We start from the raw sequence: 122020 nt of genomic DNA on the forward strand, positions 1-122020 counted from the left end.
CCTGAGGCTAAGGGCGGGGCGGCGCTCACCAGACCCAGGCGGGTTTACATCAGCTCTGATGGGAGCGAGCGCCAGCCCCCCAGCCCTGGAAAGCGCCCCCCCGGCAGCCCTGGAAAGCGCCCCCCCTCGCCCCCGGCAGCCCTGAAAAGCGCCCCCCCCAGGCAGCCCTGGAAAGCGCCCCCCCCCCGCGCCCCCGGCAGCCCTGGAAAGCGCCCCCCCCCCCCGGCAGCCCTGGAAAGCGCCCCCCCCCCGCGCCCCCGGCAGCCCTGGAAAGCGCCCCCCCCCCGGCAGCCCTGGAAAGCGCCCTCCCCCCGGCAGCCCTGGAAAGCGCCCCCCCCCGCCCCCCGGCAGCCCTGGAAAGCGCCCCCCCCCCGCCCCCGGCAGCCCTGGAAAGCGCCTCCCCCCGGCAGCCCTGGAAAGCGCCCCCCCCCGCGCCCCCGGCAGCCCTGGAAAGCGCCCCCCCCCCCGCCCCCCGGCAGCCCTGGAAAGCGCCCCCCCCCCCCCGCCCCCCGGCAGCCCTGGAAAGCGCCCTAGCCTGGGGCACAGGCGCTTCAGAGGCAGGCTGGGCTGAAGCCGGCCGGCTGCGGGGTGGGGGCCAGGCGCACAGTGGGACGGGCATCCTGCCTTGCCGGGCGGGGGCCTTTAAGAGTAGACCCCCCCCCCGGCTCATCAGGTGCCCCGGTGCCCCCGCCTCCCGCCCTTCATCAGCTTGACGTCAGGCGCTGTCCACAGGCCGGGTGCTGAAGCAAGATGGCTGGCTGCTGGCGAGCGGAGTGAGGCGCTTGGAGCAGCATGCGCGGTGCTAGCGCGCACCCGCCCTTCCCCGAGCAGGCAGCCCGCTGGCAGCCCAGGCCCACGTCCCCTGAAGCCACCGCGGCGGCCGAGACGAGCGCGGACCATGTCTTTGCTCTGCGTCGGAGGTAAGGCAGCGAGTCGGAGCGACCCGTCTGTGCGGGCGGCGCTGGGGGACAGGTGCGGTCGCTGCTCACAGCTGGGAGTGGACCTGTGTGTGTGTGTGGGGGGGGGGGGGGGCAGAAATAGGGCACGAGACACAGACGCTACCGGGGAATGTGTCGGGCGGGGAGGGGGGTAAAACGAGGCTACTTACTGAAGGATCTCTCCGGCCCGCTGAAGACAATTTCCTCCTTTGCCGGCTTCAGCACACGGCTCATTTGTGGGTGGCATGTGCCTGCTTCGGGGGGCCTTTGTAATAATGGAGGAAGCCCTTGGAAATCGGGGCAAAACCCACGGATATCCCCCCCCCCCATCGTGACAGATCGGCGGGGTTTGCTTGCAGGCGATGGTTGCGGGCGGACTGGGTTGGTATTTATTGCTCCTTAGGCGACTGGGATTTAAAGAAGGTGGCGAAATGGGGAGTTAATCCTGGAGCCGCTTTCTCTGCAATGTGGGTTACGCCTTTGCACAGCATTTACACGGCTCATTTGTATCAGAACTGATTGTCACTTTGGGGGGCGTCGCATGCTATTTCCATCGTGAGGCACGATTTGCACCTTTTCTTGAATTCACTGGGATTTGTCTCTCTCTTTTGACCCGCTGTTCATTCCAAACCCATCTCTCTCGAGCCCTTTTATTCATTTGGAAGTTGGCAAAGTGAGAGGTGGCATTTGGAAAGATCGCTCAGTTTATACTTGGCATTTTACAGCCAATCCCAGGGGCGGCGTGATTGTGGGGTTTTTTCCCGGTGCATCCATTTAATGTTAAACGTGTCAGTAGTCTTGTTCGGATCCATTCCCAAAAAATTAGCAATGTCGTCATAAGGGCAGCGAGAATAAGCCGCTGGCTGGGGCTGAACTTTTAAGGATGTGGAGCGTGGGATTTAGGAGCCTTTTCTGATTTGGAAAATCAGACGGGGTGGGAGGTGGCTGTCTGGCAGCACTATGCCTTGCATATGCTAATCCTGCTTTGAAAGCACTTGGTGGAACAACCCCCAGGATTTAGACAGAGTTTTATTGGCAAAGCCAGGCTGTTTGGGGGGAGCAGGGATCCCCCAATGTGCTGGCTTCCCAGCTGAATATCCCATGGCATGGAGCCCCTCAGAAACCTGGAGCACTCTGCCGCGTGTGAGCCTTCTCCACACCAGCTCCATTCACAAAACCCAGCCCTGTCGAGAACACCCATCCGGCATTTTCAGACAGTCTTTGCATATTTGGCAGGGGCGCTGAACCAAATTGCATAGGGCGGTGGGCAGATGACACAGATGACAACCACTTACCAGGGCTCGTCCCAGCAGACCTTTCGGGAGGCAATTGGCTTTTAATTAAAAGCTGGGTGTTGGCCTGTGGAGGAACCCGCAGAAGTGCTGAGGAATAAAGCACCCCCTTTCGCCCATCACGCCAGCTGGAAAGAGGCAGGACCAGCCCGCCTGATCCAATTACATCACTCTATTCGCGTGTTCCATTGATCAGTCCCCCGAGCCTCGCGGATAAAATACAGGCGTGCAAATTAATACGGAGCCTGGCATAAATTATTGGGGGAATCGCCTTTCGCCGCCCTGTGGTGCACTGTGGATTGAGGAGGGGGTGGGGCGTGCCAGGAAAGGGTTTGATCGTGATTATTAAAGACTTCTCCTATAAATCACGGCCGCTCGCTGAGCCGGTTGTGCAGTGAGCTCCAGCGACAGGCTGGGCTGGGTAACAGTTTATGAATGAATTCACTACGGCGAGATGGCAGTCTGTGGTTTGCTGATGCTGCAGCCTTCGATTTTTGGCCTTCCCTGTAGGGCAGAGATGCCCCCCTCGGGCTAGGTGCTGCTGTGAATATTGGTAGGCAGCTGAGCATGGGTGTGTATCTAACACGGCTCATGGGCAAGCCACAGCCCCCCTTCTGGCTCCTCCAGCCTCCCTCATTCAGGTTCTAGCTGCATTTTGCCCCGTACCTCCTGGATTAGTGTTGGGGAAGGACGGGGGGTGGGGGGGAAAGGCAAAGGGCTGGCCCTACAATTTTTGAAAGCGGGTGAGCCTGGCCAGCCACTTTTCACCACAGCCCTGGTCTCCTTCCTCCTCTTCTAGCCTCCAAGGCCCTGCCCCCGGCCAGGTCAGAAGCTGGAGCATGGGGCTCAAGGGAAGCCCCCTGGGACTTGGTCCAGCTCCCTGCCCAGGGCTGCTGGAGCATCCACAGCTCCGCACCCCCCAGCTACTGGGGTGGCTCTTAGCATACCCTGGCTGTGGCTCTTTGGCCCCTGAGGTCCCACCCCCCCAGCCAGGCCTAAAGCCCATCCTGAGGAGCCCAGGCAGTGGTGGGGAGCTGTGGACCCTCCACCTGCCCAGGGTAAGGGCGCAAGAGCAGCTCCCGGCCCGTGTCCCCTCTCCCTGCCCCCATTCATGGCAGATAGAGGGTCTGCATCTTCCCACAGCTGCCTGGGCAGCTCTTACCATGGCCCGACTGTGTCCCTGCAGCCCCGAGGCCCCATCCCCGGCCTGGTTGGAAGCCCAGGAGCCGCACAAGAAGCTGTGGGCAGACACGGACCTGCCACATGCCCTGGGCGGGGGGCCCATTGAGCAGGGACACACTCAGAAGCTGCTCTCGGGGCCTCCATCTCGGGCTTTGGGGGGCCACGGATGGGGTGTGCTCTAAGCAGGGTGAAAACAAAAGGAAAAACTATGTAGCACTTCCTTTTGTTTTTGGAAGATCAGACTAACACGGCTACCTGTCTATTACTAATCAGGGTGAGGCATTCTTCCTAAAAGTGGGGGGGCCGTGAGTCCCTGCCCACCTCTTCCCCCAAGGCCTCACCCCCCAGCTAAGCCAGGCCAGGGGCTCCTCTATCTCCTGGCCTGGCCACAGCAGCCGAGAGGAGGGGGCTGCCCTCTGACAGCAGTGCCTATCTCCAGCCTCTCCTCTGGTTGTGCCTCCAAGCAGGACTCCTTAGATGCCTGGGAGCACTGACCAGTGCTGTCTGGGGCTTTCTGCTCTGTCCCCTCCCGCCCCTGAATTTCAACCTTTGACCCTCGTTCCCCTTCCTTCTTCTACACTGGCTGTCCTGAGACTCCACTTGCCACCTGGGCTCAGTGACCCGGGTTGAGAGGGGGACCCACTTGTCCCCATCCCCGCAAGGGGGGCCAGCACGGATGGCTGCCCGTTGCACCTGGCTGCCCTGTTTGCCCGGCTTTCTCCCTGCCTGGCCCTTTTCTTCCCGCGTGGCTTCCCCCTGCATGCATGTTAAAGGATGATTCAGAAACCAAGTCCAGCCTTTGCTAAAATGCTCGTCACCGCCACTGGCATTTTCATTTCACTGGAGGATGCTCAGGAAAAGTAGGGCAGGCGCTCGAGTGGCACATTTATTTTTGTGCCTTGGGCTGGAGGATTTAAATAACAGTGCAAGAGCCACACCCCCGCCTGCTTTTCTGCCTGGCACTGACAGCTCTGAACAGCTTTCTTTACCAGGCCCAGCTTTCGAGGGGCAGCCAAATCGTCTTAAAAGATCATTTATGTCAGAGTCCTTTCCAGGCACCGTGGCTCCAGGGCGGAACAGTTTAGTTCGTCTGAATGCACGAGCTTAATTACCAACGGGCTCAGCAGGGCTCAGCTCACAGTTTTATCTGGGCAGGCTTCCGGGCAGAAAAGTAGCAAGGCCGGCTTCTCCGCTGGGTTACATTGTTGGCGTTTCAACGGCCAGCGGACCTTTGGGTGGTGCCAGAGGTGCTCGCTGCAGCTGTGGTAGGTCATCGCCCTCTCGGCCACCTAGTTTGAGAATCTGATTTTGCTTCCATGGTGGATTGTGACAGACCGGGCCAGGTCTGGGCACCACTGAGGGCGTCCGCTCAGGGCGAATTGCTCAAATTCCGGGGCTCCTTACAGCCCCCAGACTGGAGACTTTCCCAAACAGGCCACATACCAGTGCCACAGAGCGCTTCAGCTGCCTGCCTGAAGCCTCACAAGCCAAACCCCTCTGACACCCCAGCAATATCCGTGCCCCAGATGGTCCCAGGCCTCATACACAGGTGAGGGGTCTTAGAACCCAATCTCACCTTCCCCGAACAAGTTCTGTCCGGTTCCAAGAAACCAGCCACAGATCCCAGGTCAATATACACTCTGGATCTTACCCACAAACCACGCTGAGCCAATCCTTTAGAATCTACCATCTAAAGGTTTATCACTACAAGAAAGAAAAGCATGAGAGTAAGGTTGTTAAAGTATCATCCATTACATGCATCGAATCTCCCAGTTCTCGATGCAGGCTTTCAGCAGAGATGTTATAGCTGCTGGCTTAAAAGTCCTTGGTGCACATCCTATGCCAGGATGGGTCCACAGTTCTTCCTGGCTCATGAATCCCTGCAAGGCAGCAACTGGGGTCATGAGCAGATCTGGAGACCAACATGGAGTTGGCCACACGGCATATTTATACCTCCTTCCTGGTTTCTTCTAAGCTGGCTAGAGTCACATGGCCAGTGGCCAGGTGTGTCTTTGGCCTCCAGAGATCCATTGTTCCCTGGAAACTTGCTCATTAGCATGTCCATAGGTTGAGCATTCTTCATCTATTCTCAGCCACAAACAGAGAAATATTCAGTATCCACACAGAATACATGCTTATAACTTCACACACAGACATTATACAATTACACAAATAGCATATATAGAATCAGTATAAAGTAAGCTTTTGTTTGACACCCCACATGGCCCCCTTTGTACCCACTTTTGGGGCAAACACCCCCCCCCCCATGGGTGCAGCAGTGATATGGCTGCTCTCCTCAAAATCCAGTAACGTGACATTCAGTTGGCTCTCGCCCACGCCTCCCCTCTCGGAGTTCAGCCTTCTCCTCGCAGCCTGACTAGGAGTCCCACTAAGATTGCCCCAGTCCTCTGTGGGGTTTCTATGTTCCGTTCACCATCGTGGGTCCCAGGACAAAGTACAGCACAGCGTGTCCCCGAGCAGTTAGAGACTGCCTCTAATAGCCAGCGCTGCAACGTGACTTCTGTGGCTGCAGGAGACACCAAGAACCCAGCCAGTGCGACCAGTGATCTAGTCGGGAGAATGTGAGAAAGGCCCTTCTGAACCACCAGCTAGCCCAGGAAACCCTTTGCCAAAGGTGGCCAGCACCAGCTACTTGAGAGGGAATGAACAGAACAGGGTCATGTGATCCTGGGTGATTGAGTTGGGACTGGTCCTGTCTTGGGCAGGGGGCTGGACTCGATGCCTCCTGAGGTCTCTTCCAGCTCTAGGATTCTATGATCCCAGCTTCCTGCTGTCAGAGCTTCAGAGACACCCAGAGCATGGGCTGCACCCCTGACCCTCTTAGCAAATAGCCATGGATGGACCCATCCTCCAGGAACTGATCGCATTCTTTTCGGAACCCAGGTACACTTTTGGCCTCCTCAACATCCCCAGGCAAGGAGTTCCCCAGCTGACCGTGCGTTGCGTGAAGAAAATCTGCCTTATGTTGATTTTACACCTGCTGCCTATGAAATCCATCGGGTGCCCCCGATTCCTGTGTTAATGTGCGGGGGTAAATAACACTTCTCCAGGGTTTTATAGACCTCTCTCATATCCCCCCTCACTCGCCTCTTTCCCAGGCTGAATGGTTCCAGTCTTTTTCATCTTTCCTCCTTTGGAAGCTGTTCATTCCCCTCATCAGTTTTGTTCTTCTCTGTACTTTTTGCAATTCTAATCTTTCTTTGCTGAGATGGCGTGACCAGAACTGCAGGCAGTATTCCAGGTGGGAGCACACCATGGATTTATAGAGTGGCCCTATGATATTTTCTGGTTTTACTATCCACCACTTGTCTACTGATTCCTAATGGTCTGTTTGGTTCTTTGACCACTGGTACATCTTCATGCAACGCAAAGTCAACCTGTGGAACTCCTTGCTAGAGGATGTTGTGATGACCAGGATTTTAACAGGGTTCAAAAAAGAACTAGATAAATTCATGGAAGTTAGGTCTGTCAATACTTATTAGCCAGGATGGGTAGGAATGGTGTCTTTAACCCTGTTTGTCAGTGGCTGGAAATGGGTGACAGGGAGGGATCACTTGATGATTTCCTGTTCTGTTCACTCCCTTTGGGGCACTTGGTATTGGCCACTGTCAGCAGACAGGACACTGGGCTGTGGCTGTTCATTCACAATGACACCGAGATCTCCTTCTTGAGTGACGACAGCTAATTTAGACCCCATCATTTGGTATGTCCAGCGGGGATTGTGTTTTCCAAAGGGAATTACTTGGCATTTATTGGCATGGAATTGTGTCTGCCAGGCACGCCGATTTGGAAGATACTCCGTTCCATTCCTCTGCATGTTAAACCAAGGGCCAGAGATCCACGGCTGATGCAAATTGGAATAGTCAGTGCAGCGATGTTGGTTTGCACCCACTGAACATCTGGCCCCAGGTATCTGAACAGCCGGGAACCCTTATTTCATACCCATTGGCCTGATTCAGTTTCCTTTCCTCCCCCCGGGCGAGGCTGGCCCATGTGCCACTCAGAGCCGCCCCATGGGGCTTGGTTGATGAGCACGCAGCCTGCGTGGGCATACGAATGACTTCCACCCTCCGAGCCGCCCTTTCCTGGGTGAGTCACTTAGAAAATGGAGCCTTCCCCACCCACCTATACCACCCAATGCCTAGCTGCTCCCCGAAGCACCGAGCCTGCAATCTGACCTGCCCACTCGCCAGCGGGGCCCGTCGTATGGGCCACAATGCAGGACAGGGAGCTGCTGAGAGCGGAGAGCCTGACACAGTGACAACTCCTGGGAATATATTTAGCACGAGCACGACGCGGAGTCATTTCTTTGTGGATTCTGACTTCCAGCCGGCCTATAAATAGGAGCTGGGGCGTTGGTGGTTCCTGGCTGTTAAGCGCCTTCCTGAGGTGTCTGTAATATTAGGACGCTGCAAGATGTTTGCTCAAAACCCTCCTTTGAGACGCTTAAAATGTCTCCCAGTGGGTTCAGCCTGATGGAGCGTGGTGGCAGGGCTGGGATGGTTGGAGAGGCTCTTCTCCCCAGGAGGGTAAAAGGCTCCTTGGGCCAGCCCTTTGCCAGACAAAATTAACCCCTAGCCAAGCAGGCAGGGCAGAGATTCGTGGTAAGTCATGGCCACAGGGACCTGCAGGAAAGGCAAAGGGAGGTTCTAAATCCAGCCGCCTCTCAGCATCTCTGGTTCTGTGGCGGGCTCTTGGGAGGACGCTAAGTCTGCCTCAACCTTGTGTCATAGTTACGCCTGCCCCAAACTCTCCCCATTCATATCTGGCAGTGTTTGCTCTGTGCCCTGGGGCCCAGGGCTGGCCAGCAGTATTGAACCAGCTAATGGCTCCCAGTATCAATAGGACAAATCTGGAGAGCAAATTCCTCAGCTGATGCATAACTCATGGCCCTTGAGTGACCCCAGTGGAGGAAGCAGCTGCTCACACACACACACACACACACACACACACACACACACACACGCCACAACCTGCGTCTATAATGACTTGCTCAGTTTGAAGCAGAAACCAGTTGTAATGGGGCTGACTCAGGGGTGCGGCGCCTCCTGCTGGTCTCCTCGGGAATTAGCTCTTCCAGCCCTGAAGCACCCCCTGCTAAGTGAGGGTGCAGCACCAGTTGTCTCCCCTCTGCACTACTCTAGGCCTGGTGTCCCTTCTGGCCCATGGTGCTTCTCCACAGCCATGCCCCTGCACTCTAGGGTCCTCCCCTCCCAGGGAACCACAACCCCCTACCTGCCTTGCCTCAGTGACCCATGGCCAGTTGTTCATAGAATCATAGGACTGGAAGGGACCTCGAGAGGTCATCGAGTCCAGCCCCCCGCCCTCAAGGCAGGACCAAGCTCCGTCTACACCATCCCTGACAGATGTCTATCTAACCTGTTCTTAAATATCTCCAGAGGGGGAGATTCCACCACCTGCCTTGGCAATTTATTCCAATATTTGACCACCCTGACAGTTAGGAATTTTTTCCTAATGTCCAATCTAAACCTCCCCTGCTGCACTTTAAGCCCATTACTCCTTGTCCTGTCCTCAGAAACCAAGAGGAACAAATTTTCTCCTTCCTCCTTGTGACACCCTTTTAGATATTTGGAAACCGCTATCATGTCCCCCCTTAATCTTCTTTTTTCCAAACTAAACAAGCCCAGTTCATGAAGCCTGGCTTCATAGGTCATGTTCTCTAGACCTTTAATCATTCTTGTCGCTCTTCTCTGGACCCTTTCCAATTTCTCCACATCTTTCTTGAAATGTGGCGCCCAGAACTGGACACAGTACTCCAGCTGAGGCCTAACTAGTGCAGAGTAGAGCGGCAGAATGACTTCATGTTGTCTAGCCACTGTCACGGGAGCAAACTGCAGTGTGAGATGGCCGCTCAGCTGCTGCCTTCTCCTGCTGCCTCCATACATCCCGGCTGTGTCTACATTGGCGCGATCTTGTGCCAAAGCTGCCAGTTTTGCGCAAAAACATGCTGCCTGTCTCCACTGGCCACGAGGTCTTGCGCAAGAACACTGACGTTCTAATGTGTGAAATCAGGGCTTCTTGCGCAAGAACTATGATGCGCCCGCTCAGGGATAAGCCCTCTTGCACAACTGTTCTTGCCCAAGAGGCCAGTGTAGACAGGCACCATGAATTTCTTGCATAAGAAAGCCCGATGGCTACAATGGCCATCAGCGCTTTCTTGCGCAAGAGAGCGTCCACGCTGGCACGGATGCTCTTGCTCACAGGCACATGCTAATGTAGACGTAGCCCCCTAGTACCCCTCAGGCCCTGCAGCCTGTGAGCTGGGTCAGGCCAGAACTCCCCAGCCCTGCTCTGGCTCAGGTACCCTGTGTAGTTTCCCAGGCAGCAAGGTCCTTCCTGCTCAACAATTTGAGTGAGAGCCTTGCAGCCTTTTATAGGGCCCAACCTGGTCCTGATTGGCTGACTGCTCCCCGCCCTGATTGGCCAGGGTTGCACAAGCCCCCTCTGGCTTGTGTGTAACTCTCCCCCATCTGGGAGGGGCCGCACCACTTCACAAACCCTCAGGCTATGTCTACACTGGCAGGCTGTGTCTACATTGTCTACATTTGTACGTTGTAATGTACAAAATCAGGGCTTCTTGTGCAAATATTCTGACGCTCCTGCTCAGGGATAAGTCTTCTTGCGCAAGAGGCCAGTGTAGGCAGGTAACATCAATGTCTTGCGCAAGAGAATATCTACACTGGCACAGATGCTCTTGCGCAAAGGCACATGCCAGTGTAGACGCTCTCTTGCGCAAATACTTTTAACAGAAAAACTCTTCCCTTAAAAGTATTTGCGCAAAATCCTGCCAGTGTAGACGCAGCCGCAGGTTCTTGCACAAGAACCTGCAGAGCGTCCGCACGGCCCGCCCACTCTTGCGCAAGAAGATTTACAGTCCGGCGTCGGAAGGCAGGGCTTCTTGCACAAGAGCTACGCTCTTTTCTAACAAGCGTAAGCCCTCTTGCGCAGAGGGCAGTGTGGACAGGCAACAGGCTAGGGGAAGCCATGTTCTTTGGTGGGCTGCTACAGGCCCGAGCGGGGCGGACGTGGACAGCTGCCCCAGGCCCGCTGGGTTAGATCTCCCAAGGGTTAGAAACCCTGGCAGGAGTGAGGCTGTGGAAACCTGCTGCAAAGGGAGCCTTCGACCACGCCTTGCCCCTGTGAAGCCAGGCCTGAAACAGGAGCCATTCCAAGAGATGCAGCTGTAGCGAGACCTGGCTCGTCTGCGCCTCATTAACCCCTCTCCTTAAACCCAGCCGCTGCCGGAGAACAAGGGCCGGGCTGCAGCCAGGGGTTCCTCTCTCAGTGGCCAATTGCAGACGCTGCAGAGAACACGCCACAGCCACGCCACAGCCCCTGATGATGTACTCCATTGGGTGCATCGCAGGAACCTTCCTGGGGCTCTCTTGGTTTCCTATTTAGGATCTGGCCCCGTCTCCATTTCCTCCGCTCTCTCCAGGCAGTGACAGCTTGGGGCCTGCAGCTTGTTGCTTTCAGTGTGTCTGGCTTCTCTGAGATGGCCTCTACTGACATCCACATGCATGCACGCACAGACACACGTGTTCACGTATGCACTCATGCACACGGGCACGAATACCTTCCTTAGAAGACATGCATCCTCCCACTCTTTAGCTGGCCTCGTCTGTGTGGCTGGAAGGCTTCAAAGGCCTGGCAGGAATTAACGCTGCCTGTCGGGGGGACAGAGACTGGCTGGTGAGATCCCTCTCGCCGGGTTTAGACGCAGCCTGAGCTGGCGAGGGCAGTGCCAGGCGAGCGCCGGTTATGGAGCGAACTCCTCCCAGCCCTGCTGGCTGCCAGGGACCTGCGGCACTGGGGCGGGCCCAGTGGCACAGAGATACACAGCAGGGCATCCCAGCTGGCCCTAGGGACCCAGAGAGCACAGATCAGCAGCACAGGGAGCACAGAGCTCTGTGTGGGGGGGTGCCAAAGTGTACGATGCTCTGACCCCATTGGGGGAGGGGTGACTCAGCACCCCCAGTGGCTAACAAGGGAGCAGGGCCAGACAGCCCCATGCTAAGACGACTCCATGGGCCATTCCCCGGGGGCCCAGCGGAGCCCATGGCAGCTCCCGCCTGCAGTCGGTGAGCGAGGGGATCCCGGGGCCTGGGACAGGCAGAGGTGGGGCACTTTGCTGGTGAAAGGGAGCCAGGCTCCAGCCTCGTTCACCTGGGCCCTGCGCTTTGCGATCCTTGCCTGGGAGGCGCCGGCGCGGTGCAAGGCCAGGCTGGGGGACATGGGGGATGGCAGGTTGCTGGGGGAGGCAGTAACACTGCAGGGCGGGAGTCTGCCAGGGATCCCCCGACCACCCCCTTCTGCCGGGACCTTTGCGACTCCAGGCTGGAGCACACAGGGCCTGGGGCTGGCCCGAGCCCCCGCTGCAGCGGATGGGAAGAGCCCTGCTGACTGCAGTGGGGCTGGGCCCAGGCAGGGGCGGTGCCTGGTGAATTCAATTCTTTTCCAGTTTTACCCCATTGCTGCAATTTCTGCTTCCAGCCACAATTGGGCCCCAGAGCCAGGGCAGCGAATCTCCTGGGACCGGACACCTCTTCCCCTCTGCTTCCCAGCCGGAGCCCACGGGTGCCAGAGGCTGGGAGGGGGGAGGGGGGCACGAGCCAGACCAAAGCACAGTGCTGCCCTGCCCTAGCCGTAGGGCAGTAAGGGGGCCTGGGTCTGCAGCCCAAGTGGTTCAGCATGTGCTGGGGGACCCAACCCCTCCTCTCCCTGCATTGCTGGCTCTCGGCTGGGGGGCACGGGAAAGACCCCAGATCTCTGCACTTGCTCATGCAGCAGTAAGAGCTGAGCTGCACGGCCTTCCCCAGCGGCCAGCTACTGGGTTTGGCAGGGGCTGTGCATGGTGGGTGTCCCAGCCAGCCTTCCATGGGGAGCGGGGTGTCTTCGGGACCAAGGGGAAGTGCAGCTGGCTGGCGAGATGCCTGCTTGTCCAGAAGGGGGGCTGGAGCAGGGGCTGTCACACAGCTAGGGCCAGGGGACCCCGCCCAGCTGCGCCTGCTGCTCCCCACGCCGCTTGCGAGATTTGCAGGTGTGGGAGCGGGCGCCAAGCCCCCGCCAGGAGATCCCGGCCCGGGGCAGGGGTCGGAATCAAAGGGGGGCAGGGGTGGAAACATGCGTGCCCCCGGCTCTCTGAAACGGGTCCATTTCCTTCCTCTCGTGCCCCCGGGGCTGAGTCCCCGACGCTCTCCCAGCATGAATGAGGCGCAGAAGGAGATGAATGAAAAGTGTGTCGCCGGCGGCAACACGGGGCGAATCCCAAGCGAGCGGTGCTCCCGGGGCGGGGAGGGGAGGGGACTCCGCTCAGGCTGGGAAGGCGAAATAAAAAGCAACGGAGCAGGGGGCTGGGAGGGGCTGCTGGGGATGGGGGGGCCTGGAAATTCCCAGTGTAGCCAGAGGCACCCACCATGGCCCTGCACAGCCTCCGGGTGCCGGTCCCTGTGTCATTCGGGGGTCAGTGCAATGAGCGGGGAACTGGGGCAGTTCAGAGCTAAGCTGCCTCCCCCGCCCCAGCCTGCCTGCTCTGAAGGGCGCTGCAGGCCCTGCGGGCAGCCCCCTGTGACGTAGGGGGGGGGGCTGTCTGCTCCGTAACCCGGCCTGCCCCCACGCTGTGATGTGTCATTCCCACTGACTCACCCAGACATCCAGTCCCAGCCTGAGCAGGTAGGGGAGAGACAAAGGGAGGGAGGCGGAGACGGCACCTGGCTGGGGGGCAGGGCCTGGGAGCTGGGCAGTTTTGGGCTGGAAAACCGTGAAGAGGACAGACTTAGAGTGCTGGGAGCTGAGGGACCGAGGCACCCTGCCCCAAGGCTCCTTATGTCCACATCACGTCTGTGCTGCGCTGTATCCTGGAGCAGCAATGAACCCTCCCTGTTCTACTGGCTGGCGGAGTCTCATCGTGCAGGACTGGGGGATCCCCGACGCACTGCCACACCTCCTTCCTGTGCTGGGTGTTGGTGTACAAGGCCCTTGTCCCACGGAGCTAGTCCGGCATGGCCTGGGCACCAGCCAGCTCTGCACAGACACAGGCACGGGGCTAGAAACACCCTGGATGGAAGATGCGCTTGAGATCCAGGCAGGCTGTCAGGGACTGGGCACAGGGCATTCTGGGAGCTGAGAGCGAGGCGCGCACAAGACGTGTGGGTGGTGGGCGGTGACGGCAAAGGCCCGGATCCTGAGAGGGACGACGTTCAGAGTTGGGCCCCGAGCGGGCAAGGGGTCAGGCCCAGAGGCGGAGCTCCGGGCCGGGATGCAGACGGGGCTCTGGAAACCAGCTGGGACTCGCAGCGGGGGCTGGGGAGGTCACTGCCCAGGGCTCACTCCAGCAAGCAGACGCTCTACAGGACAGTGGCTGAAGGCGTAAAGGCTCTTTGGAACGCTCACTCCCTTCGGGTCTGCGGGGAGTCCCGGTCCCGTTACCTCGGGTGACGACGCAGTCGGGGACCCCGATCCTGCACCCCCGGAGCAGCAAGGACAGATTCCGCCAGCAGTAGACTAGCGAGGAGACGTGGTGTGATGACAGGAGTCGGGGCCAGGAGGTTAGGGGTCAATCACCCCTCGCCCTCAGCCCCAGGAACCTCAGTCTGTCCCCTTCATGGTTCCAGCCCCAGACCGCCCCTCCCCCAACACGCAGTTCCTTTGTCCCCTCTCTTCCCTTAACCCGTAGAACCGGTTTGGCCGCTGTCCCGAGGCCCCTCTTACAGATGCGCCAGTGGGGCCCTCCACAGCCCACCGCCCACGCACACAACCAGCACGGCACTGACACTCCACCACACCTGGAACCTTTGCTGGCTGCTGTGGACGTGGCTCCCGCATGGGAACTGGTGCTGCATTCCCTTGGATTGTGGGGGATGGTTTTGGGGAAGGTGCGGGGAACCAGCGGGGGTGGGCAGCTCAGTTGGGTTGAAGGGGATGGAGGTGCAAAGAAGCCTTGTGGGGACGGGGTAACCAGGAGCCCTGAAATGACCTCCCCTGGTCCAAGACATCCCTCATCTGGGACCAGTCAGGTCCAGAGGTGCCAGACCAGGGAGGTCCAACTCCTACCAAGTCCCCTCTTTGCACTCTCCCTCCTATCCAGATACCTACCCCCAATCTGCTCCTGCTCCCGCCTCCCGGAGTGCCAGTGCGGCGCCAGGTCCCCCAAGCCATGGCCCGGGCTGGGCGGAGGATGCAGTCGGATGTTCCAGGCTCCCAGAGCGCCTGTGCAGCACCGGGTCCCCCAAGCCATGGCCCGGGCTGGGCGGAGGATGCAGCCGGGTGAAACACTGAACATTGATTCATTTTTCATTCTTTTTTTTATATGCATTTATATTTTGGGGCTGCAAAAACAGTACTGAAAAAAAACGGCTTCCAACTAAAGTAAAAAGTTTGGGAACCCCTGGTCTAGAAAGTCTAGATGAAGGGTTCTGGTGGGAGCAGAGAACACACACACTGGGGGTCCAGTCTAGGACCAGAGGTCAGCGAATCTGGCTGGAGTCTACACCCAGGACACACTGGCTGATGCTGAGCTAGTCACTGCCCTTCGTTCTGTGCCTTGGTTTCCCCAGCTATATCATAATACTGCCAAGGGCATGAACGGGTCAGTGCAGCCCCCTCTGCAAAGTGCTTTGAGATCCTTGCGTGACATCCTGCAGATGTCAATTCTGCTTTAGAAATCCCATTCCACTTGGCACCAGATGGAGCAGTGCATGCTGGGAGCTGCAGTCTGTGCTCACCTCTGTACTGAAAGACAGGAGCAAGTGAAAACAGCCTCCCAGGAGGAGGCACTGCTGGGCGCATGACACTTGCTTATTTAGGGGCCTAGGGCAGGGGTTAGGGCCAATCCCCCTAAATCCTTTTGGGGGCTTTCAAAACAACTTAAGAGAGTTTGGTTTCAAATGTCACTGACAGCCAGTGGGTCCTGCAGCAATGTTCCTTCTCATTTTTCCCTCCTGAGTGTGGAATAAATTTTGTTCTGTGCACCGAGGCATGTGTGGATGTGCACCACCAGTAAAAACACATACATGCTGCTGGTTGTGGGTGCTCTGCTAATCACCTGGGTGGTATTTGAATCTCTCCTGGCTGCCCGTGTGCTCCACTTACAGGGAATCCTGATCTGTGGGCCAAACTCCTCTGGGTTGTCTGGAAAATTCCAGCCTCCAAGCCTCACTTTCGGTCAGGGGAGGGCAATAATTTTTGCCGGGGGGCCATGTAATGAATTTTGCTATGTGGCCATGGGCGGAGCCTGGCATAGAAGGGGTGGGGCTGGGGAGTAGCCTCCACCCAGAGTTGATTGCTGAACATCTGAGCTATGGATCCACAGTGGAATGTGGCTTTCCCTCTTTGCCCCAGTGTCAGGCTTAGCTCAGCAAAAGGAAACACGCAGAGCCAGTGCTGGGGCCAAGCTAGCAGCTGAGAACGCCCCGTTCATCCCTTCCTGGGACCCGCCAGGTCAGAGGAGAGTAGGGCTGCCAGATGTCCAGTATTGACCCGGACAGTTCCGTATTTTCGCCTCCTGTCCGGTAAAAAAATTCAGAAAATACCGGACACCTAAAATGTCCTAAAATGTCTGGTATTTTCTGATTTTTTCCCGGCCAGGAGGCGAAAATCCCAGATGCTTACTGGGTTCCGCAGGGGAGCTGTCTGGCCCAGAGCTGGGTGACAGGATGTCGGATGGCTGCCAGCACCCTGTTAGGGCCAAAAAGCCTCAAAAGCATTTCTTAAAGGGGCCACGCTGGGTTTTTTTTTTTTTTTTTTTTTTTTTGCACAACCAATTTTTCCCTGCCATGTTCGGTATTTTTTGTGGAAGTATCTGGCAACCCTAACCAGCTTCCAGTTTTGGCTTCTTGATTTCCAGTGTGGTAGCCAGCCCCGGGCAGCCCCCGTTATTTTCAATGAGGGGTGGGGTGAGCCCTTGTTCTCAGTGGAGCTGTGGGGTTCTGAGCAGCAGAGGTCTTTGTGATCACCCCATGTACCTACCTCACACAGGAACCGAGCCCTTCTGAAAATCGGGCTCTGGTTGTGGGGTGGAGCGCTTTGAGATCCAGCCCTCAGAGGGTGATGGGGTGGGGGGGGCAAGGGAAATAGGGAAATAGGGAAATAGCTTTTCCTAATAGCCAACCTAGACCTCCCCCACTGCAGCTTGAGACCATCGCTCCGCGTCCTGCCCTCTCTTGCACTGGCTCCAGACGTGCGTGGCTGGATTCGAGTCACTGCAGGGGAACAGAGGCATTGTCTATACAAGGGGGTTTCTTTATCAGTGTGTACAGACTGCCAACTGCCTCCCTCCCTCCTTTTATATCCCCTCCCCCATCCTCTGCCACTGAGACTTTAGGGGTGAACTGAGCTAGGGAGCTGGCATGCCAGGGTAACCCCAAAGAGAAACGAATTGAAAGCGGGTGAGACAGGGTGGAGTAGTGGTTAGAACACAGGGCTGGCACGGGGAGTCCTGTCTTTCCTTCCCTGCAGCAGCTGGGCAGGCTCGTGAATGAGTGGCTCAAACACTCTGTGCCTCAGTTTCCCCATCCATAAAACAGGCAGATGGAGCCATAGTGCGACAGGGTGCAGGAGATGTTTTTGAGGCTCCTTCAGCTAATCAGATGAGAGTGAGTCTGGGAAGTGCTACAGTGTGACTGACTGGCGCGGGATATTCCCGATCCTCTGCTGGCCCTCGGTGTGGGGCCCTTTGGAGTCCACCTAGCGCAGTGGTCACCAACCAGTAGATCGGGATCGGGTCGATCTTGGAGTCTCTGGCAGGGGATCCTGACTGGTTTGGCCAGGAAGCTCGCAAGTGCTGGCACTTCAGTTGCCCCTCCACCCACTGTCATGCTGCTCCTGCCCTCTGCCTTGCAGCTGCCCCTTGGAAGCCTCCTGCTTGCTGTGCAGGGTATGGGAGGTAGAAGGGTGCGTGTGTGTGCTGATGTCAGGGTGTCCCTCCCCCCCCACTTCTGTACACAATCTCCATACGGAGAAAGGGAAGGGATGGAGGGAACTTGGCAATGCAGATCTGTGTGTGTGTCTCTCTCACTCTCACAAACACACACTGTCCTTCCCTCATCTCCTGACCCAGGGGGGGTTGTTACTACTCTTCCTGCTTGCCAAGTGGGTTATTTTTGGTTTGTTCATTTCACAACTTTCATTTCTCTCTCATGCTTAAATCGAATTCTTTGAGTGGCGAGTTCTAAAACGCCCAACCTGTCATGTCATGTCTGGCGTAATTATCCCTGTGGGAATTGCTGCTCCTGGAAGTGGCTGGCAAGTCCCTGCAGAAGTCAGAGCAGGGAGTTTCCGCATGCTGGCCTTGCCTGTGGACACTGCTTCTGTGGCTCCATTAATCAATAATGGAGAGCGGTGGCCAGTAGAGGCTGTGGGGTAGAAGAGGGGGCAGCACGTGGAGCCACTGCTGTATATGGCAGCTGCTTTCAGGAGTGGTGTAGGGGTTATTTTAAGTTCCCGTGGAAACAGAGTCCTTGGCTAGAGAGAGATCTGTCAGGTCCCCAGGGCTAAGGCCCCCCGGAGATTAGTGAGACAACATTTGCAGCCTTGCGCAGGCACATGAGAAGCTGGGAGCGAGTCGAGCGGGAAACCCGACGAGCTCGAAGCTTAAGGAGTTGGAAATCCAGCCCAGGCTTGTGTGAGGCAGAGCTAAGACGCAATCGAGAGCTACCCCAGTGGCCACGGGACTCGCCGCTGCCCCCAAGGCTGGACGAAGACAACTCCCTTGGGGGACATTTTATACACGGGGACAAACAAGTCACCCATCACTCCTGACGTACCAGGGGGCCACCTCTGATGTTCCCGAGATACCTCCCCTAACCTCGTACGGGGCTTGGCCAGTGTCTAGCATGCTGTCAGGTCAGACCCTCTCCTGTTCCTGTTACCCGGGGGGGGATGTTGGCACCGAGATGTTCGTGAGGATGCTGTTACCACCCCTCTGGAACGTGTTTCCAGCCTGTGCCTAGCGCCAGTTAGAGTTTTACCATTAACCCTGCTCATGCCAGATTCTGGGAGCAGGGCCTGCCTCTTGCTCACAGCTTTATATGAGCAAAGGCCTGACGGTGCGCCTAGGCCTCACACCAGGCCTGTGCTAGGAGGGCTTATGTGTCTGGCCCTCATCTTACCACATCGCTTTGACTGGCCTTGTCTGGCTCCGGGGAACATTTTCAAAAGCACCCAAATGAGCCAAGCGCCACTGAAAGTCGGTGAGTCCTACCGAGGCGGTTTCTGTGCTGATGAAAGGGGTTGGACTGAGCACTCTGGAGATAGACTCCATGAAGTGGGTGCTGGCCGGCAGGCGGTGCCCCTCCCCATCAGTGTGGGACCCCCCGGGGCATTTCCACCTCTGAACTGTGCTCGGCGGAAGCTGCCACAACGGGATGGATCAATGCTAGCTGTGACGGAGACTCACTGTCTCCTCACACACCGGCCTCGGCCACCAGGAGCTGCCTGTCTTCCTCTCCCACCCTGAATCTGATTGAGCTGCCTACATGTAGCCCAGAGCTTCGGGCTTCGATTCCCCACCGCAGGACTGCTGTGGTGAGCCCACAGTCGGTCTCCTGAGGTTTCGCCCGACTCTACGGTTCTATGAATCAGTCCCAGCCAGGTTTCTTTTCCCCACGAAATCTTATTGATTGTGATATATGAGAGAGAGAGAGAGAGAGAGAGGCTAATCCTTTAGAATCTACCTCCTAAAGGCTTATTAGTAAAAAAGAAAGAAAAGGTTGAGAGTGGGATTGTTAAAGAAAGCACATTCCTGATGCAGGCTCTTAGCAGAGATGTAACAAGAGTCTCTGGAGAACATCCCATGTCAGGACGGGTCGGCACTTCTTCCTCCCCCCGGCCCTTGCAAAGGTGCTTCTGGAGCGGAGCAGGAGTGAAGACAAGACGGGGGCATCCTTCCCTCCCGTGTGGAGGGAAACCCATTGTTCTTCTGGGCGCTGGTGCCTCCCAAAATGGGGCTGATCACGTGACCACCAAACCAGTCTGTGTCCTTCTTGGGCAAGGAGCCATGGAGTATCCAGGTGTGTCCTTTTCAGGGGAGGAGCCGTTGGGTGCTCCTGGGTGTCGCTTGAGAGCCATTGTCCATGCAGCACTGAGCAGCAGCCCCTCGTGGAAGGTGGCCGACACCTGCCGCTGTCTGCCGGACAGAAAACATCGGTCCCGTGGTGTGATATAGTGGGGCATCTGGCTGGTCCCTAGGCTTGGGCTGTGGGCAAGGCCCAGCAGGGGGGCCAGACACTGCCCTGACCTGTTCTGACTAGGGGGAGGGAAGGAGGTTGGAACAAAGGAAGTCCGTGGAGGGAGGAAGAGGTGTCTGGGGATGGACACATGATGGAGACAGCCTAGGGAGGGGGTTGGAGACTAGGGCCTCAGGCACCCGCCTTAAGGGGTCTGGGGCGTCCTAGCCCCCCTCCTATTGCCACTCACGTCCATGCTGGGCTGTATTCTGGAAAATCAATAAACCCCTCTCTATTCTGCTGGCTGGCGGAGACTGTTCTGGCTGCTACGGGGGTGCAGGATGGGGGGAACCCCGACGACGCTGTTACACACGGGCATAACATTACACACCAAACCCAGACATGCACGAGCAGCACAGACAGAATCAGCGAAGCATCAGACACCTCGCCTGGCCCACTTTGCACTGAATTTGGGGCACACGCCCACCGAAGATCTGCCTGCTCCCATCAAAACCCAATCACGTGGCACCATCCCACGCAGGGAGGGAGCCAGAGCCTGCAGAGCGTCTCCACAAGGAGCAGGGTCCAGGGAGGGGAGAAGGGAGGGTGCCCTAGCCCAGCAGTGAAGGGCCTCCGCTGGCAGTGGGACTAGAGCTTAGCCCACTAGGCTGTTCTGCCCTGGGGCTTTCTCCAGCTGGAGTGGGTCTGTGGGACATAAACACTTCACTCTTCATTACGGCCCCGGGGCTGCAGATGGGAGAGGCCCACGTTCCACTCTGCCCCTTTCTTCAAGCTGGGTCTTCTCCAGGGAGTCCCCTTGCTACCGGGTTATTTGGGGGTCCCTCTCCTGGCCTGTGCAAAGGCTGGTCCAACCCAGCCCGTTCCCAGGGAGGTTTGGCCCCTCCCGCCCCACCGTGCTGCAGGGCATGGAAAGGAAACCGCCAGCTAAGCCGGGGGGAGTGCCCGGGAGCAGCCAGTGAGACACTGGAGGGCGCTGAACCGGGGCTGGGCAGGAGACTCAGTTTCTTTTGACCCTGAGAGTCTTTCCATAGGACGAGGGGCCTTTCTGGAACAAGGCAAAGGCTGAGCGTGCCAGCCCAGTTCTGCCAGCTGAGCAGCCAGATTCTGGAGCCGTCTGGGGGAGCGGTGTGCGCGTGCGGGTGTGTCTGGGTGTGAACTGTACCCATGCACTGAGGGCTACATGCCAGCTGTACTTCACAGGGGTAGTACTGCCTAGTGGCTAGAGCACTTACATGGGCACTAAAAGGGCTGAGTTCTATTCCTTGCCCTGGCTGGCTGCTCTTGGGTGAATCACTTGTCTCTGATTCCTGTACTGTAAACTCTTTGGAGCAGGGACTGTCTTTGTAGCGCACGTACCAGAGCCGACCCTCTGCACCCTGAAGCAATGCCTTCGCGACGGGAGCTGTATAATGGGCGCAAGAGCCCTCACCCTCTCCCAGAACTTTTGCAAAGTATAATTTGCCTAACTGCAGAGATGACAGGCGCTATTCCAGAGAGAGGAGGGAGAATTACTGACCCCTGCAGTCCATTAGGGTGTGTCTAGACTACAGGGTTTTGTCGACAAAAGTGGCCTTTTCTCAACAAAACTGTACCTGTGTCTACACTATTGCCGAGTTCTGTCGACATAACGTTGACAGAACTCGGCAGTTTTGTCGACAGTGGTAAACTTCATTCTACGAGGAATAACACCTTTTGTCGAGAGTTCTGTCAACAGAAGGCGTTAGTGCATCTACGCTGTCCTTTGCGTCTACACTCTCATGTCGACAAAGCGGGTTGCTTTGTCCACAGCACTGGATGTCGTCTAGATGCTCTTTGTCGATAGAAGCTTTGTCGACAGTATCTGTCGACAAAAGCCTGTAGTCTAGACGTACCCTTAGGTTTGTCTAGACTACATGGCTCCATCGATGGAGCCATGTAGATGAGTTTACTAGACATAGGGAAATGAAGCGGCGATTTAAATAATCACCGCTTCGTTTACATGAAAATGGCCGCCGCACTGTGCCGATCAGCTGTTTGGCGGCACAGCGGGGCAGTTTGGACGTGCCGCCGTCAACAAGGGAAACCTTTGTCGATCGCTCCGGGATGCCTCGTGAAATGAGCTTTACCGGAGCAGTCAACAAAGGCTTCCCTTGTCGACCGTGGCGCGTCCAGACTGCCCCGCTGTGCCGCCAAACAGTTGTTCGGCACAACGCGGCGGCCATTTTGATGTAAATGAAGCGGCGATTATTTAAATCGCTGCTTCATTGTCCTTTGTCTAGTAAACTCCGTTGATGGAGCCATGTACTCTAGACATACCCTTAGAAAGCAGCAATCCTCCTGCACCCTGGCCAGCGAGAATCCGACTCATGACAAGAGCCCAGCTCCCACCTAGCGAGAAAGCCCCATCATAAGCTGCCTGGCGCTGCCTGGCCCCAGGGGACGCTCAGTGCTCCCCCCAGGACTGTTCTCAGCAAGTCCCACCCAACGCCTGGCGAGAGCTCGCGGTCCATGCAGCACGACACGTATCTGAAGACCCAGGTTTCCCACTGCGCGGTTTCTCTGGGGCTGGCAGCCAGCGCTTTTCAGGCCCCTTGTGTCAGTGGCTGCATGGCTGGACGGGGAGGCCCCCGGGCTTGGGGAGCGTCTGTGTGAGTGGCCCGAGGCTGACACGAGCCAGCGGCTTTCCCACGGGCGTTGGCCAGCGGGGCCGGTACTTAGCTCAGGTGCATCTCGAGACGGGGATGGGGCCTGAGTTCCAGGGGGCTCGGATCCAGGACCAGGGGTCCAGGCCCAGCCATTCCCACCCTTCAGGGGTTTGGGGATAGGAGGGGAGCGACTGTGCCCCAAAGCCACAGGGGGCCCTGGCCTGGGAAGGAGCTGCCAGCCGCATTGTTATGTGTGTTTGTCTGGGGGGGGTGGCGGGGGGGGGGAGAAGGGGCCTGGTTTCCTGCTGAGGGAGATTCCTGCTGGGAGGTCTGGGCGTGGCTCCCTGGGACAGGGCAGACACAAGGGAGCCGTTAGCACCTCCCAGGGGCTCTCTGGGCCTGGACACTAAAACAATTCTCCCTCTCTCTCCCTCTCTCTCCCTCTCTCTCTCTCTTTGCAGTTAAAAAAGCCAAGTTTGATGGGGCCCAAGGTGAGTCGCTCTGCCTAGTGGTTAGAGCAGGGGAGGTGGGGTCAGGAGGACATGACAGTTTCCAGGCCTGGGCCAGCAGGGGGCTGCGGGCTGGGGGTCGAGGGGCATTGGCAGGGCTGTGTAGGGCAGGAGAGGTTGTATTAGCCGTGCTGGGTGTGGGCTGAAGCTGACCATGCCCCTGGCTGGCAGCAGCCTGGGCTGGGATCCTGGGAAGGGCAGGGCAGGGCCGGGCGGGTGCTGGAGGAGCTCAGGGCACTGGGCACGGGGAGGGCAAGTCAGGGAGCATTTCCCTTGTGCTGGACTCCGGCAGGCTCCCGGGCTGATGGGACGAGCCGGGGGGTGGGGAGAGCTCTCAGTCCTGCCAGGTTCTCTGACCTGCCTGGGGCCTCGGGGCCTCCCGCTTGGCCCACAGCTCCACCCTCTGCTCCCCTCCCCGCAGAGAAGTTCAACACCTACGTGACGCTGAAGGTGCAGAATGTCAAGAGCACGACCATCGCCGTGCGGGGGAACCTGCCCTGCTGGGAGCAGGACTTCATGTTGTGAGTGCTCCCCTGGGCGGGAACCCGGGGCCTGCGTCAGATAAACCCTGCGTGAGCTCCCCAAATCCTCAGAATCGGGCAGAGGCTCCCTGGAGCCAGCGGCAGGAGCTGGGATGCTCCGTCGCCCTTGCTCTTCACCCTGCCCGTATCTCTAGGGGTCACGGATCCGGGGCAGCAATGGCCGGTCAGACGCCTCTCCCTTCGCTCCGGCAAGTCCTTCCCCCACCCCGTCTCCCTGCCACAGATGCTGTTCTCAGGCCTTCCATGGGGGGCCCGGAGACTCTCCCAGCCCTTTGGCAGCCTCCTGTCCCCGGAGCCTGCAGTGGGGTGCAGGGGGAGGGAAGGGAGGCTTCCTTTGTTTGCACCCCTGCCCACTGGCTCTGCCAGCCCCCCAGGTGGGTGCCACGTCCCTGCTCCCGAGGCACTTGGCACACAGGTGGAGAGCTAGAGAGCAGGCGGCCAGGCATGGGGAACTGGAGCTGGGTGAGACCAGGGGTTCCCTACCCATGAGCAGTGTGAACGCCCACCACCCTGCAGGGTGTGTCCGAGGGGCACAGAGCCTGGGGCCGCTGGGAACAAGGCAGCAGTTACCCCTAGAGGCTGCAGGGAGAGAGCTGCGCAGAGGGCCAGGCTGCTCCATGAGGCAGGAAACTGCCTCCCCTTGGCTCCCTCACTCTGCGTCCGTCCGTCTGCTCCATGGGTCAGCCCCGGGGGGGTCCCAGACCTGGGGGCTGCCGCAGACACAGCCAGGGTTCACCAAAGGGCCCTAATTGATAAGGCCCCGGCTCCGGCCCAAGGCTCCGGCAGGACATGAAAGTGGCAAGTGTCAGACGCTTGGCAGCTCCAGCCTTGTCCTCACCCAGGAGCAGGGTCCGCTGCCCGAGGGAGGCCTGAATTCCAAGCGGCGAAGCGGGGGGAGATTCGGAAGCACGTTGGTGTGTGTCCACCTCCCGCCCCGGCCCCGGGAAAGTCCAGCAGCGCTGCCCCATGGCTCAGAACCTGCCAAGCAAACCCCGGGGAGGGGCTTGTAGCCACGATGAACCGACAAACCCTGCCCAGAGCTGAGCCGGGTCTGGGTGACAAGTCCCCGCTAGTGCGATCTTGCGATTGCCCGTCCACCCTCGCTGGCTTGGGGACGGGGGCCGCTCCCTGCAGCCAGGGCCAGCCTCTCCCAGCAGGGGGTGCTATGGGAATGGGGCGGGGGGGCTCCCAGCCACTCCACTATGTCCCTGTGGCATGTGTGGGGTGCGGGGGGCAGCGGGCCAGGCTGCCCAGGCCCTTGAGAGGCAACCAGCCAGATGGGGCTGGTGCGGGAGGCCCACAGCCGCTTGCTCCCCTTGCAGTGAGATCAACCGGCTGGACCTGGGGCTGACGGTGGAGGTGTGGAACAAGGGGCTGATCTGGGACACCATGGTGGGGACCGTGTGGATCCCCCTGCAGACCATCCGCCAGTCCAACGAGGTAGGTGCAGGGCGCTCTCCCCAGCAGGGCCCGCTGGGTCTTCCTGACTCCCTGCCCTGGTCTCTGGCCTTCGGAGCCCAGCCAGGAGTGGGCATAGCCCCCCGCCAGCCTTCTGAGGCAGGGTGGGGGGGGTCTGGGGGAAGAGGGAGCAGGCCTCCACGCAGGGCCACCCGCCCCCTGGAGCCCCGTGCCCCTTTCTCAGCCTAGTGCACATCCCGGCACAGAGCCAGGCCGGCGGTGCATGGAGACAGGGAAGGGTCAGCCGGGGGGATTTGGGATTTTCGTCCAGCCGCTGGGAGGAAGGGTCTTGTCTCCAGGGTGCAAAGAGCCAATGATGGGCAGGCGAGGGAGTGAGCCTGCCTGCCGCGGTACTGCTCCCACGGGCAGGAATTCGGCTCCCTGCCCGGCCAGGGTGCCCAGGCACTGCAGGGCAAGGACCAGCGCCAGGTTCTCAGGCCCACTGCGCCTGGCTTTGCTTTATCCATCGGGCTAGACTGGAATGGGCTACGCCAAGGGGGTCTCTAGCCAAGCCGCAGTCGGGCGGGGGGGGGGGAATCACCAGCAGAGGCTGGCTCAGGGCAGCCCCTCCCCCTCAGCCCAGAGGGTTGCCAAGAGGAGGGGGCCCAGTGGGGGGAGAGCTTGGCACGGCCCTAGGAGGGGCAACTTCCCGCCCCACCAGAGTGGCTCTGGCTCCAGCCCCGCTCAGGTGCCAGCTGGGGGAGCATTCGGGACTGCACACAACCAGGGACGTGGCTAGCGGGCTCCGGCTGCCCCAGCCCCTGCCACAGGTGGCAAGGGGCAGTGCCCACGCCGTGCCCAGCGCCCGCAGGCTGGTTGCCGGGCAAGGAGGGCCAACGCAGCACTGGGGTCCCCTGGTCTCTGTCCTGACCCTCCTGCTCTCCCCCAGGAGGGCCCCGGGGAATGGCTCACCCTCGACTCGCAGGTCATCATGACCGACAACGAGATCTCGGGCACCAAGGACCCCACCTTTCACCGCATCCTGCTGGACACCCGCTTCGAGCTGCCGCTTGGTACGGGGCCTTCCATGGGCCGCATCCCCACGCCAGCCGGGCCTCGGCCCCTCCCTCCTGGGGGGTATCTCCCTCCGCGCCCTGCCGTGTGCAGACGGGGGGTGGAAACGCAGTGAGGGCGATGGATCAGGGTTGGGGGGCGCTGGCAGAGCTGTGGGGGGAGCCCGGACAGGGGGCAATGGATCGGGGTTGGGGGCGCTGGCCGAGCCGTGGGGGGAGCCCGGACAGGGGGTGGAAACGCAGTGAGGGCGATGGATCGGGGTTGGGGGCGCTGGCCGAGGGCGATGGATCGGGGTTGGGGCGCTGGCCGAGGGCGATGGATCGGGGTTGGGGGCGCTGGCCGAGGGCGATGGATCGGGGTTGGGGCGCTGGCCGAGGGCGATGGATCGGGGTTGGGGGCGCTGGCCGAGGGCGATGGATCGGGGTTGGGGCGCTGGCCGAGGGCGATGGATTGGGGTTGGGGCGCTGGCCGAGGGCGATGGATCGGGGTTGGGGGCGCTGGCCGAGCCGTGGGGGGAGCCCGGACAGGAGGTGGAAACGCAGTGAGGGCGATGGATCGGGGTTGGGGCGCTGGCCGAGGGCGATGGATCGGGGTTGGGGGCGCTGGCCAAGGGCGATGGATCGGGGTTGGGGGCGCTGGCCGAGCCGTGGGGGGAGCCCGGACAGGGGGTGGAAACGCAGTGAGGGCGATGGATCGGGGTTGGGGCACTGGCCGAGGGCGATGGATCGGGGTTGGGGCGCTGGCCGAGGGCGATGGATCGGGGTTGGGGCGCTGGCCGAGGGCGATGGATCGGGGTTGGGGGCGCTGGCTGAGCCGTGGGGGGAGCCCGGACAGGGGGTGGAAACGCAGTGAGGGCGATGGATCGGGGTTGGGGCGCTGGCCGAGGGCGATGGATCGGGGTTGGGGCGCTGGCCGAGCCGTGGGGGGAGCCTGGGGCTGTGGGTTGGGACAGGCACAGTCACCGTTCTTTCCTGGACCTACTGCTACACCCTCCCCCTCCCTTTCTCTTGCCGCGAGGAGCTGACGGGTGCGTGGGGCTCCCTGATTCTACTCCCACCCCATCCCCGCGGCTCCTCCCCGGCTCGGTCCCAGCACTAACAGGCCATGCAGGGGCACCGCTGGCTCCCACCAGGGCGGGTTTTGCCTCCACCCGACACAACCCAGCACCGGGTGTCGTTTCTTTTCTTTTGCCCTTGTTTCCTCCGGCCCTGCCCTGCCACCCCCTTCCCCACGGATCCGCACCCAGCACCAGCTGCCTGTCCCCGCCACCCCCTGCGAGTCTCAGGGCACCGTGCCCCAGAGCTGGGCCCCAGGGCAGGTCTGCGTGGGGAGGGAGGGGCTGGGTCATGGAGCCCGGGGGCTGGCAATGGGCCTCTCTGCTTTCAGACATTCCCGAGGAGGAGGCAAGGTACTGGGCCAAGAAGCTGGAGCAGCTCAATGCCATGAAGGATCAGGATGATGTAAGTCAACCCTGGGGCTGGCTCCCCCCGGCTCAGAGCCCCCCAGCCCCGCAGGGCTGCGTGCATGCAGGGGCGCCTGGCTGGGCCCGTGGCCTGGCCTCTGCACATGCAGGGGCGCCTGGCTGGGCCCGTGGCCTGGTCTCTGCACATCCCTGGCCTGCGGGGATCTGTGGTTCCCAGGAGCACTGGGGGTGGGTCTCAACCGCCCCAAACAGCTGGGCTGGGGCAGGCCTGGAGACTGCCGGGCTGGGATGCCCGTGACCTCCCTCTGTTCTCTCCCCAGTACGCGTTCCAGGAGGAGCAGGACAAGCCGCTCCCGGTGCCCGGCTCCCAGTGCTGTAAGTACCACTCACCCTCCGCCTCCTGGGGGCCTGGGTCCCTCCCGCTCCCACGGAGCTGGGTCACGGGTGCCTGGCAGGTCCGCCCCCAGGGGCCAGGAGGGAGCCGGAGCCGGCAGGCACGTGTGGCATCTCCCAGCTCTGGTTAACCCTGGAATTTGTTTGATCCCCCAAATCCGGTGGCGAGGGGGCAGCTATAGGACCTGTGTCTCCATTCGCCCCCCCAACTCACGGTCCCTTCCCAGGCCCCATGCAGAGCCCTCACCACCCGTGGGCCAGCCGCAGCAGCTGGCAGCTCTCTGGCGAGGGGTCTGGGCTGGCCACACATTCCAGCCAGTGACGCGGGAACTCGGCCTGGGTCCTGGAGACGTGACCCCCCTTCCTTTGAAGTCCTTGGCCCCTTCCCCCTCTCCGTCCCCCTGCTGTCTCCCTCCCTCCTCTGCCCCTGTGTTCGCTCTCCTCCGCCCCAGTCCTCTGCCCTGGCCTGGGAAGCTTTGGGGCAGGGCCGGTTCCACTTCGCCCATGTCTGGGGGCAGGTCGCCTGAATGGGGGGAGCAGAAGGGGCAGGGGGTGAGACGGGGCTGGGGAGGGACTGATCTATAGAGGCGACAGGGATAGGGGCTCAGCAAAGACTGTGGGAGCAGCTCCCAGCCCAGGGAGAGGAGATCAGGGCCCGGCACGGCGGGTCAGAGCTGGCCCAGTATGGCTGAAGGGGGGGAAGGGGCTAAGGAGCGTTTAGGCAGGAGGGTGCCCAAGGCAAAGCTCCCCAAATCTCATGGCCTTGTAGCTGATCCCCCTTCAAAGTGCGAGAGGACCCCACCCAGCCCAGCTGGCGACTCTGTGCCTCAGTTTCCCCTCTCATCATACCCACCTCAAAGGGCTGTGCATTGCATGGACCAATTGGTCAGGGGCCAAAGTGTCTCCTGCCGTAAGCCCAGGGAGGTCAATGTGGGGCTACCCCAGGGATGACTCCGCCCCATTATTTCTGGGCGAGGCCTGAGGGGCTCTCACCCTTCTTCCGTTGACGCCCTCCACTGTGGCCTCCAGCCTCCTGCCTTTGCTGCCTCCTGCTGCCCCAGGCTTCCATCCCTGCTTGGAGGGGCGCAGAGGCCAGGGAGCTGCGTGGGCAGCCCTGGGCTCTGGCCTGAGAACGACCAGCCGGGATCTGGGCAGTGAAAGGGGAGATGGCAGCTTTGTGGCTCAGTGCCAGGACCTCTCCTCCCGAAGAGGGGCAGCGGGGGAGGCTCCGGGTGCCCAGAGCACCCCACAGCAGAAAACCCCGGCCCCTCCCATCCCTCACCCGGGGTGATGAGGAAGCGACCCAGATCCAGCACCCCTCCCCCTCCCTATGCCCCAGTCTGCCCCGAACGTCTGGCTCTGCCACTCACAGACCCTGCGCTGCCCCATCCTCCCCCTCCCCCCCCCAGGCTCCTTGCCCTTCCCGTGTCCTGCCTGCTCTTACTGACACACCCTGGGAAGGATCCTGCCGGGGCTGCCCGGCACACATCCTGAGCCGCTCTCGCCGAGCGTACGGCAAAGAGGGGCCCGGGCTCTGGATTTCCCCAGCACTCGGGGGGCACAGGGCTGGGCCTGGCGGAGCACCAGGGTCTGGGCACCAAACCTAGCGCTGGGGCTGCCGGGAGGACCTGGGCGTTTGTGTGGCCTGGCTCGAAGAGGGGCTTTGTTCTCCCACCCGGGCTCCCCCAGTCGCGTCCATCTTATTGTCTCTGCCCCTTTTCTTTATAGGCAACTGGAATTATTTTGGCTGGGGAGAGCAGCAGAGTAAGTATCCACCAGCTTCACACCCAGAGCTCGGGGCACATCCCCTCTCCTGCCCACGGGCCTCCCACGAGGGCTGGCCCCCCATCCCTGCCAGCGGGAGGCCCATCCTGGCCCCTCCACGCACAGCCGAGCGAGCGGGGGAGCTGAGGGTCTGGTAGCTAGGAGTGGCATGGCTAGCATGCAGGGCTGGGGCGCGGGGGTCTAGCTTTGCCTGGCTTTCTTCTTTTCATTTCGCTGGCATGTCTGGCCAGCGCCCTCAGAGCCCGGGCGGGGCAGGGAGTGGGTGCAGCGGGGGGAGCGGTGTGCAGGCGGCATGGCATTGCGGTGGGCACAATCCCAGCCCGCTGGGCCCGGACGCAAGGGGCTGGGTCCGTGGTGTCGTCTTGCCTCTCCAAGGCAGGAGAGCAGTAGGGTAAGTCGGCTCCCTGTAGATCCCTCCTCCATCTCTTCCTTCCCACCCCCCTCACCCTCATGTATACTCCCTCCCGTCCCCTCCTCCCCTCCCAGGCTGAGCGCCGGACAAGCCATCTCCCACCCCGGGAAGCTGGAAGGGCCTTGGGGCTGGGGAGGGCAGCGCGGCGGAGCGGGGCCTGAAGGAAGGCCCTGCTTTAGATTTCGGGCTGCTCCCAGCCCTGGGCGATAGGGAGGTGCCCCCCCCCAGACGGGGCCTCCTGTTCACGCCACCACAGCCGTGTTGGCGAGGCTGCCCAAGCTGGGAACGCTCCCCCCCCCCCCCCGCCGCAGCGTAACATGCACTGAGCCCGGCTGCCTCATTCCCCCCTTGATTCCTCTCCCCTGCTCTGCTCTACGGCCGAGCACAGGGGTCAGGCCCAAGGGGAACCGCCGCAGGGCCCACTCCCTCTGGGAGAAGGAAGGGAGCACAGGGACGGCTGCCGGGGGGGGGAGCAGCCCTGGGGGGGACAGAGTTCTGCGGACTGGGGAGCTGGCACGGTGCCCGGCCACAGGGTGCGCCTCTGCCAGCCGTCTGCACGGGCGGCTGAGCGGGCGCACAGTGGTGGGTTGCTTCTGGAGTGCACCGGGGCAGCTAAACTTTTCTGTATGCTCAGCACATGCCAGTCGCCCCCATCCCCACACACGCATGGAGCCAGATACCCAGAGCTGCTGGGCACTGGCAGCTCCCTGGGCATCTGTGCCCGCCAGACCCAGGCCCCTCCCTAGCCTTGGTCAGTTTCCTCCCACTGAGCCTCCTAGGAGAAAGTCCCACAGAGGTGGGGGCCTTTGGAGCAGTGGCACAGTTCTCACTGATGCCAGCTGGGCACTAGAGGCGGGGGGCTGGCATTGTCCTTGACAGTGGCTGTCTCAGGCATCTCTGCCGTGCTGTGGGCTCTGCCCTTCCTGTGCCACACACTGACTGGTGTCACCCGGCCCTTTGCAGATGACGACCCCGACAGCACCATGGACGACCGGGACAGCGATTACCGAAGCGAGACCAGCAATAGCATCCCGCCTCCATACTACACCACCTCCCAGCCCAACGCCTCGGTCCACCAGTATCCCATGAGGCACCAGCAGCAGAGTTCCCGCGACTCCTACACGGACTCTGTGCAGAGCTACGAGATGGACTACTCGGACCAGCGGCCCATCAGGTAGAGTTGTGGCAGTCCAGCACCAGCCCCTGCAAGGTGCATGGTATTGACACGCGGCACCATGTACAGACACATGATGCTCAGCAGTCCAAACAGGTGGGAAAAGCTAGGCCAGGCTGTACTGCAGCAATGAGAAAGAGCAGGGGGATGGGAAGGGAGCTGTCTCTATGGGGAAGAAAAAGCTATGCCCTCGGGCATACTAGCTATAGCTCTCAGCATGGTTGGATAGAGCTGGCACACAGCCGTGCCCCCTCCTAGCACTTCTTTGCTGACCCCAGGATCAACATTAAAGTCCAGCCTCTGTGGAGAAAGCCTTCTGGCTGAGCCCTGCAGGTTGCAGGCAGGTAGAATTTACTGGGCCCCTGGCTGCCTGCATTCCTCTTGTCGGTGGTTAACTCTGAACCCTAATGATGGCGCCCGGCAGTGCAGTTGTTCACTGCTCTGCCTCAGAAACAGCTTTTCTGGAACTGTGAGCAGAGTTTGACTAACCAGCACATCCTCCCCATCTCATCGCCGGCTAGTGTTAGAACATCAGAAGGGGAAGCAAAACCCTAATGAACATCGTGGAGATGAAGTTTTGGGGGATACATCCAAACCCCAGGGACAGTTCTCTCCTCTCTGCAGACCCCACCGGCAGGGCTACGGCGGATCAGGATTTAGGTGCCCTGGGCGGGGAGGGCTGGCCCAGGTGTAGAATAATAGCGGATGCTGCACGGGCCAGACCTGGAAGGGCAGCCGAGCTGTCCGTGGTGGCTGAGCTGTAGGGGGAAGTTTCCCTGCCGCCTGCCTTCCTTGCGCTGATCTATCAGCTGGCAGCGCTGCCTTGCTCCTCCTGCGTGTCCAGGTTCCCACCCTGGGAGAGCTCCCCGAATTCCCTCCCCGCTCTGCAACCCCCCTGCAGTCCCTCTGGCGCCAGGGGAACGGCCGCGGGCTGTGGTTCCACTGGCGAAAGGGCGGATGCCAGGGGTGCGGTGCCCAGAACGGGATGTGGCCCCGCCGGGAGCTCGTTTGTTGTGTCTGTCGCCGGCTCCCCGGTGACCTTTGCTGACCGTGTTCCTCTCCTCCCCGGCAGACGCTACGGTAGCGTCGACTCTGCCACAAACGGGCGCAGCGACGCTGAGTCCGCCTCCGAGTCGAGCAGGCGGACCAGCCGCCAGCACTCCCTTGAGAGCAGGCGCTCCCTAGACCTATCTGATAGGTGGGTCTCTACCTTGTCTCTCGCCTTGTGCCTGACGCAGAGTGCCGTGCTTCGTCCTTGCCGCCCGGGATAGGCCGATACCAGTCCCAGCAGTGGCAGCTGGATTGAACCGCTCCCTCCTCTTCCTCCGGGGTGTCAGATTCATCGGCTCCGGGGGGAAACAGCAAAGCACAGGCATCCCAGCTGCAGCAAGAGGCGCCCCTACCCTGCCCTGTGCTCCAGGCCGGTTCTCTGAAGAGTTCCCTGGCCACTGGGACAGATGTTCCTCAGGACCCCAGTGCAGCGGGAGGGAGAACTGCCTTCAGGGGCAGGACAGAGCCAGGCAGTTTCTTCCCCCCTGTGACCTGGGAGTGCAGCTGGTTCCGTCTGCCCCCGCAGCCCGGCTCCGTTCCCTGGGCCTGTGGTCAGTCCCGATTCCACCTCCTCAAAGGCAGGGTCATGTACCTGTCAGGTGTGGCCCCATTGTCCCATTTACCTGGCCTCCTCAGTCAGGCCTGGTCCCTGGCGTTCAGCCCATGTCTCCGGGGGGCGGTTTCCTGGGGCGGTCAGTGGGGTGGGAAGCCAGGCTCCAGATCTCAGCACACCCTCCCTCAATGCACGGGAAAGGCATGAGAGTAACGTGGGTCCTTCGTGCCAAGCGGGCCCCTGCCGGGCGACCGCCATGACTCTAGAGCAGGGTCTGCCCCCCAGCATTCTGTGCCCCAGAGGACGCAGAGGCCACCTGGCCCGAATCCCTTGCAGAGCATGAGCAGACAGACAATGCATGTGGGGACACCAGGCCTGGGGGAGCCTGGTCCTTAGTACGCTCGGGGTTTTACAGGATTGGGCCCGGAACCAGGTTTCTGCATGGGAGGGGCGGGTTAGGGGTTTGAGCCTTTGAGCTTTTTTCCAGCTCTTTTTCGGGGGGGCGGTTTGGTGAGGGACCCCGAGGGGGGAGGTCTTGCCTCTCTTCTCCGCTGCAGCTGGCTGGGTCCCACTCCGCAGAGTGTGGAGGCCTCCTTTGGTGTTTCTCTCCCTGAGCCACCCAGCGTCTCCCTGGCGGGGAGCTAGGCTTTTCGGCCGACTTCCTGCAGAATAGCCTGGTGTGGGGCTTCTCCAGGAGGGCACCCCTGCAAGTGTGTGTGTGTCCTCCACCCTCGCCCCACGCTGCCGGTGCCAGAGACATGGTGTCGGCCTATCCCCTGGCGTGTCCCTGTACTTTGTCTGCATGTGTGCTTACTGTGAACCTCTCCACTCGGAGACACCATGGTCACCGTGGTGCTCAGAGACTCGCCCCTGGTTTTCTCCTCCTTGTTTTCAGAGGGTTGTTTTTTGGAAAGACCCCTCCTTCTTCTCCCCTAACCCCTCCTTCTGACCCCTCAGCCTTCCTCCCCTGGAGCCCCCTTCCCCTGTGACCTGGTCCCTGAGCAGAGGGCTCGGGGGAGGCCCAAGGCATGTGTCTGGACCGGGTGTGCAGCCATGGCGCGGGGGCCAGGCCGGGGCTGGCGGAGTGGGAAGGGTGCCCGAGAGGGAGAGGGGTTGCAGGAGTGGACAGGCAGGCAGCTGGGAGGAGGAAGAGAAGAGAGATGGTGGGAGGGGATTCTTGGGTGTGATGGACGACTGGCGGGGAGAAGAGAGAATGGCCAGTGGGCAGGGATGTGGCGGGTGGGGAGGAGGGTTGGGTGTGAGGGGGAGGGGATGTGGAGGAGCATGGGGGTTGGGTTGGGGGGAGAGAAGGGGGCATGGGGGTTGAGTGTGGGGAGATGTGGACGCCCAGGACAATTAGGTGTGGGGGAGGTGGAGGGGCTGGGGGTTGGGTGTGAGGGGAGAGGAATAGGCATAGGAGTCCAGGGCCAGAGAAGGATCATGGGGGGTTGGGCGTGGTGGGGAGGTGGAGGGGTAATCAAGGGGGTCTGTGGGGGTTTTGCAGCTGGGGATGGTGGGTGGAGGAGGGGAGGGGCCAGGAGGAGCACGTTTGGGGTGGGGGGTCTGGAGAGTCTGTGGGGGACGTGGGGATATGAGGCGTGTCTGGGAGGGGCAGGGTCTCCGTGTGTGTGTTCAGCAGCTCCCTGAACCCTGGGCCAAGGGTCTGGCTGCTCACTATGGGCAACTTCCCCGTCCCTGGGGGCCAGCTGAGGGTGCCTGAGGGCGGACGAGGGGACTGTGGGCGTGGGGTAGGCCCGGTTGCCCAGGCAACGCCACATGTCCTGGCTGACATGTCTGCTGTGCCTGAGAGGATGGGGGGGAGAGGGGGTGTCTCTGAGGTTCCCTGGCCTAATGGGCAAACCCTGCTCACAGCCCCCCCCCCGTTCCCTGCTCTGCCAGCCCAGGGTGAGGGCCAGAGCAGCCGTGCGGGAAAGGCACCTGGGGCTGAGGAGCAGGGGTGCAAAGCGGAGGTGGGTCCCCTTCCCTGCCCCTGTGGCCGCCTCATCACATGCCCAAGCTGTGGGTGGACACCAGTGCGCCCATCTTGGCATGTTCCCTTCAGCGGTGCTGCCCGGCAGCAGGAGCCTGGGGCAGGGCACCAGAGCTGCCGGGGGATACAGCTGGCTGCACAGGGAGCTGCCTCGGCCCCGAAAGTCCATTTTAAGCCTCTTCCGTCCTCTTCCCTCCACTCCCCCCTCGCCCCACGCAGCCCCACCGGGAGCAGCCGCTACGCCTCGTCTGGGGAGCTGAGCCAAGGCAGCTCCCAGCTGAGCGACGACTTCGACCCCGAGAACGAGAGCCTGCGGGGCTCGGAGCTCGACGAGCGGGACCGTGACTCCTACCACTCCTGCCACAGCTCCGTCAGCTACCGCAACGACTCGCCCCGCTGGGAGGAGGACGACGACTTCTACCCCGAGGAAGAGGACGAGGACTACAGCGAGAACGAGCAGGACTATGGCCCGGGCAAGGCCGAGGTGGCGCGGGAGCAGGACGCGGGCGAGGCCAAGCCCCCGGAGCGCGAGCCCCACCCGGTGCAGCCCGCCAAGCAGCAAGTGCCCCCACCGCAGGTGCAGCAGGTGCAAACGCAGAAGCAGCAGGAGAGGAAGGAGGAAAAGGCAGCTTATGTCCCCGAGGAAATCCCGGAGAGCCCCCAAGAAAAGCTGGCCGTGGAGGAGCCCCGGGTCCCAGAGAGAGAGCCGGAGCTGGAGCCGGAGACCCCTAAGCCAGCAGAGGGGTGAGGAGGGGGCGAGGGAGGAAGGGATCCTGGGATTTCATCTTTTCTCCTGCAGGGTCTCCAGGCTGTCTAAGGCGCCCACCCACCCTGGGGCCCAGTAGCTGGGCCTGGCTGGGGGGAGCCGTGCCGTGACCTGCGCTAGCTAAGGGAGCTGGCACGTAGAGCCAGGGGCTGTGACGGCATGTGCCGTGTCTGCAGGGCTAGGGACTCTCCTCTGTGCCTCATCCTAGGCACCTGCTATTCCTGGGCAGTCACAGTGTAACTGGCAGTAACAGCGTGTGGGGTGTATGACACCGCACCATGGGGCCAGCACACTAGTGACCCGTGGGGCCTGCACGCTAGCGTTCTGTGGGGCTGGCACGCTAACAACCCATGGGACTGGCATGCTAGGGACCTGTGGGACTGGCATGCTAGCGTCCTGAGGGGCTGGCACGCTAGCGACCCATGGGACTGGCATGCTAGCGACCCGTGGGACCGGCATGCTAGGGACCTGTGGGGCTGGCACGCTAACAACCCATGGGACTGGCATGCTAGCGTCCTGAGGGGCCGGCACGCTAGTGACCCGTGGGGCCAGCACGCTAGCGACCCGTGAGGAGCTGGCATGCTAGCAGTGGGGACATGAGCTGCTTGGGCCCGGTGGCCCACTGCTACACAGCCCATGGGGGAGCATGTGCCTGCCATAAACGTGCTCGGTGCCCCCCACCGCATGGCAATTGGGCTGTCGGCCTGGAATCGGGGCCCTGAGTGATGGTCTGAACCAGAGCTGGGGCCCCAAACCCCTGTCACTGGTGCCAATGGATCCTCTCCGTCTATGCCATGGCTGCTGGATCAAGCCCCAGAGCCTGTCCCTAGGAGCCAGAAGCTGCTGGGTGGTGCCCGGATCCCAGGCTGACGATGGTTTTACCACCCGGTCACCCAGAGCTGCTCTGAGCGGGGCCAGACATGCTGCTGGCCCCGGGTGCACTGCCCCGCCTGTTCGCCGAGCTGACCTGGTGCCAGCGCCCACAGGAAGGGTGCAGGAGGAAAGCCCAGCAGAGCCAGCCCCCGAGCACTTGGCGCTCAGCCTGGGTCCGCTCTGCCACCTCTCTGGGCACCTGGGCAGGCCAGCAGTGAGCTAGAAGCAGTGACTGGCCTGGGTCCACAGATCTGCAGCTCTGAAACTGCCTGAAACTGTCCCAGGCAGGTCAGCCCCCTGAGGATCACCCTCCCACTAAGTAAGCCCCTGGTCTTCGCAGCCTGTGGGACTGAACCCCGGAGCTTTCGGCAACCCTGGGTCATGCCGTGAGAGCCCCTCGGCGAGTCCACCTGACCTGGACACCTGGGGAAACATGCACCCCCCAAAGGGGCCATGCACCCCAACTTCCTGACTCTTGTGACGCCAGGCGTGTTTATTCCGTCCTGATCACAACGTCCTTAGTTGCCATAGAGAATGGAAAGTGACAGCAAAGTCCATCGGGGTCAGTCCAGAGCCCTCTGACCCCCTCTTTACTGCCAGTCCAGAAGCTGGTGACACCTGGCTGGCTTCCCCAGGCATTGGGCCACCCAGGTGTGCTAAGAGGCCATTGTCTTGGAGTGGCCATTGCCTTCTGGGACTGTCCTCTGTCCCCTGGCAGCTGAGCGTCCATTACACCTGTATCTCTGGGTCTCTGCAAAGAATAAACAACCCTTCCCCCCACTTTGTCATCCATACACCGAGGGGAAACTGAGGCACACTAGTCATACAAAACTATGAAAAGTTCACACAAGCAGAAGAGGCTGCCTGTGCTCAGCAGCAGAGCCTACACGTGTGCTTGCAGCCAGCTGTGTTGGGAGGGGAATGTCTCTGGGGTTTGGCCGGCTTTCCTTTAAGTGCCGTTACAGAGTCCTTAACCCCCATCAGAGCCAGGTGGAAAGAAACTCCATAGCTCATTTCATCCACGGCACAGGTGTTCCTGACACCGGCCCTCCCTGCGGCAGGGCACAGGGCCAGAATGCACCCTGGGCTGGCGTGTGAACGTTCCCTGTTCTGACGTGGGCTCAGCTCTGTCCCTTACGTTGCCAGCCCTTGTGGAAATCCCAGGCGAAACGGTTCATCTGGCTCCAGTTTGCATCTCCTGGAGGCTTGGAAAGGAGGGTCTGCTCAGCTGCTGGCCCAGGCGTTCCTGAGCCCGCAGGGAGGCACTGAGAGGCCAGCCAGGGAGGGGAAAGCCCCCTTTGGCTGGAATGCAAAGGGGCCAATTTGCCCCCCATATCATGTCCCTCCCATGGGAGGGGGAAGGCCCAAATCCTGACTCCAGGTGGAGGATCTCACTTTCAGCCCGTTTTTGGCCTGTTCATTTGTTTGTAAATCTCTGTTTTCACCTCCTGTGTAACTTTAAGGCACTAGCCCCCTTCCAGGTGCTTTGCTGGTGCGAGCAACCTGTAGCCTGCCTTCCGCACAGGCATGTACCCAGCGTTTCGGACCAGTGTAGGATTGAATTCACTAGACTGGAATCATGTCAACCCTTGTGCGGCTCTTGTGTTGACTGAACCAGAGCCCTGGGGACTCTGAAGAGGCACCAGTCTGTTCCCTGAGCGTCCCCACAGGTATTAAAGCAGGAAGAAAACTTCCTGGAGGGCCTTCATCTTTCCAGGCTGCATCTGAAAGCCCCTCCCTCCATACCCTCCTGATTTGCAGAGTTGAAAAAAGTGATGGCTGCTTCCCTGGTGTGAGGTGACTAATTCAGGGATGTCAGCCTCTGCGTTTGGTATGGAGCACATCTGCTTTTCTCTGGCTGAGTGAGCCGTCACTCCAGAATGGAGAGGATGCAGCCACAGACGTCTTTCTTGGGTTTCTTACTTTGTTTAAATGCTAGACTGAAGCTCTGATTAAAAGGAGCACACAGGGAGCTTGCAATTAAAATGAAGAAGGATTGAGGAATTTCAGATTGTCCTCATAAAGTTAGTTGGGATTGGTCCTGCCTTGGGCAGGGGGCTGGACTTGATGACCCCTGAGGTCTCTTCCAGCTCTAGGATTCTGACTCTATGTTTCTGTGTGTGTTGGGCGCTCAACATCTCTGGCCAGTGAGGGTGCTCATCAGAGATTATAACAGCCTACTACAGCTACTTGCCACTAGGAGGGTATGTCTACACTACCCCCCTAGTTCGAACGAGGGTATGTCTACACTACCCCCCTAGTTCGAACGAGGGTATGTCTACACAACCCCCCTAGTTCGAACGAGGGTATGTCTACACTACCCCCCTAGTTCGAACGAGGGTATGTCTACACTACCCCACTAGTTCGAACTAGCGGGGTAATGTATGCATACCGCACTTGCTAATGAAGCCCGGGATTTGAATTTCCCGGGCTTCATTAGCATAAAGCTGGCTCCGCCATTTTTAAAAGCCAGCTTGTTCGAACCCTGTGCCGCGCGGCTACACGCGGCACGGGCTAGATAGTTCGAACTACGTAGCCATTCCGATCTATCTGTACACCTCGTTCGAACTAGGGGGGTAGTGTAGACATACCCTCGGAAAGTCACAGGCATGGCTGTCCTTGTGAGCTTGTCTCTGTGCCATCCTCCAGCTGGGTCTGAACACCTTCCCCCATGCTCCCTGAGTGAGGCCCCACTCAAGGCCTGCTCTGTCTGCCCATTTCAGGGAGAGGGAGGCTGTGGAGGTCCAGGATGCCAAGTCCCGAGCCAAGGCCAACTGGCTAAGAGCGTTCAACAAGGTTTGCATGCAGCTGCACGAGGTGAGTGCCCCCCTCCTGCTCCCACCAGCTGGGAGGGGCCTGTTCAAAGAGGCCATAAGCAAGACGGCCTGACGCCTTTCCCTGCCTAGCTGGAGGAGCCCTGGTGTGGAATCGGATGGGACATGACTCGTGGAGCCGGGGCGGTTAGCAAAGGGTTGGCCTTGTGCAGCCTGGTGGGTCCCAGCTGAGGCGTGAAAGCCCCCCAGCTTCTCCTGTTTGCTCATGACGGACAGCATAAGAATGGCCAGACTGGCTCAGACCGCAGGGCCGTCCAGCCCAGTATCCTGTCTGCCGACAGCGGCCAAGCCCAGATGCCCCAGAGGGAGGGAACACAAGAGGAAATCCTCACGACACCCCACCCCTTCACGCACCTCCGGACAAACAGAGGTTGGGGATCACTCCTGTCCATCCTGGCTGTGCCTCACAGCATGGCCCAGGGGCTCCTTGCAGCACCGATCATGGGGAATGGCAGGAGCTTTCATCTGACCAAAACCTGCAGTTCCTGCATTTGCTCCCAGTCCCAGCTGCAGAGCCAGTAACAGGCAGCCAGTGCCTAGCCCTGGGGTTTTGGAGACGGTTTGCCAAAGTAATGAGGGGAGGAATTGGGGGAAGGGCTTTGGGCAGAGCTAGGTGAGTCTCCCTGTATCACCACATGCACCTGCCCCGCCCTTGGCCCTGCCCAGCGGTGCACTGAAGAGCTGCGTCCTCCCCGCGACGTCAGGGCAAGTTGGCTCAACTGGGACGTCAGGGTCCATCTCCAGAGTGCCAGGTGGGCCGGGCCAGCCTCCCCGAACTGGCCTGAGTCCAGTGGGCGTGGCTAGGAGACGACAGTGCCCCGTGGGCTTTGGAGCTCGCGGGCCAGAGTCCTCGCTGGGCTTGGGTTTCTCCTGAAACGAGGGCCCCCCCTTCACTGCCCTGCCCTCCAGCTGGCGTTGCACTCACGGGCTCCAGGCTCGCTTGGGTCGGCTGCCCGTGGCGTGTCCCTAGCCCCGGGCAAGGGGAGAGTGCAGCGCGCTGCAGCGGGCCACCCACCCGCATGTGTCTGCTTCGTGCAGGCGTTGCTCTGTGCACATGGCTCCCCCTCCCCCGTCGCTTTTATTGAGTTGACCATTTTTTGTTCTGTTTTTAGACTCCATCCTCCATCTTTTCTTTTTCTTTTGGCTCCGGATTCGCCCCCTCCCGGGGGGTCGATCCCCCCTGCTGCTTCTCTTTTCAGTTGTTCACCACCATGGCCCTTGTGGCCGCATCTCCCCTTCTCCTGGGGGAGGGCGGTGGCACGCACGCAGGTAAGCATGTTTGATTGAGCCCGGATCTGTGCCCCTCCTGCTCTGAGTGTGTGTGTGTGTGTGTGTGCGCACGCTCACCCCTCTGTTCTCCCCCAGGCTCTGCTGCTACCCCAGCTCTTTATCCCAATCGGCAAGTGAAAAAATCAATTGGAGAGCAAAATCCTCCCTGGATGTCTGGTCTCTGCACACTCCCAGAGAGACTCAGCCTCCCACCGCTGCTGTCCCATCCAGCGTCTTCCAGCGCAGCTCTGGAAGGGGCAGAGCAGTCACATGTGCTGATCAGTTCAAATTTGCTCCCTGGTCTCTCAAGCATGTGGCCTCCCTGGTTTACGTGCTACCAACAAAGGGTTCGTCGGCTTTCTCAAAGGGCCGGGCTACAGAGCTGCTTGCTAGAATCCAGCTGGGCCAGAATGCTGGGGCCTTTGTTCCTCCTGCTTGCCTGGGTTAAATGCAGCCGTGAGTTTGCACAGAACTCTCCGATTTCCATTCTTCCCAGGGCATTGGAAACCCCTAACTCGTTTGAACCCCCCATGCCCGCAATAGGGAGTTATGCTGTTCAGTGCTCCCCATGTGCCTCCGGACACTGTTCTTCAACACAGCAAAGCCCCAGTAAATCTGCTGCTGCCCATGCGAGCTGCATGGCCAGGAGGCAGCGCTGACCCTCTGTTTGTCCTACAGGCCCGTGGGGAAGGATCTGGCGAAGCGAAGTCGCTGTGGTTTAAAGGCGGGTGAGTAACCTGGCAACCCGGAAACCTTCCAGCCCCCGGCAACTGCCAAACTTGAGCCTGTTGTTGGGAGGTGGGGGGTGCTGATGTTCCCTGGGGCTGGGGTTGGGGTGGAATATGTGAGCCTTATGGAGCAGAGCCACGGGGCCAGGTGAGCTATGGAATGAGACGTCTCCCCAGCCCATGACAGCCACAACCAGACTGTTCTTCAGAGCTGGCCGTTCCAATGGGCGCGGCTCAGTGACTGCAAAGGGAGGGTGGTGCGGCTCTGTTGGCCCCTGGCAGCACCCACCCAGGATGCGAGCCCGCAAACCGCTCCACTTCACTGGAAAGAACCGGGTGGGAACAGGCCGAGGGAGAAGAGAAAAGAGCAAACGTGTCCTGATGTCACCTGCAGGTTCCCACCCCCCTTCTGCGCTCTCAGTGCCCAGGCTGTGCCACGCATCAATCCGTGTTATGCCCTTTGCTCTCTGGACGTGCCACGTTCGGTCACTTCCCCGTGGCATGTCACAGTCCCGGCTCCCAGGCCTCTCTCAAAGGGCCCCGCTTGTCAGACTTCGTGGGGGAAGAGGCAGCTGACTCCACCTGGGGCTGGCTGAGATGAAGCGGCGGCGGCATCTCTGTGTACCCTCTAGTGGGCAAAATGCCCATCAGGGAACGTCTACACTAGCCCCCTAGATCGATCTAGGGAGGCTAACGAGGGCGACTGGAATTGCAAATCAAGCCTGGGATTTAAATATCCCGCTCTTGATTTGCATGTTCCCGGCCGGTCGCCATTTTAGATACTGACTAACCCGAGGTAGCTGCCTGCATCTACACGTGGCAGTGAAACGGGATTCTGGAATAAAGCCCTCAATCTAATTAGGTGGTATTCCTCGTGGAATGAGGTTTACCACCTAATTCGATTTAGGGGCTTTATTCTGGAATCCCGTTTCACTGCTGCGTATAGACGCAGGCAGTTACTTCGGGCTAGTCAATTTCTAAAATGGCGACCAGCTGGGAACATGCAAATCAAGCGCAGGATATTTAAATCCCAGGCTTGATTTGCAATTCTGGTTGCCCTCATTAGCCTCTCTAGATCGATCTAGGAGGCTAGTGTAGATGTACCCAGGAGAAGGCGGGCATGAGGCCAAGCTGCCAGCTGTCCCCCAAGAGTCAGGAAGGTGTGTGAGCCCCACTTCCTCCGTGATGGATACAGGGGGCTCTGATCACTGGGTCTGTGTGGAGAGACCCAGAATTAAAGGGTCAGAGAAGCCTGCACCTGCCCCATCCCTGAGAAAACTCGTGTCTCAGCAGTGATGGAGGGCAAGGGCCTTTGGTATTGAAGCTGCCAAACATGGGCAGACCTGGGGTTCTCGCTGGATGCCAGCCTGTGCTGCCAGGGCGCTGGCACAGGGTCACTGGAGCTCCTGGCCTGGCCTAAGCAGCTACTGGAGTTGGTCAGAAAACCAACCAGGTTTCCCTGGGAAATGTCAAGATTCTAACTGACGTTTCAAACCAAAACGAGTCTTTTCATTTCCCCTTCTGGCCATTGCCTGGCCTGGCAAACCTTCCACCGGCCCAGAACAAAAGGCCCTTTTGGGGCAAGAGGTACATTTGCATTTTGAAATGACGCCGCAATGTGAAATGTTTTCTCGGGCTTTAGACACAAAAGCCAAACCAAAGCAGCCTTTTGAGTCCGGAGAGCCCCTTTGCCGTTCGATTCGGAGCGCCACTTGGACAGAAACACCCTGTCTGGCATCGGGGACGGGAAAGAGAGACAGTCTGAATGAACCCGGAATCGTTTTGCTTCCAACAAACCTAGGAGATTTTCAGTGCGGCTGTGTCTACAATACAGACTTTTTCCGGGGTATTCCAGAGAACTCGTCCACTTTTTGGGATCAGTTTCCAAAAAAGCCGGCGCGCGCTTTCGGAAGCCCTGTATTCCTCATTTTAGGAGGAATAAGGGAGATTCCGAAAGAGGATGTTTTCCGTGTAGACGGGCCAAATGTGGGAAAAGCCTTTTCCGTGGAAAGAATCGGAAAAAGGTGCGCACATTGCGATTTGTGTACCTTTTCCCAAAAATAACCTGCAGTGTAGACACAGCCTGGGAAAACTTTCTGCACAAACTAGCTACAGCTGCTGTAGCAGAAAAGGAGATTGTGCTGTACGAGCCTTCGAGAGAAGGGGGGCAAGATCCTTCACAGGCATCCTGCTTCATTATTCCCTTCTGGGGAAGGTGGGCAAAATGCTGCTGCTGCCTCAGAACCCCCAGAGGCAGCCTCGGTGCGCAGCGTTTCCAGTTGGATTGGTCCTGCCTTGGGCAGGGGGCTGGACTTGCCGACCTCCTGAGATCTCTCCCAGCTCTAGGATTCTATGAAACCAGCATGGGAGCAAAATTCCAGGACTCAGCACTGACAAAAGGCTGCCACGTGCTGCACGTCAGGTTTTTGTTCTTTCTTTCCCCAGCCAGTGTGTGTGGTCTCCGTGCACAGCCCCTCCCCACGTCACTCCCCTTGTGGTCTCTGCTTTCTGGTGGCCTCTCCTGGCTGTGGCCTGCAGGTCTCTGTGGTAGGGGAAAGGGAGCTGCACAGGAGAGACTCTGGGCTCATCTGCAGTTTCAGACCCTGCTCCAGTCCCCTCTGGACCCACAAAGGCAGACCTCCCGGGGACCAGCCCACCTACACTGCAGGGTGGATTTAGGCAGGCTGGGCAGGAACAGGCACAGCTGATGGGTTTAATGCAGGGGCAGATCTGGGCCTGTGGCCTAGGGGATGTCGATCCAAATGTCAGTCCCTTCTGGCCTTCAACTCTGTGGCTTGAAGGCAGCTTGGGGCAAGGTGTGGGCCACCTAGGGCCTATGGGCCCACCACTACCGTGACCCATCACCTGTCCCTCCTGCAGGGCAGGGACCCAGGTAGGGCAGCGGCTACTGCAGTCAGTGAACATCTCCGCTGCCCAGTGGGGAGATGTTGCCTCACCCTGGCATGCAACCCGGGATCACTGGCCGCTGGCGGGCAGCGCACAGGGCCCTCTGTGTGTGCACGTGGGTGTCTCGAGTGGTCTCCCTTCATTGCCCGTCCCCACTGACTCTTGTCTCTCTTCCAGGCCTGGCGGTGGTTTGATCATTATTGACAGCATGCCCGACATACGAAAGAGAAAGCCAATCCCCCTAGTTAGCGATTTGGTGAGGCCCCTCCTAACGCCGCTGGCTTCCCTGGCTTGTCTGCTGTGCCCTGCTGGAGTCTGCCGGGGAGCTGGCCCATGCCGGGTTACTCACAGGGCTGTGGGGCTGCCACTCCGAGGAGGGGGCCTCTCTTAGCATCAGTAGCGGCCTCCCCTCTCGCACGTCAGTGGCGCCTCCTCCTTTCATCCGGCTCTGGCGCTCTTTGCCTGCTGGCCTCGCTCGCTCTGGTTAACACGGCTGTGTTTCTGTTCTCTTTTCTGGGGGGCTGGCTGGCTGGCTGCTACCGCAGGGGAGCGGCGGTAAAGTTTCTGCGTTGCATTGACAGCATGCCTGACATTAAGCCTGGACGCAAATCCCTCCCACTAGTCAGCGATCTGGTGAGCTCGTGGTCTTCCGGGTTAAAGAGAGAGCTCCCTTTGCATCACCGGCCCGACCTGGCCCCAAACCTCCGCCAAGGCCCAGCAGGCTGCCTCCAGCAGAGAGACATCTGGAGCACAGGGCATGGAGGGGGGGCACAGGGCCGTCATGCCTAGTAGTGGGGGGCAGGAGTCAGGATCAGTGGTTAGTGCGGAAGTCGGTCGCCAGGATTCAGAGCCCAGAATCAGAGCTGGGGTCAGAGGCTGGAGCCGAGGGTTGGGAGCGGGTTACCTAGGGTGAGACAAGGCTCAGGTCAAACCATGAGCAGAGCTGGGTTCAAGGCACGGAGCAGCCACCGAACCGCTGGGCTTAGGAGCCGGCCTGCTGCGTCTTCGCCCAGCCAGGCAGCCGCTACAGGGCAGCTGCTCGCAGGCAGGCTCCGGTGCAGGCCTGGTTCCTGGCAGCGTGGGCGTGCCGGCATCGGAGCCATGTCGCCACGCAGAGTCACTCCCTGGCCACGTGGTCGGCACAGGCTCCTTCAAGCCCCCTCCTCTGAGCGTGGAGTGAGCAGGCAGCTCCTGTGCTGCCCGCCAGGCCCACCTGCCCATGCAGCCCTTCTCGGCGGGCTGGGAGGAGAGTAGCCCAGCCCCCGTGGGGCCGGGTTTCATCCCCAGCTCATTCAGATACTCGCCTCTCCTCTGCAGCCCGCCCGCAGGAGGGGCCGTTCAGCAGCGCGGGGGCCTCGCCTCTCGCACGTCTGGGAGAATAGCCCCAGACGGTGTCTGAGCAAGGGGGGGGGTGCTCGGGAGACCCAAGACATGGAGAAGGCAGGAGAAATCCTGAGTCTGCGCTGAGAGAAAGCTGGGGAGCGAAGTGGCTTGGCTCAGGCGTCACGGCCTGGACTTACCTCTGTTCCCGGATTCCCTGCTCATCCCTGTACAGCTCTGCAGCGGGCGCTCCCCAGGGGCAGCTTCGGGCTGGGGGGCACCACAGCGGCCTTAGATCCGTAACAGCGCTGCTAGAGAGAGGCCGGCGAGCTCGGGGCAGGCAGGAGTTGGCTTCGTTCGCAGCCGGGGAGTGTTAGCTTAGATGTTGGGGGAAACTTTCCGACTGCGCTAGTGCAGGGCTGGGACAGGCGACCAAGGGCGGCAGGGGGATGCTGTCAGGGACAGTCTAGGTCCTGGCTCCGTGTGAAGGGCTGGCCTAGGCGACCTCCCCAGGCCGCTTCCAGCCTGACAGGACCTCCCTCTGCTGGTGTCATGTTCTGCCAGGGCAGGGAGCGCCGCGACGGTCACTGTTCAAAGGGCACGCTGTCTCCTTAACAGAGGCTCTAGGGCCTTGTCCAACATGGGGCATCAGTCCGAGTCCGTCTGTGGTAGCGTTTGGTTTCCAGTTTTGTTCCCAGATTCCTTCACAAGGGCAGTGCCGTCGTTCCAGCAGGTACACAGACCCCCGGCGCATTCCCCTCGTTCCCAGCAGGCACACGGCACCCCCCCCCCCCCCGGCACCTTTCCCTCGTTCCCAGCAGGCACACGGCACACCCCCCCCCCCCCGGCACCTTTCCCTCGTTCCCAGCAGGCACACGGCACCCCCCCCCGGCGCATTCCCCTCGTTCCCAGCAGGCACACGGCACCCCTCCCCCCCAGCGCATTCCCCTCGTTCCCAGCAGGCACACGGCACACCCCCCCCCCCCGGCACCTTTCCCTCGTTCCCAGCAGGCACACGGCACCCCCCCCCCCCCCCGGCGCATTCCCCTCGTTCCCAGCAGGCACACGGCACACACCCCCCCCCCCGGCACCTTTCCCTCGTTCCCAGCAGGCACACGGCACCCCCCCCCCGGCGCATTCCCCTCGTTCCCAGCAGGCACACGGCACCCCCCCCCCCCAGCGCATTCCCCTCGTTCCCAGCAGGCACACGGCACCCCCCCCCCCGGCGCATTCCCCTCGTTCCCAGCAGGCACACGGCACCCCCCCCCCCCCCAGCGCATTCCCCTCGTTCCCAGCAGGCACACGGAACCCCCCCCCCCAGCGCATTCCCCTCGTTCCCAGCAGGCACACGGCACCCCCCCCCCCCCAGCGCATTCCCCTCGTTCCCAGCAGGCACACGGCACCCCCCCCAGCGCATTCCCCTCGTTCCCAGCAGGCACACGGCACCCCCCCCCCCCCGGCGCATTCCCCTCGTTCCCAGCAGGCACATGGCACCCCCCCCCCCGGCGCATTCCCCTCGTTCCCAGCAGGCACACGGCACCCCCCCCCCCGGCGCATTCCCCTCGTTCCCAGCAGGCACACGGCACCCCCCCCCCCCGGCGCATTCCCCTCGTTCCCAGCAGGCACACGGCACCCCCCCCCCGGCGCATTCCCCTCGTTCCCAGCAGGCACACGGCACCCCTCCCCCCCAGCGCATTCCCCTCGTTCCCAGCAGGCACACAGCACCCCCCCCCCCGGCGCATTCCCCTCGTTCCCAGCAGGCACACGGCACCCCCCCCCCCCCGGCGCATTCCCCTCGTTCCCAGCAGGCACACGGCACCCCCCCCCCCCAGCGCATTCCCCTCGTTCCCAGCAGGCACACGGCACCCCCCCCCCCAGCGCATTCCCCTCGTTCCCAGCAGGCACACGGCACCCCCCCCCCGGCGCATTCCCCTCGTTCCCAGCAGGCACATGGCACCCCCCCCCCCGGCGCATTCCCCTCGTTCCCAGCAGGCACACGGCACCCCCCCCCCCCGGCGCATTCCCCTCGTTCCCAGCAGGCACACAGCACCCCCCCCCCCCCCCCGGCGCATTCCCCTCGTTCCCAGCAGGCACACGGCACCCCCCCCCGGCGCATTCCCCTCGTTACTAGCAGGCACACGGCACCCCCCCCCCCCCGGCGCATTCCCCTCGTTCCCAGCAGGCACACGGCACCCCCCCCCGGCGCATTCCCCTCGTTCCCAGCAGGCACACGGCACCCCCCCCCCCGGCGCATTCCCCTCGTTCCCAGCAGGCACACGGCACCCCCCCCCCCCCGGCACCTTTCCCTCGTTCCCAGCACATAGCCGGCATCCCCAGCGCATTCCTACAGGTCACTGCATGTTCTGCTGCATTCAAGACACCCAGAAGTCACAATGCACAGCCCATAACTCCGACTCGCTGTCCGCCTGCAGCAAGCGAGCATTTGCCATCCCAGTCATACAGTGCAACACACAACGTGCTGGTGCCCTCACGCACGCCTGTCGGTGCCCCGTAAAGGGTTACAGCCGGTACCCTCCTGTCATTCACTGCTCTGACCAACACGCTCCCCTAAGTCACAGACTGTACCCGCAACCCGCAGTGCTGTAATTCACAGGGCCGGGTCTTACCCAAAGCCCGTCAACCTCCCCGCAGGGCAGACCGCACGCCTCTCCTCAGCCCGCTTGGCGTTATTTTCACTGCGAACAAAGGACAAAATTTGAAACCGGACCCCTTGCTGCCTTCTTACCTCGGCTCCCCCTTGGCTTCCCCTTCCCCCTCCCCTCCCCCTCTTGAATCCGTTGGCCGGGGCTGTGCTTTGGGCTGCACCCCGGGGATTCTGTGGCCCTCGTGTTTCTCTCCGCCCAAGCTGCCTCGCCTTGTTCCTTCGCTGCCTTGTCCGCGTGGTGCCCACGTGCTGCTCCGGCCCTGGCACGCCGCGCTGATGCCCTGCACTGAGTGTTGTTTGTCTCTCCGTGGGGTGATGGGGGATGCTGGGTTGGGCGGAGGGGGGTGAAGGGAGGGGTCTTTGTGGATGATGCACTGGGCTGTATTGGGTACAGGGGTATGGACAGCAGGGAGGATCCCCTGGGGGCTCGCTGCACTGGGGTGCACTTTAGCCCCACCCGTCATGGACAGTTTTATCTCTGTAGCAGCCGGGCTCCTTTCCTTGGGTGATCCCTGCAGCCCCGGCCCCAGGGGGCTGGAATCAGCCCTGCCCGCCCGGGAAGCAAGCTGGGCCTGCCAGCTGCTGTGCGCAGATGGGGAAAGGTGGAGCAGGCATCCTCCCTCCTTGGAGGGAAGCATGTGCTGTGGCCCCACAGGTGTGGCAGAGAGGCCCCGCCCGGCCTCGGTCAGTTCCACACCTGCCTGCTCTGGCCCTGGGGGAGGGGCGGGGTCCATGCAACACCTGAGGTCCAGAGGCCAGTCCGGAGGAGATGCAGCCGGTTCCCACAGCTGGCCGAGTGGGGCAAGGAACAGAGATGGCCCAGAAGCGGGTGGAGTTTGGTGCTGTCCATTCACCCGCCGACTCCCTAGGACAGAGAGGAAGGGAGTAGGACCTGCCCTCCCTGTTTCAGTGGCTGATGTTACTGTCTTTTGCTTTCCATCCCTCTGGCTCTGGGCTCCCTCGCAGGCTATGGTAAGTCCTGCCTTGTTTCTCACACCCGATTTTCCGCCGTTGGCCTGTTTCTTGCAGGGAATAGCTGGGGCTTTGCTAGAAATGAGCAGGCTGAGGAACAGCTGCCACGTGATGTGGCGGGGGCGGCCGAGAAGCGCAGATTCGGGGAGGGGGAGGATCTGGAGGTCAGTAGCTCTCCCCCGTTGATCCAACCCAGAGTTGTATGAATGGGGATGAAAACTGAGGCCAGCGTGGGCTGGTGAACCGGGCCCTCTGAGACCACTTGGCATGGACGTCGGGCAGAGGTAGTACACCCGGCTTTGAGGAGCTTGCCCGTTGTCAAAGATGAGGTCTCCAGGCTGGAAGGATTGGCAGCTCCCAAAGTCCATGCCGCCCCGTGCGCTCTTTGGCCCTGCGGCCGGGGCGGGGACGCCTGTGTCATGGCTCTGGAGATCCAGCTGTTTCCACCACACTGAGGCGCTGGGTATTTTGGCCTGGTGACCTTTGCTGTTAAAAGTCCACCAGAGAGGGGGTGGGGCTGGCTGTGACTCCTCCCTGCTGATACAGCTGTTTGATTCTGTTTTACTCCATCAGTCGTTGGTCCAGTCCAGGAAAGCAGGGATCACGTCAGCACTAGCATCAAGCACCTTAAACAATGAAGAGCTAGTAAGTGTGACCCTTTGGCAGCTCTAACACTGCTGCTGGGGGCTCCGTCTGGGCACCGCGCCTGTCACACTGCACGGGCAAAGCAGGGTCGGGTGGGTCGGCCATGGGACGGGAGCCTGCCAAGGAAGAGATGGGTGCTGCAGGGAGATTGCTTGTTCTTGAGTCCAGGGTGGTCACCACGGGCTCTGTGCCATGAGAGGTGGCTTCTCGCAGAGGGGGCAAACATAACTGGCCTGCTTGTGGTGGTGACAGATATCCCAGTGGAAGTATGAACCAGGCTAATCCCAAGCAAGGCTGTTGCATTCATTGCCCAACCTGTTGCTGTGTGCTGTTAAGCAGCGGCTGCGTTCCAGCCCAGAGCTGGCCGCACCTCGGTGGCAAGGGAAGGTCAGCATGCCCAGGGCTGGAGGGATGGAGCCCCGTGTCCTAAGCGCCATCTCTGGGGTCTTTCGCTGTCTGGGAGCAACCCCGCCCCCCCACTCAGATGAGACTCTCCGTGGCCTGAGCCTTTTCTTCCCCACTTCTTCACTTAGAAAAACCATGTTTACAAGAAGACCCTTCAAGCCTTAATCTACCCCATCTCCTCCACGACCCCCCACAACTTCGAGGTGTGGACTGCCACCACCCCCACCTACTGCTACGAGTGCGAGGGCCTGCTGTGGGGCATCGCCCGGCAGGGCATGCGCTGCACCGAGTGCGGGGTCAAGTGCCACGAAAAGTGCCAAGACCTGCTCAACGCAGACTGCCTCCAGAGTAAGGGGGCGCAGCCTCTCTCTCTTCTCGCTTTGGAGAGTATTCGGGAGGGGTGTCGACTGACCCGATGTGTACCAATCCCAGCCCTTCTGCATGCCTTCGATGCCTCGCCAACCCCGTGGGGGGACTTACACCCCCGTTAACTCCAATGCCGGCCCTGCCTGAGTGCTCTCCAAAGGCAGGCTGTCCCAGAACTTCCCCTCTTCCTTGCACCCAGGAGCGGCCGAGAAGAGCTCCAAGCACGGGGCAGAGGACCGGACCCAGAACATCATCATGGTGCTGAAGGACCGCATGAAGATCCGGGAGCGGAACAAGCCTGAGATCTTTGAGCTGATCCAAGAGATCTTCGCCGTCTTGAAGGCGACTCACACCCAGCAGATGAAGGCTGTGAAGCAGAGCGTGCTGGATGGCACCTCCAAATGGTCCGCCAAGATCAGCATCACAGGTAGGCGCCAGGCCAGCCCCATGTGCCCAGCCAGCGCTGGACGTGCGCCCCGGGCAGAGAGGGGGTGAGAGTAGAACCCATGTGCCCCTGGAGATCTCTGGATGTCCCCGTCACACTGGGATGGCGCTGGGGCTGGCACCTCTCAGTGCCACTGCAAGGACACCCAATGCCACCTCCTGACGGCAGGCCAGGGAGCACATCTCGGCTTTACTGCTGTAGGGCATACGGAGCACTTAGCTAAGGACACGGCATTTCCGTTAACGAGGCTCTCTGCCCCCAGGGCTGCGTGCCGATCTCTGCAGCCCAGACTTGCCCCTGCTGTGCACCGAGGGGTAGATATTCCACTGCCAAGAGCTCAGGGCTCTCCTCCTGTTGGGAGCCTCCGTCATGAGCCCAGCTTTTGGGGAAAGGAAGTGAATCCCCATTAGAGCCGGCACCAGCCAGCCAGATGCCCCGGCCTCACCCTTGCCATGAATCCCAAGCCAAGTCAGGCAAATCACATGTTGCCCATTTGTTCTGTTTCTGCCACTGATCCCTCGTTTTGTCTGTTCTCTCCGTTGTGTGTCTTGCGTCTCTGTGGGGCTGGCTGGTGCGTGGTGCCGTGTGCCTCTGTGTGCGTGGGATGTGTGTGTGTTGTGTTATAGTTGTCTGTGCCCAGGGCCTGCAGGCAAAGGATAAGACAGGTTCCAGTGACCCGTATGTTACTGTCCAGGTTGGGAAGACGAAGAAAAGGACTAAAACGATCTATGGGAATCTAAATCCGGTCTGGGAGGAGAATTTCCACTTGTAAGTTACATCCTACTCCCAGCCCCGCCCCTCGCCTCCCCGGGCTGCCCTGCTCCTCCTCAGTCACTCGCTATCAGGTTTGGTCAGTCCTTGGAGCCGTCTGCCTGGCTGCTGTGTAGCTTGCCAATCCCAGCAGGGCCTGGCTGCTAGGGAAGGAAGCGAGCTGTAGACTTGGCTCTGGATTGGGGATATGTCTGCACAGCAGCTAGACTCCTGCTTGGGGACTGGGCTCCGGGCTTGGGCCCGGGGCGGTTTCATTGCTGTGTAGATGTTAGGCTCAGGCAGGAGCCAGGCTCTGTCCCTGCAAGGTGGGAGGGGCCCACTGTCTGGACACTTGGGCTAGCCTGAGTCAGCTGGCAGGGCCCGTCGCGGGGCTTCGCTGTGTGGACAAGCCCCGAGTGGCGCCTCTGCGTGCAGCACAGGGGTACTGGTGGGAGCGCGCGCAGACACAGATCCTCTTTTCCCAGCTCAGCGGCGAGCGCCAAGAACCCGCAGGGCTCAAATGGGACTCGAGAGGAGCGTGGGCCCTGTGGGAATTAACAAGAGCCTCAGCATGGTGCTGTCTGCCAGCGGGAGGGAACTGCAGGCTCAGGATGCCGGTCGGGGCCGTTCCCCACCCCCAGTGCTCCAGGAGCCTGTTCCAGGACTGCGAGGGTTTGAGGGAGCTCCCAGTTCAATGTCCGGGTTTTGCTGGGGGATCGGGAAGGGGGGTGTCTTCGCTAGGAATCCACCATTCCTGGAGGCTAACCTGGATCATGTCTTGGCCTTGGGAATTTCTCTGTCCTCCCCCACCCCCAGTGAATGCCATAACTCCTCCGACCGGATCAAGGTGCGGGTCTGGGACGAAGATGACGATATAAAGTCGCGAGTCAAGCAGCGCTTTAAGAGAGAGTCCGACGACTTCCTAGGCCAGACGATCATAGAGGTCCGGACGCTGAGCGGGGAGATGGATGTCTGGTACAACCTGGGTAATTCACTCCCCCGCCCGGCCCTATGCAGCACAAGCACCAACGTTCAAAGGTGCTAAGGGGTGCCCACCTTTGGCTCCGCCCCCACTCTACCCTTTCTTCCTAAGCCCCTCCCCCATTCCAAGTCTTCCTCCTAAGCCCCACCCCCACTCCAATCCCTTCCTCCCAAGCCCAGCCCCACTCCACCCCTTTCTCCTAAGCCCCGCCCCACTCCAACTTCTCCCCGCCCAGGTCCACCTCCGCCCCGAGCGCATGGCACCTTTGCTCCTTCCCCACATGCCACAAAACAGCTGCTCGTGGCGGGGGAAGTGCTGACTGGTGGGGCCGTCAGTGACTGGCTCCCCTTGATCCCACAGCCAGTGGGTGTGTGGGATATAGCCCTGTCCGTACAAACGAGGTTGAAAAGCTTTTTGGAGCTGGCCAGGCTGCGAGTTCTCCTCTCCGTTGCAGGCGGGGTTCTTTGCACACTTCTTGTTTCTTACTGAATCGCCGGCCAGAGACCACAGGGCTGGCAGGGACCTCGTCAGCCCAGCTAGGTCGTGTGTCCCCAGGCTCCTCTGGAGAGGCTGCTCCAGGGCCTCCCTCCTATGACACTTTGACACCTGCTTCTCCTTTCTATGCCCCTTGCTCCATGTACCCGCACTGGCCTTAGCTCCTCTCCCTCCCTGGCGTCCCATGCTGTTCTGCCAGGCCATTTAAGGCAGGCTCTTCCAGTCACCTCCCACAAGGAGGGCCCTGTCTCCCCACTCATGGGCCACACCAGGGCTCCAGCATTCATTGCTGCCAATGTGGGAACAGCCCTGCAGCCCCCTTGCACATACACATCGCAGAAGACTCCTCACCCCGCAGAGCTACCGCGGCCAGACCCAGGCACGTTCACCCCTTTCACAAACGAGCTGAGGCCCAGTGACTTTCCCAAAGCCCCCAGGGTCCCAGGGCACAGCTGGGAGCTGACCCCAGCCTCCCTAGGTGCCAGACCCTGGCTGTACCCACCAGCCGGCTTCTCCTGATGCCTCGTGCTCTTGCCACGGCCATCAGCGCGCTAACGCTTCGTCTGCTTCCTGCCCTCCTGCCTGCAGACAAGCGGACGGACAAGTCAGCCGTGTCCGGAGCCATCCGGCTGCACATCAGCGTGGAGATAAAGGGAGAGGAGAAGGTGGCGCCGTACCATGTGCAATACACCTGCCTGCACGAGGTGAGCCATGCCCCCGGGCCCCAGGCCCCGCACCATACCCCCAGCCCACCCTGCTTCCTTTTATAGTCAGAACCCTGGTTTTCAAATGACCGGACGTTTCAAGGGAATTTTAACGGGTGGTCAAGAGCCCGGGAGAGCGAAGGGCTCCCGTCCTCCCTGGAGCGGGCACAGCACGGGCACGGTTTCTGCCGCACACGGCTCCATGCCAGCGTGCCTCAGCCGGCACTCGGAGGGGACGCATAGGGAGCTTGGACGCTAGGGCTTGTCAACCTGTCTTCCTAGGGCGGGGTGGGCAAGATACGGCCCGTGCAGGGGTGGATGAGAGAGCCGCAGGGCAGCACAATTTCGCGCATGCGCCACGGCCACAGCCGACAGGAATTAGCGCGTGCGCGGGGCCTATTGAAGCGCGGGGCCCGGGGCAGCCGCCCCACTGGCCCTGCCCTATATCCGCCGCTGGGCCCGTGGGCCGGACCCGCCCACCAAGCCATTTGATCTGGCCTGCGGCCCACCCTGCCACTCCCCACCCCAGACCAGTTGAGCCCTGGGGGCAGGGGAGTGTGCAAAGTCCTTTGCTATTCAAAGCGGCTGGCGGCTCCCCCCTCCTGCCAGGGGCGTGCGGTGCCAAGAGGGTGCCGGCAGCCATTTTAAACTGCGAATGGCGTCATGCATTCCCCCGCCCCCAGAGCCCAATTGGAGGGAACAGCCCCTTTCTGCCCAAGGCCCCGCCCTTTCTGCCAAAGGCCCCGCCCTTTCTGCCCAAGGCCCCGCCCTTTCTGCCCAAGGCCCTGCACTTTCTGCCCAAGGCCACGCCCTTTCTGCCCAAGGCCCCGCCCTTTCTGCCCAAGGCCCCGCCCCTTCCACCTGAGGCCTTGTCCCTTCCAGGGAGGGGGGGGGCTGGCCCACAACCACTGCCAAAATTCCTGAAGTGGCCCCCCTGCAAAAAGTATTGCCCACCCCTGTCTTAGGGTCTGTGTTTCTATCCCGTCAGAGAGGCAGTGTTTTGCCGCCCTTGCCCTGGAGCAGGGGCTCCCCCATGGCACAGGGCGCCCCAGAACTCAGATCTCCATCGGCCGTCTCAGCTCCGCAGTGCCGGGTCCCTGATCCGCACAGCAGTGGAACAGCCCCTCCCCAGACCCACTCGCCTCTGAGTGGCCAGGCAAGCCCTTGCTAGCAGTGGTCCTGAGGGCTCTCCTCTGTCCCATGCCTTAGAACCTCTTCCACTTCGTGACGGACCTGCAGAACAACGGGGTGGTGAAGATCCCCGAGGCCAAGGGGGACGACGCCTGGAAGGTGTACTTCGACGAGACGGCCCAGGAGATCGTGGACGAGTTCGCCATGCGATACGGGGTGGAGTCCATCTACCAGGCCATGACGTGCGTCTCTCCCGTCCACTCCCTCTTTGTTTGAAGGGGTTAATTGAGCACTGGGTAAGGGGTAACGATACGGGGCCAGGTCCTCAGCTGGGCTCACCCAGGGCAGCTCCCTTGGAGTCAATGGGTGACGCTGGCTGACACCAGCTGAGCCGGGCCCTGTGGCTTTGTGGGGCTCCCGGCCCGGGGCAAATGGGGCCCCACCCCTTATGCCCCCATGTTCCTTCCCCACCCGTTGTCCTACTGGGGAAATGGGGCTGGGCATGGGGGCAGGCAGGGCAGCCCCCCGGCCCAGACCCTGCTCCCCAGCTGGAGCGGCAGGTGGAGCAGGTTTGAACACAGCGGTCCCCCAAGTGCCTGGGCCCCGGCCACGGGCCCCATTGGCCAGTGGCTAATCCACTGGGGCTCCTGCACTCCCCGGACCTGCAGGTCAGCCGCTCGGCCTGGCCACGGAGCCAGCAGCAGCCCCCTTCGGGCAGCCACCCACGGACAGGGGCAGGCACGCGCCTTCCGAGTGTCAGGCTGGGTCTGGTTCCAACACACTGGGGCAGGGCTCAGTCTGCTCCTGAACATGTGCACTGCCACGCACACGGCCTGCACACACTGCCACGCACCCTGCACACACCACACACACACGGCCTGCACACACCACACACACTGCCACGCACACGGCCTGCACACACCACACACACACCCTGCACACACTGCCACGCACACACCCTGCACACACTGCCACGCACACGGCCTGCACACACCACACACCCTGCACACACCACACACACACCACCTGCACTCACCACACACACACCCTGCACACACTTCCATGCACACCACCTGCACACACCATGCACACACACACACACACACTGCCATGCACAGCCTGCACAGTTTGCACACACACAGCGGCTGTGTCTACATTGGCACCCTTTTCCAGAAAAGGGATGCTAATGAGACAAGTCGGAATTGCAAATGCTGCAGGGGATTTAAATATCCCCCGCGGCATTTGCATGAACATGGCTGCCGCTTTTTTCCGGCTCGGGGCTTTGCTGGAGAAAAGCGCCAGTCTAGACGGGATCTTTCGGAAAATAAAGCCTTTTCCGGAAGATCCCTTATTCCTCTTAAAATCAGGAAAAGGGTGCCAATGTAGACACAACCAGCCTGTACACAGCACACACAGGGTACGTCTAGACTACGTGGCAGGACAACGATTTAAATAATTGCCGCTTCATTTAAATCAAAATCAAAATGGCCGCCGCGCTGTGCCGATCAGCTCTGCGGGATCTGTCTACAGGATCTGCCGACAAAGGGTTCTGGGGTCGGCAGATCCCCGTCTAGACTGCCACGCTGAGCCGACAGAGCCGATCGGCACAGCGCGGCGGCCATTTTGATTTAAATGAAGTGGCGATTATGTAAATCATCGTCCTGCCTCATCTACATGGCTCCGTCGACAGAGCCATGTAGTCTAGACACACCCACACTGCCACACACACCCCCTCCACATACCACATACAATGCTGCGCACACACCCTGCACACACCGCACACACTGCCACACATACACCATGCACACACCGCACACACTGTCGTGCACACAGCCTGCACACACTGCCACACACACACCACGCACACACCGCACACACTGTCATGCACACAGCCTACACACACTGCCACACACACACCACGCACACACCGCACACACTGTCATGCACACAGCCTGCACACACTGCCACACACACACCACGCACACACCGCACACACTGTCATGCACACAGCCTGCACACACCGCCACACACACACCACGCACACACCGCACACACTGTCATGCACACAGCCTGCACACACTGCCACACACACACCATGCACACACCGCACACACTGTCATGCACACAGCCTGCACACACTGCCACACACACACCACGCACACACCACACACACTGTCATGCACACAGCCTGCACACACTGCACACAGTGTCATGCACACAGCCTGCACACACTGCCACACACACACCATGCACACCCTGCACACACACACATCCGGAGCACACTGCACACACTGAACATGCCCACACCCTACAGACTGCACATGCTTATACCCAATGCACACTTTACACGGTGCCTGTGCACACTGCACATGCACACATGGCATACACTAAACACCCACACCTTACACACATAGCGCACACACATCCTGCATGCATACACACACCTTGCGCATTCCTCTCGTATGCGCACACAGCCTTACACACACACCACATATACCCTTCATACACCCTTCTCAACCACAAACTCTCCAAAGCACTCCCTACACACACCCATTGTACAAGCCACACTCCATGCAAACATAAACAGAAGAACACACCCTGTGCATTATCTGGGGAGGCCACAGCTGGAGTATTGCAGCCAGTTCTGGGCCCCCCACTATAGAAAGGACGTGGACGCATTGGAGAGGGTCCAGCGGAGGGCAACCAAAATGATGAGGGGGCTGGAGCACATGACCTATGAGGAGAGGCTGAGGGATTTGGGTTTGTTCAGTCTGCAGAAGAGAAGAGCGAGGGGGGATTTGAGAGCAGCCTGCAACTGAGGGGGTTCCAAAGAGGCTGGAGAGAGGCTGTTCTTAGTGGTGGCAGATGGCAGACCGAGGAGCAATGGGCTCAAGTTGCAGTGGGGAAGGTCTAGGTTGGATATTAGGAAAAATAATTTCCCTAGGAGGGGGGGGAAGCACTGGGATGGGTTCCCTGGGGAGGGGGTGGAATCTCCATCCCTAGAGGTTTTTATGTCCCAGCTTGACAGGGCCCTGGCTGGGATGATTGAGTTGGGGTTGGTCCTGCTTTGGGCAGGGGGCTGGACTTGATGCCTCCTGTGGTCTCTGCCTGCCCCAGGATCTGCGATTCCCTTCTGACACAACTCACTCCACCCTGGGCAGACGGACACAGCATCTCCTGACACGCCACCCCCACGCTGTGCAGTGCACACCCTCCCCTCGGCACATCCACACCCTCCATCCCACTATCCTACCTCGTCCCCCGCACCGGCATTCCCTGCTCCCCCTCCTGCGGCAGGCCCCTTCACTCTGGCACCCCGCCCTCACCTGCGCCTTCCAGCCTGTCGTCTCTTCTCTTTCAGTCACTTTGCCTGCCTGTCCTCCAAGTACATGTGTCCCGGCGTGCCGGCAGTGATGAGCACCCTCCTAGCCAACATCAACGCGTACTACGCCCACACCACTGCCTCCACCAACGTGTCTGCCTCAGACCGCTTTGCTGCTTCCAATTTCGGGGTAAGTCCTATGGTGCGTAGAACTCTCCTTCCTACTTCTCTCTTCTTGAGCTTGGTGGGTGGGGGCGTGGTAGTCGGAGCCGTGCAAAACCAGCACCGCCAAAGGTCAAATGCTCCCTTTGGGCGCCGCCTTGAGAAATGGCCAATTGTTCTTGGATAGTTTGAGATTATTTCATCTAAAAGGGTAAAAATTTACTTTTAAAAAAAGCACCGGAAGTTTTGAGTGAAATATGTGACAACTGGGAGAAATCGCAGTGAAATCGTGTCACAAAATCACCGTTTTGATGCCAAAAACCCCTTCCCCGCCCATCAGCGGAAAGCAGATCTTTGCAGGCACACAGCTGCCCAAAGAGAAACCCTGAACATTTGCACCCGAGTCCTGTGTGTATTTTGCACGGCCCCAGTAGCTGAATTCAGAGCAAACTGCTCTGGTTCTGTGGTTTCTATAGAACCCCAAACTCCCCACTGCCCATTCAGTTTGGACACACTTTGGATTTGCAGTGAGGCCCTGGCCCGGCAGAGACTGTGGCATGTGTTTGACTGACCATGTTAACCAGCCCTGTGGAGTTCAGGGCCATACTCTCGTGTGTGCAGGAAAGTACGTGCCTAAGTGTTGGCAAGATAGGGACATGGGGCTGGAAGCCAAACCCAGGAAAGTTTCTAAAGGTGATAGATGAACATCTTCAAGGTCAGTCAGTCAGTGAGGGTCTGTCTACTCTACAGAGTTTTATCGGAAAAACACCCATTTTTCCGACAAAACTTGAGGAACGTCCACACTGCAATCGCGTTCTTCTGCAAGCAAATCGAAAGAGCAGAGGGGTTTTTCCGACCTTGGTAATCCTCATTCTACGAGGAAGAAGCCTTTTGCTCTTTCGCAAAAAGGTCTACGTGGCCGGGGAAGAGGGAGTTCTTTTGGAAGAAGAGGAAAGAGGAAAAAGCACAGGTGCCCTGGTGGCCATGCCGTCACAGCTTACATGCGAGAGAGCGACCATTCAGTCTGGACACTCTCTTTCGAAAAAGCAGATCGTTTTTTCTATGCACGTTGGCAGCGTGGGCGCTCTCTTTCAGAAAAAGTTTTTTCGGAAGATCTTTTCCAAAAAAAGCTTCTTCTGAAAGAAGCCTGCACTCTAGATGGAGCCTTAGTTAAGTTAAAAATGATGGTCCGATTCTTGATCTCTGTTCCCCTAGGCTGTGTCTACACTGGCAAAAAACTTGCCAGCTGTCTACACTGGCCGCTTGAATTTCCGCAAGAACACTGACGATCTCATGTAAGATTTTCCGGTGTTCTTGCGGAAATACTGTGCTGCTCCCGTTCAGGCAAAAGCCCTCTTGAGCAAATCATTTGTGCAAGAGGGCCAGTGTAAACAGCACAGTAGTGTTTTCCGCAAAAAAGCCCCGATCGTGAAAATGGTGATCGGGGCTTTTTTGCGGAAAACCGCGTCTAGATTGGCCACGGACGCTTTTCCGCAAAAGCATCCTGCCAATCTAGACGCGCTTTTCCGAAAATGCTTTTAACGGAAAACTTTTCTGTTAAAAGCATTTTCGGAAAATCATGCCAGTGTAGATGTAGCCCTAGTGTAACTCTAGAATAACTCCATGCAAGTCCCTGCTAGCAAATCCCTTCCTCCCAGTGAGCCCTGCAGACAGCAGCGGGGGCCGGGCAGCGCAGTCGCAGCATGGCCCGTGTCCCGCCAGCTTGGCACATCCTTTCCGTTTACGTCCTGACAACGATTGGTTATTGCTCTTCATTATGTAGTGATGAGGCTGCTGGGGCCCGAGCCCCAGGCCTTCCTCTGCATGTCCCGGCTCAGGGCTCTCCCTGCCTGTGGTGCAGAGTGACTCCCGGAACTCAGTGGGGTCTCGGGCAGCTGGATTCCAGACTCTCGTGCTTATTGCGGAAACGTTCCCATGAGCCTCTCCGAGTACAGGCTTCGGGCCCATTTAAGGTGACATCGTAGAATCGTGGGACTGGAGGGACCTTGGGAGGTCTCTAGTCCAGTCCCCCGCCCTCACGGCAGGACTGAGCACCATCTAGACCAGTGGTCCCCAACCTATAGAGGCTCCCGGGTGCCCGGGGGCGGGGCCACTCACGTGCCGGGCGCCCGGGGGCAGGGCCGCGCGTCCTGGGGCACACCAGGGGTGGGGATGCCCTTGCACCCGGCGCCGGCATGTGCCCCAGGGCTGCTGCCGCCCGAGCTGCGCACCTGGGGCCGGCACCGGCGCCGCGCACCCGCATGTGCCCCGGGGCTGGGGCCGCCCGAGCGCCGCATACCAGACGCCGGTGCGTGTCGCGCGCCTGGGGCGGGCGCTGGCCCAGGTTGTCGGCGGGCGCACACAAATGCCCCGGCAGGCGCCGCGTTGGGGACCACTCATCTAGACTGTCCAACAGGCGTCTGTCTAACCTGCTCTTAAGTATCTCCAGGGACGGGGATTCCACAACCCCCCTCGGCAACTTATTCCAGTGTTTAGCCACCCTGACAGGCAGGACGTTTTTCCGAATGTCCAACCTAAACCTCCTTGCTGCAGTTGGAGCCCGTCGCTTCTTGTCCTGTCCTCAGAGGCCAATGAAAATAATTTACTTTCCTCTTCCTTGTAACATCCTTTTTAGGTGCTTGAGAGCTGCGATCGTGTCCCCTCTCATCTTCTCTTCTCCAGACTAAACAAGCCCAGTTCTCTCAGGCTTCCTTCCTAGGCCATGTTCTCTAGACCTTCCATCACTTTGTTGCTCTTCTCTGGACCTTCTCTGATTCGTCCAAATCTTTCCTGCAATGTGGCGCCCATTTTACAGTCCTGTGGACGTTAAGTGCCGGCTGGCAGAGCTGGTAGGAGAGCCAGGTGGCTCTAAGGGGATTCTCTGGAAGGCTGCTGGGCTCTGGCAGACCCTGAGGTTCTCGCTAGCTCCCATCCCAGTGTCCCCAGACGGGGTCTGCTGAGGAGCCAGCTGGGACTCAGTCGCTGGCTGTGCTGCAGTTTGCTCCTGAGTTTGCATTTCTTTCCGAACCTTCCTGCTGAGCGTAACGGGGAGCTGCTAGCTGGCAGCGATACACCCCCCCCCCGCACCCTGCTGAAAGCCTCCCTGGCCACCGTGCCCCTCCCACGGGGCGGGGGGGGGGGCTGCACAGGGACAGAGGGGGCTGGTGGCTGAGCCGGGGAGGGGGAACTAGGCATTGGGCGCCTTGCTCCCACTTACCCAGCACCGGGGGTGTCTTTGCAGAAAGAACGCTTCGTGAAGCTGCTGGACCAGCTGCACAACTCTCTCCGGATCGACCTGTCCATGTACCGGGTAAGGGTAGGAGCCCCACATGGGGTGGGGTGCAGGGAATGCTGGCAGCTGATCACCGGCACCCTGGTGCCTGTGCGAGCAGTCTCCTGCCACCAGGCTGGTCCCGTGAATGAGTGTTGAAGGGGGAGTCAGGACACTGGATTCTAGGCCCAGCTTCTGCTATGGTCATGTCCCCATTCTGTGCCTCGGTTTCCCCAGCTTGGAGAGCTGGGGGTGTGAACGGGAGTGATCCTACTGCTTGCAGTGGGAGCAGGATTGGCGTTAAAACCCAGGTGGCTGTGCTCAGCTCAGCCATTAGCTCTGAAACGCCAGCCGGGCGCCCCTGCTTGCTCTCCTCGCCGTCATGCGGCCCTTCTCTCTTCCTCGACAGAACAACTTCCCCGCCAGCAGCCCCGAGAGGCTGCAGGATCTCAAGTCCACGGTGGATCTGTTAACTAGCATCACCTTCTTCCGAATGAAGGTAACGCCCAGGGCCCGCGGCAGGCTGGCTCCCTCCCACGGTGGCCTGGGACCCCTCTGGGAGCTGCGCTGGAGCCTGCATGCTGATTAGTGTCATTAATTGCCCCTCGAACGGCATCTGGAGACCCTGCGGGTTGCAGCACGTCAGTGCCGCGGGGCTGCCTGGCAGCTCGCGAGGGGCGTCGTGCACAGGCGCTGAGCGAGGCTCCGTGTGGAAGGGGGGGTCCTGCGATGCAGAGTCCGTGTGGGGACAAGCCATTGCGAGCGCGACTGCATCTCCCTCCCCACAGGTGCAGGAGCTGCAGAGCCCGCCCCGGGCCAGCCAGGTGGTGAAGGACTGCGTGAAGGCCTGTCTCAACTCCACCTACGAGTACATCTTCAACAACTGCCACGAGCTGTACAGCCGCGAGTACCAGAGCGACCCTGTGAGTGGGCGGCACGGCCGTGCCATGGGGCTCCCCATCCGACGCTCCCCCCTCCCTTCTGAGGTTTGGGTCGGCCTCCGCCGGGGCAGGGCTGCTTCCCCCCAGCTCCTGGGGAGCCGATATCTCAGCTTTCCTGCGAGCTGCCCCATCCCGCAACCAGCCCTTCCCAGCCCGAGTCCCTGCGCTGGGCAGGCTCTGCTGGCTGGGCCCGGGGCCTGGAGGAGCTGGCAGCCTTCTCCCGGTCAGCATGGGGCGTGGCCCCTCCCAGCCTGGCAGGACTGGGCCTGCGCGATGCTGTTCGGCATGAGGTCCTTCTTAGGGTTGCCAGAGGGTTTAACAAAAAATACCAAACACCCCCCAAAAAGAAAAAAACACTGGGAAAAAATTCTGTTGAGGAAAAAAAAGGGGGAGACCGAAGTTGTTAATCAAAAAAAAAAAAAAGGCACTGCGCCTTTAAATGGCCCCGCGCTCCTCACTACCCCGCACCCGCCAGACGCGGCAGGGGGAATTGTCCCCGCCGGGCTTCCATCCGAGGGAAAAGGAAATGCCGGGCATTTCACATGTCCGGTATTTTCTGGGGTTTTTTCTGGACGGGGGACCCGAATAACGGACAGTCCAGGCGAAAACCGGACACCTGGCAACCCTAGCCCTGCTTAGCCAGCGGGTCTCTTCTCCCCGCTCGCTCTCACACCCAGTAGCCCTGCAGTGACTCCACCCTCCCTGTCGCTGTTTCTGGCCCATCTACGTAACCTTGGAAGCGCTGCAGCCACCTCCCCCATCTGCCTGTTTGTGCCACTCTGGGTCCCCATGCTGGGGAGCTCTGCTACCCCCAATGTCAGGCTCAGGGCAGGAGCTGGGGGCATGTTGGCCAGCTGGGATCTCCTTGCCTGGGGAAGGCTCAGCTCTGAAAAGCCGATCACTGTAGAACAGGGCCCGAGTCTCCCATGTGGGCCTGGAGGGGGCACTGGAACCTGACCCTAGCCTGGACCAGGACCTGGCTCCGTGTTGGGAGCAGCCATGCCCTGGGCCCCAGGGGCTGGGATGGAAAGGAGCTAACAGGTCCCAGCCATGGCCAAGCCTCAGGGTCTGGAATCCCAGCTGAGGTCACACCCGGCCGGCCAGCGTGGCCACTCGCGATTGACCCGAGATGCCTTCCCTTGTCTTTGGGCTTTTCCCAGGCTAAGAAGGGCGAGGTGCCGCCCGAGGAGCAGGGCCCCAGCATCAAGAACCTGGATTTCTGGTCCAAACTCATCACGTTGATTGTTTCCATCATTGAAGAGGATAAGAACTCCTACACGCCCTGCCTGAACCAGTGAGTACACGCCTGGGACTCCCCGGGCTGCCTCCTCCAGGCAGTGGCAGAGAAACCGAGCGCTGAGCTGGTGGGTGGACACTGCGCTGGGTGTATCGACGTGTGAACTCGGGACTCTGGCCTAGCCTAGGGAGAGACCTCCATAGGGGCCTTCCCTCCTTGCACCTCTTGGCCAGCTCTGAGCGTGCCCCTGCCTGGGGAATCCTGTCTCCACTTCAAATGTGGGTAACTGACTAGTCAAGTAGTTGATGGAATTTCCATGGACTAGTCGATAGGCACTTCCGCATTCCTCCTTCGAAATGTACAAGAGCCCCCGCTGCCGCCTGCCTTGACATGTACAAGAGCCCCCGCTGGCGCCTGCCTTGACATGTACAAGAGCCCCCGCTGCCGCCTGCCTTGACATGTACAAGAGCCCCCGCTGGCGCCTCCTTCGAAATGTACAAGAGCCCCCGCTGGCGCCTGCCTTGACATGTACAAGAGCCCCCGCTGGCGCCTGCCTTGACATGTACAAGAGCCCCCGCTGGCGCCTGCCTTGACATGTACAAGAGCCCCCGCTGGCGCCTGCCTTGACATGTACAAGAGTCCCCAGCGTGGGCTCTTGTGCGTTTCAAAGCCATGGAGCCGGGGTCAGCGGGGGACTCCGAGTGACCCCGGGTTCTGTGGAAATGCCGCGTGGAGCCAAGGATCAGCCAGGGAGTCCCCAGCTGCCCTCAGGCTCCCTGGCTTCCCCTTTGAAACGCGCGGAGGCTGCCTCTATCTCATAGGGGAGGGGGGATCAACTAGTCAACTAGCAAATGCTTAGCGGCTAGTCGACTAGTCCTTAACATCCCTCGTCTGCTGCTGTCCCTGCCTGTTCGGTGTGAACTGGAGTCTTGGGGTGTCCTGGGAAGGCCTGTGTGGCCCGTGGGTGGCTCTCCCTGCGGCTTTGCTGGGCTGCACGGGCCCCAGGGAGGCCGCCTCTGCCGGAAGCACTGGGCTGGGCTCCGTTCTGTACGATTGTGTTCATCCCTCCCCCGCCCGGCCAGGTTCCCCCAGGAGCTGAACGTGGGGAAGATCAGTGCCGAGGTGATGTGGAACCTCTTTGCTCAGGACATGAAATATGCAATGGAGGGTGAGTGTCTCCCGGGCCGCAGCCTTTGCTTCCTGCTGGCGGTGACGTGGGGCCCCCAGAGCCACCGTGGCCCCGGATCCCCAGCCAGGGAGCCCACCCACGGAGTCCCCAGCTGGGCTGCCTGACCCCCTCCCCCAGGCCCAGGGAGCTTAGCCTGAGGGGCGGGGGGGAAGCAAGGGAGACCCCTGACCGGCCTCTCGCCCCTGCCCGCAGAGCACGACAAGCACCGCCTGTGTAAAAGTGCCGACTACATGAACCTGCACTTCAAGGTCAAGTGGCTTTACAACGAGTATGTGACCGAGCTGCCTGCCTTCAAGAGCCGCGTCCCCGAGTACCCCGCGTGAGTCCTGAGGGCCTGGCAGGGCGGGGGTGGGGCCGGGGCTGCCCCTTTTCACTACAAGCAAAGGACGATCCCAAGGAGCCGGGCACCCGCTCAGGCCGGGGCCCCTCGGGCACGGCCAAGTCTCAGCTGCTGGACTGAGGGGTGGGGCCAGACGCACGGCGAGGGTGAGCGCGCGCCAGGCCTGGCAGGGACGGGCCCTGTCCTAAGGCCTGGCCATCCTGGCTTCGGGGGAAACGTGCGCCCTTGTCCCGTTGGCGCTTGTGAACGGCAAATGGGACAACTGCCCGCTCTTGCGGGGCGCAGAGGAACGCGGGTGGGGGAGGAGCAGCAATGTCAGCCCCACGGGAGGCAGGCAGTGTTGGGGGAGCAGAGCTGGGCATACAGCTGGGGCTAGCCTTGTACCAGGGTGTGGGAAGGGGACAGGGTTGGCGTGGGGGTCGGACCAGCCAGGGTGTGGGGAGGGGACAGGGTTGGGGTATGGGTCGGACCAGCTGGGGTGTGCGGAGGGGACAGGGTTGGGGTATGGGTCGGACCAGCCGGGGTGTGGGGAGGGGACAGGGTTGGGGTATGGGTCGTACCAGCCGGGGTGTGCGGACGGGACAGGGTTGGGGTATGGGTCGGACCAGCCGGGGTGTGGGGAGGGGACAGGGTTGGGGTATGGGTCGGACCAGCCAGGGTGTGGGGAGGGGACAGGGTGGGGGTATGGGTCGGACCAGCCAGGGTGTGGGGAGGGGACAGGGTGGAGGTATGGGTCGGACCAGCCGGGGTGTGGGGAGGGGACAGGGTGGGGGTATGGGTCGGACCAGCCGGCGTGTGGGGAGGGGACAGGGTGGGGGCGGGGGTCGGACCAGCCGGCGTGTGGGGAGGGGACAGGGTGGGGGTATGGGTCGGACCAGCCGGGGTGTGGGGAGGGGACAGGGTGGGGGTATGGGTCGGACCAGCCGGCGTGTGGGGAGGGGACAGGGTGGGGGCGGGGGTCGGACCAGCCGGGGTGTGGGGAGGGGACAGGGTTGGGGCGGGGGTCGGACCAGCCGGGGTGTGGGGAGGGGACAGGGTGGGGGTATGGGTCGGACCAGCCGGCGTGTGGGGAGGGGACAGGGTGGGGGCGGGGGTCGGACCAGCCGGGGTGTGGGGAGGGGACAGGGTTGGGGCGGGGGTCGGACCAGCCGGGGTGTGGGGAGGGGACAGGGTGGGGGCGGGGGTCGGACCAGCCGGGGTGTGGGGAGGGGACAGGGTGGGGGTATGGGTCGGACCAGCCGGGGTGTGGGGAGGGGACAGGGTGGGGGCGGGGGTCGGACCAGCCGGGGTGTGGGGAGGGGACAGGGTTGGGGCGGGGGTCGGACCAGCCGGGGTGTGGGGAGGGGACAGGGTGGGGGCGGGAGTCGGACCAGCCGGGGTGTGGGGAGGGGACAGGGTTGTCATGTGACTCAGACCAGCCCCACCCTGTGCGTCTGTCAAACCTGCCCCTTCCTCCCCTCCCCGTCCGTTCTCCTGCCCCCTTCGCCTGCGTTGCCCCCGCTGTGGCTGTGGCTGCCTTTGGAGCGGGGTGGCATGTGCTGCTGGGGGCGCTGGCACCGACCCCCCCAGGGCGCGAGGGGTGGGACGTGACCCCCCCGAATACAGGCCTGGCTTCGCGGGCGGGTCCCCTGGGGCTGGCTGGACGTGCTAGCAGGTCCTGGGCCAGCCGGATGCTCCCGGGGCACTTTCCAGCCACACGCTCTGCCCTCGGCCTCTGCCCCGGGCACCCGGCTGCTTCCCTGCCACCCGCGAGGACAAAGGGCCCGGAGGGCTCAGCTGGGAGCTCGGAGAGTCTGCAGCCGGGGCTGGGTCCCAGCTGTGTCTTGATTCTCCTGCGTGCCAGGGCGGGTTTCTGAGCCCAGGATAGACCCAGGAGCTGAGGCAGAAACCAGCCCCCCCCGCCCAGGATCCTGGGGGACCGGCTCCCTGTGGCACCCGATGGCGCGTGGCTCAGAGCCAGGCGCTCAGTCAGCGCTGGCTGTTGCTCCAGGGAGGGGCCAAGGGGGCAGGCAGGGAGCTGTCCCTGTGTGGGTGATTTCCCAGTGGGCCAGGAAGGGTCTGTCTACACTAGCCCCTAGTTCGAACTAGGGAGGCTAACGTAGGCATTGCACATTGCAGATGAAGCCCAGGATTTAAATATCCCCGGCTTGATTTGCATCTTCCCGTCCGGGCGCCATTTTTAAATGCCACTAGTCCGAAGTACCTGCCCGCGGCGCCGCGCGGCGCTGAAACGGCGATTCCAGCTAAGCCCTTAGCTCAGGCGAACCGTTGCTCCTCATGGAATGAGGTCTCTGCTCGCGGGCGCCGTCCCACTGGCCTGCCCGCGTTCGCCGGGGCTCTCTGGGAACGAGGGTCACAGGTGCCGACTCTGTGACCCACAGCCAGGCTCCCCCTCTCCCCACTCCCCCCAGGACCTGTTGCCCACCGGTGCCAGCTCCTCCCCCTCCCTGCCAGTGCCCTGCCGCTGGGGATGGTGCGCAGGTGGAAGCGAGGGGCGCGGATGTGCTCAGGAGAAGAGGCGGGGCAGGGGCTGGGGCCAGGGCGAAAGCGGGGGCAGTCCCAGGGGCAGAGGGGCAGGCAGGCACCTCCTGGCTGGGGGGAAGTGGGGGCCTGTGGCAAGGGGGGGAGAGGAGAAGCCGGATGGATGGATTGGAAGCCAATGAAGCAAATGCCGGATCCAGCCCTGGATAATGGCAGCAGACGGGCTGGGAATCCCTCTTCTCGCCGGGCGGGCCAGGTGCCGTGCAGGGCAGGCTGCACAGGGACTGCACCGCGCAGCCGACCAACCCGACTTCCCTCCGCGGGGGCTCGCGGGCGCGTCAGCGCAGCACGGCCTGGCCACCCCACCCCACCCCGCCGCCTGCCACCTCCTCACCCCTCTCTGTCTCTTCCAGCTGGTTTGAGCCGTTCGTTATTCAGTGGCTGGATGAAAACGAGGAGGTGTCCCGGGATTTCCTGCATGGTGCGCTGGAGCGGGACAAGAAGGATGGGGTAGGGTATAGCGCCGACAAGTGACCTGGAGGCAGAGGTGAAAGTGGGCTGGTGCGGGCCGGTACAGGCTGGTGTACGCCAGCGTGGGCCAGATGGGCCGGACAGGTTGGTGTGGGCTGGACAGATCAGTGGGGGCCAGACGGGCCAGTGTGGGTCAGTGTGGGCCGGTGGGGCCAGTGTGGGTCAGACAGGCTGGTGTGGGTTGGATGGGCTGGTATGGGCCAGTGGGGCCAGTGTGTGTCGGACGGGCCGGTGTGGGTCGGACGGGCCAATGTGAGCCAGTGGGGCCGGTGTGGGTCAGATGGGCCGGTGTGGGCCAGTGGGGCCAGTGTGGGTCAGACGGGCCAGTGTGGGTCAGACGGGCCGGTGTGGGTCGGATGGGCCGGTGTGGGCCAGTGGGGCCGGTGTGGGTCGGACGGGCCGGTGTGGGCCAGTGGGGCCGGTGTGGGTCAGACAGGCCGGTGTGGGTCGGATGGGCCGGTGTGGGCCAGTGGGGCCGGTGTGGGTCGGATGGGCCGGTGTGGGCCAGTGGGGCCGGTGTGGGTTGGATGGGCCAGTGTGGGTCAGACGGGCCGGTGTGGGCCAGTGGGGCCGGTGTGGGTCAGACAGGCCGGTGTGGGTCGGATGGGCCGGTGTGGGTCAGACAGGCCGGTGTGGGTCGGATGGGCCGGTGTGGGCCAGTGGGGCCGGTGTGGGTCGGATGGGCCGGTGTGGGCCAGTGGGGCCGGTGTGGGTCAGACGGGCCGGTGTGGGCCAGTGGGGCCGGTGTGGGTCAGACGGGCCGGTGTGGGTCGGACAGGCCGGTGTGGGCCAGTGGGGCCGGTGTGGGTCAGACGGGCCGGTGTGGGTCAGACGGGCCAGTGTGCTGTACTGGTTAGAAGTGCAGCCCACTCACCACCAACGTGAACGTGCTGCCAGGGCAGGGGTGGGGGGGGCGGGGGGGGGCGCAGTGATGTTAAAGTACTGCTGCAGCAACGCAGCTGGATCCTATTGGCAGAGCTGACGAGGGGAGAGGGAGGGGCAGTGGGGGGCGAGGGGGAGGGGTCAGGGCCCTGGCGGGGAGGGCAAGAGGGGGGCAGGGAGGAGGGGCGAGCTGCCCTGGGGTCTGGTAATTTAAAAGGGCCCAGTGGCCTCTACTGCAGCAGCGGCTGGAGCCCTGGGCCCTTGAAATGCCCGCTGGAGCCCTGGGCCCTTGAAATGCCCGCTGGAGCCCCTGAGCCCTTGAAATGCCCGCTGGAGCCCTGAGCCCTTGAAATGCCCGCTGGAGCCCTGGGCCCTTGAAATGCCCGCTGGAGCCCTGGGCCCTTGAAATGCCCGCTGGAGCCCTGGGCCCTTGAAATGCCCGCTGGAGCCCCTGAGCACATGGTCCGGGCTCACTGACATGCCGGCTGGGGGAGTCCAGCCCCCAGGCCTGCCCCGTGCAGCCGAGGCCTCGCCCCTTCCGGGCCCGCAGTCAGGCCCCCATCCTAGGGAGAGTTTGAAATGACTTTCACCCCGCCCGGGGGGAATCCTCCAACCAGGGGACGGGCCAGTCTCGCCCAGCCTCTGGGGCTCCCTTCTAGGAGCCTGGCTGTGGGCATAGAGCCCTGGGGTGTCCACCGGGGTGAGCAAGCCCCACGTCCGGCCCGCCAGTCCCAGCAGGGCTTGTGCATGCAGCCCCCAGGCCTGTACGGAGCGCTCGGCCCCCCTGCGCGAACCATGGGCTGGGTGGAGCACGCGCGTCTGAAACAGCCAGTCACCCACCAGTGCCAGCAGACCTCTGGCCCGTGGGGCGGGAAGCCAGCCAGCCCCCCATGCCATGCGATAGGCACCTCGGCCCCGTGGGGCGGGAAGCCAGCCAGCCCCCCATGCCATGCGATAGGCACCTCGGCCCCGTGGGGCGGGAAGCCAGCCAGCCCCCCATGCCATGCGATAGGCACCTCGGCCCCGTGGGGCGGGAAGCCAGCCAGCCCCCCATGCCATGCGATAGGCACCTCGGCCCCGTGGGGCGGGAAGCCAGCCAGCCCCCCATGCCATGCGATAGGCACCTCGGCCCTGTGGGGCGGGAAGCCAGCCAGCCCCCCATGCCATGCGATAGGCACCTCGGCCCCGGGGGGCGGGAAGCCAGCCAGCCCCCCATGCCATGCGATAGGCACCTCGGCCCCGTGGGGCGGGAAGCCAGCCAGCCCCCCATGCCATGCGATAGGCACCTCGGCCCCGTGGGGCGGGAAGCCAGCCAGCCCCCCATGCCATGCGATAGGCACCTCGGCCCCGTGGGGCGGGAAGCCAGCCAGCCCCCCATGCCATGCGATAGGCACCTCGGCCCCGTGGGGCGGGAAGCCAGCCAGCCCCCCATGCCATGCGATAGGCACCTCGGCAAACCAGCGACAGCTGGAGAGGGAGAAGAGAGCTGACCCAGGCTGTCCCCTGAGCAGATGTCACACTCAGGTCACGTGTGGTTTGAGACCAACAGACCCCTCCACCCCCCCAGGCAGAGCAGCCCCAGACTTGCTGCCGGACACCCTCTCTCCAGGCGACTTCTGATCCTCCGGCTTGAATCGGGCAGCAGCAGGCACGGCCAAGAGAAGCCTGGACTCCTGAGTTCTAGTCATTCCTGTGTGACCTTGAGCCAGGCATAGCGCCGCTCCGTGCCTCGGTTTCCCCATGCATACTCCCCCGCCTTCCCCACACGCTCAGATGCAGGCAGAGCGTAAAGGCAGCGCAGCAGCCGCCTCTGGGACTTGTAGCGCTGCGCCGGAGAATAACCCGCTCTCTCCCCTCTGCTCCCTGCTGCAGTTCCAGCAAACCTCGGAGCACGCGCTCTTCTCCTGCTCCGTGGTGGACGTCTTCTCCCAGCTCAACCAGAGCTTTGAGATCATCAAGAAGCTGGAGTGCCCCGACCCGCAGATCGTCGGGCACTACATGCGGAGGTTTGCCAAGGTAGGGGGCCCCCGGGGCCGGGGAACCGTCTGGGCCCAACATGGCCCTGCCGCAGCCACCCCGTCCTACGCTGCCGGGAGCCTCACTCCGGAACGGCTGGGACTACCCAGCTTAGGAAGGGCCAGGCCTCGGCTGGAGCAGCATCCGCTGCCTCCCGTCCGGTCGTCCGTGCGCCCAAGTGCTGCGTGGGTGGGGATGGCGCTAACCCGGCTGGAGCCCGAGGGGTGCCCCGGCCCTGCCGTGCCCCGGTGGGGCAGAAGGGAAGGGGGAGGACTGGGCTGCGTTGTACACAAAGGGGATTCTGGCCCCTGGCAGACCCTGTGATCTCGCTCCCGGATTAGTGAAGTGCTGCAGGTTTGCGATGGGCAGAGCAGGGACTTCAGCGCGGGAGGCTCAGCCTGGACCAAAGAGCTGTGCCGTGCACTCCCGTCCGGGCCCCCAGGGGCAGCCACGGGGCCCGGGGGCGTGGGGGCTGGGGAGGAACACGGCTGGAGAAAGTGCCTCCTGCCACACCGGAGTCCAGCTCCTAGGCGGGGTGAGGGCAGGGAGCGGGATTTTCCAGGCTCACGTCATGTCTTGGGTCCCCAGGAGCTGGGGAGCCACAGGTGGGAATGGGGGGCAGTGCCCCCCCGGCAGCCACCCCTCTGCCCAGCACTGACACCAAGCAGGCGCCGTTTTGGTCGACTTGCAGCTTCGTAGCCCCAGAGCCACCTTCGGGCAGCTCATTTCGGCCCGAATCCGGATTTCACAGCCTTGTGCCTTCCCCGTTCTCTTGCCCCTTCCGGCTCCCCTGCCTGCTCCATGCTCCCCACCCCGCCCTGCCTGCAGACCATCAGCAACGTGCTGCTGCAGTACGCCGAGATCATCTCCAAGGACTTCGCCTCCTACTGCTCCAAGGAGAAGGAGAAAGTGGTGACGTATCCCCTCCCCCGCCTTGCCCTCTTGCCTCCCGGTTGGCAGGGTCCCTCTGTCGTGGCCGCCCCACATCTCTGGGCCAGGGCTGTCTGCATCCTTCCGCCTCTCTCTCTTCTTGGGCGACTGCCTGGAAAGGCCCAGTCTCTGCTCTTTACAAGCCACTCGGGAGGGCACCTGGCCCTGGCCCCATGTCTGAGAGCAGACCGAACCCCCCGGCTGGAGCCAAACCCCTGGGACACTTTGGGTCCCCACCAGCCTCAGAACTTGGCAGCAGGCCCCTGTCTCGACAGTGGGCAGAACCAAAGCCCACCCCATCCATACCCCCCAGGGGACGGGGCGCTCTGGGTCTGCAGCCGGATCCCAGCCCCACCCTCCCGGGGGGGGAGCGGGGCCAGACACAGGGTGCACAGGGCCCTTGCCCACGGGCGCACGCTCACACTCCCGTGCGGCCGCACGTGGGCCAGCGTGTCTCCCTCTCCCACGCACAGAGCTCCCTCGCTCACCCGTGAGACAGGCACCTGCAATCGTGCCAAGTGGGCTCTGGCGAGGGGCAGGCCCAATTCTGGTACCGGGGGAAAGCTGCTGGCTCGGGCCGTTGCCCCTCCCCCCCCCGTCGAGTCACGTGGGCCAAGAAACCCTCCTGGGAAAGGCCCCTCCCCCTCCCGCCGGGGACTCCCCAGCTGGGACCATCCCCCGTTCTGCTCCGGGGCTGACTCCCTGGGGGTACCAGGCCCCCCAGCGCCAGAGGAGCCGCTCGCAGCGCAGTGTCCGTCTGGCCGTTCGGTCCCTTGGCAGGTGGCTACTGTGGCTGTTGCCCCCCAGAGGAGGCAAATGAGCCTTGCCCCCTCTCCGCTGAGATGGGGGGAGGGGTGGAAAGCCCCACCCACGCGGGCTGTGACCCCTCCCCCCGGCGCAGGGTTTGCCCGTTCACACTCGCACACGTGTGGGGGCTTCAGGCAGAGCGCTGTGGGGACCCTCCCCCTCCCCCGGCGAGTGGGCTTGGGGCAGCAGGTCTGGCCATGCGGGGGTGCAGCCAGTGGGGTGCGAGCTCCCCACACTCACTGCCTCTCCCTCTGCTCCCCTCTAGCCCTGTATCCTGATGAACAACATCCAGCAGCTCCGGGTGCAGCTGGAGAAGATGTTTGAAGCCATGGGGGGGAAGGAGGTTTGTACCCGGTGCCCTGCCCTGTCCCTGCAGCTTTGAGGGGAAGGTCTCCACACGCTGGCCCTCTCGTGCGGCTGTGCAGTGGTACGTCCCAGGCGGATGGGCCCCCCCCGGTGGGGGGCTGCGGGGCCCCAGGCGTCGCAGGGGTGCGGCGTCGTGGTGCTGGGAGTGACCTGGCAGGCTGCCAGCAAGCCACCAGCCACAGGCGGCTACTGCTCTCGCCCTGCCTGGCCTTTGTGACGGCTCCTACCCAGGAAGGACTCGGTCCCTGCTCCCCAGAGCCTCTGGGTGTGTTCTGGGGCCCACGGGCTCCTGGGGCCGGCTGCTAACCAGGCACATCCCCTGCAGCTGGACGCTGAGGCCAGCGACATCCTGAAGGAGCTGCAGGTGAAACTCAACAACGTCCTGGATGAGCTCAGCCGAGTTTTTGCCACCAGGTGCGTGGGGTGGAGGGGAGCAGGGCCTTGCGGGGTGGCGGGGGAGTGCAAGGCGCAGGGTGGGCCCCACTCCGCCGTGCACGGACGCTCCGGGTGTGGTGCTTCGGGGGATGAGGGCCGAAGGTCACACTGCGGGGAGGGGGCTCCCCGGGAGTGGGGCGGGAGCGCTTTGGCTGCCGGCCTTGCCCCGGGGCCTGAGGAATCGTCGCGGAACCGCTACGGTTTGCGGCGGCTCCTCGATGAGTCGATTCCCGACTTGGAACATCCCTAGTTTCCAGCCCCACATTGAGGAGTGCGTGAAGCAGATGGGCGACATCCTGAGCCAGGTGAAGGGCACCGGGAACGTCCCCGCCAGCACCTGCAGCAGCGTCGCCCAGGACGCCGACAACGTCCTGCAGCCCATCATGGACCTACTGGACAGCAAGTGAGTGTGGGCTGGGGAGGGGGGCAGGGCTGGAGCACAGGGGGATGGTACGGGCTGTGGGGAGGGGGGCAGGGCTGGAGCACAGGGGGATGGTACGGGCTGTGGGGAGGGGGGCAGGGCTGGAGCACAGGGGGATGGTACGGGCTGAGGGGAGGGGGGGCAGGGCTGGAGCACAGGGGGTGGTACGGGCTGTGGGGAGGGGCGGCAGGGCTGGAGCACAGGGGGATGGTACGGGCTGAGGGGAGGGGGGCAGGGCTGGAGCACAGGGGGATGGTACGGGCTGTGGGGAGGGGTGGCAGGGCTGGAGCACAGGGGGATGGTACGGGCTGTGGGGAGGGGCGGCAGGGCTGGAGCACAGGGGGATGGTACGGGCTGTGGGGAGGGGGGCAGGGCTGGAGCACAGGGGGATGGTACGGGCTGAGGGGAGGGGAGGCAGGGCTGGAGCACAGGGGGATGGTACGGGCTGTGGGGAGGGGGAGGCAGGGCTGGAGCACAGGGGGATGGTACGGGCTGTGGGGAGGGGAGGCAGGGCTGGAGCACAGGGGGGTGGTACGGGCTGTGGGGAGGGGGGCAGGGCTGGAGCACAGGGGGATGGTACGGGCTGTGGGGAGGGGCGGCAGGGCTGGAGCACAGGGGGATGGTACGGGCTGTGGGGAGGGGGGCAGGGCTGGAGCACAGGGGGATGGTACGGGCTGAGGGGAGGGGGGGCAGGGCTGGAGCACAAGGGGATGGTACGGGCTGTGGGGAGGGGAGGCAGGGCTGGAGCACAGGGGGATGGTACGGGCTGTGGGGAGGGGCGGCAGGGCTGGAGCACAGGGGGATGGTACGGGCTGAGGGGAGGGGAGGCAGGGCTGGAGCACAGGGGGATGGTACGGGCTGAGGGGAGGGGAGGGAGGGCTGGAGCACAGGGGGATGGTACGGGCTGTGGGGAGGGGCGGCAGGGCTGGAGCACAGGGGGATGGTACGGGCTGAGGGGAGGGGGGGCAGGGCTGGAGCACAGGGGGTGGTACGGGCTGTGGGGAGGGGCGGCAGGGCTGGAGCACAGGGGGATGGTACGGGCTGTGGGGAGGGGCGGCAGGGCTGGAGCACAGGGGGATGGTACGGGCTGTGGGGAGGGGGGCAGGGCTGGAGCACAGGGGGATGGTACGGGCTGTGGGGAGGGGAGGCAGGGCTGGAGCACAGGGGGATGGTACGGGCTGAGGGGAGGGGAGGCAGGGCTGGAGCACAGGGGGATGGTACGGGCTGAGGGGAGGGGAGGCAGGGCTGGAGCACAGGGGGATGGTACGGGCTGTGGGGAGGGGGGCAGGGCGGGAGCACAGGGGGATGGTACGGGCTGTGGGGAGGGGGGCAGGGCTGGAGCACAGGGGGATGGTACGGGCTCTGGGGAGGGGAGGCAGGGCTGGAGCACAGGGGGATGGTACGGGCTGTGGGGAGGGGGGCAGGGCTGGAGCACAGAGGGATGGTACGGGCTGTGGGGAGGGGGGCAGGGCTGGAGCACAGAGGGATGGTACGGGCTGTGGGGAGGGGGAGGCAGGGCTGGAGCACAGGGGGTGGTACGGGCTGTGGGGAGGGGGGCAGGGCTGGAGCACAGGGGGATGGTACGGGCTGTGGGGAGGGGAGGCAGGGCTGGAGCACAGGGGGATGGTACGGGCTGTGGGGAGGGGCGGCAGGGCTGGAGCACAGGGGGATGGTACGGGCTGAGGGGAGGGGGGGCAGGGCTGGAGCACAGGGGGATGGTACGGGCTGTGGGGAGGGGGGCAGGGCTGGAGCACAGGGGGATGGTACGGGCTGTGGGGAGGGGCGGCAGGGCTGGAGCACAGGGGGATGGTACGGGCTGTGGGGAGGGGAGGCAGGGCTGGAGCACAAGGGGATGGTACGGGCTGAGGGGAGGGGGGGCAGGGCTGGAGCACAGGGGGATGGTACGGGCTGTGGGGAGGGGAGGCAGGGCTGGAGCACAGGGGGATGGTACGGGCTGTGGGGAGGGGCGGCAGGGCTGGAGCACAGGGGGGATGGTACGGGCTGTGGGGAGGGGCGGCAGGGCTGGAGCACAGGGGGATGGTACGGGCTGTGGGGAGGGGAGGCAGGGCTGGAGCACAGGGGGATGGTACGGGCTGTGGGGAGGGGCGGCAGGGCTGGAGCACAGGGGGATGGTACGGGCTGTGGGGAGGGGGGCAGGGCTGGAGCACAGGGGGATGGTACGGGCTGAGGGGAGGGGGGGCAGGGCTGGAGCACAGGGGGATGGTACGGGCTGTGGGGAGGGGGGCAGGGCTGGAGCACAGGGGGATGGTACGGGCTGAGGGGAGGGGGGGCAGGGCTGGAGCACAGGGGGATGGTACGGGCTGTGGGGAGGGGCGGCAGGGCTGGAGCACAGGGGATGGTACGGGCTGAGGGGAGGGGGGCAGGGCTGGAGCACAGGGGGATGGTACGGGCTGTGGGGAGGGGGGCAGGGCTGGAGCACAGGGGGATGGTACGGGCTGTGGGGAGGGGAGGCAGGGCTGGAGCACAGGGGGATGGTACGGGCTGTGGGGAGGGGAGGCAGGGCTGGAGCACAGGGGGATGGTACGGGCTGTGGGGAGGGGGGCAGGGCTGGAGCACAGGGGGATGGTACGGGCTGAGGGGAGGGGAGGCAGGGCTGGAGCACAAGGGGATGGTACGGGCTGTGGGGAGGGGAGGCAGGGCTGGAGCACAGGGGGATGGTACGGGCTGTGGGGAGGGGAGGCAGGGCTGGAGCACAGGGGGATGGTACGGGCTGAGGGGAGGGGCGGCAGGGCTGGAGCACAGGGGGATGGTACGGGCTGTGGGGAGGGGAGGCAGGGCTGGAGCACAGGGGGATGGTACGGGCTGAGGGGAGGGGGGGCAGGGCTGGAGCACAGGGGGATGGTACGGGCTGTGGGGAGGGGCGGCAGGGCTGGAGCACAGGGGGATGGTACGGGCTGAGGGGAGGGGGGCAGGGCTGGAGCACAGGGGGATGGTACGGGCTGTGGGGAGGGGGGCAGGGCTGGAGCACAGGGGGATGGTACGGGCTGTGGGGAGGGGGGCAGGGCTGGAGCACAGGGGGGATGGTACGGGCTGTGGGGAGGGGGGCAGGGCTGGAGCACAGGGGGATGGTACGGGCTGTGGGGAGGGGCGGCAGGGCTGGAGCACAGGGGGATGGTACGGGCTGTGGGGAGGGGCGGCAGGGCTGGAGCACAGGGGATGGTACGGGCTGAGGGGAGGGGGGCAGGGCTGGAGCACAGGGGGATGGTACGGGCTGTGGGGAGGGGGGCAGGGCTGGAGCACAGGGGGATGGTACGGGCTGAGGGGAGGGGAGGCAGGGCTGGAGCACAGGGGGATGGTACGGGCTGTGGGGAGGGGGGCAGGGCTGGAGCACAGGGGGATGGTACGGGCTGTGGGGAGGGGAGGCAGGGCTGGAGCACAGGGGGATGGTACGGGCTGTGGGGAGGGGAGGCAGGGCTGGAGCACAGGGGGGTGGTACGGGCTGTGGGGAGGGCGGCAGGGCTGGAGCACAGGGGGATGGTACGGGCTGTGGGGAGGGGGGCAGGGCTGGAGCACAGGGGGATGGTACGGGCTGTGGGGAGGGCGGCAGGGCTGGAGCACAGGGGGATGGTACGGGCTGTGGGGAGGGGGGCAGGGCTGGAGCACAGGGGGATGGTACGGGCTGTGGGGAGGGGGGCAGGGCTGGAGCACAGGGGGATGGTACGGGCTGTGGGGAGGGGGGCAGGGCTGGAGCACAGGGGGATGGTACGGGCTGTGGGGAGGGCGGCAGGGCTGGAGCACAGGGGGATGGTACGGGCTGTGGGGAGGGGGGCAGGGCTGGAGCACAGGGGGATGGTACGGGCTGAGGGGAGGGGAGGCAGGGCTGGAGCACAGGGGGATGGTACGGGCTGTGGGGAGGGGAGGCAGGGCTGGAGCACAGGGGGATGGTACGGGCTGTGGGGAGGGGCGGCAGGGCTGGAGCACAGGGGGATGGTACGGGCTGTGGGGAGGGGGGCAGGGCTGGAGCACAGGGGGATGGTACGGGCTGTGGGGAGGGGGAGGCAGGGCTGGAGCACAGGGGATGGTACGGGCTGTGGGGAGGGGCGGCAGGGCTGGAGCACAGGGGGTGGTACGGGCTGTGGGGAGGGGCGGCAGGGCTGGAGCACAGGGGGATGGTACGGGCTGTGGGGAGGGGGAGGCAGGGCTGGAGCACAGGGGATGGTACGGGCTGTGGGGAGGGGCGGCAGGGCTGGAGCACAGGGGATGGTACGGGCTGTGGGGAGGGGCGGCAGGGCTGGAGCACAGGGGGATGGTACGGGCTGTGGGGAGGGGGGCAGGGCTGGAGCACAGGGGGATGGTACGGGCTGTGGGGAGGGGGAGGCAGGGCTGGAGCACAGGGGGATGGTACGGGCTGTGGGGAGGGGGGCAGGGCTGGAGCACAGGGGGATGGTACGGGCTGTGGGGAGGGGAGGCAGGGCTGGAGCACAGGGGGATGGTACGGGCTGTGGGGAGGGGGGCAGGGTTGGAGCACAGGGGGATGGTACGGGCTGTGGGGAGGGGAGGCAGGGTTGGAGCACAGGGGGATGGTACGGGCTGTGGGGAGGGGGAGGCAGGGCTGGAGCACAGGGGGATGGTACGGGCTGTGGGGAGGGGGGCAGGGTTGGAGCACAGGGGGATGGTACGGGCTGTGGGGAGGGGAGGCAGGGTTGGAGCACAGGGGGATGGTACGGGCTGTGGGGAGGGGGAGGCAGGGCTGGAGCACAGGGGGATGGTACGGGCTGTGGGGAGGGGAGGCAGGGTTGGAGCACAGGGGGATGGTACGGGCTGAGGGGAGGGGGGGCAGGGCTGGAGCACAGGGGGATGGTACGGGCTGAGGGGAGGGGGGGCAGGGCTGGAGCACAGGGGGATGGTACGGGCTGTGGGGAGGGGGAGGCAGGGCTGGAGCACAGGGGGATGGTACGGGCTGTGGGGAGGGGGGGCAGGGCTGGAGCACAGGGGGATGGTACGGGCTGAGGGGAGGGGGGGCAGGGCTGGAGCACAGGGGGATGGTACGGGCTGTGGGGAGGGGGGCAGGGCTGGAGCACAGGGGGATGGTACGGGCTGTGGGGAGGGGGGCAGGGCTGGAGCACAGGGGGATGGTACGGGCTGTGGGGAGGGGGAGGCAGGGCTGGAGCACAGGGGGATGGTACGGGCTTTGGGGAGGGGCGGCAGGGCTGGAGCACAGGGGGTGGTACGGGCTGTGGGGAGGGGCGGCAGGGCTGGAGCACAGGGGATGGTACGGGCTGTGGGGAGGGGGGCAGGGCTGGAGCACAGGGGGATGGTACGGGCTGTGGGGAGGGGGAGGCAGGGCTGGAGCACAGGGGGATGGTACGGGCTGAGGGGAGGGGGGGCAGGGCTGGAGCACAGGGGGATGGTACGGGCTGTGGGGAGGGGGGCAGGGCTGGAGCACAGGGGGATGGTACGGGCTGTGGGGAGGGGAGGCAGGGCTGGAGCACAGGGGGATGGTACGGGCTGTGGGGAGGGGCGGCAGGGCTGGAGCACAGGGGATGGTACGGGCTGAGGGGAGGGGGGCAGGGCTGGAGCACAGGGGGATGGTACGGGCTGTGGGGAGGGGAGGCAGGGCTGGAGCACAAGGGGATGGTACGGGCTGTGGGGAGGGGAGGCAGGGCTGGAGCACAGGGGGATGGTACGGGCTGAGGGGAGGGGGGTCAGGGCTGGAGCACAGGGGGATGGTACGGGCTGTGGGGAGGGGGGCAGGGCTGGAGCACAGGGGGATGGTACGGGCTGTGGGGAGGGGCGGCAGGGCTGGAGCACAGGGGGATGGTACGGGCTGTGGGGAGGGGGAGGCAGGGCTGGAGCACAGGGGGATGGTACGGGCTGAGGGGAGGGGCGGCAGGGCTGGAGCACAGGGGGATGGTACGGGCTGAGGGGAGGGGGGGCAGGGCTGGAGCACAGGGGGATGGTACGGGCTGAGGGGAGGGGCGGCAGGGCTGGAGCACAGGGGGATGGTACGGGCTGTGGGGAGGGGAGGCAGGGCTGGAGCACAGGGGGATGGTACGGGCTGAGGGGAGGGGCGGCAGGGCTGGAGCACAGGGGGATGGTACGGGCTGAGGGGAGGGGCGGCAGGGCTGGAGCACAGGGGGATGGTACGGGCTGAGGGGAGGGCGGCAGGGCTGGAGCACAGGGGGATGGTACGGGCTGAGGGGAGGGGCGGCAGGGCTGGAGCACAGGGGGATGGTATGGGCTGAGGGGAGGGGCGGCAGGGCTGGAGCACAGGGGGATGGTACGGGCTGTGGGGAGGGCGGCAGGGCTGGAGCACAGGGGGATGGTACGGGCTGAGGGGAGGGGCGGCAGGGCTGGAGCACAGGGGGATGGTACGGGCTGTGGGGAGGGCGGCAGGGCTGGAGCACAGGGGGATGGTACGGGCTGTGGGGAGGGCGGCAGGGCTGGAGCACAAGGGGATGGTACGGGCTGTGGGGAGGGGAGGCAGGGCTGGAGCACAGGGGGATGGTACGGGCTGAGGGGAGGGGCGGCAGGGCTGGAGCACAGGGGGATGGTACGGGCTGTGGGGAGGGGCGGCAGGGCTGGAGCACAGGGGGATGGTACGGGCTGTGGGGAGGGGCGGCAGAGCTGGAGCACAGGGGGATGGTACGGGCTGTGGGGAGGGGAGGCAGGGCTGGAGCACAGGGGGATGGTACGGGCTGAGGGGAGGGGCGGCAGAGCTGGAGCACAGGGGGATGGTACGGGCTGTGGGGAGGGGAGGCAGGGCTGGAGCACAGGGGGATGGTACGGGCTCTGGGGAGGGGGGGCAGGGCTGGAGCACAGGGGGATGGTACGGGCTGTGGGGAGGGGGGCAGGGCTGGAGCACAGGGGGATGGTACGGGCTGTGGGGAGGGGGGCAGGGCTGGAGACATAGCAGGTATTGGGGGTGTGGAGTGTGGGGGTGTGAAGGGGCGTTGGGAGCATGGGGCATTGCGGGGGTGTGAAGGGATCTCAGGAGCTTGGGGGGGTGTGAACAGGTGTCAGGAACAAGGGTGCATTGGGGGTGTAAAGGGGTGTTGGGAGCGCGGGGGGAGGCGCATTGGGAGTGTGAAGGGGCTTCTGGAGGGTGAAAGGGTGTCGGGAGCATGGGAATATGAAGGGGCGTTGGGAGCGGTGGGTGTGAAGGGGCTTCAGGAGCATTGGGGGCGGAGGCGCATTGGGAGTGTGAAGGGGCGTCGGGAGCGCGGGCAGATGGGGGTGAAGGGGCGTCGGGAGCACGGGGGGATGGGGTGAAGGGGCGTCGGGAGCGCGGGGGGATGGGGTGAAGGGGCGTTGGGAGCGCGGGGGGATGGGATGAAGGGGCGTTGGGAGCGCGGGGGGATGGGGCGAAGGGGCGCCGGGAGCGCGGGGGGATGGGGCGAAGGGATGTCGGGAGCGCGGGGGGATGGGGCGAAGGGGCGCCGGGAGCGCGGGGGGATGGGGCGAAGGGATGTCGGGAGCGCGGGGGGATGGGGCGAAGGGGCGCCGGGAGCGCGGGGAGATGGGGCGAAGGGATGTCGGGAGCGCGGGGGGATCGGGTGAAGGGGCGAAGGGGCGCTGGGAGCGCGGGGGGATGGGATGAAGGGGCGCCGGGAGCGCGGGGGGATGGGGCGAAGGGATGTCGGGAGCGCGGGGGGATGGGGCGAAGGGGCGCCGGGAGCGCGGGGGAATGGGGGAAGGGGCGTTGGGAGCGCGGGGGGATGGGGCAAAGGGGCGCCAGGAGCGCGGGGGGATGGGGTGAAGGGGTGCCGGGAGCGCGGGGGGATGGGGGAAGGGGCGTTGGGAGCGCGGGGGGATGGGGCAAAGGGGCGCCAGGAGCGCGGGGGGATGGGGTGAAGGGGCGCCGGGAGCGCGGGGGGATGGTGCGAAGGGGCGCCGGGAGCGCGGGGGAATGGTGCGAAGGGGCGCCGGGAGCGCGGGGGGATGGGGTGAAGGGGCGTCGGGAGCGCGGGGGGATGGGGTGAAGGGATGCCAGGAGCGCGGGGGGATGGGGTGAAGGGGCGCCGGGAGCGCGGGGGAATGGTGCGAAGGGGCGCCGGGAGCGCGGGGGGATGGGGTGAAGGGGCGTCGGGAGCGCGGGGGGATGGGGTGAAGGGATGCCAGGAGCGCGGGGGGATGGGGCGAAGGGGCGTCGGGAGCGCGGGGGGTTGGGGTGAAGGGATGCCGGGAGCGCGGGGGGATGGGGTGAAGGGGCGTCGGGAGCGCGGGGGGATGGAGTGAAGGGGCCCCGGGAGCGCGGGGGGATGGGGCGAAGGGGTGCCGGGAGCGCGGGGGGATGGGGTGAAGGGGCGTCGGGAGTGCGGGGGGATGGGGCGAAGGGGTGTCGGGAGCGCAGGGGGATGGGGTGAAGGGATGCCGGGAGCGCGGGGGAATGGGGTGAAGGGGCGAAGGGGCGCTGGGAGCGTGGGGGGATGGGGCGAAGGGGCGTCGGGAGCGCGGGCGGATGGGGTGAAGGGGCGTTGGGAGCGCGAGGGGATGGGGTAAAGGGGCGAAGGGGCGCTGGGAGCGCGGGGGGATGGGGTGAAGGGGCGTTGGGAGCGCGGGGGGATGGGGCGAAGGGGCGCCGGGAGCGCGGGGGGATGGGGCGAAGGGGCGCCGGGAGCGCGGGGGGATGGGGGAAGGGGCGCCGGGAGCGCGGGGGGATGGGGCGAAGGGGCGTTGGGAGCACGGGGGGATGGGGTGAAAGGATGTCGGGAGCGCGGGGGGATGGGGCGAAGGGGCGCCGGGAGCGCGGGGGGATGGGGCGAAGGGGCGTTGGGAGCGTGGGGGGATGGGGTGAAGGGGCGTCGGGAGCGCGGGGGGATGGGGCAAAGGGGCGCCGGGAGCGTGGGGGGATGGTGCGAAGGGGCGCCGGGAGCGCGGGGGGATGGGGTGAAGGGGCGCCGGGAGCGCGGGGGGATGGGGTGAAGGGATGCCGGGAGCGCGGGGGGATGGGGTGAAGGGGTGTCGGGAGCACAGGGGGATGGGGTGAAGGGGCGCTGGGAGCGCGGGGGGATGGGGCGAAGGGGCGTCGGGAGCGCGGGGGGATGGGGTGAAGGGATGCCGGGAGCGCGGGAGGATGGGGCGAAGGGGCGTCGGGAGCACGGGGGGATGGGGTGAAGGGATGCCGGGAGCGCGGGGGGATGGGGCGAAGGGGCGTCGGGAGCGCGGGGGGATGGGGTGAAGGGATGCCGGGAGCGCGGGAGGATGGGGCGAAGGGGCGTCGGGAGCACGGGGGGATGGGGCGAAGGGATGTCGGGAGCGCGGGGGGATGGGGCAAAGGGGCGCCGGGAGCGCGGGGGGATGGGGCGAAGGGGTGCCGGGAGCGCGGGGGTATGGGGGAAGGGGCGCCGGGAGCGCGGGGGGATGGGGGAAGGGGCGCCGGGAGCGCGGGGGGATGGGGTGAAGGGGTGTCGGGAGCGCGGGGGGATGGGGTGAAGGGGCGTCGGGAGCGCGGGGGGATGGGGCGAAGGGGCGCCGGGAGCGCGGGGGGATGGGGTGAAGGGATGCCGGGAGCGCGGGGGGATGGGGTGAAGGGGTGTCGGGAGCACAGGGGGATGGGGTGAAGGGGCGCTGGGAGCGCGGGGGGATGGGGCGAAGGGGCGTCGGGAGCGCGGGGGGATGGGGTGAAGGGATGCCGGGAGCGCGGGAGGATGGGGCGAAGGGGCGTCGGGAGCACGGGGGGATGGGGTGAAAGGATGTCGGGAGCGCGGGGGGATGGGGCGAAGGGGCGCCGGGAGCGCGGGGGGATAGGGTGAAGGGGCGCCGGGAGCGCGGGGGGATGGGGGAAGGGGCGCCGGGAGCGCGGGGGGATGGGGCAAAGGGGCGTTGGGAGCGCGGGGGGATGGGGCAAAGGGGCGCCGGGAGCGCGGGGGGATGGTGCGAAGGGGCGCCGGGAGCGCGGGGGGATGGGGTGAAGGGGCGCCGGGAGCGCGGGGGGATGGGGTGAAGGGATGCCGGGAGCGCGGGGGGATGGGGTGAAGGGGTGTTGGGAGCACAGGGGGATGGGGTGAAGGGGCGCTTGGAGCGCGGGGGGATGGGGCGAAGGGGCGTCGGGAGCGCGGGGGGATGGGGTGAAGGGATGCCGGGAGCGCGGGAGGATGGGGCGAAGGGGCGTCGGGAGCACGGGGGGATGGGGTGAAAGGATGTCGGGAGCGCGGGGGGATGGGGCGAAGGGGCGTCGGGAGGGCGGGGGGATGGGGTGAAGGGGCGTTGGGAGCGCAGGGGGATGGGGTGAAGGGGCGTTGGGAGCGCAGGGGGATGGGGTGAAGGGGCGCCGGGAGCGCGGGGGGATGGGGCGAAGGGGCGTGGGGGGATGGGGTGAAGGGGTGTCGGGAGCGCGGGGGGATGGGGCGAAGGGGCGCCGGGAGTGCGGGGGGATGGGGCTAAGGGGCGTTGGGAGCGCGGGGGGATGGTGCGAAGGGGCGCCGGGAGCGCGGGGGGATGGGGTGAAGGGGCGCCGGGAGCGCGGGGGGATGGGGTGAAGGGATGCCGGGAGCGCGGGGGGATGGGGTGAAGGGGTGTCGGGAGCACAGGGGGATGGGGTGAAGGGGCGCCTGGAGCGCGGGGGGATGGGGCGAAGGGGCGTCGGGAGCGCGGGGGGATGGGGTGAAGGGATGCCGGGAGCGCGGGAGGATGGGGCGAAGGGGCGTCGGGAGCACGGGGGGATGGGGTGAAAGGATGTCGGGAGCGCGGGGGGATGGGGCGAAGGGGCGTCGGGAGCGCGTGGGGATGGGGTGAAGGGATGCTGGGAGCGCGGGGGGATGGGGTGAAGGGGCGTTGGGAGCGCAGGGGGATGGGGTGAAGGGGCGTTGGGAGCGCAGGGGGATGGGGTGAAGGGGTGTCGGGAGCGCGGGGGGATGGGGCGAAGGGGCGCCGGGAGTGCGGGGGGATGGGGCTAAGGGGCGTTGGGAGCGCGGGGGGATGGGGCGAAGGGGCGCCGGGAGCGCGGGGGGATGGGGCGAAGGGGCGCCGGGAGCGAGGGGGGATGGGGCGAAGGGGCGCTGGGAGCGCGGGGGGATGGGGCGAAGGGGCGCCGGGAGCGCGGGGGGATGGGGTGAAGGGGCGTTGGGAGCGCAGGGGGATGGGGTGAAGGGGTGTCGGGAGCGCGGGGGGATGGGGTGAAGGGGCGCCGGGAGCGCGGGGGGATGGGGCGAAGGGGCGCGGGGGGATGGGGTGAAGGGGTGTCGGGAGCGAGGGGGGATGGGGCGAAGGGGCGCTGGGAGCGCGGGGGGATGGGGCGAAGGGGCGCCGGGAGCGCGGGGGGATGGGGTGAAGGGGCGTTGGGAGCGCAGGGGGATGGGGTGAAGGGGCGTTGGGAGCGCAGGGGGATGGGGTGAAGGGGTGTCGGGAGCGCGGGGGGATGGGGCGAAGGGGCGCCGGGAGCGCGGGGGCGCAGGTGTGAGCCCCTCCCTCCCTCCCTCCCTCGCCGCGTCTCTCCCCAGCCTGACGCTCTTCGCCAAGATCTGCGAGAAGACGGTGCTGAAGCGGGTGCTCAAGGAGCTCTGGAAGCTGGTGATGAACACCATGGAGAAGACCATTGTCCTGCCGCCTCTCACGGACCAGACGGTGAGCCCCGGGCAGGAGCCAGGCTGTGGGGGGCAGGGGGGCCTGGCTGGAGACCGTCTGCTGCCGAGTCTCCGGCCGGGACGGTGCTTAGAGGGCAGCTGTAATGGAGCAGCTTGAGCTGGCGGCTCCAGATGGCTCCCGCCTCCCCCGTCCCGGCCATGGGGCACGCTCAGGGAGCCGCGGCACATGGAGTCAGGAATTCAGGCCTCCCACGTCAGCGGCAGAACCACGGGTCCCCCGTCTACATGTGGGGTGCCCCGAGCACGGCTCCCTGGAAGGGCACGGCCGTGGCTCCTCCCAAGAGCTTCTTGGCACCCACCCATCAGCCAAGGGCGTGAGAGAGAGACCACCGAGCTGGGGGGTCCCTGGGCGGGGCTGGGAAGAGACCACCGAGCTGGGGGGTCCCTGGGCGGGGCTGGGAAGAGACCTCCGAGCTGGGGGGACCCTGGGCGGGGCTGGGAAGAGACCACCGAGCTGGGGGGTCCCTGGGCGGGGCTGGGAAGAGACCACCGAGCTGGGGGGTCCCTGGGCGGGGCTGGGAAGAGACCACCGAGCTGGGGGGTCCCTGGGCGGGGCTGGGAAGAGACCACCGAGCTGGGGTTCCCTGGGCGGGGCTGGGAAGAGACCACCGAGCTGGGGGGGTCCCTGAGCGGGGCTGGGAAGAGACCACCGAGCTGGGGGGGTCCCTGGGCCGGGCTGGGAAGAGACCACCGAGCTGGGGGGTCCCTGGGCCGGGCTGGGAAGAGACCACCGAGCTGGGGGGGTCCCTGGGCGGGGCTGGGAAGAGACCACCGAGCTGGGGGGTCCCTGAGCGGGGCTGGGAAGAGACCACCGAGCTGGGGTTCCCTGGGCGGGGCTGGGAAGAGACCACTGAGCTGGGGGGGTCCCTGAGCGGGGCTGGGAAGAGACCACCGAGCTGGGGGGGTCCCTGGGCGGGGCTGGGAAGAGACCACCGAGCTGGGGGGTCCCTGGGCGGGGCTGGGAAGAGACCACCGAGCTGGGGGGTCCCTGAGCGGGGCTGGGAAGAGACCACCGAGCTGGGGTTCCCTGGGCGGGGCTGGGAAGAGACCACCGAGCTGGGGGGGTCCCTGAGCGGGGCTGGGAAGAGACCACCGAGCTGGGGGGGTCCCTGGGCCGGGCTGGGAAGAGACCACCGAGCTGGTGGGTCCCTGGGCCGGGCTGGGAAGAGACCACCGAGCTGGGGGGGTCCCTGGGCGGGGCTGGGAAGAGACCACCGAGCTGGGGGGTCCCTGAGCGGGGCTGGGAAGAGACCACCGAGCTGGGGTTCCCTGGGCGGGGCTGGGAAGAGACCACTGAGCTGGGGGAGTCCCTGAGCGGGGCTGGGAAGAGACCACCGAGCTGGGGGGGTCCCTGGGCCGGGCTGGGAAGAGACCACCGAGCTGGGGGGTCCCTGGGCCGGGCTGGGAAGAGACCACCGAGCTGGGGGGGTCCCTGGGCCGGGCTGGGAAGAGACCACCGAGCTGGGGGGTCCCTGGGCCGGGCTGGGAAGAGACCACCGAGCTGGGGGGGTCCCTGGGCCGGGCTGGGAAGAGACCACCGAGCTGGGGGGGGTCCCTGGGCGGGGCTGGGAAGAGACCACCGAGCTGGGGGGACCCTGGGCGGGGCTGGGAAGAGTCCACCGAGCTGGGGGGACCCTGGGCGGGGCTGGGAAGAGTCCACCGAGCTGGGGGGACCCTGGGCGGGGCTGGGAAGAGACCACCGAGCTGGGGGGACCCTGGGCGGGGCTGGGAAGAGACCACCGAGCTGGGGGGACCCTGGGCGGGACTGGGAAGAGACCACCGAGCTGGGGGGACCCTGGGCGGGGCTGGGAAGAGACCACCGAGCTGGGGGGGTCCCTGGGCCGGGCTGGGAAGAGACCACCGAGCTGGGGGGTCCCTGGGCCGGGCTGGGAAGAGACCACCGAGCTGGGGGGACCCTGGGCGGGGCTGGGAAGAGACCACCGAGCTGGGGGGGTCCCTGGGCCGGGCTGGGAAGAGACCACCGAGCTGGGGGGTCCCTGGGCCGGGCTGGGAAGAGACCACCGAGCTGGGGGGTCCCTGGGCGGGGCTGGGAAGAGACCACCGAGCTGGGGGTCCCTGGGCGGGGCTGGGAAGAGACCACCGAGCTGGGGGGTCCCTGGGCGGGGCTGGGAAGAGACCACCGAGCTGGGGGGTCCCTGGGCGGGGCTGGGAAGAGACCACCGAGCTGGGGGGTCCCTGGGCACAGGCAGAGTGGGGAAGGAAGGCGATTGGTTGCATGGATAGGAATATGCAGAGGGATTCCCGGGGGCCTCGGAGGTTCTCCCCGTGTGTTGCTTAGAGTCCCTGAAGAGGTCCCAGAGCAGACCTGGCTTGCAGCCCCTGGGGCAGGGGTGAGTTGGGGGCACGGCCCTCCAGCCCCACGCTGGGAAACCCTGCGTCAGGAAAAGCCGTCGAGCTGCTCTGATGACCCCCGGGGCTGGACAAGCCCCTGAACTGCCCCCCAGGTGCAGAGATGCTGAAAGTCACCTTCATTCCCCTCCCCGAGCGCAGCCAAAGCCTGCGGAGGGACGAGCCTGCTGCCCCGTTTAAGCAGCACGTTGTCGCTGAGTTCCCAGGGCTCCCCGCTGAGGTTTCCGGAAAAGGCTTCTGGCCCAGCCCCTTAACTCGAATGACGTCTGGGTCCTTTCCCTCGTCCGGCTGGACTGCCCTGGGCAAAGTGGGAGATTTTCACTCCTCCCGGGCTAACAGCTGCACAGCCCCCTCTCCGAGGTGTGTCTTGGGGACCCAGCCGGCACGCTCCGCCTCGCCAGAATCGCTCGTTCTGCCGCTGCCGCAGGGCTGGGCACTCTCTGAGCAGCGGGCGGATGCTGCGCGTTCCCAGGGGCCATTCACACATCTGACATCTCTGGGCCATGAGTCCCAAGAACCGGGCCGGCAGAGCCATACGGACTCTCCTGTCACAGGCGTCAGAGGAGGCTTTCCACGGCCACGTGCTGGCGCAGCCACCAGGCATGCCTGCACACTTGGAAATCGGAGCCACAGCTTGCTCTGCTTGTGGCTGGGGACCTCTGAGTCGGCCCCAGAACGGTGCACGGCGGGCTGGTGGGTGCAGGTCAGTGTTGGTCAATGCAAGTCCAGGAAGTCCTTGCTGGCCTGCTATGCTTATTAAGGACCTCAGGGTGCGTTTTGGAAGCCCAGCACGCGGATGAGTTTCAGGATCTGAAATTCTCCACTTCCCGACTATACCCTTGAGTACTGTTGCCGTGCGCTGTTAAGCAGCTGCTTTGTTGCACTCCAGAGGCAGCCGCACTTTAGCCACGACTGAGCCCTGTGTCGCTGCGGGTGTTTCCGAGGAGTGATGGGCATGTCCAGAGGAAAAGCGGTGGCTTGCTAGCCACAGCTGAGTGGCCGAGCAGGCTATTGCGCATGGCCCTGGGTTGATCTCCATGGGTACGTCTAAACTCCATGGCTCCATCGACAGAGCCATGTAGATTTGTTTGTTCGGCAAAGGGAAATGAAGCCGCGATTTAAATAATCGCCTACGAGGCATAACGGGGAGGTCAATAAAGGGCTTTCAGGTCGGCGCTGGAGCATCCAGACTAGCGCACTGAGCCGACAAACAGCCACGATTATTTAAATCATTTAAATCATGGGCTTCATTTCCCTTTGCTGATCAGCCTAATCTAATCGATGGAGCCATGTAGTTTAGACACCCCATGGAGAGCAGGGGGTTCTGCCTCTTGCACCCTATCGAGAAACATGGGCAGGACTCAGAGGGGAGTAGATTGCTTGGTGGTTGAGTTTGAGAACACCCCAGTCCAGTGGGCTGGACTGCACACGCACACAACCATGCATGCACACCCCATACACGCATACTCCCATGCATGCACACACACACCCATGTACACACAACCATGCACGCGTGTTCACACAACCCTTGTCCTTTAGCGGAAGAGGAAGGCGGGACGCCTTGTTACTGGACAGGAGTCCTGTCCCATTAATCATCCTGTGGCCCTGCCCACTACCCAGCGACCCACTCAGCCTGTGCAATGGCCTTCTGACCGCGGGGGCAGAGCGCGGCGGGGCCACGGCAGCATGGCCCGGCTTGTGCGGGTGGCAAAGACGATGGGGGGAGGGGGCACCTATACGTTGCTGCTGGATTTATACTTCCTGGTCTGATGAAGTCACTTCTGCAGAGCCAGGGATCCGCCCCAGAAACCCCCTCGCCAGGGACCCCCCTCAAGAGGACCCCCTTTCCAGACACCCTATCGCCAGGGGTCCTCCCCAGCTCAACTCGTGTCCTGGGGCTTTGAGTCTCTTGGGGGATATTCATGGGGACAGTGGGAGAAGCAAGCTCAGTGTTCGGCAGTGGTGAGAGGGCGCAAGGGAGGCGTGCCTGGTGTGTCGTGGTGGTGAGTGGGCGTGGGGGGGAACGGTTGTGGGGGGAGGAGCAGGCATGGTGTTTGGTGGTATTGAGAGGGCATGAGAGAGGCAGGCCTGGTGTTTGGTAGTGGTGAGAGGGCACGAGGGAGGCGGGCCTGGTGTTTGGCAGTCGTGAGAGGGCACGAGGGAGGCGGGCCTGGTGTTTGGCAGTCGTGAGAGGGCACGAGGGAGGCGGGCCTGGTGTTAGGCGGTGGTGAGTGGCAGTGGGGGGGGCTGGTGTTAGGCGGTGGTGAGCGGCAGTGGGGGGTGGCCTGGTGTTAGGCGGTGGTGAGCAGCAGTGGGGGGGGGCCTGGTGTTAGGCGATGGTGAGAGGCAGTGGGGGGGCCTGGTGTTAGGCGGTGGTGAGCGGCAGTGGGGGGGGCCTGGTGTTAGGCAGTAGTGAGCGGCAGTGGGGGGGGCTGGTGTTAGGCGGTGGTGAGTGGAAGTGGGGGGAGCCTGGTGTTAGGCGGTGGTGAGCGGCAGTGGGGGGGGAGCCTGGTGTTAGGCGGTGGTGAGCGGCAGTGGGGGGGGGGGGGGCTGGTGTTAGGCGGTGGTGAGCGGCAGTGGGGGGGGCCTGGTGTTAGGCGGTGGTGAGTGGCAGTGGGGGGGGGGCCTGGTGTTAGGCGGTGGTGAGCGGCAGTGGGGGGGGAGCCTGGTGTTAGGCGGTGGTGAGTGGCAGTGGGGGGGGCTGGTGTTAGGCGGTGGTGAGCGGCAGTGGGGGGGGCCTGGTGTTAGGTGGTGGTGAGTGGCAGTGGGGGGGGCCTGGTGTTAGGCGGTGGTGAGTGGCAGTGGGGGGGGCCTGGTGTTAGACGGTAGTGAGCGGCAGTGGGGGGGGCCTGGTGTTAGGCGGTAGTGAGCGGCAGTGGGGGGGCGGGCCTGGTGTTAGGCGGTAGTGAGCGGCAGTGGGGGGGGCGGGCCTAGTGTTAGGCGGTGGTGAGTGGCAGTGGGGGGGGCCTGGTGTTAGGCGGTAGTGAGCGGCAGTGGGGGGGCGGGCCTGGTGTTAGGCGGTGGTGAGTGGCAGTGGGGGGGGCCTGGTGTTAGGCGGTGGTGAGTGGCAGTGGGGGGGGGGGCCTGGTGTTAGGCGGTGGTGAGTGGCAGTGGGGGGGGCCTGGTGTTAGGCGGTGGTGAGCGGCAGTGGGGGGGGCGGGCCTGGTGTTAGGCGGTGGTGAGCGGCAGTGGGGGGGCGGGCCTGGTGTTAGGCGGTGGTGAGCGGCAGTGGGGGGGCGGGCCTGGTGTTAGGCGGTGGTGAGCGGCAGTGGGGGGGGCCTGGTGTTAGGCGGTGGTGAGTGGCAGTGGGGGGGGCTGGTGTTAGGCGGTGGTGAGCGGCAGTGGGGGGGGCGGGCCCGGTGTTAGGCGGTGGTGAGCGGCAGTGGGGGGGCGGGCGTGGGGGGCAGGAAGTTGGGTCTGAGTGACATTCACGTGACGATTGTTCTCTCCAATTGTTCCGCTCCCCTCACACTGGCAGATGATTGTAAGTACGGCAGCTCCCTGTCTGTCTGTCTGTCTGTCTGCTGTGTGTCCGTTCTGATCTCAGCCTTATTGTCTTGTGTGGCTGCCAGCGCCCCCCCCCCCCGCACCCTCTCCCGAGTGACCCCCCCTCTGTTGCCCCCTGTGGTTCAGCTGCTCCTCGTCCGCCTACTGTGCCCAGGGCTGCGGGGCGAGCCCCTGGCTGGATCGGCTCGGGGGTCAGCGGGGGGACAGAGGGTGGCCGGCAGCAATACGGAGAGTTCTTAGGGGCCGCTCAGACCAGCCCCGGAGACAAGTGCTGGGGGCCGCGGTGGGGCCTGCAATCTGGTGCCCACACGGCCCTTGCTGGCAGCCGTTGGTGGGTTTCTTTGCCCTGTGGCCGTCCCACAAGGGCCGTTTCCCTGCAGGGCCCAGGCAGCCCAGCAACGGCCCATCCAGCGCTATTTAAAGGAGGGTTTGTCTACACTAGTTCAAACGAGGGCGGCTAATGTCGGCATTCGAAGTTGCAAATGAAGCCCGGGATTTAAATATCATTTGCATCTTGCCGGGCGCCGGCAGTGTAGACGTACCCGGACTGTCCTGCCCGTGCTGGTCTCCGCGGGGGCTCGGCGTGGCGCCCCTTTGGTGACACTCCTTAAGCCCTGCACTCTCAGCACTGTCTCTGCTCGCTGGCCTCTGGTGGGACTGGGTGAGGTCGGGACGGGGGATGCAGAGAGGGCGGGGGGGGCACACCTTGACCCAGGGGGTCCAGACACTGCCGGGCTGCAGTCCTGCTGGTGCTGCGAGCAGCGCGGAGTGGGGGGAGGTGGGGCGAGGGGGCTGCTTTCCCAGCAGGGCGTGAGGAGAAGGCAAGCAGGCGGCAGTGTGCGTTTCACTCGCTCGCTCTCCCGGCTCCACCGTGCTGGCAAACGCCTAGGCTGCTGCTCAGCACGTGGGCGTGAGACCCAGGCTTTTCCGGTGTCTGCTCCCTGCTCTGCCACCGACCGAGGGTGATGAACCGCCCCTTGCTGTGCCTCGGTTTCCCCGGCGGGGGTGACCTGAGCGGCATGTGACTGGGCGCTGAAAGGCCCTTCCTCTCCTAGGGGCTAGGACTGGAGGTGAATACAGCGTGGCTGGCGGCCGCCTTGCCCAGTTCGCATCCTCGCGAGGCCCAGCGCCGGCCTGTCCGGTCACTGCCCTGTTCAGAGGGGCCGGGCCGTGCTGCAGGCAGTGGCCTCGAGAGGCTGGAGCCGGAGGCTGCCAGTCTCCCGTCGCAGTGAGAGGACAGGGCCGCGGGCAAAGGGCGGCTCAGCGTCTGGCATGTCAACCCCCCCCCCCCCCCCCGCGCTGTTTTGTGAACTTACTTTTCCAGCTGCCCTTTGTGCTACCTGCCGTGCTGCCCCCCTTCTCCCCCTCCGCTCCTGCTGTTGTTGGGGTCCGGCCCCTCCTCCGCTGCCCGGGCAGCCGGTTCCTCGCCCAGCTGGCAGGCGGAGACCCCTCCCTGCGGGCGCTGGGGCCACCAAATTGTGGCTCAGTGACGGCAGGGGCCTGATCCTTCTCCCACGTGCCGGGGTAGCTCCGTCCAGCAGCTGGCCCTGGGCCCAAGCAGCCGGCTGTGGCTAGCCACAGCCCGTGGGCCCTTGGTACCCGCCCTCACAGCATGGCCAAGGGCCCACGGCCGGCTCTGGTCCTAGCGCCGGCAGCCTCTGCTTGCATCCCACTCCTGAGGGCAGGACGTGGGAACGGGCGATGTGGCCGCTGCTGCTTAGCTTCTCCCAGCGCCCCGCTCGGGCTCTCCAGCAGCGGATTCCTGGGGCCCATCCTGCTCAGGGATCTTTGTCCTTTCAGGATGCCCACCTCTGCCCCCGCCGCGCTGCCCTGTCTCGTCTCCCCCGGCTCAGCGCTGGTGTCTCGCATGGCCCAGGCCACGCTGCTAAACCTCCTGCAGGAGCCTGGCCGCTCCCCCTCCACCAGGAGCAAGCAGGCCCTGCCTCCTTTACCAGCCATATCCCCTGCCTCCGCCCCCTTTGCAGCAGCACCGCCTGGCCCTGCTGTCTCCACGGCCCCTGCCCTCGGAGAGAGCCAGGCTCCATGCAGGACCGTTCCCTGGTGCTAGTGCTAGCATGGCAAGGAGCAGCCGGCAGGTGGGCGACGCCCCCGGTCCACCACCAGCATGGCAGCAGCCCTCTCCACCCCTCCTGCAGACCCGTCAGCCGGGGCAGGGCGGAATCCACCTAGGCCAGGCGTGAGAAACCCCTCGGTGTGAGGGGCCCAGACGCCGGGAGGAGCGGAGCCCAAATGACGGGCAGGGCATTGCCAGTGCAGGGAAGGGCCCCTTTGGGCAGACACCGGCTGGCCTCTGAGGACAGGGCCTGGCCCATTCCTGCAAGGCTGGGGGTGGGAAGGCACAGCTGCCCTGCCACGCTGCCTGGGCGGCAAATGGGAGCCAAGCTGCCCCCTTGAACTGCAGGTGAGCTGCAGGACCGCCCCCCCACACACACACATGGCCACGCCCCACCATCATGGTCTGGGGGGAGGGCTGGCACCGTGCCAGGGCAGGAGGTTGCGAGAGGGTGACCCCATGGCTGCAAGAGAAGGCGGAGGGAGGCGTTGTGTCTCCTGCCCCCCCCCCCCGTGATCACACTCCCCCCTCTGGGCCATTGACCCCCTTCTGACGTTGTTTCTGCAGGGGACGCTCTTGAGAAAACACGGCAAGGGGACCGAGAAGGTAACTCTTTGGCTGTCTCCCTAGCAGCGCCCCCAGGCCACATCAACCTGCCAGCCCTGCTCCGTGCAGCTGAGCAGAGCCAGACCCGGCCTGGGGGTCGTGCTTCCCGTTGTGTCGTCTGGACGTGCCTCGCCTCTGTGTGTGTGCGGTGTCGTACTGAGTGTAGTTGTGTGTTGTGTCGTCTGGAGATGTCCATGTGCACGAGCAGTTAATGTGTAGGTGTAACGGGGTGCTCGGGCCGCGTCTGTGTATATTGGCGGTGTCGTGTGCTCAGGGTGTGCGCGGGACATCCGTGCACGTGGCCTCCAGGCTGGGGCCGGGATGTCTTGTCTGTGGCTGGGGTGACTGGTCCCCCAATGCGAGAGCTGGAGCAGAGCAGCCCCCGGAGATCTCTGGCAGGCGGCAGGTCAGCGGAGCCGCAGAGAGAGCCCAGCTGTGGCCCTGGCAGGTTTGCCAGGACTGAACAGCCAAGGACTTGTGGGGCTGGCCCCTGCCCAGCCCTACGCTCCCTGGGGATCTCATGGCCTGGCTCCTCTGGTGGGAGGGGCTAGATCTGCCCACCCCCCACCCAGAGGAGCCCTGGTGCTTTGGGGGAAAGACACGAAATCCTGCCCCGTGCAATGCTGCAGCTAAGCAGGGAACGGCCTGCCGGCTGAGGGAGGCCAGGCGATGAGGAATTGAGCTGCCGTCTGCTGTGGTAGCCGGTTGTGGGCAGCCTGTGTTGTTGGGGGAGATAGTGGAGGAGCGGGCGCGTATGTGCGGGCAAGAAGGGCTGTTTCATGCCATACTGAGGCAGGTATCAGAGGGGTGATCTGGATCTGCAAAAGCAACAAGGAGTCCTGTGGCACCTTATAGACTGACAGATGTGTTGGAGCAGAAGCTTTTGTGGGCAAAGACCCACTTGGTCAGATGCATGTAGTGGAAATTTCCAGAGGCAGAGGTATAAAGATGCAGGCAAGATTCAGGCTAGAGATAACGAAGTAAATTCAATCAGGGAAGATGAGGCCCACTTCTAGCAGCTGATCTGGAGGTGTGAACACCAAGAGAGGAGAAGCTGCTTTTGTAATTGGCCAGCCATTCACAGTCTGTGTTTAATCCTGAGCGGATGGTGTCAAATTTGCAGATGAACTGCAGCTCAGCAGTTTCTTTAGAATAAAGAACTAATGGACACAAATCAGATATTAGGAATGGCAACTACAAAAACCTGTAAGAGACACTTCAATCTCCCTGGACACACAATTGCAGATCTAAAGGGAGCCATCCTGCAGCAAAAAAACGTCAGGACCAGACTTCAGAGAGAAACTGCTGCCTGATTCTTGCCTGAATATTTACACCTGCCTCTGGAAACTTCTGTGACGGCGCGTTGGGGGTCCCCCGTCTCCTGCACCCCGAAATGGCACAAACAGACTCCACCAGCCAGTGGAATTGAGGGCGGTTTATTGCTCCTCCAGGATACAGCACAGCACAGATGTAATCTGGTTACAGGAACTGGGGCTAAGAGGCCCCAGTGCCCCCTTTGAGATGGGGGGGATCCCAGCCCCCGCCCCAGTTCCTTCTTCCCTGCTTTCCAGCCAGGAACTAACTCCCTCTCCTCAAGCCCTGCCCCCCAGCCAGGGCAGCATCCACCTTCCTTTGTTCCTCTCCATGGGGGTCAGCTGGCCAAACCAGTTGGGATACCCTCTTTGCATAGTGACTCGTCGCTTGTCTGCTCGGTGGTGCTACAGACAGCAGCCAGAGAGTTAGCAGGTTCCCCCCCACTATGTCACAACTTCCACTACGTGCATCTGACGAAGTGGGTCTTTGCCCACGAAAGCTGATGCTCCTACACATCTGTGGGTGTGTAAGGTGCCACAGGACTCCTCGTCGCCTATACTGAGGCAGGGGGCAGCTCTGCTCCTGAGGTGGGCTAGCCGGTGGCTGCCCTGCGAAGCTGCCTGTGGTGGCAAGGCAAGGCAGGCGTGAGCCCTGGGGGACGCCTGCTCCCCCAGCTCTTGCTCTGCCTGTCTCACCGTGAGTGTCTCACTAGAGCGAGCGACAGGACCCCTGCCCGTGGGCGTGGCGCGGCGCTGCCTGTGCTGAGCGGGGGTGGGAGCCAGGAATCCTCCTCTGGGTGCAGCCATTGGTTTGCCAGGCTCTGCCTTGTGCTGCGTCTCGCTGGCCAGAGCCCCTGGGGCTGGGAAGCCCTGGCGCGGTGCTCGGGGGTCCCTCCGCGGCAGGCAGGGCGAGGCGGGGGGCTGCTGAAGATGGTAACTCTGTGCCATGCTGTTCTCTCTCCAGAGCAGGGTGAAGCTGCCCAGTCACACTGATGTAAGGAGCCTCTTTTATTCTAAGCCTGCTTGGGTTTCGCGCCCTCTCCTCTGTGCCTCCCCCCCCAGTGTCTTGTGGAGCTCCTGGCTGACTCTCACCCTGCCCGCCTGACGGGCTCAGCTCGCTGACCTGCCCGCTCGCTGGGGACGGCGTGGGCTTTGAAGCCGGGAAGGGTTAATGGGGCCTACGTGCCCATTGCTGGTAGGGCTAGTCCCTGCTCGCCCAGCACTCAACCCTGCCACCAGGGAGTGGGGCCTGCTGGTTAGAGCAGGAGGCCGGGAGTCCGGATACCTGGCTTCTTTCCTGGCTCCAGGAGGCCTAGTGGTTAGAGCAAGGATCAGGCCTCCTTCCTGGCTCTGTCTCACTTGTGCAACCACTTTCCAGCCGTGCCCTAGCCTAGGGCGTGGAGCTAGGCAGCTGGGTATGTCGGTCACTGGGGGAGGGACGGGCCCGGCGCCTGGGAGGTGCAGTGTGGCCGTTTCTTTAGCTGCTCTGTGGAGGGTGCTACAGCCAGGGCACTGGGTCCCAGAGCAGCGACATGAGTGGGGGGGTCCACTCCCTTCTTCCCACCCGCCACGTGCAGGCTACAGCCTGACTCAGCCAAGGCTTGGGGGGACCTTTCCCTCATGTGACTCCCCCAGGGTCCCGGGATGGGGACTCGGTGGCAGGCGGGAGCAGAGCTTGACCCCAGCGTGGGGGGAGGCTGAACAGCACTTTGCCCGCAGGGGCTAAGCATGAGCACCTGGTTCACAGGCCCCGCGTCTGGTGAACCTGTCGACTGCCCCGTTGCCAAGGGCAGCCTGGCGCTGGGACAGCAGGCCTGGGGCAGGGGGCAGGGCAGCTGCTCAGCGCATCATTTACCCAGCGAGCGGCACATGGGCCCCTAGTGCCTACAGGGCGCCCGAGGGGCCTGGGCCGGAGTCCCTGAAACCCAGCGAGCTGGACCTTCCTCCTCCAGTCCGGAACCCGTCTCCTGTGTGTCGCCCTCAGCCCCCGTGTGTCTGCGCCCGCCCTCGCTCCTTTCCCCTTCTCAGCCTCTGCCCTCGCTGCCTGGGGGCTCTGCGGGGAGGCGGGTGTCGGACCGGCCCTGGCCGCACGCTGCACTCGTGCCCGTCAGGGTCAGGGCCGGGGTGGGGACTCGGTGGCAGGAGGGAGCAGAGCGTGGGGGGAGGCGGAACAGCACTTTGTCCGCCGGCTGGGGCGGAAGGTAAGCTCCCGCCAAGCCCTGGGAGCCAGCCAGGTGGGGCAGGGGGAGGGGGAGGGCAGGGCTTGTCTCTTCTGCCCCCTTTGAAAATTCCAGCAGCAAACTGCAGGCCAGGGAGGAAGGGCCTCGCGGAGCTCACAAGGGGCTGCGCGGAGTGCCGGGGGCAGGTGCTGCTTTGCACCCCGGGGTGCTTCGCCCTGGGCGGAGTTAGGCCTGTGAACCTCCCCAGGGTCACACGCCTGCCCTGGGCAGGGCTCTTGCTCCTAGCAGTGGAGAGACGGCAGGCACGTGCCCAGCGGAGGAGGGGCGTGGCGCACGAACACCCCACGTCACCCCACTGGCGCTCCGGGGCGCATCGGCCTGTCCGGCAGGGCTGGGGAACTCGCTGCTTCCTTGGCACAAACATCGGTGAATCCGTGAAACACACCGGCTGGCCCATGTGGAGCCCTGGGCCCCTGGGCTGCTCCTGTTTCAAAGCAGGGAGATCTGGGGCAGTGAAGGCCGGGAAACCAACAGGGAGCTGTTCGTACCCCGCCCCACCCTGTATTATCTCACCACCGCACTGCCCGGCCAGCCAGTCCCTTCCCCCAGCCGCGGCTGGGCACAGCCAGGGCAGAGCTGCGAGCAGCCGGCACAGGAAGGATGCTCTCAAGCCCCTGCCTTTCGCTCTCTCTTGTGTGCTGCAGGGCACCCAGATGATCTTCAATGCGGCCAAGGAGCTGGGGCAGCTGTCCAAACTGAAGGTAAAAGGCACGAGGCGGCTGGGGGCAGTGCAGGGACATTGATCTCGGGGGGACACTGCGCCTCCCCAGAAGCCATAACCAGGGTCCGGCCTGCAGGGGCTAAGCGTCGCTTCAGCTTCTCAGAGAAACCAGGCTCCTAAGGCCCCGGTGAAAGGACCTGGGATGGGATCTGGGAGACGTCAGCCACTTGTCACCCCTGCGGAGCGACGTGGCCCAGCCCTGGCCCTCACACGGCCACTTGCTCCTTTCAGGACCACATGGTGCGTGAGGAGGCCAAGAGCCTGACCCCCAAGCAGTGCGCCGTGGTGGAGCTGGCCCTGGACACCATCAAGGTAAATCTGCCGGCCGCCGGGCACCGCTGAATGCAGGCCGAGGGCGAGGGGCCGCGGCAGCCCAGCACGTGAGGCGGCTGCACCAGCCAGCCAGGGACCTGCCGCAGGCGTCCCCGTCTGCCCTTGGCAGCGCTGTGGCCCGAGCGAGGAGTGGAGACTGTGCTCCCGGCAGAACGGCCACGGGGCTGGCTCCTCAGCTAGCCATTGAGCCTGGCACCCCTCTCACCCCGTCTCCCCCACAGCAATATTTCCACGCCGGGGGGGTGGGGCTGAAGAAAACCTTCCTGGAGAAGAGCCCCGACCTGCAGTCGCTGCGCTACGCCCTGTCTCTGTACACGCAGGCCACGGACCTGCTCATCAAAACCTTTGTGCAGACTCAGTCGTCTCAGGGTAAGAGACACCACGGCCCCCTTCCCGCAGCGCCCGCCAGCGGCTCCCACGGCCGCTGTGCCCACCTGCTTGACCCGTGTCCGGGGACGTCCAGCCAATGGCCCGGGTGCCACCTGGCGTGCCGGCCTGTGTGGGCAGGGCACCCGCAGTGGGTGCAGCCTGCTCTTCCTCGGGTAGCAGCGAAATAGGATGCGCTGTGGTGGGGCATGGCGTGCAGAGGGCTAGGGGCCGCCCTTCCTCTGCCCCCCGGGGGTGTCGTGCCCTGGCGAGGACAGGGGCCGTGATTCCCCAGGATCAGTGCAATGAGCACACGCAGCAGGGGGATCTGTGCAAAGGGATCCAGCCAGACTGCCAGGAATAGCAGCTATGCTGGCTGCTTCCTGCATGCCTGGCCTCCGGGCCCAGGGGAGCCAACAGCTGAGGCTAGGGCCGGAGGGGGCCTTCCCAAGGCACCCACTGGGTTTGGTGCGGCAGCTTTTGGGTGCCTGGGTGTCAGAGGTACTGAGGGCCCCAGCCCCCCCTTGGCGGTTCAGGGCATCAGGATCCCGAAAGCCAGGCCCAGGGTCTCCAGCTGGGCACCCCAACTCCTGGCCACTTCCAAAACCGCTTACAAACGAAAATTCTCCGTGTGCTCCAGGGGGGTGGGTCCAGTGCACGGGGCCCAGCAATGACGGGGTTAACCCCGCAGCGTCACTGGGGGCTGCACTGTGCCCCCCCCCATTACTGGCCCCGGCTGCCAGCACTAGGTCCTGCTGGGCAGCCAGGCCACCTCCTATTCTGGCTAGCAGCGGAGCTCCCCACGGCCCAGGCCAGTGGAGGAGGGGAAACCGAGGCAGGGGCTGTTCAGACAGCAGAAGGACTTACAGGGTAAGTGCCCAGTTGACCAGTCAACTACCTGATAAGCAAGTGCTTCTTGGATAGTCGAGTAGGAACTCAACTAGTTGCTCCCCCCCCGCGCCCCCCCCGCACTGGCTCTATCAGGGGGAGGGGGGGGGCAGGAGCCAGCTTAAAAGCCAGGTCCCCCCAGCACTGTTTCCGCGGGGAGCAGGGGAGGCAGGGGGGAAACGGTGCAAGTGGGGATCGAAACAGTCCCGGCTGCCGCTCCTCTCCCTTTGGAACGTGCAGGGGCTGCGGGCGGCTCTGGTACATTTCAGTGGGCGAGGCGCAGCGGGGAACCCGCCAGCGGGACCTTTGCTCCCTGCGCGGGTTCCGCTGCCTCCCTCCCTTTGAAACGTACAGGAGCTGCCACGGCTCTTGTACGTGTCGGGGGAGAGACGCAGCGGGATAGCGAGGGCCCCCCGTATCGACTAATCGAGTAGGAATTCCATCGACTACTCGATTAGCTGATTAATCGAAATTGAACATCCCTAAGCCGAACGGCCCACGACTGGCTGTCGGCCATTGCTCCATCGGCAGGGGGCCGGCCAGGCACTGTGGGGCGGGCAGCTTCCATTCCTCGCTGTGTCTGTGTGGGGGGCTTGTCCTGTCTGTCTGGTGCCCGCTGCCCACGGCGTGCAGAAGGGGCTGTGCTGGGGGATGGAAATGCTGCCCCCCCCTCCCCCGGCAGGTCCCTGTGCACTAGTGACTCATTACCAGTGGATCGTTATCTGCTAGCGGGACAGGCAGCCGGAGCCACCCTCCCAATTGGTGCCAGGTAGCCCCCGGCGGCCGTAACAACCTGTATGGCAGCACCAGGGAAGGGATGAGCAATGCTGAGCTAAAAGCCCCCTCGCAGCCCGAGCCACGGCCTCGCTGCTCCCCAGATCCTAAGGTGCTGTCGGCAAACCCACATGGATGCCGCCCCCAAAGTGCTCAGCGCCCCCCCCAGGCGTCCTGCTCCCAGCACCCCCCCACTCCCACGCTGCACTCTGTCTCGCACAATGTCGCTGTAACGTCTTGTTTTGGATTCTCTAGCTGACGCCGGCGCCTGTCTGCGAGATCTGATCGTTCTGTTCTTTTTCTTCCCTATTTTTCAATGTTTTTCCCCTTCCCTTCCACGTGCTGTGTCTCTGTCTCTCTCTCTCTCTCTCTCGCTCTTCCCTGTCTCTCCTTTTTACTAGTCCATGGTGGAAAAGGGATTAGGTTTACCCTTAGTGAAGAAATTTATCCTGAGAAGGGTACGTCTAACACTGCCGAACCCCAATGCACTGAGCACTCCCTCCGAACCGGCCGGAGCTAGTAACAGTCCCTCCGCCCCCGCTCGGGGAGCAAAGCCACGGGGCAGCGGGGCAGGGGTGTCGTGTGGCTTACAGGGGCTGTTCGTTCAGGGCTGGGCAGTGCCTGCTCTAAAAGCTGCTGGGGGTGGGAGGGAGGAGGTGACTGTGTCTGTCTTTCCTGCCTGCCAGACCCCTACCCTCCCTGTGCCCCATACAGGGACTTCTCCCCAGTCCCCTCCCCCCAGGTCGTCCCTGCTTAGCCTCCGGGTACACTCCTAGGCCCAGACGCGCCAAGCGCCTCACTCAACCACAGCTGCCCTGCTGAGGTGGATGGGCCTTTCCCACGGAGAGCTCCACCAAGCCTGGCTGTTTCTCGTCGGCTCACTGCTGAGGGAAGGTCATTAGCCAAGGGCCTGGCCAGCCAGGGGCTCGCTGGGTGTCTGCCCACCTCCATGGGCAGCCTTTAGCTCAGGGGCGCTCTAGCTCGACTCGAAGCGATGGGCTGGAGGCAGGAATCGCTGGGTACCGTTATACGGCCTGTGCTCTGATCACGGCGGCCTCTTCTGACCAGGGACCCTAGGGCTCGGGATTATACTACTGCCAGGCCCCTGCTGGGCAGGCGTTCACAGCACCCACACGTGTATGAGACGGGAAAGGGAGCTCCCCCCACCCCTGCGTGCGGTGGCTCCAGCACAGCGTCCTCCCAGAGCCTCAGCCGCCTGCCGCCACGGACCCAGCGCTTGGGGGAGGACACGGAGCGCAGGGCGGGGTGTGGGACGCGGGAACCTGACCCAGAGGGGGCCCGGAGGCAGCCACCAGCCCCCGAGCCTCAGGGAGACTCTTACTAGCCTTGCTCCGGGTGCAACTTGCCCTGCCCGCCTGAAGCAAGTGGAATGATTGCAGCAAAAGGTGGGGGTGGGGGGCTGCCCCTCCCCCGCGCAGCTTGGCCCCGCCCCTTGCATTATTCCCGCCCTCGTCTGTCGGTGCCGTGCGGCCTGGGGCGGGGGGGCGCTGCCTTTCGTGGTGTCCATGCTTGCACTGAGCACTGGGATGATCGCTCCTCCCTCCCTCCCCCCCCTCGGCTAATGGGCTGAGCGAGTTTCAGCATGTGACTCGGGGGCGCGGGGGGGGGGGGAGGCGGAGCTCTAGCGGGAAAAAAAAAAGCACCATGAGCGCGAAAGGCTCTGGAGCCAGCACAGGGCCCCTCACGCCCCTGCCTGGATGGGGCTGGATGCACCTGCCACCTCCCGCACGTGACTCCCGTGCTGCAGCACAACCCTCTGTCAGGCGCGCGCGCCGGTAGCTGCTCGCAGTAGTAGGTCATTATCCTCTACCATGCACCCACTTGGCCATTAGGTTAAAAGTCCCAGGACAGACTGTATGAGCCACATGGCTGCGTGGGCTAGAGGCTGAGCCGTTGCCCCTCCCCCAATGAGGGGATCCTCCAGTGTGCACCCCCGCACACATGAAGGCTGTCTCCCCGCTTTCTGGTGTACCACCCTCCCTCCCCCCCGTCACCAACCTTGGGAGGTCAGTAAAGGTCTATGCTTAATCGCCCCCCCCCCCCAATCTGGCTGTAGCTCACCTTAATCCCTGGGCATGAGGGGCTGGCCAAAGTTTCCTCTAAACTGTTCCATCCATGTGTGGCTTTTTCACATCCGTGTGTGGAATAAATTGTATGTGCACCAAGGCATGTGCAAATGTGCACCACCAACTGAAACACAAACGTAGCTGTGGGCGCTCTGCTACTCAGCTGGGTGCCATTGGACGCTCGCCCAGCTGCCAGGGAACAGTGGCCCCAATCTTATCCCCATAGTTGGATTCCCAATGGGCCAATGAGCTGCAAGCAAACCCCTTGGGAGACCCCCCCCCCCACCCCGACCCCAGATGTGATCAGCTAAAAGCCAACTGCTGTGGCTGGAGCAGTATTCCTGCCCTGGGATCCATGGCCTTTGCGCATCAGCCCCAAACCCTGCAGAACAGGACGGTTCCCTCTGGTCCCGCGTTAGCCTTTCCGGCTCTGGCTGGGGTTGTTTCCCATGGTGTTTGTTTGGAAGATTCCGCCCCCCCCCCCATTTAAATGTCCTACCCCCATTCCTGTTGGCCTGCATTGGTCATAATCCCGTCCAACATGCCGCACCATGCGCCTGCCCCGTCCGCGCGCCCCTTCCTATGCCCCCAGCTGCATGCAGCACCCCAGGGAGCCCTGCCTGGCCAGAGAGCCGTCTTGCTGGCCAGGATTTGCCTGCAGGGTGGGGGGGGGGCAGAATGGGGTGGGCGAGCAGGGGAGGTGCTGGTGGGCTCAGGTCACATGAGCTTGTGCGCTGCTAGACTGGGACTGTGGCATTCTGGGATCCTGGCGGGGGCTGGGATCGTCACGGACAAGCTGCGGCCAGAAATCTGGTGGGCTCTATGCCGATGGACCCAAACAGCCCTGGTGAAAGGTGGCGGGTGGGCCCAGAGCCACGTAGACCCCCCCCCCGCGCAGATCATCAGCAGCGCCAGGCAGGGCACGCCGACTCCAGGCTGCCTTATCCGTGTGGCCTTAGCCGCAGTCTGGGAAATCACCCCTGCCAGGGGCAGGCTCCGGGGCTCCCTGGCTGGCCACAGCGTGGCAGGTGGGGCTGTGGGGGCCTTGCAGCTGCGCCCAGGCGTGGCTGGAAAGGAGCAAACCCGGCGCACGTGGCCCTTGCTCTGCTCAGACGTGGCCCCGGCCCGGCTGAGATACACGGGACGGCCCCGGGCCAGGCGCTGCCACCCCGCTCCTAACGGCCGTTTTGCAGTGCAAGTAGCCTGGGCCCTGCCGTGGCCCGTGTGAACCCGCCTCCTCCCCCTCTCGGCCAATGGGAAGGGCACACTGCAGCCGCTGCCTCCTCCTTTCATCCCCAGGCATTGGCGCAGAGCCGGCCTGGGTCCTATGGGGGCAGGATCAGCCAGGCCTCCTGGGTCAGCCACAGCCGGGCAGAGCCTGGCCACGAGACCTGGCATTAGAGCTGCACCTGGACATGCAACCCCGGAGCAGCTTCCCCTTGCACTGGGCCCCGGGCTGGAGCCGGCCCTGGGAGGGGAGAGCCCAGAGCCATGCGGACTGGGCGTCTGGCCCAAGAGACACAGCGCTGGGCAGGACGCTGGGCAGGAGCCCGCCAGCCCACCCTGCTTCTGTGCAGCGGAGCGGGGGTGCTTGGGCCGACGGCATTGGGGCCGGATGCAATCTCCTTTAACCGGCGTGGCCCAGGGCGGCTGTGCAATCGCTCCAGCATGCCCGGGGGGGGGGGGGGGGAGCCCGAGCGCGCGTGGAGATGCCCAGGGCCCAGCCCGAGGGACGGAGAAGGAAATACTGTACCGGGGGCGCAGCGGGACAGCCCCGAGCTCCTTGCACCGGGGCCCTGCTGGGGATGCGAGCCCCGGCCTGCAGGGAGGGCAAGGCTGTGACTCTCTCCACAACCCCTGGGCCAGCTCGCCCGGCCGCGGGGGGGGGCGGGGGGGGGGGGCGGAATGACCCGTGAGCAGTTGTGGCCTCTGCCTTTGAGATGCTCAGCACAAGCTGGTGACCTGACTCCACCGGCGGGGGCGGGGGCGGGGGCGGGGGCGGGGGCAGGGCTTGGCCTGCCGGGCGTGCTGGGCCGGGGGTCACACCGTGCCTTGCTGCAGGAGCTGGCGTGGACGACCCGGTTGGGGAGGTGTCGATCCACGTGGAGCTCTTCACTCACCCTGGCACCGGGGAACACAAAGTCACCGTCAAAGGTTGGTACCGGCCGTGGGGCAGGCCCAGCTCAGGGAGGGGGGCAGGACGCAGGGACCTCTCCCAGCACGTTGGGGACCTCGTCACTAGCCTGGCCTGGCCGGGCCAGGACACTGCCTTGCCCCCAGGGTTGGGGCGCCGCACTGACGGCTGTGGCCAGGGCCTGGCACGGACACCCCTGCCCTCTCCCATAGGCAGCGCCCGCCAGCTGACTCTTTCCTTTCCCCCAGTCGTGGCGGCTAACGACCTCAAGTGGCAAACGTCCGGCATCTTCCGGCCCTTCATCGAGGTCAACATCATCGGGCCCCAGCTCAGCGACAAGAAAAGGAAATTTGCCACCAAGTCCAAGAATAACAGCTGGGCCCCCAAATACAACGAAAGCTTCCAGTTGTGAGTGGCTTCGGCACTGCTCGTTCCCCTCCGCCCCCCAGCGGGCCTGGGATTTGCACTTGGCCAGGAGAGGGGGGATGCAGCGGCACCGGGCTTCTGACCCATGGGCTGGAGGGGAGGGGCTGGGCTTCTGGTTGGGGGACTGGGGCAGAGGGGGCGCTGGGCTTCAGGCCGATGCACTGGGGGGGGGCGCTGGGCTTCAGGCCGATGCGCTGCGGGGGGGCGCTGGGCTTCAGGCCGATGTGCTTAGGGGGAGCTGGGCTTCTGGCCGATGTTCTGGGGGTGGCGCTGGGCTTCAGGCCGATGTTCTGGGGGTGGCGCTGGGCTTCTGGCCGATGCGCTGTGGGGGGCGCTGGGCTTCAGGCCGATGTGCTTGGGGGGGGCGCTGGGCTTCTGGCCGATGCGCTGGGGGGGGGCGCTGGGCTTCTGGCCGATGCACTGGGGGGGGCGCTGGGCTTCAGGCCGATGCGCTGGGGGGGGCGCTGGGCTTCAGGCCGATGTGCTTGGGGGGGGGCGCTGGGCTTCTGGCCGATGCGCTGGGGGGGGGCGCTGGGCTTCTGGCCGATGCGCTGGGGGGGGCGCTGGGCTTCAGGCCGATGCGCTGGGGGGGGGCGCTGGGCTTCTGGCCGATGCGCTTGGGGGGGGGCGCTGGGCTTCAGGCCGATGCGCTGGGGGGGGGCGCTGGGCTTCTGGCCGATGTGCTGGGGGGGGCGCTGGGCTTCTGGCCGATGCGCTGGGGGGGGGCGCTGGGCTTCAGGCCGATGCGCTGGGGGGGCGCTGGGCTTCAGGCCGATGCGCTGGGGGGGGGCGCTGGGCTTCAGGCCGATGCGCTGGGGGGGGGCGCTGGGCTTCTGGCCGATGCGCTGGGGGGGGCGCTGGGCTTCTGGCCGATGCGCTGGGGGGGGGCACTGTGCTGTTCAACGTGCTGCCTGAGGCTGCTCAAACATCCCCTCCCCCCCCCCACGATGACTTTTGGCGGGGAATCAGGTTTTCTGCTAAAGTCCGTTTGTCACAAAAATGGTCTGAGTGCCGGCATTACATCTCCCATGATGCACTGTGGCCAGGGATTCCCATGATGCATCACCTGGCTGGGGAGGTACCCCATGGGAGATGTAGCCCCCCCCCAGCAGAGAATGGGCACATGACGCTCCTGAACTGTTTCTCCCATGAGTCTCTGCGGCTGGGGCCCCACGATGCTCTCCCCTCTGAGAAGGGCTTTACCCCAGCGCGAGAGCCCGGCCTGTGGAGTAGAATGGATGCCGTAAGCATCTGAACTACAGTTCCCATGAGGCATTGCAGCACCATTTACAGCTGGGCCAGCGCTGGCGTCAGGCGGGAGGGGAGCCTCACCAGGATTGGTTTTAATTAGTCACAGTTATTCGGCCAACGGCAGCTGTCACAGCACCTGGCTTGGTTTCTGGCGAGACTGAATGGCAGGCGTGACCGGCCGTGCGGTGCCTGTGCCGCTGTCCTGCTCTGGCAGCTGCGGGCACTGCGGACGGGCGGCCCGGCTCAGCAGCCTCACCCTGTGGTATCCGGGTGGCCGTAGCTTGCGGAAAGCCCCGCCGGGCACGTACACACCGGCTGTGACGGACCGGACCGGGTCGGGTCGGGTCTGGGCACAGCTGAGGGCGTCCGCTCAGGGCAAATTGCTCAAATCCGGGGCTCCTTACAGCCCCCAGACTGGAGACTTTCCCAAACAGGCCACACACCAGTCCCCAGAGCGCTTCAGCTGCCTGCCTGAAGCATCACAAGCAAAACCCCTCCGACACCCCAGCAATATCCGTGCCCCAGATGGCCCCGGGCCTATACACAGGTGGGGGGTCCTAGAACCCAATCCCACCTACCCCGAACAAGTTCTGTCCGGTTCCAAGAAACCAGCCACAGATCCCTGGTCAATTTACCCTCTGGACCTTACCCACAAATCACGCTGGGCCAATCCTTTAGCATCTACCATCTAAAGGTTTATCACTACAAGAAAGCAAAGCACGAGAGTGAGGTTGCTAAAGTATCAGACATTACATGCATCGAATCTCCCAGTTCTCAATGCAGGCTGTATCAGAGATGTTACAGCTGCTGGCTTAAAAGGCCTTGTTGGACATCCTAGGTCAGGATGGGTCCACAGGTCTTCCCGGCTCGTGATCCCCTACGAGGCTGCATCTGGGGTCAGGAGCAGATCTGAGTCCAACATGGAGACCACATGGCCTATTTATCCCTCCTTCCTGGTCTCTTCCAAGCTGGCTAGAGTCACATGGTCTCTGACCAGGCACCTAGATTCCTGCCCAGGTGGGTCTTGGGTACTTAAGGGCCCTATTGTCCCTGGAACCTTGCTAATTAGCATGTCCATAGGGCAAGCCCATGGCTCAAGCACATTCAGAGAGACGTCCAGTCTCCATGCAGAGCACAGAGCCCTGACTCCACACACAGACATTGTACAGAGATATGAAGAGCAGATACAGAATCAGAAGAAAGTAGCTTTTGTTTGACCCCTCACATGGCCCCCTTTGTACCACTTTTGGGGCAAACCCCCCCCCCATGGGTGCAGCAGTGACCCGGCTGCTCCCCTCACAATCCAATAACGTGACAGTGGCCCCCTCAGGGGGCCTGGCTGGCGCCCAGCTCAGCCCTGCAGCTCTCCCAGCCTGAGGGCGATTCCTGGGCAGTAACCGTGTCTGTCCCCGCGCAGCACCCTGAGCAGCGAGACGGGCCCCGAGTGCTACGAGGTGCAGGTGTGCGTCAAGGACTACTGCTTCGCCCGCGAGGACCGCACCGTGGGCATCGCCGTGCTGCAGCTCAAGGACATCGTGCACCGGGGCAGCTGCGCCTGCTGGCTGCCCCTGGGCCGGCGCATCCACATGGACGACACGGGCCTCACCGTCCTCCGCATCCTCTCGCAGCGCAACAATGACGAGGTGGCCAAGGAGTTCGTCAAGCTCAAGTCAGACACGCGCTCGGCCGAGGAAGGCAGCAGTTAGGGGCCTGAGCGGGCGTAGAACCCCCCCGCCCCTTTTCTACAGCACCCGCCAGCCACGTAAAAGCCATACCGGTCGTCCACAGCCCCCAGCAGGTAGGGAAGGGAGCCCGCTCCGGGCAGCCATTCTCCCAAGCAGGCACCCGCCTCCCAGTGCCAAGGATCAAAGCCGACGCCCTGGGCCCCTCCCTGCACCCCTGGGTACAGCTCAAGGGGCCAGCCCCAGCTGCTGTGGGGCAGGGAGGACACAGCCCCCAGGGAGTGCCGGCTGCCCTTGCTGTTGGCAGGGCGGATTTAGTGCCGCTTGCTGAGCCTGTTCCTCTGGCGGCAGAGGGTGGGAGAGGGGGAGCGGGGCCTGGAGCTAACCACGAAACAAGAACGTTTGAACAAACACGAGCCACCCACTATGGCTGCAAGTTTGGCCCAGTGCTGCCCTCAGCTTCCCCGGGGAAACAAGGCTTGATCCCAGCCTTCCCCCACTCGTCCCTGAGCTCCAGGAGAATCGCCCTAGTTGGTAGCAGTATGGGGGATATGCCACATCATTGAGTAGGTTGGTTCTCTCCAGCAGGCGGCAGCATCACCTCCAAACCGCGCTGTGGTCAGGGCAACCTCATTCAGCAATAGGGATGGGCACAGAGAGGCTGAGCCAGGGTCTCCCAGGGCTTCCTGCAAGGAGTGTGGCTGCTAAGGACACACATGGGCTAGTGTCAGCCTGCTCTGGCTGGCAGCTCGGGGAGGCCCCCGTCTCCCGTCCCCTGGGCCTGTGCAGGCACGGCCAGAGCAGCTCAGTCTGTGTCAGGAGGGTGCTAGCAGGAAAGGGGGGCAGGTGCGAAGCAGGACCAGCTCCCCCCCCCCAAGGCTGCAGACACAGGAGGCAGAGACGTGCCAAGGACCCAGGGTCCCAGACGGGCTCGGCAGGGCTTGGAGGGGGCAGGGAGCAGCAGAGCTGGTACCAGGCGGATGCCTTGTGAGCCCAGTTATAGGATCCTGATGTGCAGCGGCAGAGCCAGCGCCTGCCTCGGGGCCGGGCTGTGCCATGGACAGCGCCTTCCGAGCATCCACCCCCCGCCCCGCCCGCCCGCAGCCCTGCCTCGGGACCAGGCTGTGCCATGGACAGCGCCTTCCGAGCATCCGCCCCCCGCCCCGCCCGCCTGCAGCCCTGCCTCGGGGCCAGGCTGTGCCATGGACAGCATCTTCCGAGCATCCGCCCCCCGCCCCGCCCGCCCGCAGCCCTGCCTCGGGGCCAGGCTGTGCCACGGACAGCGCCTTCCGAGCATCCGCCCCCCGCCCCGCCCGCCCGCAGCCCTGCCTCGGGGCCAGGCTGTGCCACGGACAGCGCCTTCCGAGCATCCGCCCCCCGCCCCGCCCGCCCGCAGCCCTGCCTCGGGCCAGGCTGTGCCACGGACAGCACCTTCCGAGCATCCGCCCCCCGCCCCGCCCGCCTGCAGCCCTGCCTCGGGCCAGGCTGTGCCACGGACAGCACCTTCCGAGCATCCGCCCCCCGCCCCGCCCACCTGCAGCCCTGCCTCGGGGCCAGGCTGTGCCATGGACAGCGCCTTCCGAGCATCCGCCCCCCCCCCCGCCCCGCCCGCCCGCAGCCCTGCCTCGGGGCCAGGCTGTGCCATGGACAGCGCCTTCCGAGCATCCGCCCCCCGCCCGCCCCCCGCCCGCCCGCAGCCCTGCCTCGGGGCTGACGCAGCTTCCCTGGGAGCAGCAAGGGGGCTGGTGCCAAGGGCCCGGCCTTGCCTCCTGCAGGGGAAGTCAGCTGGGGGCGGCGAACCCTCCCTGCCGCAGCCCGGGTGCAAGTGAGGTCACTGCAGGAGGGGGAGGGGGAGGCTCCCCAGGAGGTTGGGGCACCTACCGGAGAAGAGGTAAAATAGACCTGCCTGATCCAGCCCTCAGCCCCCCCCCCCACACTGCTGGGGCCGGACTCTCCTCCTAGCCGGGGCCACCGCTCGCTGCCAGGGGAGGGCCATACACCCCTCGCTGCCCCTGCTGGGAGAGCCGCTGCCGCCCCAGCCTGGCCCTGAGGGGGTGGGGAGCTCAGCAGCAGGGCGGGGGGCTCTTGCCTGGTCCCCTGCAAAGCCCTGAGAGCAGGGGGAGGCACAAGGGCTTTATCCCCTCCCCCCGGTAGGGTCTGAGCCCAGCTCTCCTGAGAGCCCCCCCCCCCCCCCGTGAGCCAAGCCACAGCCCAGGGAGCCCTTCAGTTCAGCCGTGAGCTCTGGCGCATGCCCAGGCTGGGGGCCAGCCGCAGAGAGCTGCCAGCCCTCCCTCCCCTTTCCGCCCCCCCTCGGGCGCCCTGCTGGGGAGGGGAGTGGGGTCACGCCCCACAGCGCAAGGGGGCACAGCAGTGGGGCCATGCCCGGGGCAGCATTCCCCGCTTTGCCAGACCCCGGTGCACGGGGCCCCTAGGCCAGGCTGGGCTCCGCTGGTTCTTAGCCACAGCTGGATGAGCGATGGCTGGGCCCAGCCAGGGCTCCATTGAGTCCAGGCCCCTGCGGTGGAAAGTCAAGAGCCTCGCGCTGCTCCATGGGCGGCCAATGCCCAGGAAGGAGCCTGCAGGCAGAACAGCCTCACCTCCCCCTTGGCCGGGGGCAGAACTGGCCTGCCTGGGTCCAGCCTCGGGTCCACGCTCCAGCAGGGCCCCCCCGCGCTGGCAGCAGCCCCAGTGACTCAGCCCCACCCAGGCCCCCGTGGACGAGGGGCTCTGCCAGTTGCATCGGACTGTCACACCCAGCAGCGCAAGGGGCCCCGCCGTGGGGCCACGCCCCTCCCCCTCCGAAAGGCTTCCATGGAGCCGGCTCCGCAGGGCCCAGCCTGCTGCTCCCCGTTCGGGGCACACAACCTCCTACCTCCCGCAGCTACGAGGGCACAAGCCTCCACCCGCCAGCACAGGCTCCCCCAGCCCCCCAAGCTGGGCGTATGCCAGGGGGAGGGGCGGGCCAGCCCAGCCCTGCCGGCCGCTCGGTCTGCGTGTGAATAGCTGTGCATGCAGGCCCGTTGCCTGGCCACAGGGTCTCCATCGGCCCAGGGCCCTGCCCCAGGCCCTGCGCTGCCCACTCACTTGGAACAGCTGAGCCAGCGGCTCAGGGCCCTGCCCATCTCCCCAGCCAGCCTACCTGGTCCGTGGGTCCACAGCCCTCCCCCTCCTCTCAGAGCACCCAGGCAGCTGCCCCTCCAGGGTAACCAGCCCCCAGTCTCCCACAAGGACCGGTGGCTGAGAGCTGGCAGCCCCCCATTCCCAGAGCCTCCTGTTTTAGCAGCAAGCCCCCTGTGCCCGTCAGACCGTGCCACCCAGTGCTCTGCCCAGGGCCCTAGCAGCCCTGCAGCCAGCAGAGGAGAAGGCCCCTGGCCCCAGAGGGCATTGAAGGCCACGAACATCAGGCTCCTTTCCCCGCCCCACTGCGGGGACCTGGCCCCGTACAGCAGCCGGCCCTGGCAGCCTGGGGCCAGCGAGCACCAAGGAGAGCCTGGGCCTGCCTGTAAACAGCGGGTGGCACCACGGCTGTGCCAGTGCCAGGGCCCTGCTAGATGCTCCAGGGAGCTGAGCGCACAAACCCAGCAGGCGGGAGCTGGGGGGCTGGTGCAAGTCTCCCTGGAGCTGTACTCAGTGCGGGGTCTGGGCCTGTGAGACACGGGTCAGAGCCCCTATGCAGCTCCTGTCTTTCACCCTCCCCCCCCTTCCCCAGGCAGGGGCACCAGACCTCATCCGCTCCCAGCCCCTTTCCGGAGCACGTGCCTGGGACCAGAGGGTTGGCTGCTCCCCCCTTTCAGTTCAATGTTTACACACTGGTTCCAGTGGCAACGGGCCCTGCCACCCGCCCCTGCACAGACTGACCTCAGCCCCACCTAGCCCCTCGCCGAGCCCTGGGGCTACTGCAAGGTGAGCCCCGGGCCCCCGGCCCCGTCCAACACGCCCCTTCGAGAACTTCCAGTTGGCATGTGATTGAAACTCTCCTGCTCGTGTAGCACATCTGTCAGCGGCGGCCTGTGTCTGTCCATCCCTGGCCGGCGCAAACAATGGTAAACATGGATGCATGACAGTGAGATGTTTTGCACTATTTTGACTTTTCTGGGCTCTGTAAAATAATTTTATTATACCTGACAGTAAAAAGAAAAGCACACCTGACCGCCAGCTCCGGCTCCTGCGTGCTGCGGCCCTCGCTCCGCCCTTCCGCTATGGGCGAAGAAACTAACCCCCGGAGCAATGGCCTGTGCCAGGCTCTGCGCCCCAGCCCCCGAGCAGTGCAGCCCAGCTCCAGCTGCCAACCCAGGCTTTGATCATTGAGGCACGGGGGGGGGTCCCTACATTAGCAGGTACCACACGATCTCGGAGGCCCTGGCTAGTTCTCTGAACAGCCCTCGGTGCACAGTGGCAGTACATAAAGCCTCTGATAGAGGCAGCAAGGGGCCGGGAGGGGGAATTGACTGGTCGACTGACTGTCCGATAAGCAAGTGCCTGTCAACTAGTCCTTAACATCTCTCAACCTCAGCCACTACCATGAACAGCCCTTGCTTTTGGCATCCTGGCCAGAGTGGTAGCTGCCCCCCCCCCTTCCAGTTTCACTCCTTTGTTGGAAAGGCCCAAAACTAACTACCTAGAGTCTGCAGGAGCGAAGAGTGAGGGGGGATTTGAGAGCAGCCTGCAACTCCCTGAAGGGGGGTTCCAAAGAGGATGGAGAGAGGCTGTTCTCAGTGGGGGCAGAATGAGGAGCAATGGGCTCTAGTTGCAGTAAGGTGACGGAGAATTTTAAGCCGAGAGTTCGGATGGGGGCCCAAAACCCCAACCAAATCAATTCCAGACACCTTCTTAAGCAACCAGCTTGAGTCAGGAATGCATTCCAGGGCAGAGTTCTCCAGGAGACTCTCAGGAAAAGTTTTGCAGCTTCCCAAACAAGAGGCAATGTCTTTTGTACTATCTTACATGATAATCACCCTTTCCCCACTGACCACTTCCAGCTGCATGCACACACAGGTCATGCCCCTTTGCACCAAACTCCCTCCAGCCCCTCACAGGCCCTTTTCAGGCCTTACAACAGGTTCAAACCAGTTTCACCGATCCCCTCCTGATTTATACCTGTGTCCAAGCACGGCCCTCTTTACAAAGACCAGACTTAACATCCAGGTCACACAGGGGTCATACTGACAACAATTAAGTTTGTCCTTCATTCCCCCCTTTGATCCACTTGTGGATCACAATTCATCTGAAGCATCCTTTCCCATTCATCCGCAAACCTGCAAGTGTCTTTGTAGTTTCTCGGGAGGGTTCTGTACATTTAGCAGAAGCATCTGTTGTACCTTGTTTTCTGCTACGTTCTCTAGCTTTTGTAAGCACCTTTTAATCCAGCATAAGGCTAGCTGGATCATTATGTATATAGAGCATATTAAGACAAGGAACATCAATATTCCTCCCACCACCTTCTTCACGAGTTTGCTTAACCCTATTCCCAACCAATTCAAAGGATTCCAGTCTCGCAACTGCTCTAAATGTTTTTGTCTGGACGGACAACGTTTGGATTTCTTTTATCCTTGTGGTTAGGTTTGAACTCGTATCAGAAACTTTAACACAACACTCTGGGCCTATTAATCCACATACCCCTCCCTGAGCTGCTAGTAGATAGTCAAGAGCCAGTCTGTTTTGCTGGGTAAAGATTCGCAATTCATTTACATTTTCTTGTACCACACCTAGTGCCCCCTCTCTGGTATACATGAATTTCTCCATAAGCAGGGACATTGTTTTCAAATCAGGATTTGGTTTTGCCTGCCCTTCCCATGGAATGGTAGTTTCAGCTACTGCAAGGGCAGTTTGTTCTATCCAGTCCATGCTTTCTCCCAAGACCCATCCCACTCGTTCCCGATATGCCCTGGTGGCAAAGTGTCAACGAGCCTCATAACTGGTGCTACGAGACCGAGATAACAAAACCCTGAGGCATTTGCGGAAGCCTTTTATAGGAAAATGTACTGCATATCCACCAATAATTATACACGTTCCACGAGTCAGACTGATATAGCCTCATGGCTCGGTTTGCAAAGGTGGTGTTACCTTCCTTGCAAAGGTCTGTACTAGTGGGCCCTCCCCATATGGTTGTTATTTCTGGTTTGAATAGAGTGCACCAAAGGTTTGCGGTAGACATAGTGGAACCATTATGCCATACATGTGTCCCATTCACCTTTGTTATAATGTGTGTGCAGCTTGATTTCCCGACAAAGGTGGTACCTGTAAGGTTCCTACATAGGGGGCTTGTACCACTAAATGAGAATTGGATGCACCCAGTCTGGTTGAACCACACAGTTTGGTCATTTTGTTCCAGGAATGCGTCACTTACTAGTCCAGTTCTGTTTAACGGAAGGGCACCTATTGGGTATCCACTATGCGCTTTGTGGTGCCCAGGCACACACCCAACAGTTTTGTTTGCAGCTCGTGCCATACCTTCTGCCAGCTGCAGAAAGGTGTTAGTCCCAATACCATCCCCCCTTGGAGCCAAATAAGGCCTATACAAAGGAGGAACAAGAGTTTAGCCATTGTGCAGGGATTGTAATCCTTTCAGCGCTTGCGCGGACGGAGGTTATAAGTAAGACTGGACAAAGGAAAACAGCTTTCAGAAAACCCACCGTCCTCTGTCAAAGTGCCGGTAGGGTCAATGGCAAGGTCGGGTGTAGATTCATGTGTAATGTCAACATGACTAGTAGGACCAGAAGGGATCTGGCCTGTAGTGAGAGCGTAGTGAATGAGGTCCAGGTCTTTCATTTCCGATTATGTATATCCCTTGTTCAGGAGACGTGATTCAATTTCTCTCTCAGAAAGAGGTAGAAAGTCGTTCTCTTCTGGCTCTGGGCTGACAGGTTCAGTAGAAGGCGATATGTCGGGAGAGGCAAATTCACACAACTTATGAGGGTCAACGGTGCAGCACACGTGGCTTGTGTGTATCCAAGAATCTCGCTCGGCTACCTTCACAGCCGTGTTGGTAGTCTGCAGGACCTGGAAGGGACCATTCCACCTTGGAGATAGGCAGTCTATCCTCTGGAATTCTTTTATCAGGACCAATTTCCTGGCTGCACCTCATGGTAAGGCACATCAGTTGGGACAGGTAAGGCTTCTGCAACCTGAGAGGAGAGACTGAAAGCAATTTTTAGACAGATGTATACAGTATTGAAGTAGTTCATTATAACATTCAGACAAGTGGGAAGGATTAATTTTTCCAGGAGGCTCAAATCCAAGTAAAATTGGTCTCCCAAATAGAATTTCATGAGGGATGGGACCATGTTTGCGGTTCAGGGTATTTTGGATATGCATGAGGCAAGGGGCAATGCCGCGGCCACTTGAGTCCAGTATCAGAGAGAATCTTGCTTAACTTCCGTTTGATAGCGAGGTTTTTCCTTTCAACATGCCCTGAACGTTGTGGATGATATGGGGGATGGAACCGTTCTATGTGGAGGGCTCTACACAGATCTTGCAGGATTTTGGCTGTGAAATGGGTTCCTTTATCAGAGTCAATTTTTAAAATTCCAAATCTGAGAAGCACCTCAGGAGCTAATTTCTTTAACACAGTAGTGGCATCCGCTCGGCCGCAAGGGAAAGCTTCCGCCCAACCACTGAACACACATACAATACTTAAAACCCACAGGAAAGGGTTAACTCTATAGAATCAATCTGCAAATATTGGAAGGGTCCATAGGCCCAAGTATGAGCACTCAGAGTCGTCTTTTCTCCACCCTGGATAGAGAACCTTTGGCAAGTAGCACAATGGCTGGTGATTTTAGCAGCAGCAGCTTGGTGAATCCCGGGCGCATACCAATGCTTCAGAATCTGGTCCACTCCCCCCCCCCTTTTGTTCATATGTCCTAATCCATGGGTAATGGGAGCCAATTGGGACATCAACGTAGAAGTAGAAGGTCAACATTTGGCTTTCACCAGATGGACATCTTGAATAGGACACCCAGCTTTGTACCAATTGTGTTGTTCCTTCTCAGGTGCCCTAGATTGCAACAGGGATAAATCATTTTGGGTCCGGGGAACAGAAACAGAGACCAGGCTTGAAATAGTGATAGAAATGTAGCCGTGTTAGTCTGGGGTAGCTGAAGCAAAATGCAGGACAATGTAGCACTATAAAGACTAACAAGATGGTTTATTTCGTGGGCCAGACCCACTTCCTCAGATCAAATAGTGGAAGAAAGTAGTCACAACCATATATACCAAAGGATACAATTAAAAAAATGAACAAATATGAAAAGGACAAATCACATTGCAGAACAGGAGGGGGATGCGGGGGGGGGGGGAGGGAAGGAAGGAAGGTAAGTGTCTGTGAATTGATGATATTAGAGGTAGGGAGAGTGGGATGTTTGTGAGTTAATGGTATTAGAGGTGATAATTGGGGAAACTATCTTGGTAATGGGTGAGATAGTTCAAATGTTTGTTGAGTCCTTTTGGAAAGTGTCGAATTTTAACATGAATGACAGTTCAGAGGATTCCCTTTCAAGTGCAGATGTAAAAGGTCTTTGTAGCAGAATGCAGGTGGTTAAGTCATTGAGAGAGTGTCCTTTCTGGTTAAATGGATTGAAATGGAGCTGGAGGTCCACGGGCAGCTGCATTCCTGGCTGCAGAGTCCGCGTCTGTTTCCTACTGATACAGTATCAGTTTTATCAGTATGGGCACTGCAATGCATAACAGAAAGAGCAAGAGGTAATTGAATAGCAAGCAAGAGGTCATTAACAAGGGATCCATTAGAAATGGCACTTCCCGTCCAAATCTGACCTACAGAATGACAGATATTAAAGGCATACATTGAGTCAGTATAAATGTTAGCAGATTGATCAGTAGCTAAAATACAGGCATGAGTAAGAGCAATAAGTGTTTTACAAGTTTCGCGATCAAGTGAGGCTATCAATAAATCATCAACATGCTGAACAAGGGTAGGCTCTTTTGGCAAAGAAATTGAATCAAGGTCTCTTTTTAACAATTGTGAGAAAAGGGTGAGACTTTCAGTATATCCTTGAGGAAGTCTGGTCCAGGTCAGCTGCTCCCCTTTATAGGAAAAAGCAAACAAACTGTGAATCCTTATCTATGAGAATGGAGAAGAAAGCTGAACATAAATCTATGGCAGAGAAACATTTAGCACCTGCAGGGATAGAGGACAATATTGTTGCTGGATTAAGAACCACAGGAAATCTAGGGATAACAAATTGATTTACAGCTCTTAGGTCCTGCACAAATCTATATATCTGTCTCCCTTGATCATCAAATTTCCCCCTCCTTTTTGACCGGAAGTATTGGGGTATTACACACAGACTGCATTCTTATAAGCACTCCTTGTTCCAACAGGGAGATTACAGGCGCTATGCCCTCCTCCGCTTCCTGGGACAAGGGGTACTGAGTCACTCCGAGGGGAAGGTCCGCCTGATCTTTACAGGCTCTGCTGTTAACAGTTTCCCAACTTCATTGGAGTGAGAAGCCCACAAAGACGTTGGTACCTGATCCAGCTCCACACTCTCCAGTTTGGAGTCTGGGTCTATACCGTGTCGTCTGTTGTTAACATCATGAGGAAATTTGGCGCCTGATTATGGGGTATATCAACAAAGACCCCTTCAGGGGAACAATAAATTGTAGCATTCAATTTACAAAGCAGGTCTCTACCCATCAAGTTTACAGGCGTACTGGGAGATAACAGAAAGGCATGTTCCTCTGTCAAAGGCCCAATGGTTAAGGAACATGGTTCACTCATTGCATGGGGGATAGTTACTCCCCCCACCTCCACAGCATTTGCTATTTCTCCGGTTCTGGCCAGACTGGGAGCTTCATCCTCTCGTATTGTGGAAAGAGGCACCAGTATCAATTAGAAATTCATGTTTGTCTCCATTAACGGAAAATGAAACTAAGGCATCAGGTGTAGCAAAAAGAGACAGAAGGTAACAGAGAGCATTGCAATGTTTTATCAATAACCTTTTGGCAAAGTCAGAATGGATTACTTCTTTGTCAGTCCTCCGGAGGGTAGCCTCTGTTGGGTGCACCTGCTGGAAAGGGGTTAGCATTGGGCCACCTCTGTCCTTGTGGCGACTGTCTGTTGGGGCCCTGGTTAAATCTATTTTGTCGTTGTCTTTTACGGCATTCATTTTTCCAGTGGCCAAACCCACCACAGTAATTACACACATCATTAGGTTGAGGGCCCCGCCGGGGTCTGTTTGGGCCTTCCCTCTGGGTTTTTGGTTGCCCGTGGCCTTGTAAATCTTGTATTTGTAATGCCATTAGGGTATATTTAAGTTCCTTTTTCTTTTGTTTTTCTACTTGCAAGTTTTCAAAAAACTGAGTTGCAGCTTCCAAAATTCTCTCCGTAGTTTCCATTTTCCATCCAATCATATTATTAATAATCTTGTCCCCAATTTCTGGTCTTAAATTCTGCACCAAGGTGGTCACTACTATAGTGCGCATATTGGCATCATTTGGGTTAATGGTGCTATACTTCCTCATGGCTGCAAAGAGCCTTGCCTGAAAATCAATAGGGCTTTCATCTGGCTTCTGTTTGCAGTTATGTACTTTAGACCAATCGGTTTGCACTGGAACCATTTCGGTAATTGCATTCAGGAGACCTGTACGGTCATTTGCTAGCTCGGTACGTTCTGCAGCAGTAGCAGGAATTCCTGGCAAATCTTGTGGCCATTGCTCACCCAGGTGGCCAGGAATATCCCCAGGACCTCGCCTTGCTTGGGTGTAAAGAGCTTGCTTCTCATGAGGCTCCATTATTCCCGAGAGTAGCATGTCAATGTCTCTGTGGGTAGGCTGATAAACTTCAAAAATCTGGCGCAACTCCCTTTGCAAGCCCACAGGATCCTCTCTTAGTTTTGGGAGAGTAAGTCTAAAATTCATGATGTCATTAGGTGTCCAGGGGATGTGGATAAGGGCTGGGGCGCCCCCTGCTGGATTAGGAAGTTGTCTTAGTGGGAAAGGTTTAATTGTCTCTTTAAACAGTCCAGGAAAACTTTTAGGTCCAGCTTCAATAATCACACCCTTGTTTACTTCATTACTTATAGTCACCGAGTTATTTTCAAGATCTATTTTAGTTATAACAAACCCCAGGTCCTTTACCTCTTTAGCCAATGTCTGCTGCAACAGCTGTATGGAGACTTCTGACAGCTTTGGAATTACCGGACTCTGAGTATGCTCGGGGTTAATATCAGTATCTGAGGTTTTATTGGCCAGGTCAGCACCCTCCTCCGCCCCTGCAGAACTGTTAGCATGTGCGGGGCATTCAAATTGGGCTGGTGCAGCTGAATTATTGGTAAGCAATATTTGCTGATGCTGGTGCGGGTGGGTGGGAAGGGGAGCTAGGAAGTTGGGGACCCACATGTCTAATAGATCTTCAGGTGGATCTGGCAGCAGAGCTGGTGGCTTCCAGAGGCATGGGTAGAGTCCGCTGGGCGTGCTTGGTGTAGGAATGTGGTTGTACGGAGGGGGACAAACTTTAGAGGAGTCAGATTTCTCCTTTACTTCTGCCAATTGTTTTTTTAGTTTTTCATTTGAGTCCTTCAGGCTAGCCATTATGGATTTATCTCTTAATTTAGAGGCCTGATCATCCCAGAGGTGCCAATAATTCATCTGGGAGGGGTGACTGGACTCTAAGACACCCTTCAAATAATTTAATTTGTCTAATTGAAAGGTACCTTGAACTGGGAATTGTAGTTCTGATTCTACATAAGTATATTCATTCCACGCATGTGAGAGCTTTACCAGCCTCCTGAGTTTAAGATCTGCTGGCAATTTCCCCGGCTGACTATAAATCTGCAGCATTTTACCCAGAGGGGTTTTTGGATCTATCTTAGATCCTTTATTCCCCATAATCCCTGTCCTATTACCTATAAGACAGTTCCAATCCGGCACTAACCTGCCTTCCTCTCAGCTTCAAGCCTGAGCTGACCCTGTTTCAGTGGCCTATCACTGTCCCTTTCTAACAAACTTATTCAAAAGGAAGGAGAGAGAAAAAAAATAAAGAAAAAGAAAAGAGAAAGACTTACAGTTGCTTGGGAAGGGTGTTCTTAACGTAGGGTGGACGCTCACCGCCAGTGAAAGCAGCCGTTCAGGACAAGGAGAGAGGAACAGAACAGTGAGATTTTGTAACACGGATCTCTTACCGATTTGTATGGCGCCTTTCTGTTCAGTCTCTCCGGTCCGGCCCGTCACAATCACCTGGTGTCCCGATCCATCCCGCTCCTGACACCAGAAATGACGGAGAATTTTAATCCGAGGGTTCGGATGGGGGCCCAAAACCCCAACCAAATCAATTGCAGACACCCTTCTTGAGCAACCAGCTTGAGTCAGGAATGCATTCCAGGGCAAAGTTCTCCAGGAGACTCTCAGGAAAAGTTTTGCAGCTTCTCAAACAAGAGGCAATGTCTTTTGTACTATCTTACATGATAATCACCCTTTCCCCACTGACCACTTACAGCTGCATGCACACACAGGTCATGCCCCTTTGCACCAAACTCCCTCCAATCATTACCAGCCCCTCACAGGCCCTTTTCAGGCCTTACAACAGGTTCAAACCAGTTTCACCGATCCCCTCCTGATTGTATACCTGTGTCCAAGCACGTCCCTCTTTACAAAGACCAGACTTAACATCCAGGTCACACAGGGGTCGTACTGGCAACAATTAAGTTTATCCTTCAGAGGGAAGCTCTAGGCTGGATCGTAGGGAAAACGATTTCCGGGGGGGGGGGAGAACACTGGGAGGGGTTCCCTAGGGAGGGGGTGGAATCTTAGAGGTTTCTAAGCCCCAGCTTGACAGAGCCCTGGCTGGGATGTTCTGCAATGTGATTTGTCCTTTTCATATTTGTTCATTTTTTTAAATTGTATCCTTTGGTATATATGGTTGTGACTACTTTCTTCCACTATTTGATCTGAGGAAGTGGGTCTGGCCCACGAAAGCTCATCATCTAATAAACCATCTTGTTAGTCTTTAAAGTGCTACATTGTCCTGCATTTTGCTGGCTGGGACGATTGAGTTGGGTTGGTCCCGCACTGGGCAGGGGGCCTGAGGTCTCTCCCAGCCCTAGGACCCTATACAGGGTTCCTATAAGAGGGCATGTCTACACTATAGGGTGTCTAGACAGCATCCCTTTTCCGTAAAAGGGATGCAAATTAGACATATCGCCATTGCAAATGAAGCAGGGATTTAAATCCCCCCTGCTTCATTTGCATAAACATGGCTGCCGCTTTTTTCCGGTTCTGAGCTTTGCCAGAAAAAAGCGCCAGTCTAGACGCGGATCTTTCGGAAAGTAAAGCCTTTTCTGAAAGATCCCTTATCCCTCTTAAAAATCTTTTGGAAAAGGCTTTATTTTCCGAAAGATCCGCGTCTAGACTGGTGCTTTTTTCCGGCAAAGCTCCGAGCCCTTAAATCCCTGTTTCATTTGCAATTGCGATATGTCTAATTTGCATCCCATTTACGAAAAAGGGATGCAGTCTAGACACAGCCTATGAGATGTGGTCAAATCTATTATGGTCAATTTCTGGCCACCTGGGTTTGCAAAGGCCCAGGTCTGTC

General features: G+C 62.5%; 1 protein-coding gene across 1 annotated transcript; it reads left to right on the forward strand.

Moving 5' to 3' along the window:
• The first annotated feature begins 716 nt into the window (after nucleotides 1-716).
• Nucleotides 717-109924, forward strand: UNC13A (unc-13 homolog A). Its single transcript, XM_075903263.2, has 45 exons — nucleotides 717-920; nucleotides 22724-22753; nucleotides 23193-23292; nucleotides 24636-24753; nucleotides 25661-25784; nucleotides 27172-27245; nucleotides 27529-27583; nucleotides 29330-29365; nucleotides 30762-30972; nucleotides 32045-32170; nucleotides 34785-35309; nucleotides 38928-39021; nucleotides 40986-41035; nucleotides 44120-44198; nucleotides 48894-48899; nucleotides 49473-49544; nucleotides 50078-50297; nucleotides 50515-50742; nucleotides 51387-51528; nucleotides 52327-52496; nucleotides 53576-53691; nucleotides 54901-55064; nucleotides 58184-58334; nucleotides 61548-61616; nucleotides 61987-62076; nucleotides 62366-62500; nucleotides 63679-63812; nucleotides 64838-64923; nucleotides 65137-65263; nucleotides 68179-68275; nucleotides 71051-71194; nucleotides 72023-72106; nucleotides 73197-73274; nucleotides 73623-73711; nucleotides 73983-74135; nucleotides 85556-85679; nucleotides 91548-91553; nucleotides 94218-94256; nucleotides 96534-96563; nucleotides 98454-98510; nucleotides 98762-98842; nucleotides 99085-99232; nucleotides 105040-105132; nucleotides 105361-105520; nucleotides 108207-109924. Exons 1-45 carry the CDS (start codon nucleotides 899-901, stop codon nucleotides 108493-108495), a joined length of 5226 nt encoding a protein of 1741 aa, XP_075759378.1. The 5' UTR covers nucleotides 717-898; the 3' UTR covers nucleotides 108496-109924.
• The last annotated feature ends 12096 nt before the right edge of the window (nucleotides 109925-122020 follow it).

This window comes from Pelodiscus sinensis, chromosome 32 (assembly GCF_052426305.1).
Source record: "Pelodiscus sinensis isolate ZL-2025 chromosome 32, ASM5242630v1, whole genome shotgun sequence".
In the NCBI taxonomy this organism is placed as follows: Eukaryota; Metazoa; Chordata; order Testudines; family Trionychidae; genus Pelodiscus; species Pelodiscus sinensis.

Bases quoted from the DNA above. Each gene is read 5' to 3' on its own strand.
- UNC13A (XM_075903263.2), top strand. From the start codon at position 899: ATGTCTTTGCTCTGCGTCGGAG. The intron at 39,022-40,985 runs GTGAGTGCCCCC...TTTGTCCTACAG, and splicing joins TTTGCATGCAGCTGCACGAG to GCCCGTGGGGAAGGATCTGG. The intron at 49,545-50,077 runs GTAAGTGTGACC...TTCTTCACTTAG, and splicing joins CCTTAAACAATGAAGAGCTA to AAAAACCATGTTTACAAGAA.